The sequence below is a fragment of the Aythya fuligula genome, chromosome 9, assembly GCF_009819795.1.
Source record: "Aythya fuligula isolate bAytFul2 chromosome 9, bAytFul2.pri, whole genome shotgun sequence".
NCBI classification, from domain to species: Eukaryota; Metazoa; Chordata; class Aves; order Anseriformes; family Anatidae; genus Aythya; species Aythya fuligula.
Window position 1 is genome coordinate 20,889,577 of NC_045567.1, and position 144,179 is coordinate 21,033,755.

Below are 144,179 nucleotides of genomic sequence, written 5' to 3' on the forward strand. Positions count from 1 at the left end.
TCAAACACAACTACTTTATTTTCTTGTTTACATTTCAGGGGGAAAAAAAAAAAAAAAGAAAAAAAAAAAGATTTTTGGGTGATGCATATTTTAAGTAAACAAAATCTCCACTAAAAAATAACTGATTAACATTGCTCAACTAGACCTACTTTTTTTTTAAGGTATGTTCCTAGTAAGGAATCTTTGATGCAGTCAGCAAGACTTCTCTTCTGCCTAGAAGACCTACTGATATATAGCCAAACAGAGAGCAGAGAAAAAAATCCACTCTTGTATGTCACTGGACTCTCAATCTATTTTATGAGCCTTAAACACTAAAACTCTTTGCACGGTAGAAATTTCAGAAGACCTAGGAACTCCATTTTTTCTCCTTATGTGGCTTTTCTACACCTGAAGTTTTACTTTTCATGAATATTTTTAACCAGCACAAACTTTTTTCGGCTCTTTCTTTACATCTATCCTTTGTCAAGGAAGAAAGAAGCAATCCTGTGAATCAGATCCCATGTGCATAATCACACAACTACGTGAACTAATCACATCCATAAAAAGCATTCAGTTCAAACATTGCTGGATAGGGAATGCTTAGCCTTAAAAATTATGCTGTTTGGACTAGCAACGTTGAATACATCTCATGAGCGATCCATCTGCACCGGTACTTTTTTTTTTTTTTCCAACTTAAATCAAGGGACCTGAGCAACCTGACAGTGTCTATAATAAGCCTGCTGATTACTTTACCTTTTGTAACATTTGCGCTTTTTTTGTTTGTTTGTTTCATATTCCTGTCATACTAAGATGCAGATGGTTAAAATGTTTTCAAAAATTATCAGATCTTGACTGGCAACTAGGGTATTTAGAACAGTAACCTCAAACAAGTTTGTAATGGGCTTCCAATTAGTTAGCCAGCATCCATCCATTACCCATTATGAGCAATATAAGGCTGAAGGGCTGGACTTAGCCCAGGAGGACTTGTTGCCATCACAGATTTGCCACCCTTGTTTTTAGCCACTGTGTCATGGCCAGGCCTGCTGGCTTAGCATGCAGGTGGAGGGGTGGTGGCAGACTGCAGGGCAGCAGGGGATGAAGGGTGGTGGGCACAAGGGCATTCTGGGGACAGGGGCAACAACCTGGGGACAGAGGGAACACGGAGTATGTAGGAAACACCAGGCGGTGAGGATGGAGTGGGGACACGGAGATGCTGGGGACATCAGGGGGTAAGGATATGGGAGACACAAGGGGTTTGTGGGGACACAAAGTGATGAGGATGCAGGGATCCAGGCAGTGAGAACATGGGGAGGTGTGGGACACCGGGCGGTGAGGACTCCGGGGACACCGGGACGGAATGTCGTCTTTTGAACCCCGGCGCATTCCGCCTGGCACCTAGTTGTCACCGGTGGCTGAAGACCTGCCTGGTGAGTGAGAAAGCCACCTGCCTCTATGCCATGCACAGATGGGGTCTATGTGGGGTCTGAGTTAACATGACTGAAACTTTTCTCTCTGTGGCATAGCCAGGTATTAACAGTTTGTGAGGCAATGGAGAGGGTGCCTTGTTGTCAGAGGAAACACACATCTCCTCCTCTATCACCTTCACCCCTAACAGAGTTTACTAGGGAACAGCCTTTCTTTTTCTTTACCTCACCCAAACTTACAGTCCAGCCTCAGCACTTTACGGACACTACAATGGGTTTCTTCAAAGCATCTTCTCTCCTACCTACCCCAAATCCCTTGTTTCTTTCCATCACCTAAAATCAAACTCTTTACAACTCAGCCACCCCTATTCAGGGAGTTCATTCAGCATTATGGATCTTCTTAGGTACCTCTACCAACTACTCTCCAGTCTCTCCTCATCCAGAGCTTTTTTCATCTTCATAAGTCACTTAGGTTTAAAAAAGTCAGCCCTGAAGATCTAGGTGGAGAAGGGCCTTCTCTTTTTCATTTCACATTTGCTTCTATTTTTCAGCTTATTTTCACTACCATTTAATTCTGACTATAACATTTTCCTTGAGGAAAAAGGCTTAATTATTGTTTAGCTGGATCTCCCTGGATCCTATTTCCAAATAAGTGCAGCATCAACAAGCCTCTAAATAGACACCAGGAAAGTTTACACGAGGGAGACACTGTGAATGAACCAGCGCCAGAGAAAGCCTTACTCAGAGCATGCACACTTAGGCACCAGAGAGCCCAGCTACAAAGGCCCAGGAAACTCTGTTTCATCACTTCTGCTCCTCATCCAGCTACGTTCTTCATGCTCCTGCCATCTCCCCTTCCTATCTCTTTTCTTATTTCTCTGTTCTCTCCTCAGATCTTTGATGTGTCTCCCCTCTTACTGAATCCCTAGGCATTTCTATTTTCTTTCTTTCCCCTTTTTGTTGCTTTAGCCCTGCTGCATTTTTTCCCCATGATTGTTTTGCTCTGCTGTGCACTTTCAAGGCAGCAGATTAGTAAGGGGGAATAGGATGCAATGAATCATACATCTACATTTCACCTCAACTGCATAGCTAAAGTAGGAAATGCAGATGCCATATACAAGTTGCACGTGGGGAAGCAAATGTGCAGAGGAAACATTAGGGCTGAAGCTACTGAAAAAAAAAAAAAAAAAAAAAAAAAAAAAAAAGCTTGGCTGGAGAGTAAATTTATTCACTTATCTGCAAAATGACATTTTGTGGCAATATGGCACATTTGTTCTGTTTTGAGATTTTTTTATATTATTTGCTTGATTAATTGTGCTGGTTTGTTTGGTGTTTCTTACTTGTCTCCCTCTGGTCTTGGGATTCTTTGGTGCATAAGAGGAGAAGTTGCCTGGTGTCTGTGAGGTTTACATCATTGTCTGTTCTGAAACGCCTGTTGAATCCTTGCAATGTCCCAGGTTGGCAACATGACTCCGACATCTCTTTTTCCATCAGCTCGGTCTTGTGGTCTGCAAATGTAAGAATTGTAGGGATTATTTGTTTGAGTTAGAAGTTGCAGAGACTTCATATTTTACTGCATTAAAAGCATTTGCAGAATTTCCTTGGAGAGCAATGTCAACAAGTTGCTCTGATTTAAGTGAGTTCAGCAATTTAGTCTCTTGACAAGTGAATAAGAACCTTACTCAAAACCCTTCTCTGAACCTGTTTTAGAGCTTTTTTCATTTACATCAGTGGAGTTCAGGTGCTGATAAGTATGAAGACACCTTCTCCAGTGGGCCAAGGTGGGAAGAAACTTCTGCTTACACTTGACAGTCTGAGATGCAAGTGGTAAATGCAAGGTTGCAGGGATAGAGATTTCCCTTTGAGACACCTTCCAGCAGGTTAAGTTTCTTCTGTTATAAAAATATTGGGCTGAAAGCATTCACAAGAGCTGAGCTGGAACTCCTATGCCAGGCTGTGCTGTAGAGCATTTAGGATTTATTTACCCTGAGTGCATCAAGAAGAGCCCTGGAATACCCCAGTTCACACTCATGTGCTCAGCAAGCTCGATTGCTTGGAGGCAGCCAGTGGTCCACCTCCCAAGCTCTTCGCCAATATAGCTGCTCCTCAGTAGCCCCTGAGGCAAGAAAAGCTGGGCTGAGCTGGCCCAGCACCAGTTTTAGATGGGACTGAAACAGGGTAACTGCAGGAACCGTAACAGTGAGGAGCTGATTACTAAATCTGCTCTGGCTCTGAGTAGGATTTCTGTCTCTGTGTCTCATTTCTGTACCACCATTTTACTGCAAAGCATACTTCTTTTCTCTGTTTTGTCTCTTCAAAAATGTATTTATCGTACGATGAATATGTAATAGGATAATACGGCCCTGATCTCAGATGGCACCATTTAATTTTATTTTAATGATAGTAATAAATGTACTAAGCACAAACAATGTGCTCAATGTAGAAGTAGATTTAATACATTTAACTGGATTTTGAAATTGCTTGTCTGTGAACAGACACCCCTCCTTGTTCAGATCAGAAGTGGCATCTCAGAGGGTACTTTGGACGATGACAGAGTACCTGTCATCCTCATACCAGGCTAAAGAAGAGAAGTAACATTAGGTATCCACTCCAGTCCTGCGAAAGGAATTTTTTTTAGATACTTGGATTTTATTTCATTATGTTTCTATTTCTTCATTTAATTTAATATTATGTTCCAAATCTATTTATCCAAATGCATCTGTTTTATACTTGAGGAAATACAATCTGAAAAGAAAATGTAACTTTTTTCCAGTAAAGTTTGAAGAATGGAAGGCAACTAATTTTAAAATATTGCCACTTAATGTCATCTTCGTTGCTGATAAAACACATGGTAAAGCGTTTTCAGTAATCACCTCAAGAAAGAAAACAGAGCTTTCCTGAGCTAATGAATTGAGATATTTATTTATTTATAGGATATTCATCATCATAATTCCTTTGTGTTTTGCAGATATTAGTAAGTCAATCCATGCACCACTGAAAAGTAAAGTCTTATTAGCTCTGTGAGGCCCAGGAACCACATGGTCTGCCTGTACTTACCACAGAGATGCATGTGAAGTATAATTAGAATGGGGAAAAATCGTTGTTATTATTACAGTATCCAAACAATAAAACCTCCCTATCTCATTCAATATTGCTAACCTTAAACGTTAAACATCCTCAGGCAGGCAACCAGCAACATCTAAACAGATTAGAATGATTTTATTATTTTTTTTAACAAATACATTCTTTGATTTCTTTTCTTTTGGTTCCTGAGCCTTTACATGATACTTGAGTTATATTTCCAAGCCTTTTTCTGCAGCCATGTGGGCTAGAGACATTATTTTAAAATAAAAATTGAGATTGTCATCTAATTGCATACCTTCTAGAAGGCGAGTTGTAAGCAGCATGCTAAATAAGATGAAGTCTGTTGTATTTCAGGGTGGGCACACCGCTCATTCTGTAGTTGCATTGTTTACAGGAATTATAATACTGTAATACATTACATTAAGAATCAATAAATGAAGTATTTTATTAGATACATTCCCTTTATAATGCCTATTTCTTAAATTTTTTTCTTTTTTTTTTTTTTTCCTCCTGTGCACATTGGTAGCATTACCAGGATATCTATACCAAGGCTTACAAAACTATTTAGGAAATATAGATGAAATATTGTGGCAATATTATTCAAATGCAACTAGAGACAAACCTTTTTGGGCAGAGATTTCTGTACGGATGTAAGGCTGAGTCCTTCAAAGTGCTTGCATTGGTTTCTCTTTGCTCTGACAAACTCACTGGAGCTTTTAGCAACTGACTGAAATGGCAAGTCAGGCCAACAATCAGGAGGATCCAAGTATCACTGCTGTTTTGAAAGAATACACAGAAAATTCAATATGAACTGTATTGCTGCATTCAGCATTTCCTTATTACATCGTAAGCCCTGGCCCTGTAACTGCTTGTTTGTATGTCTAATGTTATGTGGCTCTGTGAGCCTACTTGCTTCCATAAAATTAAGATGCTGCATGTGTGTGTTTGCAGGACCGTGACCATGAGGAATACTTGCTCAATGCAATAACTACCGGTTGAAAAACAAAATAAAAATCAACTCTAATTGTGCCCATTTAAATTCAAACATTGAAAAATAGTTTAAGTATGGTATTTCAGAATGTAAATTTTATAAAAAGTCTGAAGATTTTAGGATTCTGTTAGCTCTTTAGTCCCTCTGTAACGAGGCTATTACACAGCATCACTCCGATTGATGTTGAAAATAATGCAGCTGCAAGAGCAGCTGCAGCAAGATTTCACAGAAGCCAGGATGCAAAGCAGGCCCTGCTTAAAGTCCCTGGCTTTAGTTTTATTTTTTCTTCCTATTTATTTATTAGCTTAATTCCAGCATCCTCTAAAATGACACCTTACTGAGAATAACTGAGGGTTAAAGCTTTAATGGCTTTACTTAGCCTCACAAATGAAAAACCTGGAGTTTGCTGTCTTCTGCAATCCTGAGTCACTCCGACAGCAGCAAATGCTGCTTTTGCAAAATGAACAATTCGGGGTTGTTCAACATTAAGACACTAACAGTCAGGAAAACAGAGCATCAAAAAGAAGGAAAGATACATTGCAGTTAGGGATATGGGTATACAGGAGCATCTTTGTGCTTTTTGTATTTAAATGGATATTTATGCCTCTGGGCAGGAGGTGACAAACTGCTGGGCTGCCACCTCAAAACTCTTGGCTGCCATGTGGCTTGCAGGCAGGTACAGAGGATGGTGCAGGTCCAGCACCCATCCCTCTGTTTTCTTTTCACAACATATCGAGGGTATGAACAGCAATTAATTGCAGCAGCAAAGTGCTGGTCCCTGGGCAAACCCAGATTTTAGTGATCTCAAAGGAATTTGTCACCATCCTCACCCTATTTCCTAACCCTCCACCTGGGAAGGACAACTGACACCTTGGTTCTTCTTGGTTCTGTGAAATTAGGGAAAAAAGAATGTTATATGATTTTGAAACAAAGTTTCACACATAATGTAAAAGCAAGATGAATAAGTCGCATCATTTGGTCTTCCATAGCCACCTTGTAAGACCTTCAGAAGGACCATTCCCAGAACCATTTACAGTAACAGACAATACAAAGAAGCCAAGCTTCATTCACCTTCCAAATCTGAGTGCACAGAAACCCATTAATTCAACAGATTGGGTTTCTGGCCAAAAGTAGCCTGTAGTCAGGACACACAGCAATTGTAAACCTATGCTTTGCTTTAAATCTAAATGTTGGAGCAAACAGAATGCCTTGGAAGATCCCTGCTAATGGCAAAGATCACACTGTGGTGTTCACATCCCAGGTGTAGCCCTGCCAAACACTACAAACTTTTCCTGGCAAAATCAGCTGAATAAAAGGAACAGATACAGTCGTCTTTCAACTGACGTACCATGGTCAGCCACCTTACTACAAGTTAGAATTCAGGTTGCAATATCGTGCATCCATTGAAGCCTTGCGGAATTTTCTCAGGAAGGTCATAAAATAAAACAGTAGAGTAGCGAAACTTAAAGGTTACAAAAGCATGGGCTGCAGAATCAGCATTACTCTGTGATAGTGCTGGCTTCAGTCCAGGTGTGGTTTATAGGAAATAAAGGCGAGAACCAACCACATATTTTATAAAATGAACAAAAACAGGTCAGAATCAATTGTTGGATCAGGATTTTTTTGCTGTTTCCCAGTGGCCAACAGCTGCCACTGGATTTCCCTTGGCTGTCACAGCTCTTATAAAGCCGTGTTGCTGCACATAAGCATGTCAGAGGTTTGCTCACGCATCTCCAATGGGAAATTTGCACCTATAGTACTTATGCTGTGTACATTTCTGCTCATTGAGGGAAGGAAAATAATTTTCCTACCATTCTTGAGGCACTTCAAGGTTAAAATTCATATTGACAAAAATAATGCCGCAGAGGTAATAAACATTCACAGAGATTAAAAAGTTGAACAAAAGGCATTCTTTTTTCCCATTGGAAAATGAAGACACCAAACTAAAAGAAGAATTTAAAACCAGAAGCCATACTAAGAACCTAAAAGGTGTCAAAGCAAAAGAACTGCCTTGAATGTTAATCTGAGCTATTTCAGCCAGTCCTTTTCCACAACCTTTTCTTTCCTGCTAACTTTTATGTTACAGCTCTATTGGCCATACAAAGTTGGTGAATTGAAGCTCTGCCTGTCAGGAGCTCTCATCTCTGCGTGCTTTAGCTCTCAGTTGTTACTGGGTTTGCTTCAGCTGCCACTGTTAAACCATTACATGTCAAATTACAAAGCAATTAGGGGTGGCATGCATGGCTGTAATGCGAGGGTTAAAAAAGTTCCAGAAACCCTAACTCTAAATTTTCTAGGTTTGTAATGATGACTTTGGAAAGTATTAAAATACATTTTTAATGAATATAATCCTCAAATTACTGGCATGTGCTTCTCCTGGTGTCATGTAAGTTTTTTTAATCTTTCTGTCTTTCTCTTCTTCCTTCCTCCCAGGCTTCTTTTGCCTAGGAATACTTAAAATTCATTATTCCACACTGTGAGAAATGGAATAAGCATAACTTGACTATTTGCTAAAGCAGCTAGTGAAATCAGGAGGTGGATAGATAAACTCTGAGCACTTTATCATAAATTCTGACCCTTTAATTTTGCCTAGGTCTGCGTGTGTATCTCAGAAGAAACCCCTTGGAGGTATACCATCAGCATAAGGCAACTGCAGCACTGCTCTGCAGAGGATGGGTCACTGATAGCTGCCACCGTTGGGCCCTTAATCCAGAGCCAGGGAGGAACTGGTGCTGAGCTATGGCTAACTCTTTTAATATCTCTGCTTAATATCTCTGCCTCCCAGTGGGACCCATAGTATTTAATTACATATCTAATGGGAAATTCAGCCTCACCCTGTGAGCTCCTGTGCTCCCTCGGCTTCTCGTACATCGGAGAAGCACTGCACCTCACAGGACTGGTCCTGCCATGAAAATTAATTAGTTTATGCCTGAACAGGGCTTTCAACATACAGATCATTCTGTATGACAGAGTAGCATTGTATAACAGATGGAGATATTCAATTGAATTTTGGAGCCATAAGAAAATTGTTGTCTGTTATTTTTAATCAAGCTGACTCCAAGGCAGATTAGTCCCCGACGATGTCGCTTTGGCTATTTCAACAGTTCTTATTGCCACCAAAAAAAGTTTTTCGCTCTTTCTTATCCTGTGCACCCTGGAGTTTTCACTGCTATACAACCCCATCAATAAAGCCAGCATTAGGTCTCAGGTTAGCCCTTACCTTCAGTGAACAGTAATTGTTAAGACAGCATGTTGCAGGTAAATAGAAAGCCTTGTTGGTCTGGAAAGAAACCTCTCCACTTCACTTGGGGCTTTTTCTTTGATTGGTTGCTTGGTTGGATGTTTTTGGGTTGTTTGGTTTTTTTTTATAAACTACCTGTTTAACCATCACTCACTCACTGCAGGGATATCTGAGTCTAGAAAGAGCTCTGAAAGTTTCAGAGAATTAAGCACCAGTAGTTCTGCATCTCTTTTCATGACATCAGAAAAATCTCAGGTTATAGATGTGCATATGATTTCTTATGCATGAATGCTTCAGTGCCCTCCCACCAGTTATCAGACTCTTTATTAGCCTCCATAACCCAAGCAGAAGAATTCCAATACTGCCTTTAAGGGTCACTTGAGTAGAAGCTTCAAGACAAATTGTATTGCTGGGGTCACAAAAGGTAGCTAACTTGGCAAAAGACAACTTAGTTTTGTTAGCTGAGATATAAAGTTATAGTGTTTGCCTGGTCTTCTCTGCAGGGATGAATTTCTGCTCTTGGGCACCAGTTTGTGCTCCAAAGAACCACCAGCTTCCATGTTTTCAGACTCGCTAAAATCTTTGGGACAGATCAGTGTTAATTTATGCCAGCAGAAGATCTGGACTAGGTCTTTAAAATTTCCCCAATTCTCATTTAAGCTGCAGTCTCCCTGATCCCCTGCTGCAAAGCATCCTCATTACAAAAAGAGCAGGAAGGACTTGCCAGTACTTGCTGTCTGCTGCACAGTTCCATCACCCTGGGCTGTACTCTACTCTTTTTACTCTTTTTCTTCCATTTATTGCTCTTACATTGGAAATCAGATACAACAGTCATAAAGAACAATAGCACCAAAGAAATAAAAGCCACAACAATAAAAGATGAGAAAAAGAAATTCCAGTTAACGACATCTACCTAGGGAGATTCTCCCTGCAGGGAATGGGAGCAATGCAGGAGGACATTCAGAAGGAAGACAGCCCCTCAGTCCACAAAAATTCACTTTGCATCTTAATGGGATGGCCTGTTTCATCTGATTGTTTCTCAGACCCCGATTCAATGACTTCCTTATCATTTTTGTTCTTTCTCCCTTTTCTTCTTCCCATTCTCATTCCTTCCTCTTCTCCTTATTGCTCCTTTTGGTTGACTGTTGATTTGGGTAGCTTTTTGTGTTACTATTAGGAAAATAAATACTAGCTTTTTGTTTAAGTGGCAAATAAAATGAATGACTTACAAAACTCTAGCACTTGGTGCCAAGTCTCAGTATACCCCAGCTTTATTCTAATTACACAGGTAGCATACCCAAAGGCAAGGATCACTACCAAAGCTATCTTTGTCAAAATGGGATGGTCCTACTTAGGAACTTGGATGCTGCAGCTAATGTTTTCCCAAATAAAACATTACAGGAGGTAGCAGTGGGGTTTTGTTGGTGGTGAACAGAAAATAGCAAAAGTGGTAGTTCTCACCTAAAACAGTTATTTTCAGTTAACACAAGTTAAGGAGCAGAACTGCAGGGACTGTGAGGGGACATCTGTCCTAGGTGGTGATCAGTGACTAGAGTTTGGTCTGATCATGGTAACATGGTATAGCTAGAGCAAGGAAAGGATCTGTATCTCCTGCCACATCGCGCTTGCTAAGCATTTGATCTAAGTGCTGTGCAAGGTGTCAGGCCCCTTCCTCGCTGTGGATCTGACAGTTGATATGTTTTGTGCACCACACAATACGTAATGGAAGTGGTTATAGGTCTGCTAATGTCTCCTTTAGGTTTGGGCTTTCCTTGGGTCTGGTCCCATAGGAATGTGATTATTTTGTGAAGTGAAAAGAGCGCTCTCTGCACTGTGAGCTCTCATTGAATTCCTGCCTCGTCCTGGAAGCAGGGCTGCCCAGAGCAGCTCTGAGATGCAGACCTCTTAATAGCATGTTGGCAGATCTAATCAAGCCCACAGCACAGTCTGCAGCAACCCTCCTAAACCAAACTTTGCCCCTCTGCACTCGTTCTTTAGAAGTACTCAGCTCCCACCATTTCAAAGCAATCTTTTCAGAAAATCAATAGTTCTTCATCTCCTTCAGAATGAGAGCAAGTAGGACACTTGGACATTTGCTTTGTAATCTCTTCAAAAATTGCTTTCTTGTCTTCCCAACAGAATTAGGAAATATTGCAGTACAAAAAAAAAAAAAAAAAAAAAAAAAAAAAAAAAAAAAAAAATCGAGCTTTTTCAGCACAATGTCTCAGTTCTAGGACCAATCTTTGCATTCCTTTTCATTTAAGGATTACCCTAAGCTCGCTAGTCTGTTTATACCTTAGGCTCACACATACACCCTTGTTCCTCACACAGAGGAATTGTTTGTTCTCACAACTCCACTTTTCAGGAGCCTGCTGCAGAAACCTTTACCATTTTAAAATTTCCGTTTTCTCTCCGTCTTCACTCTCGGCATCCCTTTAGCTATGAAAATGAACCACTCTGCTCCTGCAGTGCTGAGCTGCCGAATCCAATCGAGGAAGGCTGGCCAGGCTTCACATCCCTGTCAGACACAGTGTTGACCTTTTTTTCCTAATTGACAATGCGGGGCTTTGTGCTAATAGGATGACATCATTACGCCAAGCTGAAATGCTCTCCCTGCTGTCTCTTTTGTTTCTCAGTATTTTTCTCCCACACTTTTAGAGGAAGTATTTCACTAGGAGGGAGTGTAAGGAAGACAGTTACACAGTGCCTAAAAAACATGCAGAAAACATCCTCAATTTGTCTCTCTTCATTTTCCCTTAGTCACACTACTTACCCACCACATATCCCGAGTCCCCACCATGCACTGTATCTTCCTTTTCCTTCCTCCAGGTTGTCAGTTGATCACTGATGTTTCTCGTCTGTATTCGCTTTGCCTCACTGCCCTGAGATATGCTGCTGGGGAGATTTGGGTTCCTTCTTGATTTTAAATTATAATTGTAGTTGTTAGCTTGCTGTCCTTTGACAGCTCTCATTTTATTCGTACAATATGTTAACAAAATCCTTGAGCATCCCTATAGCAGTAAATAGTTAATTGAGGTCTCTAACTTTGTGTGGAACTGTTGGCAGTTAACTTCTGCTGTGGTACTCAAAATTACAACATTTTAAAATAATGTTTTAAAGAACACATGGAGGGGAAAAAGTCCCAAAGCAACAGAAAATATTAAGATCTTTTTTTAACTCTCATGAGATTGGCTAACCCATTTCAGCGAGTCCTACAACCTATTAAAATACTGCCTTAAAACTTTAAAAAATGTGCCTTGGTGCTGGTTATAGATTGACAGCAATGAGGCAAACCATACAGTACTGGCTAAGCCAAGGAACCAGATAAATACACATGCTATGATGGAGAAGACAGCAAGGGCAGGAATTTCCCAGCCTTGCCTATCCAGTCCCATCTCTCCTGTGGCTGACGTGTTAGGTGCCACTAACTCGTGGTATGTGCTTCTAGCCTGCTTCAGTGCCTCGTGAAATGGATTTGCTCAGATTCCAGGTACCTCTGTGGATCTGTTTACCCCAAGCTGTTCTAGTCTGCACGGGAATGCCCCAGGAGCACTGATTCGGAGAGCTGCAGCAAGAGCAGGGTAGGGCAGTGTTGGCCAGCCAGGAGAAGCAGCCTCTGAAACCACTCGTGCTGGCTCTCCAGGAGCATGGCTGTATAGATCCTTGTTTAAAGAAAGGCAAGCAGGAAAGAGACTACAGACAAGACATACAGTGAAGAAGGGAAAGGATTCATGAGGGAGAGGAAGGAGATTCCATTGCTACTCAAGATTATCCAGAGCTGGCAGGAATAGGGATTTACTGTTGATGAAAACGTCATTAACATACATCGTCAAAACTTCTCTTGATTATTTTAATCTAGTTTTCCCATATCTTTGTGCAAATTATCCTTAAAGAGATATTAAGTATTTTAACCAGAATTTGTCCCTTACATTCTGTTTCTGTCATTTCTACCTTCAACGTTAGTTAACTTGCATAAGCTATTCCTGGCAATAGAAGGAAATGGACTTTATATGGTAAGCCTAAGCCTTTGCATAAGAGCGCCTAGTGAGCTGGCTGTCTGATAGCTGTGAGCAGTAATTATTAACACAGTTTAATATTTCTCTTCTGTCTATAGGCTAATGAGATTAGTGCTCTGTTGTACTCAGTACCACGTAAACAATTAATAAGTGAGTTTCAGCCTCAAAGACCAATTAGAGTAATATGGTTAAATCCCTGCAAACTACTCTGAATAAAACACTGTTTCCCTTGCCAAATTTCAGCCCAGAGTCCAATTTATTATTATTATTTTTATAAACAGGTTAAATATAGTGAGTGAAAATAGTGTTTAGAGTGGAAGTGCTGACAAAACCTTTACTGCGGCAATGTGGACAATGCAGCTGTAATAATGGCAAGTGTGCCCTTATCACAGCAAGAAAAATGTAAGGAGTTCTGATTTTGCACTGAATGAGCCATTACTTATGTCTATCACAAAGAAATAAGAGTACTGAACAAAAAAAGATACATTAAGGCTTTTTTTTTTTTTCTCCAAAAGAAAACTAAAAATAAAAAAGATCAGATGTGACTCAGGCTTTCAAACAATAAAAATAGCAAGATGAAAGAACTAGGTTGCTTCATTGCCTAAAGAAATGGCTAGAATCTTAAAAAGTCTGAAACCTGATTGTGAGAGACTCACTTTATGGGCTGCTAAGAAGGTGCTGACCTTCGTCATCAATAGATTGTCTGAGCCTTTGTGGTATTCAGCAGTAAAGGAAGTGCTTAAAAAGTCATCCTGCTGAAAGATGGACTGAAAAAATCTCCGGTTCAGATCTCAGCATAGCTGTTGTCAGTGCACATGCTCATTCAGAAAGTCTGTCTGTAAATCTAATACAGATAAATCTTGCTTCATTTCTAAGTGATAAAACTGGAGCATCCTCACCTTAGAGATGGATCAGGATATCTGGAATTCAATTTAAGTGAAATTATTATAGAGGAGGGCAACTAACGACCTATCTGTTGTGGGGCTTTGGATGTGTTTTGTTATAGTACTATATTTTTCTGTCTGTACTAAAGGACATTGAAGAAGTGGGATAACACTTGTAGAAGTACCAGTGGTATAATTTTCTTATGCTTGTTCCATAGTTTTGGATGCATTTTTGCCTCTTCCAACATTTGCACTGAAATGAACCGTAGCAGATGACTGCCCTGTGATTTCAAGTGGTCTTCTGGGAGAAAAAGACTATTACGGATAAAAGAGTTCAGTTCCTATAACTTTCTGGAAAAGTCTCATCACTGTCTTAGTAGTCCACTAATACGGCAGTTGTCATTACAAGTATCTTTTGTAACACGAACTAGCCCAGGTGGGGAACCAGGCTAGGACAACTACACTACAGCTGGTACTCAAATGAGCTCACTGATAGACACACAGGATGTCTTTGCACAAAGTGCGTGCTGCAGACAGTCGTGCCCTGGCTGAAAAATATTGTGACGGTATCCTCTAGAAACTGTACATCATCGAACGGTCACAGCAGAGAGCACAAAATGCTGATGATCACTAATGACTTCTGGGACAGCCGGTGAGGTACAGGCAGCCCATCCTGGCCAAGGCAGCCTGTACCTGGCTGCAACTGAAGTAAAAACAAAACGAATGACAGCAGAGATTTCTGCCAGTTCTGATATAGGCTAGGAGGAGATTATTTCTGTCTCCAGATCTGATGCCTAATCTGTCAAATGCCTTTGTAAGGCATTTAAGGGGCACGTTCAACAACAGAGTATGATGGGTCCACTTTGGCTGCTGTCAAACGGCCAGCGTAAGGAACATAGTTCAGAGTAAAATACATGATCATCAAGTTCCCTTGCTGCATCCTAGCTTCTGTACCATCCCCTTAAACTTCCAAACCATGTAAGTGTATGGTCCAGTATGCCAACACTGGGAAATGTGCGAGCTGGACCACCACTTGCTCCTCAGAGATCCCTCTGTGCTAAAATCCCTCCTGGAGCTTTCTGCTTCCTCTGTACCCTCTGCCTTAAAAAGCAACCATGATTCTCAGAAACAGTGCCTTATGTTGTCAACTGAAGGATTTCACCAAAATCAGGAAACAGACCTTTTTCTGAAGACCAGCCTCACAGAACTCATATCCAAAAGAGCTATTCATGACAATGCAATTGTCCAGCTTCAAGGCAGCCTATTCCCTCTGAGAGAACAAATTCCTTTCTCCTACCACTGCACTTAAATCAATGCTGAATGTAACCCAGGGGTTCAGCCTTGCTATATGCAGATTCAGGAAGACCGTTATATGCAGTCTTCAGTGTTTAGAAAGGTTTTACTTCACAGCTATAAGGGCAAAAGCTTTTTTTTTTTTTTTGTTGAAATCAAAGTTTAAATTCTGAAGGAAAAAGGGATCATCAAAGAACTGGCAAAGAATTTAACAACTAGGTGCCAGCTGAAGTGCCAGCGTGATTTATCAGCAGGTTCTTCTCTAATCTGATCTGAGATAATAGGAGAAGGTGTTGAAAGCAGAATAAAACTAGATACAGAACAAAAAGCATAAGGAATAGGGTTCACAAGATCATGCATGTGAGGAAGTTTACGTTATCTAGTAGGCAGGCCGCTCTCCCCAAGAAGGTTTCCTCAGCCATATGGGGAAAACAACAGACAAAACCAGAAGATTTTCAAAGATAAATGATCTTACATTTTTCCTTTTACATATATTTTTTCATGTAAGCCTCTCCATTTGAAGCTATATGGTTTCCTCACTGCCAGACCCAACAAAATACGTAGCTGTAGAAGCTGGCAGGGCCATGGACAGAGGTCTCCTGGCAAAAATTAAGCCTCAAGTATGCAGAAAGCTGGACTTGCTTGTGACTGAAGAGGGAGATCATTCCTGACAGCTCACAAGTTTAAGTAGTTTCCTTCTGACTACAGCACTAAACTGTCTATCTGCATAGTGATTCATTAGAAGCATTTTACAGTAAACGCTTCCAAAATAAAAAACAGACGTTTTAACAAAAGTCTCAGGAAAATACTTAACTGACAAAGATAATGATTTTCTAAAAGCTTTTCTCTAGAAGTGTTTTCTTTTTATTGAGGCAATGATTAAAGTGAGCCTGCCTGAGTTACAGCGTGCCTCCATTGCACAACCCAGTCATGTTAATCAGCTCAAACACCTAAAAAAACAATAGGAGCAGTATAAATCCACTTGATACAGCAAAGTTCATTTCAGGTGTTTGTCCACTGGAGAAATGTCCATTAAGTGATTACCTGAACATATTTCACTGATTGAGCTCTGCTTTCTTTATTCCATGGCAAATTATTTTGATCTTCTTAAGGCAGTCTCATAGCAATCAGCTTGGTCCAGACAAATTCACATTCACACTGATATCAGCCCCCCAATCAGATATAGGGCTTTGACTTTGTAAGCTTTCTGGTGAGTAGAAGAGGCCATTAATTGGCCTTGAGGGCTCCATGGTGCAAGGTGCATGCTCAGAGGAAAATTCCTGCAAACTTGTATCTGATGTCAGCCCTGAAATCTCATTTTCCAGTGAGCATCCCACCCAAGAGGCTGTGAGAGACCTGCACTGCCCCATAGGCACTGGGATAGCCATACACGGCAGGAGGTACATTGCAGGCCCATGTGTGACAGTTGTGCTGGCACGACGTGGCACCAAGATTAACAGGCTCATCCCTCAGCTGGTCCTGGGGCTGGCTGGAGTATCTCTGCTCCACTGCACAGTGGAGATAAATCATAATTCCCTAAATTACTTGGTGCTGAAGCCAGCACTGGAAAATGAGGCTTCCAATCTTTAGGCTGTGCTATGGTTTGTTTTAAAAAGGGATTGAGTGTCTAACAAACAGGTAAAATTGCTGCCAGATGCAAGTACATTAGCCTTTTCCAGCTGCTTTACTGCTGCCATTCAAAATAGTTTGCTATAAATATGATTCCTTTGAGCTCTATTCTGACAAGTGCAGAGCACTATCTGAGAAAGGCCGCTGGTTTTCCATCCCCACTGAACTCAGTAGGAGTTGTGATTGCTCAGCATATCACTGAAAAAAGTCCTCTGAAATTACCTTAAATCACACAATTATCCCCTCACCTCTCGCTCTGTCTCTGGCAGTCATGGAAAGAGGAATAAGTTTCTCCACAGGCAGTTCTGCTGCGGTCAAGTTCTCAGCCTGGTGGTTGTGAACAAATGTCAAAAGCAGTGCATTCCCCGCTTTGGGGGCCAGTGATGTTCCCGGCAGCAGTCCGGCTTAGCTAGGGCAGCAGAACCGGGGTAAAAACATGAGAAAGAGTTGAAACCTTATTTATACCAGAATTCCATATCCACTTCTCATCTAGCTTAAAATGCCTTCATCTCTTTCCTTTTCCCCCTTCTGTATGTTTCTGCCCAATGCCCATTGCCCTAAACAGTAGAGAGTCATTGTGCCACAGCGTACAGAATATACTCTGGCAGCTTTTATGAGTCCAATAGTGCACATTGTATGGCCTTCACTAAAACTTAGCAAGTTGCTCAGTGTTTAAAATCTGTTTATGGCTGAAGAGAAATGCATTTATTATGTATCTTTCCCTTGTACAATCTGTACCCGTAGTTAAGTGCATTAAACCGGTGCTAAACGTATGGAGGTCTGTTAAACAATAACACGAGGTTAAAGGCTGAGTGCTTATGCTTAACAAACCATTCTGAAAGACGCTCATGATTAAAGCTATTTACAATTACACTTTTCATTACTAATGGAAAAACTAAGAAGAAAAATACCCGTGCCTCCCACCTTGTCACTATGAAGTCAGCAGAGGCAGAAGAAAATCAAAATTTCCTTTGAATTTGAGCACAATTAAGAGTTTACAGTGCAGATCAAATCACCTTTCCTTTTGCACAGGAAATGCTTGAAAAGAGCCTTGTGGATTTGATTCTGCATCTTGTACCAGTCTGAAGCCACTGCCAGCTCCCCGAATTGAGAGTTGAGCTGCTATCTACTGCGGGAGGCTTCCTAGCAGCAACATGCCAGTGTCCTTTGCAGAAAATTCATAAAGAATGGCTTTGAAACCCAAATCCGGATCTGAATTTGGTTCAAATGCAGCTGAAGCTAGGATCCCACTTTGAGCGTGTGTCCCTTTGGAATGTAACCGAAGTGCCTGATTTGTAAACACTCCTCTCTGGCCCCAGCGACTGTGCTCAGCAGCTCTTGAAAATCAGGCCACAGTGATTTTTTGCACCCCATAACAACATATAACACAAGTCAATCAGTCACAGGTTTTTGTTCTTTTCTTCTTCTTTTTTCCCTTAAGAGTAAAAGCTGGATTTTCTCTTCTTGCTGTACATGTAACAAATTGATGCACCAGCATGACCCCACATAAACAAACAACCATTATCAAGAGTATTTAAAATGCCTTAAACCCTTATGCGATATAAGAAGGTAATTGCAGTGAGCCTGCTATGCTATGTGCTACATCCTGAAGAGCTTCCACTCACAATGGTGCCTACAATGTGCTGAGAGGAGAAAGCATTTGCACAGGGTTTTTTGGCTTTGTGGTGTTTGAGTATTTTTAACTTTTCTGCATTTTCTCCTAGGACTCTTTCTTTGCTGAAGTTATGGAACCAGGAAGCAACTTTGACTTTCAAAAATATTTCTTAAGCGCAAGTGGCTGGAATGAAACCTCTCAGCAAAACCATGCTAACAAGGAGCCAAACGTAGCGGCAAACAAATTGAATGATATTCCAGAAGCACCACAAGAGGTCAAAAAGCACCTTCGAGATGTAGCAGTAGAAAGTATGGAGAGAATAAAAACGGCAGAGATAAAGAAGGAAAACCAAAGTAATGATGCAGACAGAGCAAGCCGTAAACGGAAATCAGAAACCAATGAAAAACTCACTGAGAAGAAAGCGGCGGCGATGTTAGAGCCTGGCAATCGGCTAATCCCGGCTCCTCTGTCTCACATTCCTCTAAAAACCCTGCTGGACATCGAAATGAAATTGGTCTATATTGATGAGGAGGAGATTTCCTTCGAGTTCACTGAGGTGGCGATGCCTGCAGGCCGCCGATCAGCGCGCCGTGGCTGTGCCATGAGTGCGCCGAGTGTGCCGCAGGTCGACAAGCAGCTGCAGGTGGCCCTGTGGGATGCCAGCGATCGCTACAGGCAGAAGAACTACGCGGTGGCAGCAGCTCAGTTCACCACGGCGCTGGAGGTATGAGGTGCTAGGGAGATCACAGTGTTAATGAGAGGCTGTAATCGTGCTGATTGGGTGTCACTGTATCAAAAGGAACAAGGCACACAAGCCTGGAATGCACCTGGTTTAATACAAATCTTGAGATGCGATTTCATGTGAAATCTGACAATTAAGACCTATAAATAAATCATAGCAGGTGAGGAACTGAACCTGCTATGATTTTGGCCTGAACCAAAAAAAAAACCCTCGGGTGATTTTTGTTTTAATCTAGGCCTTCAACTCTAGTTATACTTTATGAAAGAAATATAAAACATATAGGGAGGAAAAAAAAAAAAAAAAGAAGAAGAAAAAAAAAAGCTCTTCTTTTTAATCCCATCTCTATTAGGGTCAAACCATGTCTCCTTAATCAGGAGAGTTCCCACCATATGAGTTCCCACAGTATCCCAGCTATCCATGCACTACTGGATGAAATGAAATGTTTAACCCTTTGTTTAAAGAAAAGGTCTGGTTTTGCTCCTTTTTCCCTACAGCAATTCCATCATCTACTTCCATCATCCATTTCCCTCTTTTTCCCTAAAGCCAGTAGATGGCCACTAGATTTGTACAGAAATTCTTCTATTTCTACATGAGAAAGGACCAGTCCAGCAGTGAGCAACCCCTCTGGACTCAGCCAGCTTTTTCTTTCTGCATCTGAGAACTAAAATCTGTTTTGTTTTGTTTTTTTTTTTTTCATGGAAAGAAGGATCTCTTGGCTGCCGCAGACACTACAGAAATAATATGACCTTGGCCATGGTCTTTGAAACTAGATCAAAGATTTTCATGACTTTCTATCTTTAAGTGCTCTAACTTGAGCTGTCCTAAATTGATCTGTCCTTCAATAAGTGATGTTTCTATGTTTGCAAAAGCAGAGCTCTTTCCAATTTCAGGCTGAGCCTCCAGAAAGGAGGCATCTGAAAACCTTTGACACTTTCAAAAATCTTAGCCAGCCTTAAATTTTATCAGTATAACGCGAGAAGAAAAGAATAAAAGAGGGAGTTCCCAGGACTATGGCAAGGTTGCAATTAATTCTGTGAGGGGAGGGAGGGAAAGGAGGTGCAGGAACCCCTAACAGGTGGGTCACAGTTGCATCCACCAGCCTCCTGTTTCCTGGAAGCCAGAGTGAGCAGCATTTACAGTAAAACTGATTGTCCAAAGTTGTATCATTATTCCCAGATTTCTCTAGTGCTGCTAATCTCAGTTAATTATATTGGAAATCCCTTGCATTATGACCATGTAATTCATAATGTGCCAGGAGAAGTCATGGTTCATAATAATCGCATAATGGGCAAGGACTTAGATGTAATCAGATTTTAGTTACCCTGTCGTGTTTCCATAATGCTGCTATAAAACTGACATAATCACAAAAAAGCACCAGTTATTTAAACTTTATCAGATTGACATCCAGTATCTTTCTCTCTCTCCCTCTCTTTTTTTAAACAATGTAAGATTACAAAAATTGGATTACAATTGCTGGGAACAGACTATGATAAACTGTTTGCTTGTGTGCAGAATGAAATTTAACAGTGGCATCAGACTCTCAATTTTTAGTAAAGCGAAACCCGTTAAATAGTAGCACTCTGCAGCCAAAGGCTGCTTTCAAAGAGGTAGCATCAGAGCATTTTGAAAACCGTATCTCCAAGAGCATAGCTGTCTAATAAACCTTGAAAGATGCTCTGTATTTTCACAATTAACCCAGTCACTAACATTTACTGCGTGGATGAGGGCTTGACTTTTTCCATGATACATGATGCAAAAAATCACTCTTTATTAGCTGTAAGGATTTTAGAGGCCAGTGTCTCTTTATTTAAAAAAAGTAAAAAATAAAGAGAGAGAGACACTTTAAACACTTCACAGAAACACAATTGGTGATTAGAATAGAGGACTTACAAGCTGCCCTTTTAGGGTTCTCCCTAATATTATATCTCCACCATGACCCCAATCACTTCAGCTATGCACCTGACATCCTGAAAAAGGGTCCAACTGTACTTGTTTCAGAGCCATACCGCCAAATTTAATCCAAGAGTATTTGTAAAACATTCAAGGTTTACTGTTGACAAGCAAATATTCCTTTCTTTTTTTTTTCTATAATACTGAAGACATTTTATTTTAAAACAATAAGTATTATAGCAGTGAGTGAGAAAAATTAGAAAGTGACATCCTTTTTAGTTTAGGGTTTTTTGTTTTTTCCCTTCATTCAGAAGTGATCTTTGATGGGGACAAAAGCACTTTTCAGTTGAGAGGAAAGGAGTACTTGTCTGCTCCTAAAGGGAAACGGAAAGGCCAGCTAATAGACATCCTGGTGAAAGAATAAACCGAGATTAAATAATTCCTTCCTGGGACTGTGGACAGAGTGACTGGGAAATCACAGAATTGTAAGGCGGAGGCTTCTCAAACAGTCTCATAATCCAACCCACCCCAGAAGAACAACAAGCTCAGAACATCTCTGAAAGACATTTCTGTTCTCTGTTTCTAAAAAATATCCAGTGAGAGGGACTTCACATCTATTTCAGCAAGATGATAGAAGGTTTTTTTCCAAATCTCCCATACTGCTAAATAGCCGATAACTTTTTGTATCCTTATTTGTCATGAAAAGCAATTAACCACCCTATTCTCTCTGTACTTGCAACCTCTTAGCAAATCTATTTTCAGTTTCCTCTAAATTAAATAGATTCAGTCCTCTTATTATTTTCTCCCAGGTCATGTTTTCTAAACCTGTATATCATTTTTGTTGCTTTTCTCTGCATCGGCTCCAATTCATCTGTTTGTTCAGATATAGACAAATTGGAGATGATGCAGAGAAAACCAGGAAACTTAAACTGCTGAGATTGAAACTGTGCTTGTTTTACCCACGGCTTCTTGATGAAATACACAAAAATTCCTCTGCATTTCATGTGGGTGAAGAGAACTGCGATATGTAACAAGCTCAAAGGTCAGGAAATTCAAAGTTATAGTTTCTAGTGCAAAATGTTTACAGGTATTTTTCACTTTTAAGGAACTCAAGGTTTTAGTCTGACATTACAACATTTTGAGTTAGAGACCCTGATCCAGAAAAGCATGCGTATGGCCTTACATTTCAATAGTATCACTAAAGCATGCTACCTTACCTACTGCAAATATTGTATGTTTCTTATCTCTTTTTCAAGCTAAAATGTCTTTTCTAGTTCTACCTATATATTCATGTGGCATTATCATTCCTTAGACCATGTTGTTTTTCAGATATGCAAATAAAAGGCAGTTCTGAATGTCTAGCACTAGAATTGTTGGATTTCAGAAGGGAAAATTGAAATGCTTGTTTAATTTAGAGACTTTTATATGTTGGACAGCATGCTGCTGATTACCACAGACGTCAGGAAGGCAGTGTTATCAAGAGAAGAATTGGTGTCTTCTTACTATTTCTGCACTATTTAGCTACCATTAAATTAATCAGAAGGGACTTAGTGTTAGTCAGCTGCATTATAGTTGGCCTGGGAGAGTTAAAAATAATGCTCCCTTGGAGAACTCTCACCATTAGAGCTTAAGAATTAAATACTTTCTTTTGCTAGTGAGGAAAAGAGCTGAAGAAATTGGGGCAATAGTCTTTGGTCTGCCACCTCTGAGCTCAGTAATGCAGTATATTATGCAGACTACATTGAGAAACACTGTAAATTTCCCTAAATTTTTGGCATCCATCTGTTGGAACATAGGAAAATAAGACTTGAACATCTGGACTGGGATATGAAGGGTATGAGAAATGACTCTCTAGCTTAAAACCTCAATGGAAAGCATATACATATATCTATAAAATCTCTAGCCAATTATTAACAGCTTAGCTAGGAAATAACATTAAACCTATATAGGGATTGAAAGATCTTGTCTCATGCTAATCTCCTAATATCAGGGAGTATAAAAGACTTCAGAAATATCATCCTGTTTAAAACCTGCACAAATTTAATTCCAGACCCTGTTGTTCTGCAAATAACCCTCCCCGGTGATTAAAAAATAAATGAGACAGGTTCGTGACTGCTGGGCCCAGAAAGCAGTCCACAGTGCCTCAGCACACAGCGTTCGGTGCGGTGTCTCAGAGACACAAAGCACATCCCACGTGTGAGGTGAAGGCCTCAAACAGCGTGTGGTTAATTCACAAGAGTGCTGTTGTGGAGCCTTCCACAAGCTGGAACGCCTCCATCTCCCACAGATGGCTACTGTGGGCACCGTTCCTATGGCAGTGAGCTAAACGTTAGTGCCATCTTTTTTTCGCGTACCTTGAGTTTTCAGATTAACCTTTCCTGTGGCTCATTGCCTCGTGATTCACGGCTTGCCGTGTCAAGACCACACTCCCTCTTCCAGGCAACAATATCTGCAAAAAGCAAATATTTTGAAAGAGGCCATGGCATCCGTACCTTGTCAGCATAATTACATACCAGTAAAGAGTTAGACAGCATGGTTCAGCTGAGTCTTCTATCAATGTCTCAATATGAGAAGCAAAAGATAAGTATTTCCTCTATAAATACCTACATGAGAAGAGGTTCACCTCAAGTAGTGAATAGAAAAGCTCAGGTGGCTTTCTTAGAGGCCCTGCTGCAGTCCAGGGAGCACCACATCGAGATATTTGGATATCTCCCCACTGAGACCATTGCATCAGTGCTAGGTGCTCCAGAACGACCATGGTACAGCCACATTTCTGCGCTCCCCACCCCAGTCTCCTGTTTCAGGTGGATCTTATCCAGGAAACCATCACTGTACAATCCCTTGCTTTAAGAAGCATGGGGACTAAAATTACTGGTCATCCACTGGGATGAAAAAAAAAAGGGGGGGGAAATATGTGACTTGTGATATTTTTCATTACCCCCTTTCACCAAGACAAGCTGTACAAGGACTAGACATATTTTAACACCATGAAACACGAGTCCTCAAGGGATAACATGTGAAAGGCTAAATATTTATTTTTAGCACCAAATTTCTGGAGCTAAAAATCAGACTCATAAATTATCTATCTTTATCATCAGCATGAGTCCTCCAGAAACTTCTTCCTGAGAATACACCAGGTCTTGAGAACAACAAAGATGACAGTCACTGATCCCCCAAAGCCTGAGCATGAGATGCTGACTTTTCTATACATAAATATTCTTTTAACCTCTAATAACAAAGTAGGTTCCTAAATACAGCCTACTCATTTAACTTACTTAAAAAAATATAAAAAAATAAAAAATAAAAACACCTGATAATCAGCAGTTTTTCTCTCCCTGTAGTGCCATCACGATATTTTTAGGCTGCAAAGCCAAGAAATTGATTTTTTTTCCTACTGATACTTATTGTCTTTTATGGCTGCAGAAGATTTTAGACCAGGAATGTGAAGCTTACAGATGGCTCAAATCTGGCTTGTGGGATAGAGTGGGAATCTGTTATAATGATCCATTTGGACACGCTCCCATCTTTTGATCACTGAATTTGAATCCATTAATCTTCTAGACATTTCCAGCATGCCCATCACCATGAAATAAAGCTGAGGAACAGCACAGCTATTTGTCTATAAGGATTCATGCCCCCATTCTTCTTGCCTGAACTGCTGTTACTTATCTGGTTTATAAAGTGTAGTTTGTTTTTCTGGGGGGAGGGGGTTGTTTTGTTTTGTTTTTTCCCCCAAAGGAATACAACGTGCTGACCATAAAACAAGTTTCCTCACTCACGTGTGTCTAGGAGAACAAAATTCGTACTTCAGAAAGGACAAACCATATTTTCCAATCATTCTGGTGCCAAAGCAGATCAGTCAATTTCTAATTAACTTTAATTGGCTTCCTCACATGCTATTAAATTATTTACCTGGAGGTGACGGGTGCTCAAAAGTGCTAAATATTTTCTTCGTACTTTGTAAACATTGAGCAATATAACCGTTGATTAAAAATAATAATCACCCACCACTTGTCACTTACAATCAAAAGCCTCATTGACCTAAACACGTGCAAATCTCATGTATTACAATCACTGCAAAACAGAGACAAGGCCCATGTAACACATCTCTCAGTAAGTAAAGAAGAAGAAAACAATAAATAAATAAGAGAAAGAGAGAGGAAAAAAAGACTTGGGACAGCCTTGGAGGAGGCACCAGCCCTTCTCCAGAGATGTGGGCTCAGTGTTTTGCTCAGCCACCACTAACATACTTCCCACAGCTCCCCACGTGTATCACAGGCATTGAGATACCCAGTAATATGTCAACACAACAGTGTGATCCTACTTCACGCCTCTCAATGCAAGGCAGTGCCTTAGACCCTGGCTGGAAAAGGAGTTCCTGTTATATTCAGGGCCCTGAGAAATTGGAGGCATTTATCCTCCCAGCTGCCATCTGCTCCTGGAAGGTATCTTACAGGAACAGGGAGGGCAGAGTGATTCGTGTTTAATTTGTAGCTCTGGGTGCTTCCCGGCTGGAGCCGACAGGGCGAAAAACACAATGACAATTGGCTTAATTTATAGGGAGAAAATTAGGCAGGTGAAGAGATGGTCCAAACACCGAAGGCAGCTAATGCAGGCAAGCAGTAGTCACAGAAGGTGTGCTATTAAAGTGTTTTCTATCCGAAGTGTCTTTTAATCAGACTGCTGCATGCCTACCTAGGCTCTGCAGAGGAGAGACAAAGATGCAGGCTGAAGTGGGCACCGAATTGGAAAGTGTTCACGGACTGATTTGAGAGTAACTTTATCCATGAGGACAGTTTAGAGAAAATGTGTTATTAAAGTACTTTATTTCCATTTAGAGATTCACACAGGCATACACAGACAGTAGGTGGTGACAGCTGCTACCAGAACCATTTGTTATCTTACTCCTGTTCAGCTTTTGACAGTGTAAAATGAATATAAATGCTGAAAAGCTTTACAGAGGTGAACCAAACAATAAAAAGTAGGGGGGAATGAATTCTGTTTAGGTTACTTTAGGGAAGAGCTTTATTTCTGTTTATTCCTGAGGCATGGATATGTGCCGTGTTTCTTACACTGACAATAACGCTTAGGAGATTCGTGCTGGAGTTTACCAAATCCACACAGTCCTGAGGAGGGCGCAGAGGGGAGAGCTTGCAGCTAACTTTAATGTCATATCCAGAAATGGCATGGAATTAAGGCTTCAGCAAATGATTGTTTTTCCCTAATAATCCTGTCCATCACGGCAGAGTGAGCCTTTCACATAGTTTGCCTTTATAAAAGTGGTGAGATATCTCTGTGTTTGGACGTAGTGATAGCAAATCTCTTGGCATCAAAGGGATTAAATTAGTTGGCCTGAAATTATATTGCTTTTTCCAAGCAATCATGACAGCTCTCAAAATCTTGCTACAATACAGTCACATCACACCAGCTGACAGTTGCCACCAAAAAAAAAATAATTTTGGCCAGCTCCCGTGAATGCTATCAAAAAAGACTGATGCTCCTGCTTCCAAGTCCAACAGACATCTTGAACTACATGCCTATCAAGAGGAGCTACTGGTATCAGTTTTGACTTTTGTCTGATTGTTCGGTTTTCACATGGAATATTTACACCCTCTTTGTTTGGTTTGATTTTTGGGTGGACTTGCATTGGAGAACTGACAAATTTTGCATTACAAAGGCGATCCATAAAGGAGACTTCAGTATATAGCACAGAATATAAAGTTCCTTGGAAACTATTGTGGTGTATTGATTCCACAATATATCTTTCATTAGAGAGCTTTGGGGTTTTGTTTTCCTTTTTCTTCTGTACTCCTCACCCTGGCAATACCGATAAGGGGGGCACTCCATAACAGAGACCATTAGCAGGAGGCACAGATTCATAGCGTGGCACACAGATCAAGATGAAGTCAAATGGGCAACATTTGCCAAAAACCTTTGTTCCTGATTTAAATGCTATCGAAGCAAATTATTTACTATATGAGAAAGACCCCTGAGTTTGTGCTGAAGGGAGGTAAAGCCTTTATCTGAAGCTGGGCCAATAAACAGGAACAACTTCGGCTTAGGAGTGCTGCAGGGAACATCGTTATCTTCTGTGGGAGGGAAAGATTCACGTCAAGTTTATTTTTATAAAGCAGCATCCACCTAAGAGTGAGCACAAACTAAAATGCTATATACTCTGAATTTTGTGCACACTTGAAGACTCAATTTTGCAATTAGGTTTGGGTTTCTTTAATGTTCTGCCCCACATGGTCACCAAATCCCTTTCACGCACCTGCGATTACTGTGGAGACACCTGAAATATAGGCTGGTTATAGCTGAAGAAGGAATTTAAGCCTAGACATAGAGGGGGCTCTAGATAAACCCAGCGGAAATGTGGGGAGAGCAGGCTGAGTCCCACCGCGAGGCCTGTGAAGTTCATCTGGTGCTGCTCACCAGACTCACTCTTTTCTGGCAGACAGTGTTTTCTGAATAGAAATAAGGATCATTTCTCGAATCTTGGCATATCCGAGGTATATCTGGCTCTCTGCCAGTACTGTGTAACCAATAATATCCCCTAGATAGCAAATATGCCCTGCGCACGCATTACTGTTACAAAATCTAGTGCTAACTCTGCATAAAGCAGCTAATATGCCAGAAATATCATATGTGCATATTATTTGAAAAATCCATTGCAGAGCACATTGCAGAAGCTTAGTAAATTTAGTTCTTCTTACCTGACATCTATAGTCAGATTTAGTAGTGAATTATATTTTTTCAATATGTTTTTAGAGAGTTATTTACACAAATCTCATTAACAATAAAGACAGAGGTTTTATATACAATTCCTGCTCTGCTGACTGAAATTACATACCAAGATGTCAGTATGACTTTGAATAGAAGCCAGAAAGTTATGCTGCATGAAATCATATCTTTGAGAGCAAACCCTCTCTCTTTTTATTCCCCATGCTTAATTTTTTTAGTTTTCCCCCACGGAGACAAAACTATCATTATCTGGTTCTTTGTTAAGCTGGTTTTCTGCAGGATTTTTGATAGTGCTTAATAGTTGTAGGGACTGGAACACACAGCAGAATACAAAAAGTGGTTTGTTTTCAGCCTGATGTGGGGCTTGCAATCAGATTTCAAAAGTTATTTTCAGAAGTAGCCTTCCTTAGCAGACATTTTCTGGGATGCAGTTAATGTTCAACTTGCCAGGTGCCTGATGTGCAATGCAGTGACGTTACCAGGCTGAGTACTTGGATTGCTCTGGAGTGAAGGCATCTGGTTAGGACTGTTGGCTAGTCAGAAGAAAAGACTCTAATTAAATATTTCTTGCCTTTTCAGGTTTGTCCCTCTGATTAGCCACTCTAAAATCACTCCAGGGAAATCCACAAAGTTATCTCTAAAACAGAGAGACATGATTAAACAGTCCTCTGCTGAAAAAAAAAAATAAATAAAAAATCAAGGCAATCAGCTCCAGCAAGGCCAGCAGGTTACTGCTACTGCTATAGTCAAACTTGCCCTTAACCCTTTCATTCTGGCAGAAGAAAGCACAATTGATCTCAAAATTGCTGAAGACTGTCATTGAAACACACCATTTGACCAAATTTACTTATTTTTCCAGGCAGCTCCTGAGTTAAATTTGCTATCAGATATGTATCTATACACACACAGATAGATATATATTGGGCACCTAATTCTTTTGAGCAAACTGTACAGTTATTTATCAAGACTCTAATTCTTTAAGACAACCTGTATTCCTGATTTGAATATACACCAAGCCTATAGCAGCAATTAGCAGGCTGCTGCCTTTGCCAGTTTTGTACAGCTGAACCTTTCCCTTGCTTTCAGTGACACAGCTCTGGCAGCAAGGCATCACCAGAGCTCTAGCTTTATTTTTCCAAATAACACCCACACTAAGATGTAACACCTACTTTCCAGACCAGCATTTCCACTGGTCTTTCACCAAAGCCCTGGTGGATTTGAGGAAAATCTTTTCGTCTCTTTCTCGTTAGCTAATGCCTGGGAGGTCTTTACTCATAAAATTTCTTTGCTTGCTACTGCCAGAATTAAAGCCTTAATTCCACAGCAAGATCTATGTTAAGTTCGCCGTGCCACAGACTTGTTTGGTGACCTTTGACAAAGTACTTTATCACAAGCATTTATATGACCATGCTTTCAGCAATACACTTATAGGCTCAAACACACTGAAAGAGAAACCTCCTTTATCAGTAAAAGTATAACATAATCAATGTCAGTTCCCCATTAACAAAAAAAAAAAAAAAAAAGGAAAAAATTGCAGGTAGCACTTCAATTCCTAATACCTCATTTACACAGAAGGTAATTCTTGAGTGGGATAACTGGGCAGACTTCTGAAGTTTATATGTTCCACGTACACAAAACCTCCACTTGTAACAAGGGCTCCTATGAAAACAGATATATCCTTTGGCAGAATTTTTAAAATTCAATATTATTTCTGGAAAAACATTCCTGTCTACTGACAGCGGTACTCTCAGGTAAATTAAGTCTGCAAGTGAAAAATACTGTTACATTTGCTAGCTATGGTCAAGGCTGTAAAATGGTACTGTTGCAGGTTTTTAACCCCAGATTGGCTTTAAAACTTCACGTTTAAGTTGTTTCCTTCAATTTCATAGCATCTATAACCTTTTAGACATTGGCAAGATTTCTGCAGACCCGAAAGTACACCAAAGTCTTAGTTAAAACGTACCCCCAGATTTCCCAGCATGGAATTAAAATCAAATTCAGTGACATAGCTCTGGGAAAAGAAACCCTCAATGGTAAAAAATTTAACTGCCTCTCCAAGCCTGCATCTATATTTGAATGTCCTTGTGACAAGACCTTCAGGTATTCAGAGGAGTGAGATGGAGCTGCTTTTTCCTTTTACTTAAAGCAAGAACTCCAAAAACACTAACAGCCCTTTTGATCTTCAAAGGTAGTGTTACTGGACTGCAGACTGCAGCAGGACAAAGAAAACTCAGTGCTGCTGGGTGAGACATGAAAATTGCAAACAAATCTCCTCCCTGCTCATTATGTCTGTGCATGGCACAGCCTTTCTTCCCTTGCTCTCAGTCCAACAGGTTTTCCCAAAATTACAACAATCTGTAGCTGCAGAGCTTCCTTTGGATCCCTAGGAAATTGTCCTTTTTCTCTTCCCCTTTGAAACTCAGATGCGAGTCTTTCTAGAACTCTTCTCCTCATCCCCATCTGTGCTGCCAGACCCCAGCTCCCTGTCTCTGTCCTTCAAGATAACAGATCACATGCAGACCAGTGTGATAACCCGCCTAAATCCTTCCCTGGAAGCTTCCCCAGATGAAGCTTCCCCAATGCTTCCAGGCACTGCCTTTGCCTCACCTCCCAGAGCCCTTCCTCTCATTCAGTGTTCAGCAGCAGACAGGACAACGCAAAGAAAAGATCTCTCCTGCTGCACAGTCAAGTCCTTTTACCAACAGGTCAGCAAAATACAGTAAATTCTGAAGAAACAAATACCAAAGTTATCATTTTCAAAGTTATAAATAAAAAAGTTTCAAAGTTATAATTTTCAGAATTTGATGTGCTTGTAGGGCTGCACTGAGGTGCTTTGCCCAACAAAAACCCTTCACAGCAGTGTCTATATCACTACCAAAACCAGTCCCTTATACCACCACTGCCATTTAATTTATTGCACATTTCACTTATAGAAGACACTAGGGCTATCTTGTACATTCACGAGCTTTCTGCTAAGTACAAAAGGAGACATTTCTGTGCAATTAGGATGAATCTTGCTTTTGGTGCAAGCTGTTGTTTTTTGCATGGAATTAGAGTGAAGGAGCCCACCTCAAGCCCATAGATCAACAGCAGAAATGCTGCACAAAAAAATTCCTGTGAGAGAATTTCTGATCTAAAACATAGACTGCTAAGATGGTCATAAACAGAAGCAAAACCCCTTGAAATATCTCTCTGATTTTGCGAGATTAAACACTGAGTTATTTGTTTGTTTGAACTGTTACTCTGAGATCACTCAGAGGAGACCCGGCAGAACCCAGCCTTCACTGTATTTAAGGATATTTGCTAAATCCTTATTTATTTAGATATGGTTTACAGAGACTTGTGTCTTGCCTTTTGTCGAAGATAACTGAGGGGTTACACGAGTCGAGACATAACTCCTCATATCAGCAGGAAGAATCAAGGAAAGTCTGCATTGTGGCACTTTATACTGAAGGGATCCTTAAATGATTCTTTTCTTCTCACAATCCTTCAAGAACTTGAAAGTCAAGGGAGTAGCCTCAAAGCTCTAATTCCCATAAATTTAACAGAGGTCACAGCATGGCCAATTCAGCTGAAAAGTGTTATTACAAAAAAACTTGATGATACTTTTATGTTCACTGATGTGAACATAATTCTCTGTGTCTTTTAGGTACATATAGCATGTCTTACCCATAGAGACACTTCAGCAGATATATATGGCACCATGAGCAAAGTTAAAAGTGATGAATTCTCTGATTTATAACTTCTACTGATAACAAGATGATAGAAAATCTTAAACGTATGGGTGTTATTATATACACTGTGTAACTTCACAGCAGAGAGGAGATGTGGGAAGAAAAAAAAAGGATATTTATCATACCTGAACTAGGGGGACACTTTGCTGAATGACCCTTGACTGGAAAGAATTGAGCTGATCTCTAACCAATGCACAAAATCCTAAAGATGGGGTTAGCTTCGTAGGTGCTAAGACTGGATGTGGGTCTGTAATCCTTCCTGCTTTGAAGGATTCTGTACAGGAAGAAAGATGCATACGTAGATGAGCTTTTTTCTTGACGGATTTAATCTTCTAAAGAGATCTCAACTGCTGAATTGACCTTGCACCTCATAAAGATCAGCCACTGGATGTTAACTAAGAAACTACAAGAAACTAATTAGTGTAACTAAACTTCTTAGTGATGAGGAGCTAGACAAGCAGGCTATATCCTCCTCCTTCCATTTTAAAGCTTTGGTGACTGGCAGAAACGGACTCAAATGCAAGTCCCTTGGTTATACACCATTTTTAACACAGAAGCTGCATTCATCCCCAGCAGCCTGCAATGCTGTCAGGGTCCGCAGCACCGGTCTGCATGTGATCTGAGAGATTAAGCACACAACCTAGCTAAATATGAATTTGTTAATCTTCATTAGAAATCTGCTTTTAAAAGTTGATTTGCAGTGAAGTCACTTAGGCAGATGAAATCATTGCACACTAAACAATCCTGTTAGAGATGTTTATCCAAGCAAAGGACGTTCAATTGCATTTTCATTAGTAGCATTGTATGGTTATTGTCCTTAAAGACAAAGCTCTTAGACTTAATCTATTTGTTTACAGTTGTATCTAATTGCTTACAGTTGAATTTTCTTAAGAACTAAAAGCTAATTTTTAGTACTTTCGGGCATTACAAAATCAGATTGCCTGAAGATTAAAAAAGCACAAGGATTTGAGGATGAAAGGTAGTTCTGCCAAGTTTGTTTGCTCTGCCAATGCTGAATAGTCTCCAAAACTTTAACGAGTTGTGAGTTACCTAATTCTAATAATGCTCATTATGAAATACAGCGAATTTCTGATTAAATACTTTTCTGTGATGAACAACAGGTGATTCATCTATCAAGAAAAGTATCATCTTTTTTCTAAAAAAAAAAAAAAAAGAAACTTTCTCTCTGCTAAATTCTATATGGCTTGAGAAGATGGGAAAGATGTTTGATCTCATCCTCTCTACCTTCTATAACAGCTTTCTGGAAGGAGAAGCCATCCATTTAATGAGGGGTGGAGATTCTTTGGGTCTTCTTTGACTTGCATCACTCTCTGCCTTAGTCCTACAGCTAGGAAAGTAAAGTTCACCACTGGCTGTGCAGAAATAAGAAAATAGCTGTCTGAGACTCCTTCAAACATAGTCTCAAGATGGCCACAGATTTTGGGAGCCTGGAGAGAAGCCCTAGATTTTGAAAATGGGGTAAAATATAATCTCTTTCTTAACAGTGCTTTTTAGTTTTTAGCTTATTACCTGCTCTTTTGACTATCCCTTCAGGGAAGATGCCATTGCATTTTATTTTATGTTCACACATATTTGTACTGATTTCTGTAGTGCTAACTGTAGTTAAGGTCAGGGTATATTTTACTTAGAAGTCAGTTTTCTCCATTTATCAGTTACAAAGTGCATTTCTATCTAACAAAAAACATATTATAACTTTAGTAAACAATGCTTTTGTTTCTTGTAAAGCTTTGCAGTAAAGGTGTTGCTACAGGCAAACCCTTTGATTCATCTCCGGAAGATATTTCCAGTATTGCCAGCTTTATTGAGACAAAACTTGTAACCTGCTACTTAAAACTGGGGAAGCCAGATCTTGCTCTGAATCATTCACACAGGTAAGAATGAAGATCGATTAGATAGGCTGCTAAGAGTGGAAACAAAAAAATAAAATAAAAAAATATAATAAAAAAATACTATGAATACATCTTGTGCAAGAATAATCAGTCTAATAATCAGAATAGAGGAACCAATAAACCACTACTTACACGTCACTGATGCTTAGGACAGAGTAATTCTCAGAATTTGAGGCATTAAGCTGCAATAGCCATGTATACATTTACTGCTTTGATGATGCAGTAGGTGAGGATATGCAGATGAGTCGCATAGATAGTTCAGGGCACCCTCAAGATTGAAGCTAGGCAAATATAAACATACCCAGCATTATATGGCTGTAATATTATGAGGTTTTAATCTTTTTAAAGCCAGATTAGGTCAGGGATGACTTAAAATTATTTTCATTAGATAATTCCTTCATGAGCTCAGTTGTGATCCACATCAAAGGCTGCACCACACCAACACATAAAGAAGCCAGAAACAAAGCTTGCACATGGTGGAGCTGAAAGTCCCATTAATTTCAAATGAGTTAGGATTTTGCTGGGTTTGTGCTGCCTTTAATTAGCATTCAGGCATAACGGTAGTTTCTGTTAAGCGCATGCATGTCCTGCCAGCAGCATTTCATTACTGAGGTCTCTGTTCATTTCTTCCCTTGTACAAGATGTATTAGGATGGACACTGCAATTAGCACAGGGTGAGTTTTCTCACACAATCATCTCAAATGAATGTAAGTACAAAAGAGTAGTTACACCAAAAGAGGAACCACATGCTTATGCCTAATTTGCAGGAGACAGTGGCAAAGAACAATGCACTGGAATAGCAATGTGACGCCATCACGGCAGCAGGTTCATTTATCTACAAGCAAACAAAGCCATGAGAACCTGAGAATCCTGACATAATGACAAGGTCTTCATCTCTCTTCTACACTCATTTCTACCCCTTTCCCAAGCAGTTTTTGTCTACGAAGCCTACCTGAGGCCTATACACAACTTGTGGTGCGTCTTCAGACTAGCTCCAAGGACCATGCTGGGTTGATGTCCTGAATGCCCATGAGTAGTTGGGCACAGAAGGTGCCCTCCAGGGCACATCTATCAGGCACACAGCCCATATTCCTTTCAGGTGGAGTAGTCTGTTAGGGGACCCAAAGCACAGGAAGTGGGGAAGACAGAGATTCCTGTTAAAAACACATGCTCCTTATACACACTAAAAAACAACCACATTTTTTTCATGGCTTCTCAAAGACCATGCTGGGGAGAAAAAAAAAAAAAAAAAAAAAAAAAAAAAGAGAGAGAAAGAGAGACAAGGTTGACTGGACTGCAACATCTGGATAAATGGTAATGATCTCTTTCTTTTCCTAACTGTGATTTCCAAGAATATTAGAATGAGAAGAGGTAGTGATAGCAGTGCTATGGAAACTAAAACCTATCTTGACATGCTTTGGTCCTAAAACAGAAACCTTGACCTACAGAAACCCAGAAACCATGATCTACAGTGAAAATAAATGCAGTCAGATGGGGATCACTGGAAATCCAAGGAGGGAAAAAAATTTCATTCTTCTTTTCTCACACATAATTATAACAATCTGTACTTAACATTTCGTTACATAGCACAAAGAAAAGTGGCAATCAGTAATGCCTGTCTTCAATATAATTCATTTAATAACTTGCAGAATGGGAATAAATCTAATGACCATGTCTGTTACACTGTAAAATGCAGGAACTAATACACAGAGTATGCCAGTAAAAACTATTCTGAGATGTCATTTACATGAAGACAAAACCTGAAATATAATCAACAGCTATATTTTTCAAAAAAGAATAAATAAATTACTCTCAGCTCTCCTACTAAAAATAGCTTACTGCCATCAGTTAAATAGTGCATATAGGATTTTTATTCCCATTGAGTTTTTATGTCATCACTACATTTTAATGGTTTGCTGGTAATCCTTTGGTATTAATCATGAATCCAAATTAAAATATTCATTTCTGCATTTATTTGCATTTACTGAACTATTCTTTCTTTAATTTCATGTAAATTTCACAGCTCCTGCATTCATTTCTGAAGCTTTATTAACCAAAAATCAGCTTTAATATTCTCATACATAGTTGTATCAAATATATATAAGTGGTTTTTGCTTGGAAGGAATCTTATGAAATACCACAAGTAACTAGAGGAAAATTCCAGCAGCACAGTTATAAAAATGTTCAAGAACAAGCATCTGCATGGGGATAGCTTTCCCATTCTTAAAAAAAGGAAAGGCAGTACATTTTCTGTCATCAGCTAGATGACAAGAATCATTCTATAGAGATCCTGTATGAGGAGCAAAGTCTGGGTTCACCTGAAAACTGGCAATTATGTCCTCAGGTTTCTTAATATCAAAATGTGAGACCGCCTTTAGCATCGCTGGCCCACTTGACAATACTGCTTGGGTTCTAAATATTTGTCAGGCAGATATAAAATATTTATTCTTTGCAACCAAACTATTAAAAGCACTTATCTGTCACAGCTCTGAAGAAACGTGCTATGGGTTGACCTCACTAAACAACATCTGTGGTAACATACTTGACCACCACTTTTCATCATAAGGATAGCCATCAAAACAATTCCTAACTTGCAGTCTGAAGCTATAAAATGAATCACACAATATTTACATGCCCTGTGGTCCTTTTGGCCCAGGCATTATGGCATACCAGGGTTTAATGATCTTAATAACCCCATATGGCTTGCTGAGAAATTAGATTTTCCCTTTGGTTGCAGAAGGCAATTTTCAATTATAGCAGATGGTGAAACAGTGAAGGTCTGAGAAGTCAAGAACTGACTAAGAAACCTCAGATTAGTACTTAGGCTTTATATTGCTCAGCCTAATGCCAGTGGTTGAATTTTTGCCCCAAATGAGAGTAATCTTGAAGCAGAGCATAACGTTTCAGCAGAGCAGTCCCTCATTTATGTCTGCTCTTCAGAGGGCCAGGCCCAACAGAGGAATCCATAAAGCTGCAGTTGCATGTGGAAAAACAACCTGCGGTGCATCACGTACACAGCTCTGCAACTGTTAAGATTCAATTTTGTTCAAAATTGGAGAGAGCAATGCTGAACTCCAAGACAATTGAAGACGGAGGATCCTTCAAAACATGATATACATGACTTTTTCGATGAGACTCTATATCCCCTTATGGTTTCTTTGCTTATTTTGCTTTTTTTTTTTTTTTTTTTTTTTTTTTACCTCCAAGCAATCTAAAATTAATCTACATTGACACATGTGACTCGCTGTTTGCACATGGGGAAAAAAGCAGAGAACCTTTCTATTGGAAACACGATTTTCCCTGCTATATTTCTGCTTCCTCAGCTGTTATGGTCCTCATGGCACGCAAGATTTGAAGAATGATAGACACATAGCTTGATCCAGTTCTGTCACCATAGACTGGTGTTCACAGAGATCCTGTATATGGTTTAAAGACTAGAAGATGTTGATGTTAACATCATCCTCCCAGCAGCAAGTGATAAAAAGCATTTTGATTCATCTCTGCCCACATTTGATCGCTCCTTTCCCGGTTGCTGATGCCATTTCCTCTGGAAATAAGCTGCTCAGCCAGGGAACAGGGCTGCCTTCCACAACTCATCCCAATGATCCTGCCATCACACCATCAGAAGTCCACAGCTGGTGGTGGGAGGTGCACTGGGAAATGCCCCCATGAAGGACATTTGCAACCAGCCTCCACCCGGGACAGCCCCAGGGTTCATTCCTTGCCTTTCTCTCCACAAACTCCACCTGGAAGACGTGTAAGAGCTAAGGGGAGGAAGAGGAATTAGGCACTGCAATGTATTTCACTAACACTGCCCCTAAGTAATACCTGAAAATTGAGTTCATTATCATGAAGGATGCTGCATGGAGCTCTTCAAAATTCTTTGGGGGTTAGCAAGATTTTCCTGTGTCCTTTTAGGCTGCTTCACAGTTCTGACCCACTGCCAGTATTCTCCCTCCCTTCCAGAAGGGCAATGCATAGGGAACGTAATAAATCTGTGAAGCTTTTCCTGCTCTGCCTTTTTATGTGTTCGATAGAAGGCAGAGCTCTCTAATGCCTCTTGCACAATTCATAGGGAGACACATGAAGTAGAAAATAGCACCTCTGTTAAGTAGTGCACGATTGCTTTAGTGATGACTTAACAGAGGGAATCTCTTAGGGAGGCACAGTGGGGAAAAAAAGAAAAAACCCTCGTGCAGCACAAGCCTTATGGATTTGATTCTAAATCCTCTACGTTTTTCCCAATGACTTTTCAAACAGTCTTAGAAGGTTTAAACTAATTATTAACCATCAGGCTTTATGCAACATCTGTCAGAAAAAAAAAAAAATGAACCTCAAAACTTGGTCCTTGAATTATAGACAGGATAAATCAGGACTCTTTAATCCAGATTACTGAATTTTTAGTCTGCAAACTCTGAATTAATCAGCTATTTCTTAATTCCCTATCTTCCTTGTTTCACAGCTTTAAACAGGACTGTATTAAAGTATGTAGAACAATGCAATCCTGGTGAAATATTAAGTAATAAAAAATAAATAATGCAACGATGCCACGATACAATGTAGTCAGTGGGCATTAAAAAAGAGAAAGAAGAAGAATTTAAGAAAAGGACAGATTTTTAGGTAAAAGTATAAAAAGAAGAAACATAATGGCTGATGCTGCTAATCTGTGGGAAGCCTGTAATGTAATGTATACTTTGCTCTAAACTACTCTCCTAATCACTTTACCTCCTCAGAAAAGAGAAGAGAAAGAGAAGAATTAGCAGCATCTAATTACTTCAGCAATTGTGTTAGGCATATTGCAATATACATAATAGATGAGATATTATTAATACAAAGCTATTCCATTGAGATTCTCTGGATAATATAAACCAGAAGTACGCTTAAAAAATAATTCCTTCCCATACCACATTTCAAATATTTCCATGTACTTCAACTTCATGTTTTTTTTTTTTTTTAATTAATTTCTCTGAATTCTCTGATTTCAACTCTCAATCCTATGTTATTTCTAGGTCAGTTATATCAGCAGCATAGTTCCTATTTCATGTGCTGAGTCTTTTTTCATTGAGGTCAAAGGCTGTATTCCCCTTGACTTCGATAATGTTACATTGCAAGAACATTTATCTACACAATGTGTGGTGGGATCCTACTTATTCTTGCCCTGCAAGAAATATGGTTCCTCTTGGAAGGAAGAGTCTAGCAACACCAAACTGTTTTATAAATTCTGAGATGCACGGCAGCAATCAGAAGGTGGTCAAGAAAAGAAAATGGCATTTGTATAGCTAGGAACATGTTGTACAAACACGACAGGGAACGCAGACTATCTCTGCTTGCATTTAGATGCTTTAGGAGCTTTGAAACATGTTTTTCCTAAATATCTTTTTGTTCTGGACAGGGAACATTCTCCTTTTTACTACCTTCACAGACGAGGAATCGAGACCTGCATAGCACATTTATCTTATGCTTGCAATTCAAAGCAAATAGCTGCTGCAAAACCTTTTAGCATGGCAGTTATATTTCACTTTAGTGGCAGTGAAAAGGTGTTGTGTGTGTGTGAAAGCTTTATTGGGATCCCTCATTTCCTCCCTTTCTATCTGTTCAAGTATGAAAACTTCATGAGGTGATTTCTTCTGCGCACTGAAGGTCCTTGCCTGTTTTCTGATTTTGCACATCACTCCTTTGAATGGGGTGGACAGGGCAGGGCAAGGAGGGAAGGGTGCTCCTTCCCTTGGGAACCAGAGCGCTCACACTGGGGAAAGAGGTTCCTGGGCACAAGGCAGGGTGGGCACAGTCACAGCCAGGCACTGGTGGTGCTGGAAAGAAAACATTGCTCTGGACCCATGGGTCTTAACCTGTCCAGACACTGAGAACAAGCTTTGGAGAAAGACACTACCTTCCTCACATGTCCTTGTGAGAGCCTTCTTCACATGGCTCTCCTCACTGCAGCCACACTTCTTCTCCCTTTGCTCATTACTGCATGATAGCACTGAAACCACCAGAAGAAAACTGAGTGAGAATACAAAGTTGGCTGCAAGGAAATGCACTGCCATAGGCTCCCCAAATAAAACCTCTCAAATCCCAACGTAGCTGCACACACACAAAGTGCAGGGAAATAGGGTGAGGTCAATTCCTGGCTACTGTAAGTTCAGGAATTTGTCTGTAGTAGAGCTGAACTCTTAAACCAGCTGGTGATCCAGCCCTTGGGATCACAGAACAGAGCACAGCAGACGCAAACAGCTGTAAGAGTAGTACTACACTGCAGATAATATGCTACCTGCCATGTAGATGAAACAAGGGAGAAGAAGAAAGTTGAGCTTCAATCTAATTGTACAGCAGCCAGGATTTGTCAGGTTCATCTGTAAGCATATTGGGGCTGGATCACCAGCTCTACTGATTGACAGTATTCACTGAAGATAAAAGCTTTGTATTAGTCTACAGCAAGTGAATACATGGTTCTGCTGAGCACTGGTTGACACGTTACTTGTGCTGACATCATATTTAATGCTGTGGTGAATGCCTCAGCACCTCCATTTCTACAGTCACTGTACCAGAGACATGTGGACATGCAACACGGTGCACTGCTGTGCCGACTGCTCTCATGTGTCTCTGCACAGACACGTATATTGCTTTAGCACTGAATTTTTATTTCTGGCAAATCACTTAATTCCTCTCTAATACTCAATTACAATTGACTATTAAAATGTATTTGTACAGAAGACCACATCGTATTGAAAGATGACATGGACAACTAAGAAAAGGAAAAAGCCTCTGTCACTCTAATTTAACAAATAATATCTCGCACCTCTACTAACAAGCTAGCTTTTACTTCCAGTACTAGCAAGAAAAATGAGTTATCTGCTTCAGTAGTGAAGTGTATTTTTTCACCTGCTTCATCTATAGAATCATCTTGCTGACTTTTTCTTGGCCTATAAAGGCCAAGTACAAATGATGCAGTGGATTGTAGTAGAGGCACTTTTTCATGTCAGTCAGATTAGAGTTAAATCCCCGTTGCATTTAGGAAGGACTTCAACAGACAATGTATACCTTAGAGAAAAGGCAATGTGATTTCCAGCAGCCAGTTTTTATGTAGTGATCCGAGTTTCTTGCCGTACCTGTTTCCTTAATACTGGGCAGCAAGATTGAAAGAAACACCTGGAGAGAGAAAGCCACAGACTAATATGTGCATCTTTGATTCACATACTCCAATTGTTATGATGGGGAGAGAGTTGATGCCTTCCTCTCCCCCCACTCCTTGCAGTTAGAAGAAAGATAATAGGACAAACACTATTATTTTTAAGAGAAGATGTCAAGATGAAAAAATGAAAATGTCAAAAAAGAGGCTGATATACAGCATTACTTAAGGACTGTTTTGTTGAGAAAAACTGACCAAATGATTTACGAAAGGCTTTTAACAGGGCAGTCTTTGGATTACAGTGAAGATGAAAAATAAATGAAAATCTATTTCAAGTTTACTTTAACCTAGTCATTTGACAGATGGGGGGCAAACCTGGCAAGAACACAAGTTTTAATCTTCAGATGTAGTGACTTTATTTGCAGTTTTGTGGATTAGGAATTCTATTTGTGCAGAATAAGAGCTGTCCATACGTTTCCTGTTGAAGTGACTATTTCTACCTGAAGATCTCTGAGAGGCACACGAGTTGGAAGACCAAAGGACCGATCCTTCTGCTCACGGCACAAACCACCACACACGGAGATTGTCCTGTGAGCGGCAGCCGGTGTGTCCGCTGCCTTCCTACCTACCTCATTCTTCTGTCAAGCCTCCCTCTTGAAGCACATCCCTCCTAATTAATTACTGGATTAACCAGCCTAGTATTGAGACTGCCCATGGCTGGAGGTGGATCTTGGAGCACGGACTTGTTCTCAGTATGCACAGCCTGGCACATTGCTGCCTAGCCAGATGGGTCCCCCATCTGCTTCGATTTGAAGGAGAACTTCCTGGAATTAGGGTTTTCCTCTTAACCTTTGTTTGTATAATTCCTTTGCTTCTTATTTTCACTGTTTTTTTCCTTTACACCAAAAGCATCTGAAATATGTCAGAGTCAGATTTAAATGCCAAAGGGAAAACTGCACAATTTTTGTGCACGCGTGGCATTAATTGGCACAGTTCTGCATTAAGGCTGCTAAACTGGAGCTGTATTGGTACAGCAAGGAACTCCTTTTGGGTAGAGAAGTCATCAGAAATCATTTCTAATGTATAGGCTCCAGAGAACCTAGTAGACTGCCATATAGTCAAAGGCAGCTTTCTGATGTTTGCTCAAGCTATTAGAGCATGCTATATTTTTCAGGATAGAATTTATAGGTCAAGAGAAGCAGTTCATCTTTCTCAGACTAGTAAGAAATCAAGATGGAAAGCAGAGATCTGATACCTAATTCTTTGAAAATCTGCTACAGTTCTATATTTATTATAAGCCTATCACAGTACATCCTGCTCAAAGACTTACAGGAAAATGTGTTGCTAACTACGAGGGAATTATTGATTTTTTAATTTTTGCCCTCATAGTGCTATTGCTTGGCTGTGGTAGAACCGCTAACTTGAAGAAAAAAAGAAAAAAAAAAATCAATATTACTATTATCAACTGTTGACTACAGTTTACAGCAGCAATAATCTCCTTTAAAATAGCTTGCAGAAGTACCAGTTGTCATCTAAGTAAGGCATTACTGCCTCGGTCAAATCATTAAATGCTAGTAGTATTTGATCTTTTGACAATTTCTTTTTGGTTAAGTTTTGGTGACCATTAGTATTTTCTGAACTTCACACCTGAACCATATTTGGCTGAAAACCCTCCTGTTTGCTGCTGCCATTATTGTTCTGTTACTGACAGGAGTGACTCATTTACCCCATTAACATAAGTGGGTTAACATCCAGTGTTGTTCTCTATGCTAGATTTTAGTGCACTAAAGGTAACGTGCCTCCCATCACCAAGATCTGCACTTCCTTCAGTTGTGCACAAACCACAGGTAGCACTTGAAGGCACTGGAATCCAAAACAACTAAGCTTCAGACAGCTTTAAGCACTGTTCATGGAGACGTTTTTGTTTAAGGGAACATACAAGTCATCTTTGTAATTGATGCTTTGCCTTCTATCTCTTTGTTGATGTGGTAAGCTGTTATTAAATACTTTATAAAACACGTAAATAATGACAAATATTTAATGTTGCATCCCAGAACATGCTTTATGTACCTTTTTCTCCAAACTCTGGGAAAAGCGCTGACCAGAGAAGTAGCCACATGTTGGAGATCTCATGAGTGGAACTAATTAGATGTAGATGGAGCTGTCATGCTTGCCCTTCTCCTACTTAAACCAAAAGGATACCCTGCCTGCCAATCTAACCACTTGGCTTATGCTATTTTTACCCCTACAGCCTTTTCTGATATTGACTTAAAGCCTATAATTTGTTACACCTGGAATTGCATCTGCTAAAGTTAAGGGTATAAGAAGCGTGCTGAGGGTCCACCCACACAGAGCCTATCATTGATACTGAAAATATTTAAAAATCTAAGTTACCATTAAAATTAATTGTAAATGCATAGTGGTTCCAAGAAGACAGGCCACATAAATTCCACTCGTGTTTCTGAAGGTAGGGGGTTAACAAGAAGTTTTAGTGTGGCACTTTTACTTATGTTATGCTATATTGCCTTTAGCTTGAGCATATTACAACACAAACTTTTTAAAAAAAAGTGTTTCCATAACAATACACAAAACCCTAATGAAACTGCATTTATAAATATAACCTCAATAAAAATTTTAATAATGCTTGTTGTCACAGTAGTCAAGAGAGAAAATGATAGTTCATATTACATTCGAGGCATACAGAGTGACTGTTGAGATGTGTAGCAGTATATACTGGATTCATCTTAGTCATAGTTTATTAGTGGCTTGTTAATGATTTAAGAATTTGAGATCTAAACTTGCCCATCTCTCTTATCTTTTAAAGGAGCATTTTTCTGAACCCAGCCTATTTCCGGAATCACCTGCGTCAAGCTGCCGTGTTTAGGTGTTTAGAGAGATACCCTGAAGCTGCAAGGTACTCTGGCACTTGTGGATTTATAATGGTTTCTCCACATCTCTTTCATTCCAGCTCTCAGTAGTAAGGTTATCATCGTATACCCAGGCTTTTAAAAGTCAGTGGGAGCTTTGTGTATATGATCTCACATTCAGCAGAGCTCCAATCCTCCCAGTCAGAGTAACATGAATAATCCCAATTATGTCCCTGGTTGCAGTTAGACTAACACATATAGGAGTACTTACTCTCAGGTGTAGTGGTGAGCCCTGGTTGGGTCCCTGGGCTGCACTGGGGCATGAGCTACATGCACACAAGCATCTTTTACTTCCTGCTTTCCCTGTACCTTGGGCAGAAGCTCAAGTGTGTTCTGAGCAGATTTAAAAAAAAAAAAAAAAAAAAAAAAAAATCAAGATCTCAATGTACACTGTGATATGCTGCAAAATTTAGCCTGGGTGCAGCTGATGAGACTGCTGGTGTGAACAGAAACTGCTGGCAGGAGAAAATTCTGCAAGAGGAAGCTCTGCTTGCATGCGTGCATTACACTGCCAAAAACTGAAAGTTCCAACACGCAACAGAAGTTTTTAAACCACTGAACATGCTTAAGTGAAAGAAATGCACAGGGAAATGCAATGGCAGCTTGCTATGTATCATCATTACTACTAACATTAGATACTTACAGAGGACTGTTCAGCTGAAGACCACAAGGTATAGCACAAAAATATTTTGCAAATCATTAGCTAACTAATGGCAGAATAGTCATCGCAAATTAGGCAAGAGACTAAAAGGGTTACATTGCTTATCTTTTAAGATATATGCTAGTGGTAGAACTCTGAAGCTATTAAAATAGCAGGAAAACAGTTTGAATGAGAAGTGAAAAGACACTTTATCAAAGCAGAGTTGCAGAAAGGATTTGGGAAGATGAACACCAATTTTCTGTGCTGGACTCCAGCCAAAAAAAAGGCAAACAAAAAACCAGGGACAAACAGTTTCCTTCTGCGGGACAGCATCAAGAGCGTGTCGAAGTGAAATGCACTGGATTTCACATGCCAGGAAGAGAAGAAAACAGTTCTCCAAGACAATTATATTTTTGCTAATTTCTTTGTAAATACTAACTCAGATTAACCTGGAATATTTCACTTACTGTAAATTTTTTTTTTTTTTAGAAAAAAAAAAAAAAAAAAGGAAAGAAAAAAGCCTCACTTCTGAAACAAAAATCTTTCAAACTAAGGAATAGAAACATTTTGTTCAAAAACACTCTAGCATTATATTTCCCAGGTCTCCTTTTATATAGCACTGATGAGGGTCTCTTCTTCCTAAAAAATCTTGTTGTGGTGTTGATTCAGAGAGAAATTGTTACCTACAGTCATCAGCAGCTGAGGTCCACTGATCAGACAGACATTTTAGGGTGGTGTTAGTCCAGTATGTTGTTTTGTGACAGATAGGGAGGGAATCCTGTTCAGGATGCTGTCAAACCCAAAAGTTCACTAGTATCCTAACAGGTGAAATACAAGAAGATTTTGTTTTGTTTGTATGTTGGTTGGTGTTTGTTTTCCCCTTGAAGTCAGGTTGATGATTTAAAAAAAAAAAAAAGTTAAAAAAAAAAATACATTTTCAGAAACTGGTATTTCAGAAGAAGAAATACCTTAATATGCCTATATTTAAGAAGACAGTATGAACCATGGCGTTCATAAATATGATTTCAAAAATGAAAATTGTGGATGGTGTTACTGCAGATAAGCAATCAGTAAGTTTACTACATCAGCAGGCAAGAGGGATCTGTGTCAGCCTTTTTTTCCCCATATTGAGATGCTTTCAGGAAACTAGATGATTTTAAATGAGATTATGTATTCTGTAAAGGAGAGGAACATTCTGACAGACTGAATCCAGAGCGGTTCCAAAAAGCAGCGACTATAGCAGCATTCAGAGTTTAGCCTAGTTTAACATAGTGTTATAGCAACTGTGCGGAGCTGCTTTTGCAGGTTGTGTTAAACTAAGCTTAGCACCACTTATGGCATCTCATTGGAGTCACTGGTCTTAGTCAAACCCCATTAGAGATGCAGCATGCACTCCACCCATTACTGACTGCAGCAAGCAGACATTTGGTTGCATTTTCTGGAAATATGAACTTGGTTTTTATCATCATAACCTGTCATTTATTTCTGCTTGCTATTTGAGTATTCCTTGCTTTTCTATCCCCAGCATGTGTTTAAATCACTGTATACCCTGTTAAATACACCCAGAACACCGTATGGGTATGTGAACAGGAGGGGTTGGTTGTAAACAGTACAGCTTGGCACAAACAGCACAGATAATGACATTTAACTCAGCCTACCTATCAAGCTGAGATCCCCTGAGATTTCATCTCTGAGGATATACCAGACCAAATTATTTGGTTCAGAGAAAGTCAAAAGCTAGAGTAAGGTCAACTGTAAAGCCCAAGTTTCTCTGTGTGTAACTTTCACTAGTGCTTGTCAGCCCACAGAAAGCACACGAAGGAGTTTGAATGCAAGGACATCTGAGTTAGTATAAGGCAACTGATATGCCCACATCTGCATCACTCCTGAATTTTGTTGACTGCATAGTGATCCTTCAGAGTAGTACTGTAATAGGGTGCTACCACGTAGAGTGCAGCCTAAGGCCATTTGGCATCGTAAAGCCGTCTTAGAAGCACCATGTGGGGTCAGAGCATCTGCAAATGATGAATTCTGAAGTGGTGCAGCCACTTTCACTGAGGTGTCAGCTAGTAAATATATTTATCCTCTATTGTTCAGAGACTGCTCTTGACAAGCACAGTAAAGATTTAAACCTCAGAAGGGAGCAAACCTATTTCAGCTGAAAGACCATCTTGGCCTTTGAACAAATGGGCATAAATTCATTATACATAAATTTAGTCTGGAAGTTACCTAGAAGTTTTAGACATTACAAGGCATTTAGGCTCAGGATCATCCTCGATAGCAGATACTGAAAGTACCCTGGCAAGGGAGACAGAGTCACAGCTGATCAGAAGATCACTTAATAACCAGAATGGAAAGTTCAGAAAAGGATTCTGGGCTCACTTCTCTAACAAAGAGGAGAAAAGGCTCTTGGAGAAGGCTGAGGGGGCCCCACCTTCCTGGGGATGTGGAGTCAGCTTCCTTAGGGAAAGATGATACAAGGGATGTGTATGTGCAAGGGGACATGCAAGCCACAGAACAGCCTGGGAAGTCCATACTAGTCCCAAGGACAGAGGAGCCAAACCACAGGATGTTTGCAAGGGTAGCAGTGCTAGAAAGGGGACAAACACTCAAGGGTGACCCTCAAAGCTCCTGGAGAAGGAGACATCAGAGCCTGCACATTCTCCGAGTCCCCAAGCCTGGCGGGCTGTGACCCCACAGCTGCCTGTCACACATCTGCAGTGAGAGGTCTGACCAGATGAGCAACAAGGCATGAAAGCAATTTTTCTTTCTCACTCAGATAGTGCAGCCTATTGCTGACACTGAAACAGTGGTAAGGTGAAGATTCGTAACTTACAGAAAAAGCTGGCTGCCTATTTGCTTTGAATCAGAAGTTTAAACTACAGAAGGGATTTTGCCCCTTTTTATCATTAAGCCGTATAGCTCTCATCTTTCTGCTAATCAAATCGCTGTGCTGATTTAACAGTGTCACTGTGTTCTGTGAAAAGCTTAAGATAGCTCTTTTATCACCAGCTAGAACACTAGTGACTTGAAATTAGTTGTATACATGTAGGGGAAAACAGACTGTCTGTCCCTCTGCCAGAACAAACAACTCATCTTCATCTGACTGCACAGAGTAGGGGTAAGCAATCCTTAAGGAGAAAAGAGCTTTAGGATCTGAATAGCTGCAGCATGGCTGACTCAGCTTTTTGACATTCCTATTCAAGAAAGCCTAGGTAATCCCACCAGCTGTAAAGCGAACCAGGTCTGCAAGGAGCAGACCTCAGCCCTCTGTGTGAATCCAGGGGCCGTTTCAGTCAGAACTGAGAAGGCAGCGGGTAAAGCTGCACAGTTCGGGTTAGTTGGTATATTCAGCTTCTCTTCACAAAAGCTGCACAGTTCGGGTTAGTTGATATATTCAGCTTCTCTTCACAGAGCCAGCAGTGGCACACAGGCCCACCCCATGCTGGGGATGCAAGCTGAGGGAGCAGGCCCACCTTTCAACCCTGCCTGGGCCCGCTCTTGGAAGAAGAGGGGAAAGTTTATATTCCTTCCCCATCCTAATTGTTTCTACTTTTCCTCAATGGAAATAAACAAAAGCGAAATTCTGTAAAAAGAAAAAAACATTGGTTGTCATAGAAACACCAGCACAGAGGGGACTCTTGCTGCCAGGGCGGGTGGGCTCAGCACAGGCCCCGGCAATGGCAGGTGCCCCACATGTGGCTGTGTAGGGTCAGGCAGCAGTGAACCCCCCCACGGCCACCCTCAGCAGCTCTGTTGAGGAGAAGGGAACCTCCACCGCTGGCCAGGGCATTGCACAGGCAGGGAATTGGGTCCAGTTGTCCCCACACTGAGCCACCCGAGCTGTCCCGTGGGATTCGTGGCTGGCCATGTCTCCAGGGTGACATTGCAAATGGCACACCTCATAAATTGTGTCTAGGAAAGCGGCTTTGACAAGCGCTGGGATCAGTCAAAGCCCAAAGGAAAGCCCACACTGCCTATTATTTAATTTGACACCAACATATGAGGTTAGCCTCTGTCTAGAATTACTGGCCGTTATTTCTGCACTGCGCACATTATTCTTTATCACTTGAGACTGTCCAGGTGTCAAACAACAGTGTGCTCAGGCAGGCAGGCATATCAGGGACAGGAGGAAGCCTCCACACCAGTTTTTCCATGATCACTGCCACCTGTTAGAAGTAAATACAAACACTGACAACAGCACAAGGCACATCCCCAAGCCAGGGAGCATGAGGTGCAAAGAGATACATGAGAGCAGAGCACCAGCTAGAGCACGGAACAAGCATAATCTTTGTCCCTCAAAGTTTCATTGCACTTCTGCCATCAAGCAATTCATCCCGGTTTCCCCATCCCTTCCCAAAATGTCTCTACCATGAACCTACCACAGCATCAGGGCCTCCACAGCTCCAGTGATCTGTGCAGCATGCCCATGCTCACTGCTGCTTGTTTCATGCCCAGTCACAGACAGCATGACATCTTGCTGGGCTTAGCACCCTGTTGTCTTGAGCATGCCCCACCATTTTAAAAGACCTCTCATTTCCCCACGTTTTGCACAGTTTTGCAGATGTGAGCTGAGGAGAAGCATCCTTTGTGTCTTTACATGGCAGCTGCCCTTAAATAGGAAACATCCATTATCACGGTACAGGAATCTCAAGACAATACAGAAAGTTGTTACCTGCATGCAGCCACCAGACAGATAATGATACTTGTAATAAATATATTACAAATGCAGGTGCCATTTTCCTTGCAGGAAATATTTCTACTTTTAGCAGTGGGCAAGTGACCCAGAGACTTCAGCAAAGATAGCTAGCATACCCCATTGCCAACCTGGAAGGGTTTGGCAGGACAGAAGAGTTTTATAGCAACTCCCCAACACATTTAAGGTTCACTGGTAAAATGTTTAAAAGGGAATTTTAGTTAATTATCTGAAGGCATTAGCAATGTTAAGGCATTCCGCACAGATAGCAGAGGGATTGCCACAACACTTTTTGCTCCATTTGGGGGCAAGATCATGGATAGCCCAATCCTCACACCACTAGTTTCCTTCCTGCTCAATATTCTATAGTTCTGTTTATCTCTCATCTAATGGTTTTCATGTATCCCCATAAACCTTAAAGTAACAACCTTACATTTATTTAAGATATAGAGAGATGTTTCAAAAATAACTGCTATTATTATCCACTATCCAAATGGGATAATTGCAGTACAATAACTACTTTATTCTTATTCCAGCTATAAACATCATTTTCCCTTTCTAATCCCAGAAAAAGATAAGAAAAAGTAATCCAGAATAGTTGTTTATTTTCTCCCATATTCTAATGCTAAGCCTGAGATACAAAATAGATCTCAAATACCCAGGTGTCTCCATCAGAGATGATCTTAGCAGGAATATTAAAGTTCCTGTTAAATCAGAAAGGAGTGGTGGGGGAGAACAGATACACTTACCACTTCCAAACAGTAGCTCTGCACACTACCAAAGCCACATGGTACTGGCTGAGGCCTTCTATTAGTACCACTTACTGCAGACCAGGTGAGATCACTTGGAGTAGGGAGCAAAGGTAATTATCTGCCACTTATCAGCCTCCTGATCTGAGCAGCAATTGGGGCTGAACAGCATAGAAGTGTGAAAGTCACTGTAACGTGCATAGGCTGTGATTATTCCTAAGGCCCTTCCATCTGCAGAGAGCTTCTCTCCCCCTCAGGGTTCCCTTCCTTTCTGAGAAGCTCAGGGGAAGCTCAAGGAGCTCAAGGAGCTGACCTTGAGCCTCGCCCTTATGTTTTTCCAGTGATTACAGTGGTAAACGAGCACACATCTGTTTAGCAACGATGCTAATTTCTTGTCTTCTCTGGAAACGTGACACTTTGGTGCATTCCAGAACAGCATCCGCACCATCCATTTTCTTGTCACAGGCTTACATGGCCACTGCGAAGGATTTGGCTGCACACTCGCTGTTAGTGTCAGCAGCTGTCAGGCAGCAAAAGCCACCTTTGACGCTTTTATTATAAGGCCTATACATTTCTGCAGATGGGCTGAGGAAGACAGTTTGAGATCTGTGGTGTGCTGCTCACTTGCACATATGGAAATATATCTTATTGTTCTGCACCACCAAGTGGCCAGATTGAGCAGATTTAGCAAGGCACCTTTTGATCCACGTTTACTACATTAACACAGATGGGCTTGGTAGCTCTAAGCATTTGGGTTCTGTAAACAAGAGGTCAATATTTCTGAATATCACTTGAAGTGGTTGTGTAGAAAGAGAATGCATGTATCTTTGCTGTTAGATTTCAATCAGTATATTTCAAAACTGTAAAAATAAAAGATGGCATTTCATCCAGAAAAAATGCATTGTATGACATACATGGGAGCTGTTTTCCCTTTCTTTCGCACCTTGTGTTTCTGGTGCTCTGGAAAGTTCAAAGTTGAACGTTTGAGAGGTACAAATCAGAGTGAGGTCTGTTGCAGGCCAATTTCACCAGTCCAAAATCTGCACACAACGGATCAGCAGACCCCAACTGACTGGGGCCACAGTCTCTTACTGCCCAGCTCTTCACAAGTGCCCACATCCCTAGGATCTGTGATGCCAAAAATTGCAGAAGATGACAAAAATGCTAATTTGGTTGTGCCTATACTATCCTAATCCATATCTATTTTATACACCAGCCATATTTGGTAACATTACAACTCACATTTAATACACAATACTGATATAGTAACAGGGCAGGAGCAGTCCCTCATTCGGTTCCTGTGAATCTGTTAATGCATTGGAAGAGCTTTCTGCTCTTCCCAAATCCCTGTTAGGGAGGGGAAATAATTCTACACATCCTCTACTGTACACACCATACAGAGCCTTTTAGGTATGGAGTAGCAGTAACCTGTCTGAAGCAACCCAGCTTCATTCTCAAGACATATATTATCCTCATAAACCTTTAAAAAGAATGCACTCCCTCAGTATGTTACAGACTTTTGTCTGCTTCATTTGACCTATAATTTTACTTCTAAAATTGACTCTAATTCACAGTGGATGGCCAGTTTAGTCATCAAAGATTCCCTTGTTGACCTATATTCAGTATTTTATCAGTCTGTACTTTGGACTACTGTACTCAATGTGCAAGCTGAAATTTCAAACTTTTTTTTTTTTTTTTTAATAGACACAGCAAGTATTTAGCATAGGTGAAAGTGTAATACCAAACAAGAAGAGACTGATACATACACACGAACAGAAAGGGCAAGAATAATCTGAATTGCAGAGTTACCTGGCACAGTGACTATTTCAACTGAATTCTTTAACTGTTCCCTGGAAAATTTCATCAGACATAAGAAGGGAACCTTCAGAATCAGTTTGAATTTCATCCCTCGTTTTTTGGTATTTTTGTCTCAGTTTTGGAAAAGCAAATTTCTCTCTTCTTCCTTAGCACACTGAAGGAAATGGAAGCATTGCATCTTATAGTGTAAAAAAATATGACAAATGAGTCTATTTTTAAATAAAGAAGAATCTTCCACGTGAAGAAGGAAACCTCCAGATAGTCATATAATTGAAGGAAGAATTTTCAGCTTTGCTGAAATGCTGAAATGTCATTACACATACAGACATTAAAAATAAATAAATAAATAAATAAAAATAAAAAAGTATGATCAAGATGTCTTTAGATATACGCATGCAATGGGCTTTCATTCTGAATAAGGACGAAGAAAAATATGTTAATGAGCTCCATCACTGGCTGAGGACCCTAAACAATAATGTCATAAATAGTATAGTATTTCTTTAATGAATATTTTACTGAAATATTGTTTTCAGAGTGTGGGCTCGCACGTCCCTTACTGAAAGTCATTGTGACCTGGATTTCAGTGGGCCAAATGGATAGGTACTCGCTGGGACCTGGGGACCAAGTTCTGTGCTTTATGCCTTTGCATACTTCACTGGAACCAGGCTTTTCACCTGCCTAGATACCTCAATCAGTCCTTTGGTTTCTCTCTCAGTGCTTAGGTCCCTAAATATTTCCCAATGCCAGCCTTATAACCATATTCAGCCAGCATTATTTCACCTGTGTCAGGGAATTCATAATTCCCTATCTCATGTGTCACTTTGACTCTGTGAATCAAGCCTCAGAGGCCATTAAAGAAAACCCTCTGGCTTAGGCATATTTGGGGTTGGACGTAGGCCATCCACATACAGCCTTAATGCTTATGTTTCTTTTGAAAGTGGAATTTTTTAAGTCCCTCGTAAGCCCCGAGGTCGCAGTAGCAAGCATTGGTCCTGACCTGTGTGTGCTCCCTTATGACCAAGGAACTGAGAAGCGAAATTGGGATGGAAGTGCTCGAAAGGCTCAGAGCGTTTTTATGTATGTGTCTTGCTGTTCATGGTGTAATGCATGGTGGTACAAGAGAAATCCAGCAGGGATAAAAGCAGATGTTTAAAAACTAAACACGAATGCCTGAAATGTAAGTGTAATTCTGATTATTTAAATAAGAGCAAATTAAGAAGGAAGAATAAAGAGGAAAGGCATTTGTCTGAAGTGCAGCAGTACCTAGAGACCTCTGCCATGATCACAGTGACATTGTGCTGAGCACGCTACGAAGAATTAGTAAGAGAGAGCTTGTGACAGGAGGTCTCGCACACCAAATAGGCAAATCAGTCAAATATGATTGTCTTCATTTTACAGATGATACTGGGAAACAGAAAGATGGAGTGACTTGTCTAGGAATTGATTCCAGATTTTTCCAGAGCTCTGCTGACACCTCCACTGAAAGTGGTACCAAGCTGGGGAAAGAAAGCACTATTACCACAGAGGAGTGGGAGCTCACAAACTGAGCCTTGTGGTGTCTTGTCAGCAGGACGTCACCAGACCACGGCCTGCAGTAGGGGTGAAAAATTACACTGCGAGTGTCTGCATCCAGCTGGTTGCATTCAACCCATGGCAGCACTACTGCCGTGTGAGATGGTGATACTCAGGGTTAAGGATATACCAGTTTTAATCTCTCAAATGACAGCAGTTTTGAGGGCAATAAATCTATAGGATACCAATTTGTAAATGACAGTTTGCAAAAGTCATTTGACTCCAAAAAATACCAGGCTCTAGTAGTAGAGAATTGCTCCAAATTTAGATTGAAAGTCACGTCTTTCTTACAAGGCAGCCACAGGAGGCCACCACCACTCTCATACACTGCTAGAGACTACAGTGCCAGCGAACGCCACTGTCACAGGAGCTGGAACTTTTGAAGACCACCTCTAGTAGACCACGGGTACAATAATACAAAGTAACTTGGCAAATTCCTTCAAAGTATTCCTCCCTTTTTGTGCTATATGTTTATTTCCCTGTTGGGTCTCAGGAGACAGTGGACAGCTCTTCTCAAAACCTGACAGTGGGTTGGGCATACAGTGCTGGGTACTTTGCTCACCTTCTCTATTTCATCCGTAGGATACTTGTATGTCATTCCTGGGATTAGGAATTCTCCTCTGTTTGGAGGCAGTAAGAGTTTTGCCAGCAATTTCCAGCGCAATGAGGATTTCATCCTTTGTTCACTCTGTGCCGGCTGGGCTAACAATGTTCAATTAGAAACTGCTCTTTGTTCTACTGCAATCAGGAGGATTTTTGCCAGTGATTTGAATGAGCATTGGATAAGGCTTATGGCTAAATCCAGTCCTTATGCAGAAATCCATGGATCCTACTGAATTGCTTTTCTCCCAGTGAAATTAGTGGTAGCTGTACACTAACATCTAAGGAAGATTTAGTTCCTGTTTGTAACAATATGTTACCCCCTGATACTGGGCCTGCTTTGAAATGTTTATTGTTAAATCCGTGTATTTTTGGTTATATCTCATTAAGAACATAATACAGACTTGGAAAGTACATTCTGAAAGGGTATTACAACAGGATTGGGATTACTGTTTGTGAGATACTTTTAACTAGGGGGAAATTTCAAATTCAATTTACAGTAATGTCAAAGCACAATTAATATATAGGCAATGATAAGGGGAACATGCAGAAGTACACATTGATAGCACTACATCAACAAATAAACTTTCAGTGCTAGTAATTAGGTACACAAGATTATTATATGTTTAATTGACTAAAGTGACAATTTGGAATTACATCTAGTCACATTTAATTGGATTTGGAATCTCTAGAGGAATGGGAACGGAGAGCAGTGTAGAGAGGCAGCCATAAAAGCAAACTGATTTTCTGAAGTCTGTTAAGACTCTGCATTAATATCCATTGCACAATAGTTTTTAATATCCCTCAGTCTAGAAAAAGTAATGCAATGATTGCAACAGACAGTGGGAGTACTAAAGCATACTCAGTTAGGTAGCAAGATAGCTGATTACTTTGGGTTTGGGGTTTTTCTTAAGATAAAGTTTAATCAGAGGTGAACTAAGTCTGAATTTGCCGGAGACACTGATATCCTCAGACTGCCAAGCTATGAGGTATTACACAGGTTGATGCTATTGTACAAAAAAAAATGTACTTGCATATAAGACATTTCACCCACAAATACTTTAAGGAAAAAAAAATTAAAAGCCAGACTACAATATTGTTGAGCAGTCATTAAATAGTTGCTCAGACTAAAATATTGAAAAAAGATTTTAAAAGTGCAGGGTTGTTCGCTTGCAGATAGTTTAACTATCTGAAAATGCTTACTAATGATTGTTTTAAAGTTGGACAAAGTCTGAGAGTTATCTGTAATCTTTTGATACATACTTCATGTTACACTCTTTTAATGTTATCTCCTTTAAATATTGCTATATACATCCTTCTCTCCTTATACATTCATTTATTCTGCTTTTGTCATCAGGAGTGCCATGATTGCTGACTATATGTACTGGCTGACAGGAGGCACTGAACAGCATATAAGCAAGCTCATCAAACTGTATTGGCAGGTAAAAATTGATAGCCCAATGAGGAGGGAGGTGCCCATCTCACTATTAAGACCAAAATGAAGGATTACTGCTTAAAAGACTGCCGACAAAGGTAGCTCTTGGGCATATCAATCAACAGGACACTATATAGTACTACCGTATTTATAATGAAGTAGATTTTCTTGGACTAATTTTAAGGGCAAAATTCAAGGTTGTTAACCCTTGGCTCATACTTCAATTTTATGGACTGCTATAAAATTTAATTCTGGATACTGTATGGTCCCCAAAGCTATTTTTTTGTGAAGTCTTCTTACCTTAGTGACACTTTCCTTTTACAATTTGCATGATACTAATCCTCTGACACCTTTCCAAACTCTTCAACCGGAAGGGGAGGAAAAAATGACTGTAACAAATGGTCTCAGAGAAACCTAAAGTGCTCTGTGAAGGATAGCTAGGTACAACCCCAGTTCTACAAAGATTACTTATGTGGGGAGTAGACCATTGACTTCAATGAGACTTGTCTCTTGAGTGATACTTACTTGATATAGCAGTTCAGCCACATCAGCACAAATTTAAGTTTAAGGGTACCCCCCTCGGCTCTGAGGAGCGCTCTCACACACCTGGAGGTAAACGTACGCTAAATCCTCTGCTGTCTGTGCTGCAGGAGCTTGTCAGTGCCGATGGTGCCCAGCCCTTGAGGCCTGCAGCAGTGGAAGACCAGTCAGCCTCACAGGGAGGACCTGGCCCAGCCTCATGGCACTGTAGGCCCAGCCTCATGGCAGTGCAGGCAGGCACCCACAAAAACACACACAGTCTCAGACCAAGGCAATTTGTGGGCTGTCCATAACTGGCTGGGGAGTTCCCTGTCCTCACAGCCCCACATGCCTCGCCTCAGAGCCGTTTCAGCCTTGTACAACCTTCCTCCACCTCACCGTGGCTCTGCCCTCAAAGGTGGCTCTCGAGGCACAGTTTCACTGGCTGCTTTCTGTGACTGGGAGGAGGTCATGTGCAAGTTACTTTGGTGACAAGGCAAAAATGGTTAATACCCCTTGGGATAAAATTTCGGAGTCTGATTCTGATCCCATATATTTGGTGTTTATTCTGTGAGAACATCTATGACAACAAAAGGGCTAGTCCTTGTTGTACTTTATGTGAAGTGGTGCAAAATACATCTGGCATAAGCCAGGGTAATAAAGATCAGAATCCGATCTTTTACCTTCAATCACATGGTAAATTCTTCCTTTTTAAAACTATTATTAGTTGCATTCTTATTGGTAAAATGGAATAAATCTCAGTCTTGGGAGCTGCTGAATTTCAGTACTGCTGTGAGTGCAAAGTGCATCTCATTCAGAGAATTACCCACTGGGCTAGTGTTTGCAGTGCCTGTGAACTTTCTTATATGCTTTCCAGCAGAGAATTTCTTCTGTACAGAACAGTTTGAATTTTTCCCCACTGGGTCAGACTCGTTTAAAATCTTGAGTTCACAAACAGGTTTTATGAAAGGGTCATTTCTTCGAATGGAATATCTTTTTTTTGTCTCTTAACACTGGTATCCATTGACTCCTCTTCTTGATGTCATGGACATGAAGCTTCAAAGAACAAGCCTTTAAAGAAGAAGCTGTCATAGCTGTCCTCTCCCCCAGGGGTTCAGTCTGTCCTGCTAGGTAACAGGGCCAAAAAAATGGCATGAAGGGCAAGACTCATCACAGTGCCTCCTCATAGAGTGTAAACCAGAAGCTGTGGTTGGGCTAAGATAGGAATGAACCAGACCAAAAGTGGGGCAACTGAATTGCTTCCAGCCATTAACAACATCTTACAGACAGCAAGGGCCAAAGGATTTTGGCAGTGATAGGGCTCTGGTTCATCTCTGCTTTAGTCCCCAGCTCACTGTTCATTTCTGATCCTGATGGAGACTTCATGCATGGGTTTCCCTGGACCACCACGGTACCGAGAGGCACCACCACACTGCCTGTGCCCATGTTACCACTTCTCCACTTTTTGCCTGAACCTGAGCTGCTGTCATCTTTGGCTACAGAAGCTTTGAAATGTCAGTTGTGATCTAACCTTTTGTTTGATCTCCCACCATGCTTGATTTTCACAGGGAAACAGAGATTGCTCCACAATTTTGTGCCTTTTGTGCGTATGCTTTAGCGTGGGCTATGCTAAGGATTCAGCAATATCTATATGCTGACACACACGCAGTATAGGCAGCTGGGTGCCCAGTACCGCTCCCACTCAAGTTAATAGCTAGCACTTAAGAAACACTGTTCGTGAAGATATATCCCCAGCACCACCAGCAACCTTCTCCTTCCTGAGCTGATGAATTCTCTGCATTCAGTATCAGGGGTGACTTCAATGACATTAGTGCACACAGCAACAATTATGCAGTATGATGTAGCACGTGACACTGCACTGGGACTTTCCACCACAGAGAGACCAAGCAGAGGTAACATAATCTTTTTTATTAATATTCTCTCTATTTCATGTTGTAAAGCTGAAAATAACTTGTCACGACTATACATGCTCATGTGCCTTTGTAACCAAAGCAACAGCTATTGATGCACGCTTTTCTTGCTAACTACTCCTCTGCCCCAGAGCTCACTCACATTAGCTCACAACTGTGAGCAAAATTTTCTGAGGAGGAAGGAAATAGATAGTGAACAGGACCATTTGCTTTTTACTTTTCCAAAGAAAGATTTTTAGAAGAGATTTGTCATTCTGTGCTTTGATCAGTTGGTCATATATATAATCTTCTGGTGTGTCATTGACTACTTTTGTTTCTTCATTATTTTTTTCATTGCTGGAAAAGGCTTTTCCTCCTCACAGCCTGCCTTCTACTTCTTTCATAGCTTCAAAACATCATACAGACCACTCAAATCCTTCAACTGACTTCTTTTTTGGAAAAACTTCAGGCCCTTAATTCACATCTGTGAAGTTCTTTATTATTTATCCTACTTCTAAATCACTGTTTTTCTCTCTTGATCTATTTCTCATGCTCAGAGCAGTCTTTATCTTGTATCTCCTTTGGTTTACTTCTCCTGATTTTGGTTTTATACTTTCCTTTGAACTCCTTCTATCCCTGACATCAGCTGCCAAGAGCCCTATTTCTTCAACAATCTTCTTAAAGAATCCTCAAATCTCTCCCCTCCTCATTATTAACTCTTACACATTTCTTCTTCAGCAGTGATCTGTTCCCTGTGACTGTGTACCTCCTCTTAGACGCACCACAAGGCTTGTACTGTCAGATTTTTAAGGCCAGATGGGCTCGTGTTGATGAATTATCTGACTTTCTGCATAAAAACACCACAAAATTTTACCCAACCTTCATGCATCAGTGCCAAGAGAGGCAAAGCTGAGACTGTTTTTGAGAACATTATCAAATCCTCATTTAAATAGCTTAATAACAGAAGATTTACCACATCCCTTCTAAAAGGTGATATATTACATGGATGGCCCCCATTTCTCCCTGTTTCTCCTCCCAAAACTGGGATCTTGTTCAGTCCACACTTCCAGCAATTTACATTACACATTCATCTCTGAAAGCTTAAAGATCCTCTAGCACTTGTTATCTGTTCCCTGTATATGTACCTATGGATCATGATCAAGGCAACTTTAAATATTCTTTTTGATTAGCTTTTTGATTAGCTTTCTTTGATTATCCCCTTTAAAGTAAATCATCTATTTCTGGAGTTTCTGTACAGTGATATGTAATACCTAATGCCCTGTGTTGTTTTTGAATATTAATACTTGCCTTCCATTCTGCTCTGAGATAAAGGTATAATGCTGATGAGAGCTGAAAAACTAATTTGCAATGTATAATATTATTCAGTAAGCTAGACCTTTCCTCTGTTGAGTATCTTTTAAAATATTTCATTCCGTGGATGGAAAATATACATTCCAAGTTAACATATAATCAGGTGGATGGACTTTTGTTCACAACCCACTGTGGAATATGCACTGGATGATTTGTGTATTGTCTCTTAGATTAAAAATACTGAATTAGAATAAATATTAGAATAAATAGAATTCATCGCATGAAATAATAATGTGAAAGTTATTAAATGTATTATGGTAGATATTTGCAGTGGTAGCAGCAAGACAAAGTTTAAACCTACTTATTATTATTGTCAGGCAAGCTTCCTATTTATTGTTGGCAGTGATATTTCTCAGCTGGAACAGCAAATCAAACAATAGACTGGAGATATTTCATTCCGTAGAAAGAGTCCATCTCCAAACTGTCCAGTTTTATTCACACCTTTGTTAACTATTTCCACTGGCTAAAAACTGTGTGATATACCCCGGATGTTTCATTCCACAAGTAAAGATACATCACTGCATACTACAATGTCACCAAATGCCTAACATTGTCAGACAAACTTTGCAAACATATTGGAAGTCACAGACTGATTTCACTAGTATCTGATGCAGACATCTTAGGAAAATGTGAATATATTGCACAGCTTATGTACATCTCAGACCAAACACACTAGCACACTACAAATGTAATTGCTTTTGTTATTCCGTTGTGAAAACCGTGTGGCCCATTTTACACTGAAGGCTCATATCTTGCATTCGCTACGCCCTTACACCCAAAGTTATTCCCATCCACCCAGAGTCTTACACTAACTGCTGTTGCACCAGCAGTGCATATGTTGCAGAAACTACAGAACCTCCAGACAGTATTTTAAGCTTCCAGGCTCGTGTCTGTACACCTTCATAACCATTTGTACTAAAAGCTTTAATTCCCTGACGTAGCCTATGTGTATTCACTGCAGCACAAATGGAGACCTTTAATTTGCATTGCAGTGAACTGGGCTTTTAGCTTTAAAGATATCCAGGCCAACCCTAGCGTTTTGGCCAAGATTGCAGCCATCGTTGAGCTGCTCTTAGTACATTGACAAGACTGGACCTGTGCCTGCTGCACAGGGTGCCAACAAACTTGTGTTCCTGAGAATATTTCTGTCAGTTAAACTCAATGTCACAGAGGAAGCTTCCGTGCAATGGCTGACATGGAGGTATGGGTATTCAGACATTTGTTTTGCTCTCATCGGGTGCTTCCAGTTCAAAAACCTGGGCTGCTGCAAGCACAGAGCAATTCACAGATCACACAAGAAAGCAAATGATAAAGAAGGCACCCAGCCCTGCAGGGTGGCTGAACACCTACACTGCAGCGATGAACGCTGTCAACTTCTTTAGAGCTCAGCTTTATCTCACACCTTGCAGGGTGACAATCCCAGGCAAGAACATTAAAAGAAGAAAGCTCTCAGCAGCCAGAACGTCCTCCGCAGCCTCAGCCGGTGATGAGGCCCGTGAGCCATCCTGCATGCTCATGCTTGACCCATGTCTGCGATGCAGCATCAGGTTTCCAGACTGGCAAAGGCACGGATGTTTTGCAGTCCTGCTACTGGGATGACTGATAGGAGCTGACAGGCAGCCTCTCTGGGCAGCCTGGCCATCATATCACTGAGAATATGCCTTTTTCATTCATTCTTGAGGCTATCTCAGCAGATCACGCTGTGCCACATTTCACTGCAGAAAAGTCCCTTCTTTAAATCAAATCTGGGGCAAAATCCCACTGAGTTCAATGACTATGATGTATACAGGCAGAATTAAGCGTCTAATATCTGTAAATCCTTATTGTCTCAGAGGTTTGTGCAGGTTTTTGCTGCTTTATGAATTAATTTTAATTTTCTCTTTATAAAAAACAACTGATCCCCCCTCTTCTGTATCAGTGGCCGTTTTGAAGGACAACGCTTGTCTTGAATCACTGAGCTTGACATTTTCTGGCGGAAAATCAGGATGTAATGATTTTCTTCGTATAGCACATCAGAAGAAGAAAAAGAATAAAAAAAAATAAAAATATTTTGGCCCATAAACAGAAAAATCAGTTCATTCTTAAGATGCTGCACTGGTATCCAGATGATCCAAGTGCATCTACTGACCACTTTCATGGATTCCCTGTGTTCTCTTTGTCTCATAGCTTAATCAACCTGCTAAAACTAAAATTGTTAGTATTTTTCAGGGAAGAAAGGGCTTCATCCTATGTATGCCATTGCAGGGATTAAAGCCTTTCTGGCTTTCAAACATGCTGTTTGTAAGACATAACTCCCAAGCTGTAAAAAGCAGCTTCATTCTACTCTTAGGTACACAAGTTAAAATATGGAGTAATTGAAAACTAGATTGATAAGGCAAATAACAGAAGAGAGAGTTTCTATCATGTTGATACAGATTTGAGAGCTTTCTATTGCTTTTGTTATTGCTGATATTTCCATTCCAGGAACAATTGTGCCTGTATAAAACCAAGGAATTTAACATTTTTCTTGTATTCTTTCTTCTTTAATAATATCTACCTCCATATATTTCCTACCTACTTCTATTTTTCTAGTGCCAGATCATTGAAGGTAGAATAACTGTTGCTTGAATCATACTTATATTTACAAGCTGAGAGAATTTACTAGTTTAAATGTCACAATTATTAAAACAGATAGATTAATTGTCTCTAATTTCAGGAAAGGTGGATTTATTTAATACCAGCTGAATGTAATAGGAAGTACATACCTTGCTCGTAGTTGGTAGCTGTTGAAATCCCAATATGAAGCAAAATATCAACCAATTAGAGCTTTAACTATTAACAGAGGGCCAGAAATTGTGCCTCAGAGATATTCAGCAAGAACAACCTAGCCAACAAAGCTCTGTGCCATTTAAAAAACCCACGGGGCAGCTCAAAAGTAGTGTGCATATCTGACAAACACAATTCTCTATTCATTCTAGTTTTTCCTGGGTTGCAAAGCAGACCTTAAGATTTACAAAAGAAACCTGAGAAATCAGCATAGAAAACCAACCATTTTGAGCTGTTCTCAGGCCCTTATTGTTCCTTCAGGTTCCACAGGTCCTTAAGAAGTTACACTTTCATTATCCTCTTCCCTTTCTTTTTACCCCATCTCCTTTCTTTGGGGAAATGAAGCTACATACAGGAGTTTGTGCTGTTCCCAGGATCATTATTGGTTATGTGGCTTTCCATTTGTGCACCTGCTCTTGAAGAACTACAGAGGACATCACACAAAAAGAGATAAAGTCACTTTTCAGAAACATCTCTATATACAGCCAACTTGTCTTCTACTAAATTAGCAGCCATTCAGCCACATAAAGTAGTTTGCCATTGCGATGACTCAAGCATGATTTTTCGCTGCCCCTTTGAACAGTGCTGTCCATTTTACAGGCTAACCACATCAGTCACCATCTCTGGCTGTCTGATTCATCTCTTCAAATTTAAGTCAAGTTCCCAAAAGATGTTGAGCTCAGTGCTAGGAAGGACTGACATCTCCTTCTGCTAGTTTTTGTATTTTGGTTTCCTTTTTCTTTCCGTTCCATTCCTCTTTTTTTCCCTTTTCTTTTGCTAAAAGCCCTGGAAAGCCCCTACAGCAAATACCCCCACTTCTCCCAGGAGTGTTTTCTTGCCAGGACCACTCCCTAGCTCTCAAGCACATGCGTGAATCACTGGATCAATGCAGCAACCAGGTGTTAGCCCATGCCTCCAATTGCATTCGCATAAAGCTCTCGGTGATGCTCAACCTTCAGGTCTGCCTGTCTCAGTTAAAGTCTCCCTGAGTCCAGGCTACAAAAGCTGTTCAAAACCCCTTCACACAGAAAGCTGCTGGCTAAACTGTGACCCATTCGTGATAGAGCAGGAGCCACAAGAAGCTGGTGAACGGCTTCTCCTGGCACTGGACAAGCAGTTCTGCTGCTCCGAGCACAGGGGCAGTGAGCCACCTAATTGGAATCAGGGTATCTCTCACCATGAAAACTCTCTTATCCTGAAGAAAGGGACAGTATTAACAAAGCTGTATAAAAGCTGTGGTTTTGTCCAATAGCTTCATGTAGAGGATAACAGGCACCTCCACAGGGGCTGTTCTTTGATTTTCACATCCACTACCCCGCTGCCCCATTGCAGACTTGTGTCTGCCTGTGCCATCATGCTAAGGAAGCGTGTCTGCACAGCAGCTAGCTGGCTGGTCGAATGCTGCCTGTGCTGGACATCGCTCGTGCTGACTATCAAAGGGCTCACTCTGCTGGCCTTGCTCTGCCTCCACCCGGAGCACCCCAGCTGGAGCAGCGGCACATCGCCCAGGCCAGCTGCCAGCTCTGCAGGGAGGCTCAGAGCTGGAGCTCCCGGTGCGGACAGGCGAGATAGCCACGGGTGGCAACAAACCATCATTCGGGCAGTAACAGGGGCTCGCCTTGTCAGCGTCTGGATCAGCCTGGTAAAGTAAATATCAGCTCTGTTTCTCTGGGCTCCCCACCATAGCAAAGAAAAACTGAAATCCTTCACATTTACCCCTATGCTGAGATGAAAATTTAAGAGCTCCAGCTGGTGGTAAGCGATATAAGAGCTGAGGACTCCTGCAGCACTTCGCGTGTGTTAGGTTCTGAGATCGGACAGGCTCATGGTCAGAGATCTTCCTCAAACTGGAGTTGTATTTCCACATTCATGCTCAGTCCCTGATTTCCCACCTGCCCACATCACGGACAAGGAGTTTCAACAGCAGCCTCCAGCTTTTTCCATACTTTATGTGTTCTGGGATATTTCCTTAATGAGCAATGATCTCTTTAGAAGGATATAAAGCATGGATTTCTTCTCTCTCAAAACATAAAGAGATACTTACTGGAAAATCAAACAGATCATGAAGCCTAAGGTAACCCATCTGCAATATGTCTGCCTCTGCCTTTCAGACCTTGGCAGCATACACAGGGCTATGGCTGTGGCACTCTGCAAATCCACTTTCAGAATGTACTGCATGCAAAATAGCTCACAGAGACTTAAATACGTTAATAACTTAAGAACCTAAATAAGCTGATATTTGATGTGACCTACATTAATGGGGAGGCATTACATGGCAGATAAGCAGAAAGTTCTCATCTATTGTATAATACATAATTTATTCATACCATAAACATATCGAGAAAAAGGATATGCTCTGGCATTCCCTCTACTTATTTTTCCCACAGAAAAAAAAAAAAATACTAATGTAAGAAGATCATGCTGGTGAGAAGATATTCATATCACAACAGCAACAGACTTAGTGGCAGGGCTGCCAGATACTGCTTTATGGTTGGAAAGATATAGAGAAAAGCACATAGGTTGCACCACAGTGCACCCATAATTCTAACTACCAGCCTAAGAGTGGAAGCAGTTCGTAGAAGAGGCTAATGGCTTTACCCTGACTGATATCATTGCATTAATAAAAATCATCAATAAAAGCATCAATTCCTGCTGTAATGTAAATGAGACAGTAGCAGAGTATGCACTGCAGCTGCAAGATAAGGCACTAGAAAGATATCTAAATTTTTGGTTAATTCTAGATGTCAAGATAATTGGATTTTCCAAATTAAACCTTTCTGTATTTAAAGAGGATTAAGGTTAGGGACTGTAGCAGAGACAGCTACTGTCACTGTTACAAAGAATTTGCTGCTACAGTGCCATTTCTCTTTTTCTATGCTTTGTCTGCTCTAAGCAGGCAAAATGGCAAAAGCTTCATAAAAGTGTTGAAGTAGTTACATCATTTGCAATCACAAGGATTGGCATGGGAAAGCATTGTTTCTTATGCATCTACCTATTTGTGTTATGAGCTCTTAAGAGAATTTTAGTGGGTATTGAAGGGACAATATAAGATTGTTTAGGCTAAAGCTTAGCTTTTATTAAAAGGTCTGTGAAATTTAACATTACTAAATACGGTAGAGTATAAGGATATTGCAGAACCAAGTGCTCAGAGAAGAGGGCTATGTGATGTTGGGTCAAATATACGCTTAAACTCTTGCTCAAAGCAATATTTTTTTTTCTTTAGGAATGTCTTCTGACTCTTTAATCTCATGATAGCAATATTCATCCCTCAAACCTTGTGAATGCTTCTGTTTCATGAAAGAATTAACTGGTATTTTAATAGAAGTGCTGACAATATAAATACTCCTTGAGACACTTTGTCTCCAGATGGTTTCTCAGCAGAAGTTCTCTGATTCCCCACACTTCCAAAACAGGGATATAAACCTCCTGACATAACAGAGAGTGAGTCAGTCCCACAAGTACAAAAAGAAATCTTCCCTATCATCAGATTATTCTGCAGTGTCTTCTGAAGAGACTTCTTGCATCTTCACTGAAGCAATAGATGCTGTCCACTGCTGAGGTAAACCAGCACATTTGGTGGACTCATGCCAAACATAGTCCTTCCATTGCTGAATGTTGTGAGAAGAGCTCCTTCTGGTTTAATGTCTTCTCAAGGCCTTTATTTTTTCTGACCCTGCTGGAGTTAAGTCTGGAGTGTAACACCATGTGATGAGATATCACAGCAGATTCCACTTGCAAGATATGCCAAAAAAAATTATCTTTCTTTATCATCTTCATCAGTTTACCTGCTGTCACCATTCTTAAAAAAGAGCCTGGCACTTCACCACCACATGGCCAGAACAGCAAAGTTCTCCCTGATGTATCTGAGGGGACATCACAGAGATGGCCCTTTCCTTCACGTGGAAAGACACCAAAACACATGCAAATGGGAAAAAACAGTTGTCCTATCCTCTTTCCAAGGACTCTGTTCAAAGCCCATTGGAGCCCTTGCAAGTATCTCCAAAGTTTGGCTGCACCTTGAGTAACTTCACCGTGTGCAGTATGACAATGTTCTACAGGCAGTACCGTTTCCTGGACACATTGCCAGATACTCATCCACAGGTACGGACTTCAGTGCATAAAGGCTTAAGGAGCAAAGTCCGTAGGGATTTCATCATATAAAGTTTTCTGCTCCAAAGTTTTTATGGGCTAAAGTTTTATATCCTTAAAGTCTTTAGCCCATAAAAATCCAAGAGGATAATAAAACAAATAGCATCTATGTCCAGGGTCTTATGTCCAGGGTATTATGCTCTTGGGTAATAATAATACCTTCAGTAGCAGTATTGACCAGAAACTGCAGATCTATTTTTTTTTTCCCTTTGGCTGACATTTTGCCATTACTGCCCTCTGAGCTAGTCAGTATTTGCATGCGGTACAGAGCAGCCATGGGTACACGGTAATGCAAAGACATTATAGGTGTGACTTTGAACTGGTCTTGAGGGTGACAGAGGCAAAAGTGAAGTTTGCAGACAAATACCAGTAAAAATATTCCCCAAATCCTGCAGAGTACAGACCTTGTCTGGCCCAACCACTCAAAGTTTCATCTCACTGCCTCACTCCATATATTTTATGTCTGAAATGTATGGATGCACCCAAAATCGCATTCACACACTCATATTCATCCAGATTAGCAAATGGCTGCCAAACTAGCCAGAATACCCAACAAAACAAAGGAACAAGAGAGGACTTGTCAATAAAACACCAAACTAATCCCATTCTGATAATTTCTGCAATCTGGGAGATCCATACACTTTGTTAAAGATATATATAGAGATATATATTATCACAGAATCATCGAATCATTTAGGTTGGTAAAGACTTTTAAGACCATCACTAAAGCATGGTCCTTAGTGCCATGTACACACATCTCCTCTCATCTTTTTCTGATCACCTCTGTTAAACTTTTGTTATTATTGTCTCTATTAACCCCATTCATGCTTTTGCCGAGACAAAATAACTAAGTCTTACAGCTTTTCCAGTTTCCAGAAAGGACTGTCCATGTCAGGAAGACTAAATCTTTGTTAGCAACAGACACAGCCAAAGCAGAGCTCAATGTGGTCTTACAGAAACCCCAACCCAGGAGGAATCACAGCTGAACCTCACTTGCACTGATCGATAGAAAGCACCAAGTTTCCAGGCTGGTGGCTCCTCCAGGGAGCTCCAACACCAGTTCATTGGGGTCCACTGAGTGTGAAATCCATGTCCCTGCATAAAGCCAGCACAATGCATCATTTGAGTCATTTTTAAGGGATGACAAGGTTCATAAGCTTCGTGTTGCCCTCCGCACAGGAGTGAATTTTACTCTTAATGCAAATGGTGTTTGAATGCAATATTTTAAGACTAATATTCCGTATAGACACAGTGTTTGATTCATGCCAACCCAAGGGGTAATATGAATGCTTAGTATTGTTTAACCAGCTCCCAAGGACTGAATAAAACCCTCAGATGAAAGATGTGACCTTCAGAGAGCATAGAATCACTTTTTCTTTTCATCTAAAAGATAATTTATCTAATACTTTTCTCCTCATTGAAGACATAGGCTTGCTGCTCTGAAAACTGTTTACAAATGTTCTTTCTCCATTAAATTGATTTTCTGAGTATAGATAGGCAGTGTTTTCTGGAACTAATTTAAATTCTCTTCTAATTAATATTCAAGACCAAAATATGTTATCTTTGCATGACTGTGCAATTATTAAAGGCAAAATATCATCTGTGAAAGTAATTATTTTCCTTTCGTTTTTGTTTTTTTTTTTTTTCTTTAACTAGCCATTAACCAACATGAAACATATCATTTCTTTCACTTTAGGCTATGATTGAAGAAGCCATCACTAGAGAAGAATCTTTTTCGGTCATGTACACACCATTTGTGACAAAAGTCAAGGTTGACAAAACTGACAAGATAAAGGACACATTTGCTAAAAAGCACCCTGACTATGTGGAGCACATATATACAGGTAAGAGCAGATTTCATATGCTGTTAAGCACTGCATACTGTTTGCCTGTGTGTGGCTGACTTAAAAGGAGCTTGAGAGAGTCTGGAGCTTGAGTCTTTAAATGTCTGCACTTCTGTGGGGGAAAATTAACTTCTGAGATTTGCTGTATGATTGTACATGATTTAGGTAATCAAATCAGTACTTAGGCAAAGCACAGACTTTACACTGTAAATCCCCACGAAGACTATTTTTATCCACGAAGCCTCGTGTTCCAGTTGTTGAATTTCATTATTGCAAGAGCTCTTTTGTTCAGAGGCACTTTTGCAGTGTCTTGTGGCAACAGTGAGGCCCAGGTTCGTTCCCATCTCTCTGGCTTCCCATCAGTAACTGGCCCCGAAGCAGGCCCTTTGTTTTCCAAAAATATCCACCTTTCTGTGAGCACTAGTGGAGGGATTGTCACCTTTGGGAGTGTTTCAGCTGCAGGGATGGGAATAGGTTTCCTTTGGGCTGTTGAAGACAAATAGTATCCAGCGTTAACATGGGCTTCGAGGGGCCTTTTGTCTCCCGGAGGACTGAAGTCAAGTAGCATCTCCTGGAGTAAACAGACATTTAAATTCTGGTGACCACAGCTTTATTTCAAGAGGAATGGGCATGACATTTCACCAGAGAAGAGGCAGGGGGATAAAAGGCATTTCCTACACTGTTAACCTGGTGACTTGGAACACAGTTTACTCTGATAAAACTTGGCTCAGTTGGTGGTTGAGAAACATACGAGGAAATGTACATTTCCCAGGTCAAATTCTGGGTGGTCTCTGTCTTCATCACACCAACGAGACCTGTAGCTCACTCCTCGTGGCCGCTTCCCGTGGGGCGGTTCGAAGAGCTGCCATATGCCAGCTCCCCACGAGAATTACAGCAGGGTCGGAGCCAACAGCAGCACCTGCTGAGCCCACCACTCTGCGGGAGAATACGGCTTCCAGAACAGCACACATTGCACCTCTGGGGAGAAACAGAACATCTGTCTGAATTCAAGTGGGAACTAGGGAAACCAAGTTTTTAACACAAAGCTGCAAATATTTAACACGAGTAAACTTGGCTTGTTCATTTCATTTTCCTTTAGAAAACCAGTATAAAACTAGATCATGTTTTGCAAGTTGCAGAGCACCCATGCATTGGTTTTCTGGCAGTAATTTGGGGATTTTTTGAAGAGGAAAAATGGGACTTATTTATCGTGGAAGTTGTAAAGTCCCTGTCTACCGTTTACTTGCTGATGTGACTTTGTGGAGAGTTTCCAGGGACAAAAGTATTGGCTTTAAAGGGAGCATAAAATAAAACTCCCTGAATCTGATTTGAAAAAAAGATAAATTCAGATTTCACATAACTCCCTCAATTTATAGCAAGGGTGAGACTTTCAAAAGCACATAAGCAGCAAAAGCGTGCAAGTGTTGCACTGAAATTCAGTTGTGTTCATAAATTACAGGATGTTTCTGAAAGTGTCACCAGGCATTTTCTCACTCCTAACCAAGAAAGAAAAGGTGGAAAGAATGAAAGGATGAAAGGGCTTGGTCCTATAGCACTTCAATCAATTATAAAACAGATTGAATAGAGCCAGGTCTGCACTCAAGGGTGTTCGTTTACAAAAATCGGTAGGTTAAAAGAATTGCTTCAATCCTATGCAAGTTTCTCTGAGTGCAGGCACTGGAATCACTAGTTTCTAGGAATTAAATGGGATAGCCAAGATCATAATTGCGTATATTGTGTTTCTGCTTCTAAGCAATACAAAAGAAAAAAAAAAAAAAAGAAAGAAAGAAAGAAAAAAAAAAAATGGGTGTCAGGGTTCTGAGACTGCAGTGTGTGGGAGGTGCTGACTGAGAGCCCCAGAGGCTGCCACACAGTTTTCATGATGGTCCTCATGCGGGCAGGAGTCTCCTGACCTCCCTCTTCTGGGTCCTGGAAACCCTCTCAGAGAGAACTTTTCTTGGCCTCAACACTGAGGTAACTTACAAGGGTATTACCTGAAGTCAACTGAAGTAGTAGTGGTTTCTCAGCTTATCTATCCAGACCTATCCCAAAACCACGTCACCCACCAAAAAACAACAACAACAACAACAAAACAAAATAAACAACTCACAAGGAACAAGTTGTACCCATTGTAGGTGTTGTACTACCAAGCATTCAATCTGCAGGTCCATATCTCACATAGGTGAAATTACAAGTATGAGCTAATCCCCATTTTAACAGTGGGTTTGAAATACCAGGCACATCACGAACATGTTATTTTAAATAACCTTCCCATTCCGTAGCAATCACTCATCCAACTTTAGTCCACATTCTGCTATAATGCAAGGACTGAATTGATTTCAAAGTTTTCCTTATTGCCAAGGAAGAGAAGCAGACACACATTTAAATACAAGCGCACAATGCAGTTTGTTTCAAAATTGAGAATCCATCAGAAGCCGAGCATGCTGCAAGGGAAATATCAGGTCCACTCGCTTTGATTTATGTACAAGTAAGTCCAGGGAGCTCTGAAGGGGGTTCTCCATTTGTCACTGTGACCGCGCAGCCTGGCATCTTAAAAGCAGAGCTCACTGAAAACAGAGCACTCCTTTGTGAAAAGTGACACTGACATTCAATCTAGGTTTATTTTTTGCAGGGGAAGGAGAGGAAGGAAAGGGCTGGTCTAGTTCCCCAAGCAAAGCTGGTTTATGCAATTTCTCTGAGCATCTGTCTTCACTCAGGTCAGGGCAGCCAGATACGCTGGCTTTTCAGCAGGGGCATCAGAAACTTTGGACGAGCCACAGCACAAATATAGCCTGGGACTATGGTGGTGGTGATGGTAAAAGCCCACAGCTGTAGAAAATCAAACGTCATAAACTCGGGGAACTTCAGCTTGTTTCACAGTTTAAAAAAAAAAAAGGATCTTACATTCATGAAGAGTTGAATTATTAATGCATTGGATGATCAGCACTGAAAAGAGTAATAACAGAAAGAACCTGTCTTATCCAATGTATCAGCAAAATTTAAGCTGCTGATGGAACAGGTTGCAAAGTCCAGAATTTCAAAACCCACTGACAGCTGGATAGGTTTTTTTGGTCACCTTTGTTTTGGCAATCTTTTTGGATTACATTTCATTCCTTCTTAGACTTCCTGTATCTTCCTCCAAAAAAAAAGGTAGCATCTATTGCAACTGAAAAGAAATATAACAGCAGAAATTATTTTCATTTTCATATTCCAGATCCTTATGGACTTCATATTTTGCCACAGACAACTGAGTGGTCTTCTCCTCCTCCCCAGCAGTACTTACTGACTCTGGGCTTCAGAAACAAACACATTGGAAAAATATTGGAAAAGCTGTCAAGTAGAAAACTGCCAATCTTTTCAGGTACGCCAACTTGCTTAATAGATGTGATAGCTCAGGGGTGACCTCCTCAATCCTTGCTGAATGAGGGGGACCAGAGATCTCTCAGGACCCATTTATCTGTGCCTAAATCTCTGACTCCATCAGAATCCTCTAGTTTACCCACCATCCTGATAGATCCTCTATGCAAAATGTACATGAAAAAACAGTGCACAGTTTGTGATTTCATTTCTTAGACCGGAAAGCACCTTTCAGTCCTATCACTGAAGAAGAATCAAGAAGACATTGGGAGACCATTGGGAAAAAGATCGTGCCAGTCATGGATTTTATAAGAAGCACCAAATTAACAGTGGGTATAAACTTCACTTAATGTTTTCTCATGTGTGTGGCAGCAGAAGTCAGTGTGCATGTGAAAGATGTTTGCTTTTTGGTGGGTAGGTCATTTTGCTCATACTCCAGAAATGCTCAGCTAATTGTGCTAGGAATAGAGATCAGTTGGGTTTTAGGTACTTTTTAAAAGAAGCCGTAATTGTTTAAGTGTACCCAGTTTAAAATCACTTTGCATACAATTTTCTCAAACCCTTATGGCCTATTATATCCCTACTTCACATAACCACCAAAACTACTCTGTATATTTAATACCCATAATACTCTACACTTATCACAAGGCTCTCCATCAAGAGTTAATAATTGCTACTTGAAGTATTTCTAGTGATTTAGATCCTGATCCCTATGTAGTAAAGTATGTGAAATAACCTTCAAATCTGTTGCAAACATATTGAAGGTATATTAGTTAATTCTAGTCCATACTTTCTGCAATAATGTACACAGCTTTTTAGCACCATGGCTTTTGATTAGCACAAAAGGTCAAAAATCAAATTTGCATGTAGACTAGACTGTTTTAATTCAATTCTTAAATTATTCTCCTGAAAATAAGTGGAAGAAGCCTCTCCTCCCCAGATTGTAAATGCTAATGTTAATGCTTTTTCCCTAGCAATAACAGTTTTTTTAGTTTTCTGTATGTTGAAGGAATCGGAGCCATTTCCTCATCAGGGGTGTCTTAGCAAATCACAGGATTTATATTCTTAGGCTTTGATACCAGATAGGAGGTTGACAAAAACTGCTACTTAGCAACTCCTAGCAAGGAAGAAACATTAGCTAGATATTTGGGGGATCTATGTCTCCTTTATTCTCGGAGAGCAGCTGCTGAAACAGTAAGTGCTTGAACTCACAGGCTTAGTGGGAGGTAAAGGTGCTTAGTGCTTTGCCAAAATGGGCACTCATAAAGCATCTTCTTCAGTCTGAGGCAGGTGGAGCAGGCTGAGGGCACACATCCACTAGGAATCACACAGGTGCTTCTTTCTTATTCTTTCCTGAAGCCATGCGATGCTTCCCTTGGATGACCAAAAACCCGGGTTATTGATGTGCAGGCTGGTAGGAAAAGCATCTTTGGGAAAGTGAAATATCTGCTATAGCCATGTGCATTGCACTTCAACATCTAGAAAGCTAGAAGAATGCAAAAATAGTGGAATGGATACTGGGTACAGAATAAAACCCTGGTCTTTATCAAAGCTCCTGTAAAACTCCAGGGTTTGTTTGTCTATTTGTGTGGTTTATGACCCCACAGTTCTTTCTTTTGGTATAATGTAGAGCTTTCAGATATGAGGTGCCAGTCTCTAAAGAATATCAGGAAGAGAAAAAATCTGAAAAGTGATATGTTTTAGATTCCCTAAAACTATCCTATTCTATAAATGAATTTGGAGGAACAGGACCACATGGTTTGAACAGAGACACATGGTATCTGGCATCCAGGGTATAGGGAAAAGAAAAACTTTCGTAAGAGATGAGAGCAGAGAGGTATGCTGGGATTGCTCAAGCCAGTCCCCACTAGCTGTATAAATTTACACTGCTCCTACACAGTAATATTTTCTACCAGCTCTGGACGCCACCTCAGACATCTAAATATTCTTGCTGAAAACAGAAGAAGGTTCCCAAAAATACAGGGTGAAATCCCAGCACCACAAGCCAGCAGAAAGCTTGCCTTCTTTTCAAGGAGGTCAGCATAGCAGCCAGGTGGTTCGGGCAAGGTCTGCCCAAGGCAGAACAGGGTAATAGGTCTGAACCGTGCTCCAACAGATTTATAACCAGTCACCAGGGCACCAGCATGGGAGCTTGGAGAGAGAAGAGAAAAACCCCAAGACAGAAAAGATCATCACTGAGTTAGAACAAACAGCTGCCAATTCCACATCCATTATTGGTAGGACCATATTCACTATTCCTTTAGTTTTCGTAGCACTGAAATAGTCTGGGCAAGACAGAACCTCTGACCCAAAGAGTAAAACGACAAAGCGAATTATACCTGATAATGCAGATAGGCACAAAGCCAGAACTGCTCTGCTACTGGTGATTAAAATCTCTTTATGGACCTGGCAGAGATTTAGCCACTTTTGCTTCCTTGAGAGTATTCCAAAATTTTCTTCAAGCTAGAAATATGATTCCACCAGCTATCCGTCACACAAAATAAATTTAAAACTTCTGCAAGACAAACCTCAGATACAGGGATTAGTATTACAATTTACTTTAAGACAATAAGGGAATGTGTTTATTTTTAATATTCCTTTCTACCCTCTTCTTCATTTGCAAATGTGCAATCCAAAATGCTTGTCCTAATCAGATATTTTTTTTCACAGAAGCATCTCAGAGCTGAAGCAGAGTTTATTAAGCAATGGCAACACACTTAATATAAGTCAGTTCTGCCACCTCAGTTTTGCAGCTACACAGCTTACAGTTAATTATATGATTTGTACACGCGCCACTGTTGGTAGGACATGAAGCTAATGATTAAAAAAAGCAGAGCATTTTTCACTTGCCCTCTCATCTTCATAAAGAACAGCCAGTCCCATTTAACTCAAAAGGACATTTATGTATTGCAAAACAAGGGCAGTGAGAGAGGACACAGCAGTCTGGCCCCTGTGTACTGTCTGCTGCGGGTGGTAAAACCCCACAAGCCTCAAGTGTCCAGAAACACAGGCCATGGCAGAAAGGTTATTTTATTTGCCTTAAAAAAAAGGTATCAGTCAGACTTTCAGCTACTGTTATTGCAACCAAGATTACCAGTGATGACAAGTAGTTATTCTATCAAGTGATTTCACTGGGGTAATTTCTGCTGCTTTGTGCGCACCGAGTTTGCCTTTCTCCTCCTGTAGTCCCGTGTCGGTGGCACATGATGCTACTTTACAGGAGAAACAGTGGCCAGAGGGGCTTATTAGACTGCTCATCTCATAAAGGTGAGCAAAACCTACCATATGATTCACAGCATGATGCGTACACTTACAGATCTCACTGTTTTGATGTCTATTTTTTAATAGAAGGAAAGTGTTTACTACATTCAGATTTCAGCATACATATTTTCTGGAGCATACCAAGGGCATTAAAGAAACATGATGATGGATTTTCCTGCTTGTTATTGCAATACACTACCAAGCTGTTTTCAAGGCAGAACCTCATTCAGATTTTGAGCTGAAAAGTAGCACTAAAGATGCCACAATCGTCAAGAACTACTGAGACACCCCAGACCTTTGCAAAGTGGTGCAGTTAAAGATGATAGTTAGGCATGCCACATGTGTTGGATATGACAGATGTTGCTTTAAATCTAGGCTGACCAGCCACTTCGCTTTGCTTTTTCTTTACCATTCCTGGTACTCAGGAATTCGACTTTATAAATAGAAGTGGCATAAGCGATGACTCCTTTTTTTAAGAACAGATTAAAGCAAAAAGGTGGAGCTACCATCCCAAAATTCTCAGTACATGAAGGGACACGTTATTAAATGAGCCAACTCTTTCTCACTGAAGTCTCCATTTAAGTTTGCTCTTTACTTAACCTTCACTGCACCTTCCTGAGCTGGTTTCAGCTTCATCTGATTGCTTGGCCACTTTATTATGTTTTTACTTCAGCTTAGTAGCCCCTTGAATTCTGCTATACTTCATGTAATTCTCATCATGTGGTTCAGTTCCCTGTGGAATTTTTTCTCCTGATAGCAGTTATTTACTGTCTCTTTCTACATTTTTCATTGTCACTGAAAGACCACCACTGACAATGTTCAACTTTCTCTAATACCCCTTTTTTAAAACAACACAAAAACAAAAATTGATGTTCGTTATTTATTTATTTACTTCCAACCTAATATAAACTTAAATAGTATCACTATGTCCACAGAGTGCCTGTTGGCACAGGTGCCCAGTTTGTTTCCTATAGCTATGTGATGTACTCTCATATTTTTCTGGGGAGTCAAGTAAGGAAAAAATGTTTTCTTTTTGCTTTTACTTTCTTAATCATTGGAGAAGCCCCCAACAGACACATCAATGGTGAGAGAGGATCTCTACCTGCTTTCGCAGCTGATGACTCAATATGCTTATTTCTCGATGCTTACACAAAATGTTTTGGGTGGATTTCAAGAATAGCAGGGAAAAACCTTTTGCTGTATCTAAAATGTTGTTTGTCTATTTTACGTTGATAAGAGCCCTCTTTCTCTATCTCATTAACTGATTGCTTCTCCTTATTTTAATGTGCACAGCTGTCTCTGGAGACACAGCTATCTGGCTTTCACACACTGATGATTAGTCGGAGACAGGGCTCCATTTTCTTCCTTGCTCTATTGCTATACTAACTAGACTGTGTCAGACTTACAATTTCACATATCAGAGATCACAGAAATCCTTTTCCTTCCTAATGTATCCAACGACTGCTAGGTCAGACCCACAGAAAAGGACTTTTCAAGTGATAAAAATAGTTTGTATGCAAGTTGGTCTTGGTTTCCCCTCTTACAGACGGGTCAACAGAAGTTCATAAGAAGGTAGGACCGCAACGGCTCTCCTAGCTCCTCAAGTCAAATCACCTCCTATTATACATCCTTGTGTCACATAATATCCTGATCATAAATTGAGTAAAATCCACCTTAGAACTAGCTGGGCTTTCTTATATTTATATTCTTGCTGTAGCACACCGAAGACCTTCGACCTGAATTATAAGAAGCTTAATTGCCACCCCAGTATTACTTGTACCTATTTATACACAATAGTCCTTCTGTTATCATCATCTTTTATCCCCCCTTCCCTTTTCAGTTGTTTATTCTCTTTAGAATTTAGCCCTCCATTATGTTTATTGAGAAAAATAATAAGCTCTTGGCATTTTCATTAATAGACTAATCAAACCACACTTCTCTCAAAAGAGGTATCTTCTACCGTGCTGGCATCTCTGCTCCGTGATACTTGGGTTTAAATTAACCTCTCCAAACACAGCTGACTGGAGCTATCTGCAATACTGAAAGAACTGCTGACCAGAGCTCCTCTTCCCTGTGCAGCGTCTGGTGCTAATGGAAATTCATTGGCTCAGTTCTTCCTTTCTCAGTTGCTTTCATATCTGGACCTCATAGATTATAGCTGAATTCCTGACAGCAGTCTTCAAAGTATGGTCTTTTATTTTATATTACTTTACAATTATGCTATATATTATATTAAAAGGGATAAAAATGCTTCCATAAATAAAGGAAGAAGAGTATTGCTATTAAATACTTGAATTTTATATAAGAATGATGTTCTTAGTCATTTTGGTAATGATTTTTATAACCACTTGATGCTTTCCCGGTGCAAATTTCTGCAAAACCAAAATCAAGATCAGATCAAAAATTTGAGATTCTTTGTCAATTTGTGGAAAAATAAATTTAATTCAAAACTTTCCATTTGCCCTGCTCACTGTACAATGGGACCTAGAATCAGCTACCTGGGAACCAAAGCGTATGTAAATGGCAGCATCAACACACCACCATATGGTACTGCCAGAACAAAGGTCTGCTAAAAATACTAGAAGTGTTTTTGAAAATCTATGCCAATACTTGCAATTTCAGGCACTTAAATACATTCACAACCCTGATTAGATGAATGGAAATTTCACTCAGAATGGCTGAGCATTCAGATAAGCAATGGCTACATTTTGTCAAGAATCTAGGCCAAATTGCTTTTGAAAATCTCAGTAGGGTGCTCATTTGCATTTTTGGCATGAGAACACTTTTGAAAATATGGTAGTAGGGCTGCCATCCATCAAACGCTTCAGCAGGTGCTGAGATTTTATGCAAGCACTTGGCTGAGCTTCTCTATGCACATACTTAAAATTTACCATGTGCCTGGAGGATCAGAGACCACCTCTGCAGGTTTTAGCTCCTCAAGGTTGTATATTTGAAAACTATGGATTTCCCTAGTCTGCAAACAAACCATAGGCTTAGCCATTGCATGGTTTCCTCAACCTCTTTACTGAAACTTTAAAAGCAATCCATAAAAGTCAGATAATATTTAACTGAGGGGATTATTGAAAAGCCATTTCCAAATGAGAAAATTGCATTCATGTTTGTTATCTGCTCTCTCCCTTTCACATATATTATGACTACATATTTATTTTTCTAGTATGACTAGAGAGATTGTGGAAAGTATTTTTCTCCTCTATAAAGATTGTCAAAAGCATTATCTTAAAGGTGCTGGATGCCATATTGCTTATGGTATTACCAGCGTAAATATATATGAAGATAAGCCTCAAGGCATAAGACTCAAAGGATAAGTGTGTTTTCTGTGACTCTCCTCTAACCCACTTGCTTTTCCTGAGAGAACAGGACAATTTCTGTGCGTGTTCACGTGTGATAGAGAAGTTGCATTACGCCAGCATCCTCGGCCGGATGCAGCAAGTCACGGAAAAGTCCCAGGTGATTAATCAAGCGATGGCTGAGCTAGCATCCATTCCCTATCTGCAGGACATCAGTCAGCAGGATGCTGAACTGGTGAGCATTCATTTCTAATCCTTGTTTTGGCTTTTGCAGGCAGGAAGGTAGGGAGGGAAGGGTTGGGACAGAGTGCTACGCTGCAATTTTCTCTGGAAGTAATTTTTTTGAATGTGTGGACCTGAAGTAGTTTTAAAATCCTGCTGCAGTGCCTTGTCTGAGATGCTAATCACCTGCAAGGATGACTTTTACAGAACCAGCATGACTCATCTGTAGGCATATTTTTAAAACCTCTTCTTTTCCCCCAAACCTGCCCAAATCAGTCTGGGAAAATGATTGCAATTATTCAGATTGTGCTACGTTAAGATACCTAACATCAGAAGCCACCTGCAGCAAAGCAGGCCAAATCTGGTTAAAGCATAAGACGGGAGAAAGGAGGAAAAAAGACTTTTGTTCCCAGCTCCATCTACAACTTGCTCCCTGGCTCTGAACGAAGCAGGCTCTCCCCTTGTAAAGTGAGGACAGTGATGCAAGCAGGGCTGTGGCAAGACCGGGGTCATTACTAGCATGATAATGCATCAATAACCTGCGACTAGAAAGTGCTGCAAGTGCATGGTTATCCTTCCACAAGGCTGCTCGGTTTCCTGACATGGAGGGATAGAGCTCATGCGCAGGAACATTTTACACATTTCAGCCTGGCCAAAAAAAAAAAAAAAAAAAAAAAACCTTCCCACAGTGCCCACATGTAAACACAGCCAGGTTTTGATGATCTGACTTTGGTCCTCTAAAGGCTCTCAGTTTTCCCAAAGCCAGCCCCCAGACACATGTCTGTGGCCCTGCAGAGCTCCGGGGATGGCGAGCAGCGGCCTGCAGCTGCTGCAAGGGCCTGCTAGCCCGTGAGGTCTGGGCTCCAGAGAAAGGGAAGCCACATGGCAAAGAGACTGTGTTACAAGGAGATATTCTCCTTTTGATGCAAGTTTGCCAGTATTAAACTTCAGCGGGCCCACATTTCAAGGCTGACTAAAGGGTCTGGAGTTATTGGTACATATTTCAGTTATAGGTTTTCTCCAGGGTGCAATATTTTCAGTACATCACAAGCTAGATGCAGGCTATTACACTGCTGCCTGTATCTTGTCATGTAGTAATCACAAGCCTGACCTCCCTGGAAACCTTTCTGAGGAAGGCTGCAGGCCAGCCCAGGCAAAGGTCCTCGGCCTGTTGGGGCAGGACTGGGCAGAGTGAGGGTGCCTCCTGGAGGATTTCAGTGAGAGGCTCGAAATCTTTCAGCAAAAAGCATGCTTTGTTTACTGAGCCCAAGGTAAAAATGTCTTTTAAAAGAAAAAGGCAGAAAATCTCTACCAGCTATTCTGTCCGGAGCATTAAAATGCATTAATTCAGCATTCATTTTTTTTCCCTTTATCTTGTCATCCTCTTGTAAACTATATCTTTGGTCTGTGTATGCAAATGGAGGCTCAGACACCGTGTAGCTGGAATATTTTAGGGAACTTCAGGCATCACACTGTTAAGAAACACATCTGCAAGCACAAATGTGCAGATTGGCTTCACCGGGGAGTAATTAATGGCCCTTGCCCTTCCTGGTGCCATGAGGGACTGCACCGAGCTCAGGACATCGCTGCCCACTGCTGGGCCTGCTCATCTGAGCCATCCCACAGTGAGCAAAAGATCAAAGATCCCCTGTTGCTCCTGGGCACTGTTCTCCTCCCTCCACTGGGCTGTGGGCAGGAGGAAGCACTGGTGGGACTGGGCTATACTGGTGGGCCCTGGCAGCCTGCAACTGCCTGTGGCCACAGGCAGCACCCGCACCCCTTCACCTGTTTCTCGCTCCTCAGCTGTCTTTCTAGGAGGTATCTAAATAGTTTTAAAGGTATTTTTTTCATGAAGAAGACTCGTCTGGCCAAATTCTAATCTCACTTGTGCTAATAAAAATTTAAAGTAATTCCTCTGAGGTCATTCTAACTTTACATTGGAAAGGTGAGATAAGGCTTTATGACCTAGGAAGGCAGTTAAATTGTGTTGTTGGAGAATGCTAAAGATGCCAAATGTTTATTATCGCATACTGTATGAGTTGCATAAAGTTTAAAACATGTTGAATTTATAACAGTGCAATTTGCACTGATACAGCAAGGATCCCAAAGGCATTTCAGTTATAAACTCTTCTCTGTAAATGTCTTCCTGTAACTAAATAAATAAAGTCCTAATCTATAGCACAGAGAATTTCAGCTGAGGCCTTTTTAGATTAGTATTTATTCATAGACCCTGGGAGAATAAAGATCTCAGTTAGCTTGAACAGTTCAGTTGTTGAAACAAAACATGTCCAAGCTTTATGATTTCACTGTCACCATATTTGTACACGATTAATCAAGATGAATGCTTGTCAAAAAAAAAAAAAAAATCTATTTCAGTTTTAAATCAAATAAGGACAAGATATTAAAATAAAAATTTCCTTGAAGGAGGGGATTTTCCAAAAAAAGATCAGCTTTGGGAGAATTACTTTGGTTTGCCAACTGTCCACTCCTATCGCATTCACCTTTTTTTTTTTTTTTTTTTTTTTTTTTTTTTTTTTTTTTTTTGCCATCAGAGCCAGTAAAAAACTTTGGGTGATGAAAACTAAACCCAAAGCAGGCACAAGGCCCTTTTCACAATAAGCCAGATTTCCTGGCTTAACTCCTTGTCCAAAGCAGTGAAGTCTCCAGCCTAGATGGGTTTGAGCGTGGCAGACCCACATCCCAGTCCCTACCCCGGTGACCCCTTTTCAACCAATTCAGGAGGAATTGCTCCAAGAACAGCCACCGAGAAATCCCTTCCTTCCCTGTCCTGTTCCCCTCCGCCTGCTCTGATGCAGACTTTGTGCTTTACCCTTTCTGCCCTTAATACCCTTAATCTCTGGGCTGTGTCTATTCTGGATTCATAGAAGGAGATTATCTGTCATAAAAGTATTCTGATGGAAAATTTCTGACAGCTTCTTGACTCTTTTCACATTAGGGTCAGAGGCAGAAATTTGCAGTTTTGTTTTTCATGAATACTGATGCATGACTTCCAAAAAAAAAGTTTCATAAAATGTTTTGGCCAATAACGTTCAACTTAATGGTTGCACAAGCACAACATTAGCTGGAACTGACCCTAAGTAAGATTCAGAAGATACCTTTATCCCTTGTTGGGACAAAGACAGGGAATTTTAACATCAAAAACCTGAATGTGAAGGTAAAGTTGAGGAAATACAAGTCTGTTCCCTGAATCTCAAGACAGCATATTTATATCTTGCTCAGATAAGCCTAAACATTGACATTTTAAATTTTATCACCTCTTGTACTCATGGTAGACTGCTGCCAATCTAGATGCAGAAAGGAGACAATTTCTGTATGAATGCTTACACTTTATTATTATTATCCAGTCTATCTAGTCTGGTAATGTGCAACAAATTTGGGAAGAGGCACCAAAAGCTATTTCTTGCGTTGGTTGCTCCATTTAAACAACAAAACATTTTGGAATAAAACTTACAGAGCAGTGCACTACCCCAGGTATTACATACAGGTTTCTCCCAGTTTCTTCCTAAATGCTGGTGCTGGCTGCCCATGGGAGGATAACACTGAATCCAAACCATGTTGTTAACAACCCTGTGTTACTGAATACGGAGTGACCAAAACATTTTTCGAGTGCATAGAGAAGGTACAGGGTGAGACAATACCACAACAAACCTGAATTTTAGCCTTCCCTCTAACACTAAGCACAGATTAGCAAGTATTTTCCTACAGCTTCCTTTTATAGTTTACACTAGAAATTGTCAGCCTTGCTTTTATGGTCTGTTATGCTGAATGATGGGGAGGAGGAAGGGTCTGCCAAAGAAAAAGGATAGTAAAAGAAGGGAAAATGAGCTAGATACTCCCAGCTACAGTAAAAGCATCTCAGCTTTAGTGTTGTCCTCTTGTGCAGTTTTACATGCTGCCCTAAATTATGATACATTAGCCTTGGGAGAAATACTAAAAAGCAGTCATGTACGACACAGAATATCCCAGACAGCTAAAGAATGAAATATGGAACCTCTGTTCTTTACAACCTGAGTCTTCCTTAACCAAGTATAAACATTTCCTGCACAGAAACGTATAGGCTTAAATACAAATTTTCCACTGGATTTTTTCCCATTGTTAAGTATTTTATATCCACAATAATACAGTGTAATGGCTGAAGCAAAGATGAGGTGGCGGTGCTCATTGTGTGAAAGATGAGTAATAAAATCATCAGCGTACAAATGATTTTTTAATTAGGTTTTAATCTGTGTATTTAGAGAAGTTATTTCTGTGTGAATTCCACACTGATAATTTTTATCTTGGTGCCGCAGCTGCAGTCGTTAATGGCAGATGCCATGGACACCCTTGAAGGAAGAAGGAGTGATAAAGAACGTGTGTGGAATAAAATTGAGAAGGTAAAAACCTGCAGAAGGGGCAGAAGAGCATATTGTTCCTTGGGGAGTATATGTCCACCTGAGCCAGAGCTGTTCAAAAGGTAGAAAAGAAAGTAGGTGCTGCTTGAAAGCTGTCTGCGGGCCTTGAACTCTCTTAGCACTCAGACACTAACCACAAATACATATTCATTTCTTGCTTTAGCCCCTATGGCTGATCTTTGTCCATGTTAATAGCCTCTTGTGGTTATCTAATGAAAAAGAAATCTGCATAGCTTATTTTTGGCTGATAATTTTGCTTCTCTTCCATCTTTGTCATATGGGTACTGTGCTAATTGTTGGGGTGAGTTGTTAGGGAATAAAACTCATCCCAACAAATGAGGTCCCTCAGTGGAGCTCAAATGAGGCTTTGGTGATGTGAGATGTAACAGACATGTAAATGCTTCTCTGGAGTCTCTGCTCAGCAACCGGTCAATGTAATTCTTGTAGGATTTGTGAAATGCAGGGAGCCTGTTGTTGGCTCTCTGTGCAGAGGAATTTGACCCGATGTAGTGAATAATAGGTCAGGCTGGGATGTAATGGGAGAATCTTACATTTGCACAGAGCCTTTCAAAACAAAGCAATTCACTCTGGGCATTCAACACTATTGACATTCCGCCCCTTCTGAGTGCAGGACGGCAATGCATCACTAGGAAAGGAGGATTTTGCTAACAGGTCACAGCATCACTCTGACACTGAATCTCTGTAGGGCCCCAGGCAGATGCACGCTCACTCTGTACCACGTCCAGACAACAGGGCACTGACAAGACTTGACAGAGCACTTTGGCACTGACAGGACTTGACATTGTTCCACTGTGGTACTTAGGGTTTACAGTCAAATCTCAGGGAAAATACCAGGAACCCAAGCTGCCTGCACTGCATCCATGTGAATAGGACAAGCAAATGGGACAGGGGTGTCTGAAACAAGTGACAGGAGCAGAGGGTACAGAGATGTTCAGAGCCAGGATTTATGAGTTATTAGGATTAAAGTTTCAGAAGGCATCACCTCTGAGAGTGAGCTGGACCAGGTGTAATGCCTCCTTGAGCTGTCACATAGGTGGCTCATAAAAAAGTTTTCTAAGTACAGAATAGTTGGATAAAGTAACCAGAACTTAAATGCCCAAAATTATAGAACAAGTTGCATCTCTTTTGACTGTTCATGAGGTAAAGCAAATATTAAATGTTCACATTGCTTTTCCATCACACCAGGATATTCTCTAAATCTCTCACACCTGCCTGCAGATTGTGTGAGAAGCTTTTGCAACACAAATACATGCAATATAAAATTACCTACATTTATCAGTTGCATACATACTTCCTGCTATAATAAACATTGATAAAAACATGAATGCAAAGAGTGAATAATATATTGACAAATAACTTACTCCCTCTGCTTCTTTGGCAGTTATCTTTCTCATTCTCAGACAACAGACTTAAGTATTAGATACAAAGTTTTCTAATTTTTTTTTTCCAAAAGTTGGGATTTTAATTCACAGTTAGGTGTTTGAAATAACCAGCCAGATTTTCACAACTCTGAACAACCATAGAGAAAGGATTGTGGCTGGAAGTTAGACTACATATACCAATATCAAAATATTTATTAAAGGTTCATTAAAAGTCTGTTGATGGTACTGAAAAGATTGCCATATATTTCAACAGACACCAGCTAATATTTCATTGTAAATTTAGTAAAACATCTTTTTTGTATGTGTGATATATTTGTACATATACACGTAAATCTTTTATATTTCTCTGGATACTTTAACTTTCAGTATAATCCTAACTGAAATCAAGCTAACATTTAAAAATGGACTGGCATCCCAAATTACGCCACACAAAGCTGTGCATAATTCTATATTTAGGAATAAAATTTACTCAATGCCTGAAAATCTGCTCTCTGCATTTTAAAATGTGGTGCTTCAAAATTTGTTTGCATTCTGAAAATAATTTTTGCATTTCATTTTTGACAGCTTGAATAACTGTATCTGATTTGGGGCATCTTGTTCCAAGCAGAACTCACTGTTTGTTTCATAATACAAAAATATTTTTCTATATTATTTCAGAACAAAGAACTGGAGAGCATCATCAAATAGTTCTTTTCTACTTTACTTTTTTCCAAAATTTAATTCCAGCATATTCAGCATGTTCCTAGAGGAATTTTCTTACTTAGTAGAAGAAGCAGGAAAGTACTCATGGAGTTTGGCTTCTTGTTGTTTTTTTGTTTGTTTGTTTATGTTTCACTTAAATCAGCTCTAATTTAGAAAGTTACACCAGGTTAAAGGACCCTAACAGATTACTACAGAGGATTAAATCTGGTGACAGAAAACCGATGTGGCATGGATTACTGCCTGTCACTTACTTGTGCGAGAACCATTTTGAAAAGTTCAGTGGTTCTCGATTCGCTCATCGCATGTCGCTGATTGTAGGAGCCTGCTAAGAACCTTCACATAGATCTAGTTACAGGGTAGTTATTTGTAATTTTGCTATTGAATTAATTTACATATATTGGAAAGTGAAAAAGAACATAAAGGAGTTTATACAGTCAGCTATAAATGCAAAACTCTGAGAAGCTGACAGCTACACTACCACCAGTGTAGTTTGGCTCTTGCTATAGAAACAGCTGTTGCACCTAATGAAAGCACTCAAAATTTTTCTCTAATGCAGCAGAATTATAGCTGTGCCTATTTTCCAAACGGTTAAAGGGTCTGTCAGAACTGCCATTACAAACCACTGTTTTCAGAGTTTTATATTCCAGAGTCAGCCATAAAAAATTCATTCAGGCTGAAATCTGACGTACCAGGGCACAAAGCCTGACAACCAAACACTTTTCCTTTTGTCACAGTGGAGGGTTTATCAAATTAGTTTGAAATTAATCTGAGCAATTTTGAATTTACAGCAGTGACAAAGTAGTAATGTATGTGTAGCTTCAAGTGTTTTGGGCATTGCACTGCTCACCCAATTCTCTGACAAATTTATGTTTTTAAGTGAACCAATTTTTCAAACGGGCTAATTATTTTCAGAAGCTTTAAATACAACAAAAAGAAAAATGACTCAGTGATTAGCTGGAGAAAAGGGAACATCACAGCTAAGGAGATGCCTTTCTCAGTAATAGCAGGCTGTGGACTCTGCAGCCACAAGGAGACCTGACCCAGGACAGCCTACATTACTGTGGGAGATTAGGAAACATCCCCCTACAGAGGCTTAACCACATTTTAGATATCCTTGTAGAATGGAAAGGAAACATGGGCTGGGCCAGCCTCTCCAAATCCCTTTCATGCCTGTTCTCTGGGATTTTACAGACACTTTGACATGCAGCTCCCTGGATAAAACTGAGCTGAGCTGGTATCACTGCACAGTGGTACATAGGGCCATTGCCCCTCCACCAGCCACCAGCAAATCCATGGGATGGAGCTGGTGGGGTGGCAGTTCACCGTGCCCTGCCTGGCCGTGTCCCCACTCCCCAGCTCACAGAGACTCACCAAGTAGTTTAGACCCTTCCATGTGTCCAGGTAGTTGGATATTCTCAAATACACATCATGACACTCACTTCAGTTAGTCTACAGCAATTTAACTTTGCCCATGGCGCATATTTGCCCTCTGCCTGCCAGGCTAGGGCTGGAAGCCGCGATGTTCCTGGGTATCAGCAATTTGGGGAAACCCAGACACCTGGGGGTAAGACCCATCAAGCACGTAAGAGAGGGAAGGAGTCCCAATCTTCTTCAGGAACAAATGTATTCGTAAAAATTCCCAAACTGAGCTTGCTGGTGCCCAGATTGCTGGGCTTACAGCAAGGCATCATACTAGGCTTAGATTATTTTTTTTAATTACTCTCTCTGTCCAAATGTATAGGTTGAATCTTGAAGGTACTGAAATATCACACCATCAGCATTTTATGAGAAGGGACTTCTCTGAAGCCAGCCTTGTGAATGCAAAGTCCTCATAAAGTAGCCAGTGGGAAACACTATGGGGAAAAGCATCATAGCCTATCTTATAAAGGGTCTTAAGTCTTCACCAGTGAACAGAGGCAGAAAAATATTTTTTCTTACTGGATTTTAAAGTGTGAATTCTCTTCTTAGTTCTATAACATTTGAATTTATTAATCTAATGAGGCTGCCAGGCCAGCAGTTTGAGCAATGACTTCCAATGCACAAGGCTCAGCAGCAGTGAACAGATCTCCAAGAGAGATGGAGGGGAACTACCCTGCTAATTCAGCTGGATCCCACAAGAGTACTGCAGCCACTGAGTTTTAAGGAAATGAGGCACTGTAATAGCCAGGTCTGGTCACTGTTTGCTAGCTGCTTTCCTGACAGAGTTACAGATTTAAGTAAAATCTGCCGTGAGTATGAATGTTGGGAGTAATGATCAAGCTTGGCCCTAAATAACTCAAGGAATCATGTCTCTGCATGGCCATTCTAGGATGTTATAGCCACTATGGTCAGGTGGAAGGGTTTATGGTATCTAAGATACCTAAAGGGGTAGGAAGCGGCCTCCTTTCCTCTACAGAGCCCTCAATTCTCTGTAGTTTTGTAACAGAAGAAAAGAAATAAGGGGGATTGTTTTCCTGTCTCATAACAATAAATTCATTAATATTGTTACAGTGAGAGGCATTTCATTAAATAAAGAGATACTTTACAGCCCATCAACCATAAACTTTTGACATCCGAAGAGAGGAGAGCCCAATAAGGTAGCAAGTGCCATATTGGCTCTGTGAAGATAATAATGCAGTTCTACTTCTCTCCTCCATTTAGCCCCTAGGCTTTCATAGTGGTTTCATAGGATTCTCTTAACATCATTTGAACAGCCAAAGGATAGACAGGAGTTGGCAAATAAACACTTCCCTACACTTCTACATGTGAGACACTTCATAAAACCTTTACATCTGAGTTTACCTCAAGGGCATCACATACTTTGCAATTTAGATAAGTTATTATGCCCATCATTTGCTGAGCTCAGTGGAACGCCTGTTTCATAAATCTGAAAACAGAGCAAACATGGATGAGTGAATAAAAGAACAGATGTAACTTACATAAGGATAAGTATATAACAAAAACTGCACTAATATATGTGAATATAAAATGAAGTAAAATTAGCCTAACGTATTATATAATCCTTTAGCCTGGCACACAGATTCTCAGTAGTTGACCTCTGCTTACTACAGCTCTGCCTTTTGCAGCAGCAGGGGAACGCTGTCTGATGACCTGTGCTCTTCCACTGACATTATCTCTTAATTGAAAACCAAGCCATGGAAAAGGGCCGTGGACTTGCCAGGCATTCAGTCAGCCAGAGGAGCAAGGAGGGAGATTCATATTTTGTTGATGGAAAGTGGACGTGTTGCTGAAGAGCACTGCGCTAGCTGCTGCAGTAGTTATTGGTTCTGTGTGACTTTGTAGGGTCCTGTGCAGTAACCCAAGCCCATGCCACAGCCACTGGGAACGCTGCTTGTTCTCAGAGCCAGCAGGCTTCCCAAATTGTCTCGGTGTGCTTCAGCTTGGCTAGTCCTGAAGCAGCCAAGGAATGGCTGGCCACTGCCAGAAGGAAACTGGCTCCTGCTTTGCTCTCTCCCCAGGGCCGTGACACAGCTGGGCATTTCACAAATGCACAGAACCATTGTGAAAAGGGAAGAGGTAAGGAGGGTCTGTTTTTTCCAGCCAAATCAGTTGGTCTAATATCATATGACACTTATACCCATAATTCATAGGTCATCACAGCAACAAAAAAAGTACTGGTAATGCAAGTGGGAAGGAGTGTTTTGTTACAAGAAAAGCTCTGGTCTATTCCGCCAAGCCATAGGGTGAGATAAGTCAATGGGATAATTTTAAATACCAGTAAATATGGCAATTGAGCAGTAAATGTCTCAGACATCAGAATAATGTAGCTGGTTGTCGTTGCCTGGCAGTTAAATCACACCGATTCTGGACATTAACGGTGCCTGCATAGGGATTTCGACAGATATTTCCCCGGCCCTTGCTAATCATGCTGTCACTTATACATGAGCAGTCAGCTTACCTGCTGCCCTCTGCTAGGAAAGGTCTCCAGCCCTATAAACACCTGCTGCCAGGTGTTGTTACTGCTGTGAAAGATAGCACGAGTCAACAGGACAGCTTGCAGTAAACACTGAGCTGGACAGTGATTCAGGAGAGCTTGTAAAATACCGAAGGACCATCTCCATTGTAAGGTGCTTAATAAATGTAATTCATTACCAGCATCAACAGTTTTCTTATTCAGTTTCCCATCAGCAAATACTCCTTCTTCCGTCTGCTTTTAGCTTTGGAGCTTTGCTAACGTGTTAAGACCCTGTTAATTTTTCAGTGTTTCACTAAACTCCGTCCTTCAGGGTGGACATGTGGACAGCCCTGTCAGACCGCGTTCTTTAAAGAAAGGCGGTGTGTACACAAGGCATGTGAAACTGCAGAAAAGGAGTGTGAGGGACAGCACATTTATCTTTGGCACTAGCATCTAAAGCTATGAACGTTTCCAAAAGCAGGTCCAAGGCAAGAGTTGTGCGGTCAGTGGGTTACATCGCCAGACAAACATAGGGAAATGACTCTGGCCTGCCCATGGCCATTCAGGAGATGATGTGCTATATGCAAACCCAGCTCCCTTCCAAAACCAACCACAGCAGCTCAAAAATGCTTCACTTAACACACAAGCAGTAAAATCACAATTGTGGCATGTTCTCAGCGTTTCCTCCACACCCCGTACAGCCATCCCTGCTCACCCTCCGGGCCCTTTCCGTACCGTTCCTTTGGTTCCTTCCTTCAGCCCAACGAGTGCTTCAGCAAGTGCAGGGGTACAAAGGAAAACACGGAGAGGTACTTCGTGTTTAAAGGCAGCTCATTTGCCTTCTATTACTATGAGCTCCCGAGTAATAGGAATAGGTTCTGTTATGCCCCCAAATCCTTTTTGCTGTTGCCTGTTATTTATGGTTCCCACATACATTTTCAAAAGCACCTCTTTCCTCTTTCACACTGACTCTCCCAGTCTGTATCAGGATTTAAGTAGTTTGGATGTTTAGGCAGTGTAGAGCCTGCATACACTTGGATCCATGTAACACAGACTTGTACGGTTTTATGTCTGCGTGCTGCATTTCTATCTACATTTTTTTTTAAAGAGTTGTTTTCCTACATGAGTTTATCCTTGGGAGTTTGTCCTGGCTCTTTCATTTGTGCTGTTCTAAACTCTTCTGGTGAAAACTCTTCTATTGCTGATATTTTTGTATTTGTATTCAGATTCTTGCCAGTATTTTAAAAAACACAAGCTAGTTTGTGATGAGAATATCTCCCCCAGTTTTGGACAAGCCATGAAGCTTCCACTGGACCATCAGCAAGCCATCGACCATGGGCATCTGTTCCTTGGAACAGCCCCCTTGCAGCAAAGGTTGACAAGTTTCGTGACATCTGTGGCCCATCAGGACTTGGACAAAAACACCCTGCATGATGGATAGTGTCTCTGTGGCCTCTCTTCATAGCTGGTGCATATCACGTAATTAGGAACCATATGTGGGATGTCTTATCCCAGGGAGTGCATAGGAAGAGCAAAGAATATACTGGCCTTGTGCGTTTTTCAGGGCAAAACCGCATGCATCTGGACCAAGCCAGAAGTGACTGATTGGACACTAGCAGAAAAGCGGTAGGGGCTTCAGAAAAAGAGGGGAAACCCCACGAAGTCCTGCTCTGCAGAGGAGGTTGGTCTTAACGACCTCCAGAGGTCCTTTACGCTGAAATCTTATGATGGTTGCAGCCCAGCTGCAGCAGCAGGTGCTGCTTGTACATCCTCCGTGCCGTGAGGGAATCAGGACAGCATCCGAGAGCAGGACTGCCAGCTCGCTCCCCTTTATCCATCACTGGACAACACCTACAGAAGGGCAAGATCAGAAATGCTTCTGTATGCTGCAAACAAGGCCTGTCTTGTTCCCTGCCTTTGTGTGGACCTATGTAAAGTCACTTTCAAAAACTGCCATAGGTCTGGATCAGATCCCAAGCCACAGGGAAACCACACACTGCCTCGCCTGAGAAGACCCTCCTTTGTTCATCCCTCAGGCTGACCCCATTGCATTGCCTCTCACCTCTTTCAGTTTGCTCTCTATCCCATCCACCTCCTTTTCCTCTGCTCCTTCCAGCTGATCAGAGGGGCCAGACCAGAGAGAGAAAAGCCCAGTGAAAGAAACAGGGACAGGAGCAGCCAGAAATGAGGGAAAAACAGAAGCGACTTGTACTGCTGGGAGAACCTAGGGGAGCAAATACCTGGGATATCTTGAAAATAAGATGTCTTAGCAGCAGAGGATTAAAATACATTGAAGCCCAAACTGTCTCCATAAGTACTCAGGCCACCAGGCACTCGAGAACTTACACTGAGAAAAAGCCCATGAAGCGATAATTCACGTAGAGCAAAATCCATGTACAGGAGGGCGAAGGGCTGACCTGGCATTGATCCCTGTGCAGGGTGAGTCCTCGTGTGCCTCGCTGGCAACACCAGCACTGTGAATCAAGTCCTGCAGGGCTCTTCCCGTGGTGGGATTTAGTGGTGCTTTAGAATACACAATGGCACTTCAGCCCGTGTAGTGGCTGCAGAGTTTGGCTACACAGCCCTGGGGGCTCAGCAACAGGGCTCAGCAACAGTCTGAGGTCAGCTGAGGAGTGAATCGCGAGACTTCTCCAAAAGCCGCTTCCCTACACTAGTCACGTTTGGGCTGGCTGTGACATATGTCCTTCTGCACACTCCCATCCACACAGATTCTTTTTTAAGCACTTATTGGAAAGAAAAAAGAAAAAAAAAAATGAAGCTATTGATTTTAAAAATTTGCATTTCCCAACGAGAGCCCTGAAGGTGGCTCACCACAGTCAAACAGCAGAAGAGCGGGCACGGGAAGGTTTTAAATCAAGGCAAAAAGGCAGAACATAATGCTTCCAATTTACTTTCTTAAAATGAAATGTGCAAGCTAAAAAGCCATGAATAAGCACTACTGAACATTGCAGCCACCAAAAAGACATTTTTAAGCTACCCCCCTTCCCCCCTTTATCTTGTCAAGAGACTGTATTTTCATTGTGTTTGTATGGTAATTTAAATCATGCCAGGGCTCGGCGCATACAGTGTAATTGTAAGTCAGTGAGGGTTTGAATGTCATCACTGCTGTGCAAATAACATCATCAGCTCATCAGCTGTGTCAGTAGCATTGCAATTATGTAAGCAACTATTATTTCCACCCCTGATATGCCATATTAGAACTTATTTTGGGGGCTGGAGTTGACAGGTATTCTATAAATATGAAAAGCACACAGCAGCAGCCAAGCTCTGGTGGGAACACCATCCCACCCCGGGCTCTCTGGTGGCATCACCAGCAGCTTGGCCACCGCTGGATGGTCCTAAAGGAGCTCCTGGGGCTTTTGATCGCTTCCTAGACCTCCTTCAGCCCTTCCCCTCCCCACTTGCCTGGGATTCATTTCCCTGCCTCTTCACACACTTTGTGCTTGCCCAAACACGAGCTCTACTCCCAGAAATCTAACAGATTCCTTATAATCACAGAAGTCACAGAGACATTTTAATTTGGTCTGTTGCAGAACAGCCTTGGGGGCTTGCTTGTTGTTTTTAATATGGCTGAGCCCCTGGACTGGAGCTTGGCACCAAGCGATTAGTCTTTCTCAGACTTCCTGCCTGCTTTTGGCAGATCAATGATTTCCTAAGCTTTTATTTCAGCTTCTTAAAAATGAGGCTAGCATAACGATTCCTTTCCCTAATCCCCTGCATGTTCATATTGCGAGCACGTCACACCAGAGCCAGCCCCAACCTCTGTGGGCATCTGTTGCTGCAGCCCTCCTGACAGCGGAGGAGCAAAGCCCACTGGGGTCACCAGCATGGGGTAAAACTGCTCCAATGCAAGCTCGTGGGGAGCAGGAGGCCGAGCTCCTGTACCCTCGGCACCCCAGAGGAGCAGAAATAATTGCCCACGAGCTCTGGTGCTTGCCTGGTGGCGTCTCCATCACACGCACGCCCCTCTCCAACATGCACGGCTCCAAGCTCGGGGCTGGGAGCACTCTCCTAACAGCTCAATATACAAATAAATAACAGCAAAATATACAAATAAATGCACTGGTGAGCCACGCTCAGATTAATTCACAGTCAGCTGCTCAGTGCTGTGACTAAAGAAGCAATGCTCCACTGAATGAGTGTCAGGATGATAGATTAGGACTTTTTTTTTTTTAAAAAAAAAAAAAAAGATTGCAGCTTAAGATGCAATTGGAAGATTGATTCTTTAGATCCTCACGTTATATAGGGTCTAGGTCCTGAGTATGACTCAGTGCAAAGGGAGATGGTTCCCATCCTCACCATGCAGAAACACTGCACATCACAAATATTGACATAAGTTATGAATAAAGGTAAGGCATGGGGGGAGATAGCCATGAAATTATGAATGCCTGTTGTTCACAGAATACCTGTACACAGTACTATTAATATCTGGTTTTGGTTATGAACATTTATTTTCAGTTCTGAAATCAGCCTTGCAAAGTATATCTATCTGAATGTACTCTTTATTAGAATAATTATGTTTTTATTTGGGGGGGACACAGGTCATCTGTTCTTTTACTACATTCTCTAGTGAATTATATTTCATGGGAAAACATATTTATTCAGAACTTCATTTTGATTTAATAGAAAAATGGTTCATGCCATAGCAATGCAGAATACTCATTTTTCTCCATGTGCTGATTTTTGGCATATAAATGCCAGAAGCTTCTGTTCTCTTTCCTTATCAAGAAAGACTTGCCCGAGATTAATTTCCTCATCATCCCTTCCTTTTAAAGTGGCTGTTTTTCAATGCCATTTAAAGACAGAGTTGTGATAAATTTCTGTTTTCAATGCACAGATTTCAATGAAAGAAGTCTCTTCCACAGCAGTAAAGTAATTGAATCCAAATTCACAGAACTGAATCTGCGCGTGCATAAGGCCAAACAGAAAGGGACAAAAAATTTAATAAATCATGTACCATTACTCCAGCCAATTGTACGAGAGGTGCCTTCACATGGTTTTCCTTCTAATGAGAATTAGTTCTGAAATAAACTAATTGCCAAAGTTTCTAATGTTTTTATGCAGGGACAGGGACATGATTCTAACACTTCTTTGTAATTGCAGATCGGAATAATTGAAGACTTCTTATACCAAGTAGAAGACAGTTACTTAAAGAACAAAAGGCTGAGAGCAGCTAGGAGGGAGAAAATGAAAATGAAGAGGCTTCAAAATACGCAGCAACATTAGAGCCTAGGAAATACAAAGCTGTCCCTCACCAGCCCTAAAGACATGGCCACACAGCCAACGAGAAAATTAACACTGTAGATATTTGATAGATAGGTCAGCAAAAGCCACCTTTCCACTTAATGAGCCTTCCCCTCGCTATGGGGTATCTTTAGCAAGACACTCCTGCACTTCATTAGCCTTAACTGGCTGGAATAAACGTCCACGCAAGGCTTATTTTAAATTGTCTTGTTTATTTAAACAGTAACACCCAGCGGTGCATTTTTCTCTCTACATCCATGAGGAAAAAGCCGGGGAGGGCTTCTAATGGTTTACACCCACGCTTACATACACTTAGCTGCAGAAAACTGCCTGGGGCTACAGCCCAGCTACCTGCCCACACCTCTGCAGCCCGTGACTTGATTTTACAGAGCAGTGCACATCAGGCCAAAGGGGCTTAAATTTCAAGAGGAAGCCCATATGGATTTTCTGACCTGAGGACATTCTGTAGCCACACCCTGTAAAACCCTCCTGGCTTGGTTGTCACACGAGAAGTGCCGAGGACAGGCATCCCCCCCCAGTCCTTAGCTAAAAGGAATTTGGCCTCACATTATCTTCCTCCCACATTAATGCTTTACACTACAGATATTGGTATAGCAAAAGGTGACAAGTGGGAGCCTGCACTTTATAGCTGAAACAAGGATAAGTGCAAGAAACATGACACAACAAAAAGAGAAAGCAAAAAACAGAGGCCAGTGTTGCTCCGGGTTAAGAACCTGGAGCCCTTTGCTCTGGTCTGTGCCCTACGGGTAAATTTTCCTCCATTAGATAATAATTTTTAATTTCACAGAATCACAGTTTTTATTTCGTTTTAAAAGACATACTTTTCAATAGAGATCACCTTACCAGATGATGTTTGCTAGGCGTCTTTAACTGATGTGTGCAGTCTGTCCCTTTTCCTTCACTGCATTTACTTTGTAAGAAAATAACCTCAACCTATAAAAATAGGATTCAGTTCCGTATAACTTCTCATTCAAAGGTAACTTTAAAACAAAAAGATAGAAAGAAAAAATCCAGTCAAGCATTAAGATTTAATTGAAAATCTAGGACCTCAAAGGTATTTAGCCACATAATTCCCGATATCTATTTATCACAGATAGGAGTCTAAATCCCACAGATTTTTAGCTGCTACAAACCATCTTCCTAGGCTCTCATAAAAGATTTTTTTTTTTAAACTAAGAGAGAACCAGCAAAAGCTTTGATAGTCGTTTGTTCATCGTTAACAGAGTATGTATAAAGAAATCTTTCTGTGAAAACCTGAGCTAGCTCAAGCTCAGACATGTGGGACATAGAAACGAAGAATTATTGCCCTTTGGAGACAGCATTATTTTGCAATGGAGTTGGTTTTGTCAAATGAAGTTTTATGACACATAGTGGCAATCATCCATCTTTGATGAGCAGACACATACTAAATCAGAAAGACTGCTCCCCATGGATCATCAAGTCACAGTCAACACACAGTTTGGTAAATCATGAGGCTCTTAAGCAAATACTCTTAATTTGATGTAAACTAGTTTACAATTCTGCAATATTTTATGCAAAATCACGTAGACTCTTTTTCATCGTTCCAGGTAAAAAAAAAGTGCAATGAAAAGAGGTGAACTTTGAGGGGGGAAAACAACACTGCTGGTGAGAAAACAGTCTGTGCAACATGAAAAAGTCGATCTTGGTGCACTGAGCACAGCGTACCAGGCTCATTGCAGGGCTTTGTGAGAACCCCAGACCCGAGACAAGATATGACAATTCACTTACAGGTATCTGACATTCAGGTAGGGCAGAAAAACTTACGCTACAGATCAATTCCTCACTGAGAGAGAGAAGCTGTTGCCCAAATCAATCTGTTAGGTGTCTGAAACATCTGGGCCAACATCTGGCTACAGCGCCCTTTAGCTCCAGAAAGCCATAGACTGAGGCAGTTGTCAGAAGAAGTCATCTGTGAAACACCACAAAGGAAATATGAAAGGAGCCTCTGCCACAGGGAAAGGGGTTGCTGTTTTCCAAAAATACCCATCTGTATTGCATAGATTCCCAGGCCCAGATCTGCAAGCAGGTGTTTTACTCAAGGCTTTCTGAGAGGCAGCTTCACCCCATGAATGTACTTCACTTTGGCTGGATGGCATGGGAAGGAGAGGGGTGTGCGGGTGGGTCTGATGCTTGCTGCATGCGGCATAGTCTCCAACGCATGTGATTCACTAGGCTCCCCTAAATAATATATAATAATAATAATATAATCTTGTCTTTTGAATAAATTGCAGACTGTATTATAATGATTCCCTGGCCTCATAGCTGGGGATTGCTATAAGGAGACGATGCACGCCATGGCTCCTCTCATCAGGAGCTAGCACCAGTTGGACTTCACTCCTCACCCTCCTTTTCAGTCTTGCACACAAGGACACAACTGAGACCATTACCCAAGAGTTCCACTTTCAGGTCACTTCTGTTTCAGAGACTAGTTTCCAAATGAATGGTGGGCATTTGTTTTCCTCCACCACATCATTTTTTTTTGGTCACAAAAATGATTTATCTGTTGACAGCCAGGTTCACTGGCCCCAAGCAACTTCTGTCAGTTGAAACCACTCAATGAAAAGCAAAGAGCACTATACCAATTTAAAGACAGGGAAAAAAGAAAGAAAAAAGAAAAAAAAAAAAGTAAAAATACCCTCTCCCCAAGACTGCCTCATAACTCTTTTGCTTGCTGTTGTGATCACTGCTTCCTTGTAAATGCCAGAATTTCTGTACCAAGGCCTGGAGCACAAGCAGAGTGAGCTCCTTCAGGTGTTAGGTACCTTTTTACTGCTTGGCTCCAACACTGATTACGACTCACAGAAGGTGCAGTGTTTGGTCTTAATAAACATTTCTCACTTCCACTGTTTATAAAGTCTCTTCTCTCAAAGGGGTATGGTAAAAATGCTTGAAAGATACGAGGTTGTGGTCTGAAGAGAATGGGTGTACAGCTAAAGAAATAAACTGAACGTCACCAGTGGAAGAAGACAAGGTGCACTCACGACATCCAGTGGTGAGGACAAAACTAGAAGATACCTGAATGGAACCCGCTACTAGGCCTTCAGTAGCAGTCTGTGGTGCTACTCTCACTCTGTAGGGGAGGACACTGCTCAGAAAATAACTCTGAGCACCTCAACCACGCTCCTGCCTCTGCACGTATCTCCCTCCACCCCCATTTCACACCAAAGCAAAGGACAGAAGAACACTTGCATCAGAATTCCCTTGAAATTTGACTCCACAGTTTGCAAACCTCTGAGAGCAAGGACCACCTTAGAGTCTAGTCCAAGTGTCCCCACTAGGAATTAGCATATTAATAACTTTAAACCAAATACAATTTAAATAGAAGTCTAATATTAAGTACTCTGTACATTAATCATTAGTTTAGCAATACAGAGGGGAGGGACATCAGGCACCACACACTACTTCCAAGACACAGCCTATGGCTAAAATTAGAAGGATTTGTGTGTATATATACACACACATATGTATACATACACACGCAGAGTATTATACTTACAACCCAACCAAGCAGTCATACAAATGTAACCAGTTCCTTATTCAGGGGCTAGATGTGATCACACATCTTTAATCTCAGCGGACAGAACAACAGCAGGCCGCGGTTTTACATTTCTCCATTTGAACTACGATCATTGTCACCAGAGCCAATTTCACATTGGGCTGTTTCTTGTTCTTGTTGCAATTCATCACGAGAAGACATGAGATCCGAGATACCCCGGCAAGGCATAGCCCATGAATAATACAGCGCATCGCTTTGACCTTTTCAGTTTGCTTTGTAGTGTGATTGGCCAACCACTCCTGTCCTCCCCTGTTAACCACCCCATTAACCTGGGAGGAAAAGGTAGAACGGACAGACAATTAGCCGGCAGAATACTAAAAAGGTTAACACTGGAGCGCGGAGCCCTGGCTTCCTTCAGCTTTAATGGGTATTAAAATTCTGAGATCTCTTTCCTCTTTTAAAATCTGCAATGAAAGAAAATAAGAAACCGCACAAGATGAACTTTGTTCTCATTTCAGATTATAATCATGTAGTTCCTTTCAGATGTCACACTTGGATGACTCTAGTTTATGCGTGAATAAACTGAGAAGAATGTTTATTTTTACCCCTCTCAATATGGAGAATATTCAATTAGAGCAGTGAACTTTCTCTTTGAAGCTGGTCATTCTGGAGTAAAAGAAAATTGGAGAAAGTAGAGGCAAAACAGCTCCATAAGGCAGTCTTCTTTAAAAAGGTCACACTTGCTACACTAACTACAGTGAGTCATTCCAGGCATTTCCTAGTCAAAGAGAGGAAACGCTGGAATTTTCCCATCCCAGGGGCTGCACAAGGCTTTATCCCTGTATTCACCGAGACTTCCAGGGCAGGCAGATCTCCCATTTCTCAGGCACAGGGAGAAAATGAGGCACAGCAGGTCTCGGTGAAGTTTCGGAAGTGCCTGGTGAAAGCAGCTGCCCCATTTCCCTAGGGTTTCCATACATCTCTGTAAAAATCTTCCTGTTGTTTTGAAAGATCACACTGTCACAAACCACAGTTACATGGGCAAGCATCAGAAAACAACCGCAGAAGTCTTGCAGTCAGAAGAGCTGATTTCAAGATTTCACACGGTCTTCTTTGCTGGTAAAGTTTTCCTAAAAGTTACTCTGCTGGATCAGCTGTGATGACCTGGGATCGTTTGTTTTTCCAGACCCATTTCCTGTCTTTGTTTAAATGCATTGCTTTTTGTTGCTATTAATAGCAGTTATGTTAAATACTTACTTTAGATAGGGGATGAGGGGCAAAGAGGAGGGGATCTTACTGCCACCCGTTAGAACTCTAGATTTTCCATTTATTACTGGTACTAACTTCAATAATACAAAGCTTATATTATTACTGTGAGATAATAATAAAAAAATCTATTTTGCTTAAGGTGAATGGTGATACTCAGACAGGAAGAATTAGTAACAAAGAAAAGATAAAGCTTTAAATTATAGAAACAACTTCTGTGGTTTCTCTCTGTAATACCTTTTAAGTCCAGAGGGACCATTATGATCACCTATATGCCAAGATTTTTTATACTGTGCTTTTTGATATATAGGGTCTTGAGCAACACACCATTTCTTTTTACCATTGCTCTTGAGCATTATTTTTGAAGGACATTTACAAACCATGTATAGAAATATTCCCACACTTCGGGACATGCTTACAAAGTAAGATATTAGAGGTACAGCGGTTCTTCTTAGAATAAAAAGATTTTTGCATTTTTGGAGTAATATCAGTGACTGAAATCAGCACAAAGAGAAGTTTGTCAGTCTGCAGGTTTTTTTATGTGTTTGAAAAGCTCTGTAGCATCCTTAATGAGCCCTTATTCTTGCTTTAAGATCTGGAGTAGAACTAAGTATTCCAGCGTTTAGTGAGAAAAGTTACAGCAGAGTTAAATAGTTATCTGGCTGTCCATAACTCTACCCACTGCTGTTCGGGACTGGGGGGAAAACATCCCGAGAATTACCAACCCCAACAGCTCATTTTTACAGTTTGCTATCACAAGTTAAAACATATCACTGATTAGGAGAGTAGTAATACTGTCAAGAACCAGATTAAATTCGGGGTTTGTTGAATAGAAAAGACAAATGAAGAGAAAGGAAAAGACAGACAATCCATTCCCACGTTCATTCTAGTGTCTGGGTGACCTAGTGAGCACCTATGGCAGCGAATGAATTGTCCCCTTCTGCAGATAAAGGGCTAAAAAGCTTATTGTTCTTTGTGCTCACTAAATGAGGGCTGAGGCGATCCATAAGAGAATGAGAGTGCCAGGAAACATGCTGAGTTGTTATACTGCCTTCAACAGTTTCTCTCCAAAGCCTCTTTTATAAGCAACACAGCGGTAACTTTATTTTTGAAATATATTTATCCACCACTATTGTTAAATGTGCCCTGAGAATCTTTGTTTTCCAGAGGGATGAGACCATCAGCTTCCACATATCAACAAACGAGGAGAGAGAAAGCTTTTTTTGTTAGGATGCGGTGCCACCTTTTATGGGGGTGAATGCTGGAGGTGCAAGGAACTGAATTCTGCTATTTAATTAGTAATCAGCAATGATCTGTCAGTCAGAGTTACTGTAATTCATGAACTGTTAAGTCAAAGCAGAAATGGCAAGTAATTAGACTGTATCCATTAGAGCTTCTCTAGCACTTGCTCATACAGCTAGGGTTTCAATCTGAGAAAGAACTGGATGTGTGAAACTCCTTAATATATTCAGCTTTTTAATTAGCAATCAGTGCTGATTTGCCAGCCATACCAACTCTAATGCATGAGCCATTGAAACACGGGGAAAAAGACACATTTCCAAAATCCGTTATGCTTATATTTACATTCCCTTCAGGCTGAAACACTGGAGGAACCACTGAAATATCATCTTTGCCGCTATAGAGCAGCAGAAAGCATGTAGGAGCTTACAATCCGAGATAGCCAATAAATTACTGACTGTTTGGGTAAAGACAGAAGTTGAATATTTATGAGTGCATCAGTGCTGAGAGGTAGTCAGTATCTCCAAACACTGACAAACAAACATTACCATTTAAACTGTACGTGAAACAAAATATTCAAGAGCTCAGGTAATACAATTTATACTCTAGTCGATCCCAAAGAATCCATAAATAGATTGATGGCATGCTTACTAGGCTGTTGTGCTTTCCTCGATCTCTGGAATGGGAAGGTGGTGCTGGAAGGGAGATGCAAGTCATCCTTGATCTGATCTTCACAGGTACAAGAAAAACATAAGCTGCCTTTGCTTGTGCAGCTGAACTGAGCCTGCTTCTGGGCTTTGATGGGCTCAAGGCTTAATTCTCCCCTAATAAGGGGGTGCTGTGAGCTGAGCAGCAAAGCTGGGCTCTCCAATTCTCATTAGGCCAAATCATTAGGCCAAAAGTCACCTCCTTCTTCCCTGGCCCTCCAAGAAATTGAGATGCCTGAGGGAGAGGGGCAAATGAGAGGTATAAAGGTTCTTCTCTTTCTACTGATATTTATATTAATATCAGAACTTTAGCTGCTTAATTTCCCAAATATACTATCCCTATATAGAGTAAAAATAGAGTAAAAACAAAAGAATGCTTCACATCTTTTCGTAATTATTTTTTTCTTTCAACAGAGGGTAGCTCCCACTACAGTCCCACTATAGTCTCCAAAATTAGAGTCATGATATGAAACAGCTGATAAAAGCACCAAGACAACTTAAACTAATTACAATTTGCAGGTAGAGCAGTAATTGCACTTCTGACTGCCTAAATTGGGCATACAAATGCATGGTTGCATTTGTATAGAGACTCTCATAGAATAGTCTGTGCCAGCTGAAAATTCAGCCCTAAATAGTGGTAATGTTCTTATCTAAAAATGACTTTTGTTTGCCTAACGTCTGACAGTGTTAAATCTATTTCACTAGACGTTTAATTAGTTTGTTTTCATGGTGTTCTCATTTCCATTTCAGCTTTCGTATACTGATGGGAGAGAGCAGGTTTCTGGCTCGGCGCTTCAAAACCAGTCCCAAGGCAAAGAACATGGCACCAGTTTGCCACCACCCTTCCAATGTCAGCTGCACGGAGCATTCAGCCAACATTTTAAGCTCTCAACAGCTTTTGTGTTTTTAAAGTACGTTCTAGCTAGCCCCTGTTTTGTCTCTGATGGCTGGCTTTCAGAGGTTGTAAACATCCATCTCACAGTGGAGTTTTCAGTTCCTATTTTTGAACCAGCAACTATTTTTCTGCAAAATACAGGTCAAGCCATCCCGTTGAATCTACAACGCATTCACAAACAGGTGCTCTCAAGCAGCTGTAATTTCTCTCCCTTTTCTCTTTGAACAAAAACCTGTAAAAGATTAATTATCTTAGTCCATAAATGCTTTAATAGCTTCCAGTGAGTTTATAAATTATAGGTGTAGATTTGTGAAAGGCTGGATTTGCACAAGCCTAGGCTAAGAAGTCCCCATGATTCAGATATCAACAGAAGAGTTTGGTTTCTGCCAGTGTTCCAGGCTTCCTGCAGGCTCATGGCCAATTGCTGCCTTCTTAGCATCCCAGTGGTTTCTTTTTGTTTCATTTTTAAGTGTTTTAAGCAAGCAAACACTGTTTCTTCCCTATATATCACCCTGCCTGAGTACAAGCTCTAGTCTACATGCTCCCTCCAAACTACCACCCAATACCAATACAGGCTTCTTAAATGTTAAATGTGGTTTACAAAGTATAAACAACTTCTGAGCCATATTCCATGTTCCAGCTTGTAACAAGGGTAGGTTGACAACACAATCCATGATTTTTTCAAAATGTCAAAAAGCATAAACTCCATGGCAATGCGCATATTTGTAGTGTCTTTTCTTCTGGAAGCACCACCACCCAGAACTTCGAGATACACATGCCAAGAGGGGAAGAGAGCAAGCCCACTGCTAGAAAGCTGTATTCGCTTTGTGAGTTTGGATGAATCGCTCTGAACAGCGAGACATCCCCCCTAACAACACCCACTCAACAGCTTTTTTTCTGACTCTGGAATGCTCCCGTAACACAGAAAGCTCACTTCCAACTCCACATCCTGTTCTGTTTCGAACCCAAAGGTTCTTGCTGCTCTGTGACAGCTGTGAAGCTAATAAGCACACGCTCCACTTTGCTATCCACTTTGTCATCAGAAGCACTGAACAGACCTCCGTGGAACCCCACTAACTATGACTACAGCAGATACTGATGAGGTTTGTTATCCGATGTGTAGAGGTATTCACTCACTAGTAGTTCCCCCTCTGATAGCAAACGTCTAATACTGTCAGCATGACCATCCCTTGCTACATTTGACCAGATAATTCCTTTTTTTTTTTCCCCTATTGTATTCAAAGGACTTGTTACACTGCTCTAGGTAATCAGATTGAGAATATGAGAGAAAAGTGATCAAATCAACAAGCATATGAATTATTACCTTGTTATTTTTAAACAAAAATCTGTTTTCACATCTGTCTCACTGAAAAACTGCTGGTCCTCTTAACAACCAATACCCAAAAAGCAATTAAGGGCTTTCAGCACAAACCTGAGATCCACAGTGGTGGCTACACTCACAAATTTGGGAGCAAATGTGCCTTCAATTAACTGCTATATCACCTTGGAGTGGCATCACCTTGGAGTGCAGTCAAAAAGCAGTAGATAGAGCTAATGAATACAAAAAGCAGGAGATAAAGCTAATGAATACTTTGTTTTAAATTACCTCATTTAATGGCAGTGAGACTACGCTGCCATTATTTTCTTAGTCCTAACAAAAGATTTTATAGATATATTTTTAAGTCATTTCAACCTGAAGCTGAGGCTTGACATAACATGTTAAGGTAAGGACGTGTCCAAAATGCAAGAGGGTAGAGTCACCCTGAAGGTGACTTGTTCTTCAACTTAAGAAGCCAGGAAGTCTGAGCAGGGTTAGAACTAGGATAATAGTGCTGCTGCTAGTTTGTGAAATATCTAGGTTCACACACCAACTATATAAAGTTTTACAGTGAAAAGTAAAAGCCGCATCTACAATTAAAGAGAAGATCAAAAACAGTTGTATGAGCCAGAGAACAAATTCTGCAAGAACTTGTTTATCTGGAATTCACTAGGCTGAAGATGCCCTTTCAAACAACAAGAAACCAAAACTGGTGGTTGATAGTTTCAGCATAGTATTTATTGGTTTCTTTCCTAGAGATATTTATTCCATTACAGAAGTGTCAGTGCATATTTTGTTTAGATGTTTGCTTTGAATGGATAAAGACAAAACACCCATGGATATACATCCAGTGAAAGAAAGTAGAATAGCAAACATACTAAGAAAATAAAAGGTTCAGTTTGGCAGATTCAGGCCTACCAAGCTGTATACCTTGTTAAAAATAGCTATATACTTTATTAGAGTACATTTGTAGGCTGCAACTCATTTTTTTTTTTAAGCAGAAATACAGACTTTCATAAAATCCTCTTCAGCAAAACCATAAGCAGTGTTATTTTAACCAGTTTATTTACATCACTTGGATTGGCAAAAAGATATAAAAAACTGTTTACAGTCTGACAGATTCAGAAACATCACTAATTACATATAGACATAAGACAGGACACTGGCGGTTGAGAAGATACCAGAAGTTTAAAACTCCTGCTGATATAGACAGTTAAACCGTTAAAGAAATGCAGAAATATACATATTTAGACGGTTCCTGAGATAGCATTGAATCATATTGACTCTTGAGAGGAGATGTAGTTATGAAGGACAACACAGATACATGGGAAAGCCAGATAAAAGCCTTAGGAGTACACTTGAAATTTAGCACACCGAAACCAGGACCTTAAATTACAATGTCACACCAATAATCTCAATGCATTAAACAGTGAGCTGTTAACCAGCTGTTAATTGTATTTAGAAGTTGTTTCTTTTTTGTTTATTTTTAAGCAGCCCTTAGTAATGTAAGAGAATGCAATTACTTTTCTTGAGCTTCCATCTCAAAGATGTCATTTTTTTCTTAATCACTTTTTGTGGACAAAGCCAGTCATACTCTTTAAGCTTACTGTTCAGACTAAACCACGTAACATAGCACTGTGTTACAGTGAGGCTGCAGAAGACCATAGAGAAACTGAACTTTATTTCTTCACAAACAGCTATGTTTATAAAAATATCTGGAATAAGCAGCTGTACAACAGGTTAACTGTCATACTTTAAAGGTCAGATACTTCATAACGCATCTCCATTTAAGAAATCAACATCTTGAACATTAGAGCCTTCAGCCGACTGATGAAGTCTGGTGAGCATGAGAGTCATCCAAACTAGCAGTAAGTTCTGTGATCAACATCCTCGTTTCAAAAGCTGGTAAACTAGTTTATTGCTTGCAGGGGCCAGTTTCCATAAAAGAAAATGATTCCATTTTGTCAGTGAAAAAATAACCTTGTGCAAGGGATTACTGGGTCTTAAATGAAGACCAAGTTACTTATTCCACTGATTAGATGATCTGCATCAATACAACTGAAAACACCTTTGTGATTAACTTAGTGTTAACTAACATTTTGCTAATCATTGCTAAGTGCTAATGACTAAGGTACCATTAATGTCAGCAACAGGTCATTTGAACAGCCAGCTGTTTGTCAGTCACCATGATACAGCATTGCATTTTAAGACTCCTTCATATCAAGTGGGTTGTCGATCGACTTAATGTATGACTTCTCTTTTCAAAGATTGAGGGAAGGCTGACCAAGGAAGGAGAAGGAATACCCTGTTGGGGAAGAAAAAACATTTAGTCATTTACTAATCAATGTCAATATTGCAGTAGTCATTTTTCAACCTTGATATATAGCATAAGGAACCTATCTGTAAAAAAGATGTTGAAGGCTGGTGGCTTTTGAAATTAATGGTTCAATATTTCTGGATTTTGAATAGCAAAGTTAAACCAAAGAAATAGAAGACAAAGATGATAACTAGAAGAAAGACTTTTATTGTTACCAGACCAGAGATTCAGAATGTGTTTTGTTTTGTTTTTTTTTTAAGAGTTAAACAATTGTGTACCTTGCATCACATTTTATGCAATAATACTCCTTCCAAATTTAAGAAGAGATGCATTATGAAAATATTAGAGAACAGGGCTCCCCTCATACCCTATAACTTTCTGTATTCTTCCTAGATTAGAGCCTCAAGTCAGATGCTGAACACATACCTTCTTGGCTATGGAGAACAATAGACTATATCACGATGACTTGTCAAAGCTTGCTTTAACTGCACCTGTTTATGCACAAGCTAGGCAGAAAGCTGACTTTTCTGGTGGTAGGAACACAGGCTGCTTCTGGGACTTAAAATTGTACTGACTCTCATGCATCAGTATACAGTACTGAAAGTTAACCTCTGTGTATCAGCTCAGATTTTATACTTCTACATTAGTCATTAAAATACTTTCAGAAGCAATCTTCCACTGCTCTTTATACCACAGACAAGCTTTTCAATGTGGTCATGGTAGTTAGGTAACTGGCTGTAGCTGCATGCTTCAAGAATCTTTCAAATAGCAACATTTTAAGCAGATTAAGCAGATAAGGACATGCCATTTCGCTATGAAATCTAACGTCTGTTTACAGCATGTCTATTTGCAGTCATAGGCAATATTTGAAAGTTAATCCTGTGTTCCTCCTTAAATAGCAGTCCCTATCCAACTTCAGTACTCAGTACATCTGTGAATGTAGTTAAGCTTTTTTCTACTGTGGATCACTGAAATTGTTAGAATAAAATCAACACCAGATATTAGAATAACTGTGCTCTTAAGAAGGTTACTTATTTGGCCTGCACAGCCAAATCACTTACTGCCAGTGACGACGTACTGGTCAGGCGGCTGCCTATATAATTCTCATTAGCCGAACTGGGACTTCTTCCTTCCGTTGCACTATGTGACATTAAAGCCCTTCGAAGAGCTCTCTTTGGTGTTTTTGAGAAGGAAAATGCTCTTGTAACCTGGGGAGTTTGAAAAACACTGTTATACAATGACAAAAAAAACAGGCTGTAATAACTACTACAATAAGCTACCATTCAAGTTTTGAATCTTTGTAGGACAGGCTCTGAGTCAAAAATGTATGGTAGCTCTTCCTTAATATGACCATATCAAAAGCAAATAAATCAGAACCGCTTGTAGACTTCTTTTAAGGTCCCCTCTACACCTCCTCTTCTTAGTTCTTTCTGTTTGGAAATGATTAAAGTTTTGAGAAGAAAATTAAGGGAGGAGTCAAAATAAGGTCTAGTCTACTAGGATTCCCCACATCTTGCATTTTGCAAAGTCAGGCCTCCCTCCTGTAAATTGCTCTCAGCTCTGTCTTTAGCAGCTTCCAAGTTATGGTAGCCTCTATAGTTTTTCTAGAGAAACTGTATTATCTTGAACACAAAGACAGCTTAAAGGCTGCTGAGAAGAATTGGAGAACAGATTCCTCCTTGCTTCATCTTCTAATCACCCCCCTTCTCACATTCTGCAAGGCTCACTAGAACCAGGCCCAGACAACATGAGAGCAGACATGCAGCCTTCCTCCTGCCTCCTAGATGGGTCCTCTTAGCAAAACAGGGCATACTTCGGTTAGTCAAGAGCTGCTACACCATACACAAAAGGAAAACATATAGAGGCAGAGATCAGTCTTCAAGACTTCTTACATTCTCAGTGTATTCTACCAATAGCACATGCACACTCAATACCCACCCTGCTTGTAAAGTTACTCAAATTTGGATAAATACATGCAGCTTTAAGGTGTCATTCAATATACTAAAAGTTATAGCTGAAGTCTGTTTTTATATTTAACAAATTAAAAATACTAAAGTAAGTTGCATAATTCTATAACAGAAATACAAAAATTACATAAGATTTATGACCACAATACTTAAAGTACTCCAAAACTAGGCAGTTCAAAACCCAAATTCCTACTTCCTGTCTTTAAGGAACTTATACTTCATTTTATTTCTTAAAAAACTTAAAGCTTTAATTCAGATTAAGTTTATCTTGTGACTGCCATAAGTACTACAAAGCACCTGAAAACAGGAATACTAGTGCAATTCCCTAAAATTCTACAAAGGTAGTGCTTTACAGTAAAACTCATCTTACCTTCTTTGATGTTTTCTTTATTGCTCTAGATGCTCTGCTTAAAGTACTGTCCATATCTTTAGTATTTACTTCAACTGAATCCGGATCAGCAGTATAAATAAGATTTTCCTACAGACAAAAAGTAGTCTTAACAACAGTTGACACATCAGCACTTAAAATAGCATTTTTAGTTCATGAGGTCAGATTAAGGGGTTTTTAATTGCCATATTTCTCTGTACACATATTGCCTCATTCTTCTTAACATACAGTTAAACAGTTACTTGCACTGATGGTGTTCCATGAGATTGACTACTAGTGCAGTCAGCTTACAGAACCACCTCATCTGTTAGTTTCATGTTTGGTTTGATTTGGTTTCAAGTTCAGGGCTGACCAAAGCGAAGGCAGTGGTTTGGAAGCATGCCTGGCAAGTCTCACTAACTACATAACCTTCTGGTTCACTGGCACATAAGACTCTAAGTGAAATCTTGACAGCTCCAGCTGTAAAACATTAAGACTAAGCCTTTCAGCTTAAGCCCCAATAGATGTTTCAGAATAGCCTTTGCTTTTTTCCTTCCACATCTCACTCAAATTTTAGCATTTGCAAATCAATCTGATTGCAAAGTCAGAGTGCAAAGCAATCTCTGAGTAGCTACTTACAGGAAAAGTGGAGGGGGGGTTGTATAACATGGGAGTGCAAGGTTGCTGGGGTTTTTTGCCTTTGTTTCTTTATTTGGGGAAGAGACAGTTCACCCAAAAACATTTCAAAAACTCCTAAGGACACCAAATAGCAAGTTGTATGGCTAGTCCTAGTGCCTAACAAAGAAGTAGGTAAAGCTTTTACTGCCACCATGTGGCAAGGCTATGTTATCTCATTCTCACACACAGTTCTTAAAAACCAGGGAAGAACAGAAGCATGCTAAACTTAACATTCAATTTTACATTCAAATTAGCAAGAAAGAGGTATTAGATGCTACAAAGCAATAATTACAGAAGTTACAGTAAACGGAATTGAGCATAGTAGGTTGCAATTTGTCAGCATGATTCTGAATGTCCTGTGCAAGGATTAAATGCTTGTTACACAGATTAAATTTCTATCGAAAGACATCTTTCCATCCCTTTGCATTATGTTTATCAGAATCAAGATGGTGAAAACACATGACTGATACAGATTAAAGTAAATTAGAACTTCTGAATTGGTACTTTTTCCACTCAATACTTGGAAGAAAAAAATCAAAGTCAAGTTTCATATTCCTGTGTCCCTCCATGAAGTTCAAAGTAAAGCTAAGATACAGTGAAAGCAAGCTGAAGACAATGTGATTTAGAGCTTCTCCTACTGAAGATCTGCAGTGCAGAGTTTAAATTATAGATCATTAATCTATGATGGAGGAAGGGTGAGAGTCTTGATTTCAAGTACTTATTAGCTTCTGCAGAGACTAACTTCCAGGCTGCTTCCTCTTCCACATTTTAACTACTCACTTGCAGATATGCTAGCACAAATGTTTTCTGCTCTATTTCACCTAGAACATTAACAAGTTCTCTAGCTTCCTATACTTCAAGCCAAACAGAGCAAAATATTTCCAGTCAACAACATGGCTCCAGAGAACTTACTGCATCTGCTTTACAAATTGTGTTAGCCACCTGCCGACACAACATCTTCAACCAATCTTCTTTAGGAGGTTCTTCAGTTGTCATCTGGAAACTGAGTAGCTTGTTGTTGAGTTCTGTAGGTGGACGCACAACCAGGGCAAAAGCTTTGTGGCAATCTACAAATTAAAGAAAAAACACAAGAAAAAAGTTTCATTTCATATGCCTCGCCGTCCCCGAGGATTATGGGGGTAACCTTCTAAATAGTTAACCCTCCATCTACCTGGAGCTAGATTTAGAGGAAGCATTTCTTAGTGCATGGACTTACTTGCACAATAGCTGTTGTATCACTTGCATAAGCACTATGAGTTCTGTCTGCATCCTTCATCAAGGAGGTTGCAGTTTATTCAAATAGTTTGTACGCTGTAGTCTGCAGACTACTCAACCTTTACTGGATACAGCAGTAAATATCAATCTCATTCTTTAACTTGAGAAATGTTGGACAGATCATTCTTTTAGTTGACATAGGGTAAATGTTTTCTTTGTTCTATTTTGTAAGGCAGGAAATAGCAACAAAAGATGTCAGCACTAAATATGACATTCAAGGTTCAGGTTACAGAAGTTTTATTGACAAACACCATTCACTTGATAGCGGAAAATTAATCTTTTGCTGAAACTTTATAGAAGATGCAGCTAAGGCATGATGAACAGTTAAGAAAAAAATATCACCACCAATTCAGAAAAGCAGCACTGGAAAAGCAGTCCTGTAAGTTAGAGTAGCTGACCTCTCCCCAAGATTTGTCTACTAAAGTTCTTTGGAAATACTAAACAATATGCTTAAAAATGACTTCCGCCACTCACGGCGCTAATTATGTTTAATAAAGTGCTATACCATAAATTCATAACTGATATACCATAAATTAAGATGACTTTTTAAAGAGAAGTATTTTTAAAGGGAAACCCAAAATTACTTTTTAAAAATGTAGGTAAGCTATACATTTGCTACCTACCTGCTTTGCCATTTCTATTTTTTATTGGGCTCCTACATTAGAGAACATTTAAAGAACATGAACAGATACAACATTCTGCTTTAAAGAACATAAGCAGAACAAGTGTGACGTGCATACTGTCACCCGAAGTGAGATACCAAATCTTTCTAGATAGAGAAACTAGTCTGACTAGACTTCTTTGGAAGAAGTCACTAGCAAGGTTGGAAGAGTTTTGTAGCATCAGTTCAACCGGTCTAGCAATGCATTACTTCAATGAAACCCTTAAGGCCTCGGTACAGAAAAGCAGACACTGAAATTGAGGTCATTTAAATCTTTCTCCTAAATTGCTAAGCATAGCTCCTCCTGAGAATCATTATCATCAGTTACAAAGATTTAGCTTCACAGCAACAGTTCTCATAGCTGGTCAGCCTAACACTTTAGACTAAAGTTTGGGGCTTTTGTTTGATTTGTTGTTGTTTGTGGTGTTTTGTTTATTTTTGTAATTTCAGAGCTGTCAAGTATACTTCTTTAATTCATACTGCCATTTGGCTGGCTTATGTTAATGCCATCTAATAGTCCTGTCCAACTCAGCAGCCTGCCTACAGCCTTGTACAAGATTCCAATACAAGGAATTCTGAAGCTCACAGACCTTTGAACAGCTCATACTAAAATCTCATACCTAACACACCATACAATAAATACGTCCTAGCATTCTATCCCATGATGGCAAACCTTCATCCTTCACACTTGGAACAAGATTTTTCATTAGCTATCATGGCATTTTAAAACATACAGACCTTCTGTCTCCCTGATGTCTAGGACTTTTTTGATCTGGGAGAGAGGCATCAGAACAACATGCTTGAGAGATGCAGGAGGCCTCGTGTGGCCATGGGGACTCTTGAAACCACCAATAACTTTGTGACGTTTCCTTGCAATCTGCAGTTAAAGAGAAGACAAGTTAAAGTTAGAAAGCCTACTACCATTGTTTTGTTTGCCTTCTATACTCTTCCCTTCTAGAATATAGGGATGCACAGAAAGCCTTGTTACAGAAAAATATTCTGAAGAGCATTTTGGAAAGCTGCATTACTCTATGACAAAAATCTTTAGTGAATCTTGAGTTAAGAGTTCCTTATCAAGGGTTCGAGTGGCACAGCAATACTTTTTACTTAGCAGCAGTACCCTAACCTCTGAAAAAAATGAGGGACAGGAATTTTGCATTACAAACCTCAGTTCCACCTGGCAGAACAAGCAAGGACACCTGAAAACCTACCTACCATAAGGCAGTCTAGACTTAAACAGAAAAGACATCTATACTAATTATTTAATCTGTGTTCTGTTCTGTCTCAGAACTATTACTTGCTGTTGCTCATGCATACAGGCATAGAGGTTTTACATGGGATGTTCATCAGTTTTATTTTACATTATAACATATGTATCTTAGGTGTTTATGTAGGGTATTGTCAGTAGCTTCTGTTTTACAGAAGTCAAGAGGCTTTAGTGGAACTGTTTTTGTTTTCCTTTCCTTCCTTAAATCAGCTTCACCACTCTTTCTAAACTTTACTCTCAGGAAGAGCTCATCACTAGTTACAAGCATCACTAGGAGACAAAAGCTTGTACTTAAGTCACTGCTTTTGGATTATTTTAGAGCTGGTCTTCTATGAAGACTAAGAAGAGCACCCACCTGATGTTCTTTGCTGCCACAGACAGTAACAGGGAGTTCCAAAGACTGTCACTTACAACCTCAGTTTCTCCACAAAAGTCTCCAAAACAGTTTACTATTCCTTCTGGACCTTCCTAACACACTGTTACTCTAGACACTTGATATGTAGATATTTTCTTTAGTAGCCAAAGCACATACATCCGTCTCAGAGGTCCACTATTTACTCACATTAAGTACAATTAAATTTCAACAACAGCCTGCTGAGCCAGGGACTCCAGTGCTTTTTCATCTGTTAGTACCATTCAAAGTGTTATGCAGATAAGCAATTTAATATGTTGAGAATTCTATGTTCTGCTTTAAACAGAAGAAAAGATATAGTTCACTGCTCAGAAGAGAACAGACATTGGCATACAATGCAGAAACGCTACTTTAATCATCTGAGATTCCTGCATATACTAACAAAAAAAAGTTTAGTGACTGACAAGACAATCATCAGTCACTTATGATGCCAATTTTTATAGTGTTAGAGATATTGGTCTTATTTCCATAAAACAGCATTAATTCCCTTGCCAAGGCAAAAATGCCTTCCACTGCTCCTCAGTATCAGCTTTTTGATCTGGCTGCAAGACTGTCCAAAACTGACCAGTTACTTGTGTTGCTTACACAATAGCTACTAGAAAGATAAAATCGTGATGTGTTGAGCATCCCTAATTCTGCTTCAAAGTTTGTTTTTTCTCGTTTAAATTTACATCTTGCATCAAGCATTTTATAACTCAATTCATGAGAAGTACACAGTAATCTTACCTCTAAGCAATCATTGAACAGGAAGAGTGTGACCTGTTCTCCCCGGTCACAGAGGTCATCACCAAGAGCAACAGTTTCCAAACGCTGAACTAAGCTTCGGTGAGATGACAGGAGATTGGCCTATGTGGTAGAAGCAAAAAGCTCATTAAGCATTTAATTCAAGGGCTGGATTACTACTTGCTTACAATTGAACACTGGAAATCTATTTAAAACAGCACCATAGCATTTTAACTACGCATACTTTTGCGGATGGAGCAATACAAGCGAGCAGTCATTTTTACAGGTCTGCAGCTTCAGAGAAGTTACTTACTGGACATCCGTCAACTTCATAGACAACATCAAAGAACTGCCTTTGTGCCTCCGTTTTTCTCTTGTCTTCATTAATATGTCTGAGGGAAGCACATATTTATCTTCAGTATCAAGCAACTATAAGTGATTGCACTGCATTTAAGTCTCACAAAAATAATGAAGCTGAACATTCAGAGTTTGCACAGCATTAGAAAAAAACAAAAAGCAAGTACATTCGCTCATTAAGCACCATATGCTACGTATAAGAAACTTCAGAACTAGAATATTCTTGTCATGTCATCACTAGCAGGCATACCATTACATAGTACAACATTTCCCTCCTCACCCAAGAGATTTTGAGCTAGACCCCAATCCAATGCAGTTTTCTCATAGCACATTTTACAGTTCTCACCCCCCTAGGTCAAGCATGCACTTCACCAGGAAGCAAATGCAAGAGGAGTAAGATTACAAACTGTTGTTAAAATAAGAAACTTTTGCTCAACTAATACAGGAGGCTTCATTGCTGGAAACATATGCTACATTTCAAAAGAGCTGAGCCTTATAATCTGAACAGCTTCAGCTTTAAGCTAATTAACTTGTGAAATGGTGCCAAGAATAGCTAATATGAGACCACAAGACGAACTAATCTTCCACCAATAACATGTCCTTTCAGTAGAGACACGCATATATGTAAGATTGAAAGATAAATGCATCTCTTCCACTCTGTAGGGGACAGAAATAAGAACTGGAACAGAACAGAGAAGTCTGATCATTCAGATTCATGCAGGGGCAGGGAGTCAGCAGCCCCTTGGATAGGAACACTGTTACAATGCCACAGATTCCTTCAAGGGCTCTGGTACAGAAAGACAGCAGAATGGAGACCAATCTGGAAAACCACACATTTTTGAAGCCTTTGATATTTTATTTCCCCTCCACCCATTCTTCAGGTGGGGAATCCTTTGGCAATCATGGCACTCACCACCCTCTGAAGAATACATAGGATTAGGTATGCTTACCTGGAGACTAAGTATACAGTAGCAACATATACTGTTACAGCATTTTTGAAGGAAGAAATAGAACTAAACATCTAACAGTGTCATAGAACAAGTAGCACTTACGTCATCACTTCCTTTAGTGATTCAATAGCTCTTTCTAGGATGATTTTATCTGGATTCTCTTCTGCTGTGTGCTTCTTCAGATCTACAATTAAAAATATTACAATTTTTAGACCCTTAGAGACCTAATGGTCCTGAGAATCTGTCTTCCTAACTCTTGGTTTCCCAGTTTGCTTGTAAGGTAAAACAATTTTGTATCTATTTCATCCTCAAGAACTACCACTACAGCCCACTAAAAGTCACCTTAGAGCCTTCAAATGTATTCACACACCGATGTTCAGCTTACACACACTGGTGTTTAAAGTGACAAAGCAGTTTCTGGTTGCAGCTTCTGAATACTAGTTTAACTGGATGTTATGCTTATGTTACTACTGTTATTAGCCAATTTAAGAGGGCTGCCTTGCTGACTGCCATTAAGGCATGACCAGCTCTCTGAAATGGGTGTGTTTCATGTGAGAAGCTGCTCCTAATCATGCCAAAAGCAGCCACTGTCTTGGTTTTACACCTTCATCAACAAATTAATAAGGAAAACCAACAACACTAGTTACCGTTTAGTAGTAGAGCAACACTAGGCAACCTCTGAACAGGACGGATAAGGAGTTCAGCCAGGCTTTGGCGGCCACATTCTGGTTTAGCCTGGTTTATCTGGTGGAAAAGGGGAAAAAGGAAGTAGGAAGTGATTCTCATTTTTCTAATTAAACAGGAGAAAAAGTTGTCTTCCCTAAAACTAGTATTGCAGTAGAAGCTTTCCAGAATCATTTATTGCAGATTCTCAATCATTAAGAGACATGTTAAGACATTCAGACAATCTACCTTGTGTTTACCACTTGATCTACATGCTCAGAATGATTAAACTTCCCATATCATCAACCTCTAAGTCCTTGTTTTGGATGCTAAGACTAAGATGTGGTGAGACAGAATATCTGGTTGTGTTCTTATGCCTTTTCTCCATCTTTTAAATATCAGTATGTAGATAGAACTCCTGGCACCTCCGAAAACAAGAACTGGAATCTGTTAGTTTGATTATTCCTCCTTTGAGAGATGCTTTTTGGATACAAAAGAGGAGGAATTATAGTTAACTACTAGGGCAGAGTAGCTTTAAGTATTTATCTGGAATTTCCAGAGTGTAAAGACTCCTCTTCAGACAACTCTTTCTTTGAAGACAGTCTCTCCCTTAGATCTCCACAGTTATGCTCTCATTCGCTAGTCACAAGAACATTGAGATATCTTACCTCCCTGGAACTTTAACAGCTGCCAAAAGGGAGTTAAAAACTATTTCAGAAATACAAGTCCTAAGCACAGGGAGGGGGACCAATAAAGAATGAGAAGGCATGTATTTGCGAGACTACGATCAGAATGCACTCTTTCAGCAATGGATGCATATAACCAAACTAGCTTGGAAGCTGTAACAAAAGAGGAACTTGTATCTCTTTTGTAAGAGTCTTATGAGGAGCTTAAGGGATTGAAGTTCAAATCCTTCCTATTTCTGTCTCACCAAGAGATGTTCAACATTCCTCCAAGCTTCCACAATCTCACATTCTTTCATCGAGTGCATTAAATAATATGCTTGGTGATAGCCTCCAAGTTCCACCCAAAGACTTATTTCTGTAGACACTCACCTTCAAGAAGGCATGAAACCTTGGCTTCTGTTTTTCGCATCTAGTAATAGTCTCCTTGCTCATTTCAAAGAAATTCACAAATGGAGGGTATGTTTTCACCAAGTCTTTTGACTGAAAAATAAAAAGTTATAGCTCTGCTTTACATCTTATGTAGCATTGTACATATGTCTGTATGCCCTGAGCCATAGGAAGCTGCTCAAAGGCAAATTTTAATAAAGAACATAAAGTGTTTCAAACTCAACTTGTTATATGAACATGAATAAACACTTTTGAATCTTGAACATCTGGCATGCAATGCTGCTGATGAAATAGACCAATCTCAGAAACAAGCACAAATGTGACAGTCTTAGAACCTGCTGAACAGCTCTCAAAGTAGAAGGCAGGTTCTCATCCAGCAAGATGCTTTTAGTGCAAGTTTTGGAAAATTTCAGACTGGTGTTTTCTCCAGTGCATGCAATCGCCTTTTAAAAAAATATTAAACCACAAGAAGCAATACCTCAGACAGAAAAATGTTTGAATGCCAAATACTATTTGCCTCAGCATGATCAAATCAGCAGAAGCACGGGATACGTAGCAGACTTATGTTAAAATGCACTGCAGTCCCAGACCTAGTCTTCCTGTTCTGCACATTATGTACTTGTGAAAACATGGAGTCCTTATTCACACATTTCAACTCTCTAAGAACACAGGAAGTTCCTGCAAAAAAGTTCCTGTTTTTCAAGTTCCTCACTATTGAAAGGAGGCAGAAGATCACTGAGAGTACAGTAAGTCCCTTTTAACATTTGATTAGAAAGTATGTCTATAGTGTTGTGAATTAAAAGTTTTCAGGCCACACTTACTGCAGTTCTACTCCCTCATGCATACACTCAGATTTATTAGTTGAGTTAGATGATGCATAAGTAATCCATGTCAAGACCAACTCAACTAAGAAGTCTAGATAGAAAATACAATGATACAAGTTAGCATTCTTCCTCACTTTAATGCTTTGCTTGTGTGCTTGCTAGCTCCTACAAATGAATTATTTATAAGGTAAAATAACAACTCAGTTCTAATGCACAAAAAAGAAAGACTTACATATTTAAGAAAGATATCACCAATACTTTTGTTTTCAGTCCAATTTATCATAAGATCTTCCAGGTCTTCCTACATTACATGCAAAGATTGGGAGAAAAAAATAAGTGTGAGCTGCATAAAGCTGTAGATGGGACCAGTGTTCTGTCAGTTAGCAAAGAAACTGAGACGGTAATAACAGGCAATCCTAAGAGCTGTACAACTCCACATTAACACTCTTAAGTCTATTAAGAAATGATAGCAAAATACCTCTGGCTTACCAAATACAGTTTTGAATCCATGCACTCAATCTACCAGCGTCAGCACTAGCCAACTCTGCAACAGATCTGCATCCACCACCCTACTGAGCATACCCCAAACGATTAAAGTGTACACAGTGGACAGTTAAACCAACTGTCACTAAGTGACAAATTAATACAGGACTCTAAGTCCATAACAGAAGATAGGATTCAAACAGAACATGCATAGGTGTTGCATAGGTGCACTCAGTGCACCAGGGGTCAAGAAAAGTGAGAGCAAGTTGTTAAGCCTCTATCGACTTGATAAGGATCAAGCTTATTTACTGTCAGCTAATTATGTGGATAGAAGGGCACAGCTGAAGTTGAGGATTCCCTTTAAGTTGAAAGGTTTCACCATTAGCATTCTTCGCATGTTTCTTCCACTTCTCTCATCTTTATTACACAAACAATGAAAGAAAATAGAGTCACACTAAACATAAGTGACTGTGCAACAGGTGAATCCTATCTGCCACCTGGACATGCATACTACTTTCCTCTCCTAATCACAGGAGGTCTACATCAGCATCTGTCAGTGATTAACTAGATGGGATCCCAACAACTAAAAGATATGCTGAACATTCATCTATTTTTAAAGCCTGTGAAACACAAACAGACCAACTATTATTTGGAGGAAATTTTATGACTATATTTGATGAAGACTTGCATTGTAGTCTGCTGTGAGACTCAGACCAAAATACAGCAAACAAAGCATCAATAAAAGTTTGATAACTTTAGCTATTCTTCCAAGAGTCCTTGCTTACCACATCAATAGAAATATGCATGTTGTAAGCACTTGTGAGAGCTAAACTATTATTTGGCACCTCTGGCCCTTTTGACCAATTTTGTATCAGTTACAGAAGACCCCTTACTTGAAGGGAGATTAACATGGGAAAAGAACAAGCCAGCTCACAAATGGCAGTATTAGTTACATGTACAACACTTACACTTCAGGTACTTATGAATAAGTGTAAATCTAGGACATACTTTAAATTTTAACTTAACTCCATAGGTTAAACAGTAAATTTAATTCACCAGGAAGAATCTGTATCCATCCAGCAGACATCATGTTACACATGCAGGAAGTATTTAAAGCCTGCATCATAGTTTCCCCTGTGGGGCAAAGTTACAGCTTACCTTGATTTTAGTGTGTACATCAAGAATATCTGGAATGCTGCCAAATATAGTCTTAATCTCTTCCTGTGCAAGTATTGGTCCTCCAAGTTGTCCTTCCTTTTCCAATGGAACTTGAAATAACTGATGAATTGGACAAGAAAAAGAAGTCTTCACCCTCCACAAGTTGTGATAGTGATGAAAGCAATGGTGTCTTGTTTCTAGATCATATTTTATTACAGTCACAATCTTTAGACATTTTGTTGCTACTTGGCAAGAGTGTGTTACGGAAGAGAGGTTTTAAGATATTAACACTCAGTTCAGTAACATTTCATCTACTTTTCTACTCACACACACCTTGGCTTGTTCTTTAGGTAGATAATAAGCCGCAAAGTGAAAAACTTCCAGGAAGAGCTTTACTTCTAAGAAGTTGTTTAATACACTGCTCTTCTTGGAATAATAAGTTTGTGGCGTTTTTTTTTTTCCTCCATCTCTCTATGCACAAATATCTTAAAAATCTAAGTCACGAAGATCCTATTTTCTCAAAGCTTTGGGTTTTCATACCAACTGCAAACCAACTGCAGATCCCAGATTAGAAGTTATAATTTCCAGCCTTTATGATTAACAATTTTATATGCCAGTAAAATGACATGAGAATGTATACATCATCTTTCACCAACCTTTCATGCCCCAAGTATTTAAAAAGCTGAAGATCACAGGTTGAAAACATTATCTAAATACTAGGTGTCATACTACAATTGAACTGTACTTGCTTTAATGCCAGCTTACCTGAATAATTGTTGTAAGAATATCAACGTAGTTACTTTCTGTCTGATATAATTCCTTTGCAACTTGCCATCTTGCAGACTGCTTCAGTGGAAGAGGAGTTGAGTTTTTTGAAGGCCTTGCGCAGGATTTTGGTGTTTCTAATTTTGGAGAAATTTCCAAAAGAAAATAGTTGTATTACAATTCAAAGCTCCTGAAAAATTCACCCTCCAAGATAAAAACCTTTGGAATTCAAGAGAAGGCTTTTTAAAAAAAAAAAAGCTTTTCATTAATTATCAGGGCTCCTTCTATGAAATGACTATTACCACCTTATTATAGAACAACAGTAACACATCATTTCTCAAAATTGCTTCTAAGCTATTAGGCCGCTAGTAAACCATTAAAGGGAAGGTCAGCAGCTTAACTCTTATGTTTAGTAGAAAAAGGGGTTAGGTGCTGAACATTATTTATATGTATATGAGGCACATTATTTTTCTAAGTTCTCTTTGCCATGTAAGCAAATCTTTCAGCTGCCTCATCTTACATTAGCTATGTAACCCAAAAAACATTTGAGATAAGTCTTGACATACGAAATTTACAGTATTTCATTATAGGTAGATGGCTGGTGCTGGAGTAACAAGGAAGAAAAGAGGGTTATTGTTCTTAAAGCTAAAGCTGAGGGGGACCTAGAACAGACCAATAATTTAAGTAGCACTTCCTGAAACTGTTTGCTGATGTTACATAAAAGAAGCTTCCATACCAGGTGTTACAAGAGTTACAGCACAATCTAAGAAAGCTAATTTTAGGATCAGCTGAAGCTTTCCTGTATTCCTTCCGAATTATCACTTACAGGCTGTGCCTCTGAGATTACTTTGACTTAAAAGTCACAGAATGGTTTGGGTTGGAAAGGACCTTAAAGTTCATCTAACTCCAATCCCCACCATTGGCTGGGACACATCCCACCAGACCAGGTTGCCAAAAGCCCCATCCACCCTGACCTTGAACACTTCCAGGGCAGGACAACCACAACTTCTCTGGGCAACCTGTTCCAGTATCTCACCATCCTCATATTGAAGAATTTCTCCTCAACACCTAATCTAAATCTACTCTTAGTTTAAGACCATTACCCATTGTATACAAGTATTATACATTACATATATATATAGTACTTGTACAGTCGAAGAATTGTATGCAAGCTTTTGCTTTAAAAGAGCAGTATAGCTCTAAATACCTCCCTCTGTATATGCTGCTGAATATGCTTACTGTGATGACAACAGGCAAAACAGCCTCTGTCTGAACTCTTCAATTCTGCATCCTACACACTTCAAAGGAAACCTGGAATTACTCAGGAAACCTGTAGCAAAACCTGTAAGGCTTCCCCATCACTGTCATTATCCCTCATATACAGAGAGCTCTTAAACATTGCAGTGTGACTGAGTGAAGATTTTCACTCTACCTCCATTGGTAGTGCTTGACTCTGGAGTGTTAGAGATATCCAACAAGGACCCAATAGAAAGGGAATGTTCAGCTGATGGGCGTTTGCGAGGAGGGAACGGTGACATGTCTGTTTCCCTAGTCAGTTGTGCAAGAGTCTCTTTCAAACGACGCCTTTTGCGGTTGCTGTTTGGAGTATTCAGAGAAAGCTGTGACACAGACTTTTTGAGGCCAGGACTCTCCGACTGTAATAAGAAAGTTCAGTTAAGCATTTTTACCTGCTGTTTCCAGATCAGCTCAGTGCAAAGGTAAGTCAGAAACGAACACACAAAATGTTTCCCAGAGAAACCAGACAAAGCCCTATTTTTATTTCTAAAAATAGGAAACCATACTATTTTTTTTGTTTGGACTAAAAATACTTTTAACCTTCAGGAAACAAGAAAAGACTTTTCCAAATTAATATTTTAGACATTAGATTTATAATGGATCCTCTTGAATTTAAACGGTACTTTAAAAAAATTGAATTTGAATTGAATTTGATCTCTGGCCCCACACATACTATTATACATGCTAATTTTACCCTGAAATACAAGCTGTTTCTTACGTGAAAGAGTTCAACATACCTTTTCAAATAAATACATGGACTCGCCAGCTCTGGCATCCATTTGAATACTTCCCCAGAACCACTGAAGGAAAAAGAAACATTAAAATTACATAACAAAAAGTACTCGAAATAATATATATAGCACTAACACAATTTGCATACTAAATGCAAACGTAGGGCTTAATTTTTTTAAAAAAAAAAGCAACTCACACATGGGGTAGTATAAACAAAACATTATTCCAAGGACTTTTAAGCACTAACCTCTTGCTTTACAACATAAAGCTTTTTTAAAGGTTCAAATGGAAGATCTTTTATTGTACTTTCTTCAACCACTAAGTGCGTACACCTTTCATCACCAACTGGTAAATAATGTCCTCCTAGGTAAAAAAAAAAAAAAAAAAAAAAAAAAAAATAGAAAGAGGTAAACCAGCAAGACAGAAGAATATTGTTAAAAATTAGTTCACTAGATAGTTTTATAACACTTAGCTTTTATGACAAAAGAGACAAGCAGAAAGGAACTTATATAACACCCCATATATAACCAGTGGACAGCTTTTAAGAAATACAGCATACAGTAGCAAAGTACACATTGAAAGAGTCAAGAAAACCTACAGTTCAGACAACATTAAAGCATGTCTAGCAATAAATACAATATTCTTCTGAAAAATTTGTCTTGTTTCATTGAAGAACAAGGCAGGAATACTCTCTACATCCACAAGCTAGAACCTGCACATACCACAATTTTATAAATAGCTATAGGTAGAAAGGCCAGGGAGTGAGAAAACAGGCAAAATTAGCCAGCTTTCATCTGTTTTGAGGATGACTTACTGTTACAAGCTTGCTCCATTCCCATTTCTCTAGCATGCATACTCTAGCAATAGAGGACTGGAGACAGTTACCTGTTACATCATGACTGTCTATGCATTTCTTAACATCATACTACACAAACAGTAAAATCAAACACCTCCAATCAAGAGTTTTACCAGCAATGCCTCCTATCAAAATTGCAAGCTTTCTATGACACCTTCAGGCATCCTGTAATTTTGTTTTAAACTGCCTAATTTCAATCAGCCTAGGAAGTTTCAACAAGCGTTCAACAGCTATGACATCCAACATTCAACACTTATGACATGCAAAAAATGAATTCCCAGCTTTCCAAATTGAAGATTCTTCAATAATGCTTTAGGATTCATGGTCCAGCAATTCAGTTTCAGTGAAATATTAGTACCAATATAATATTTATCAGCTATAATCCCCATTCTTTTCACAGGTCAGCATTAATAAACAATAACCTTGCATTTCTGTCATTTCTTCCATGTTAGCTTTCTCTTCATCAGAGAATCCAAGGAAACTTAACATGCAATCCTGGAAAGGAGGAACCTTGAACCGATTCTTAAAGTCATCATCAACTGCACAGAAATCACTGGAGAGAAGAGATTTTAAAAAAAGGTCAGTGGTACGTCACTATTTAAACATAAGTTCAAAACACTACAAATGAACAGGCTGTAAGTTCAGGATTGGAGGAAAGTAAGCACTTACATTTCATTCCTTTTCTCCCAAGCCTTATAAATCCACTCAGCTTTCATGATAGGAGTACCAAGGCTTACAGCAATCTACAAAATAAGAAGAGCATCAATTGTAACAAGCAAGTTTTCCACTTAAGTCTTTTGATGTCAAGAAAAAAATTAACATAGTTTTTATTTTTCAAGATACACATTGCCTAAAACCAAGCATTCCTTCAAGAATCATTTCTTACTGCAGAACCTAAGAGTTAAAATGTATCAACTCTTCAGTGTCTAGGAGGTAGGACCAACAGCTATTTTGACATTTACTCAGAATTGCACTAATTTGTTACATAAAAACAAATTCCAGTGGAATATGCAATCTTTTTCTGCTTCCTATAAATTGTACAAAGATTAAAGTCCCAGCCTGCTTTTACAAAGAGGAAGTGACTATTCTAAAGGTAGCTTCCACGATTACTTGAGAGATACTAAGTTTTTCAACTTTTTCCCCGGTGAGCTGGCAAAAAAGGTGATTTTGGGATTTAGGGAATTAAAATTATTTATATGTCTAAGAGACAAAAGTCAAAGCTCAACACCAGATGGAGATGAACTTGCAATGACAAGTCATTGCTGGTGGTACAGGAAAAAAGCCAGTAGCTTACAAGCTGAAAAATAATTCAAGGACTCAATTTAGAAGATGTAAATTCTCAAAGTTTCCATGAAGTACAAATTGAAGCTTACATACTCTGAATTTGTCCCCATGCGTTGAGTTAGCCACCAGATGCGTAACTTTTGAGCTGAAGTCTCTTCGAATAATTCCACCCATATGATGAACTAAGGTCACTAGCTTAACCTGCAAGATAAAGACAAAAGTTTAAAGTATATATTTTGAAATAGTGTGGAGCAAGAGAGGTACAAGAATAGTTCAAGTACAGTTTACAAAACAAGTGATAAGAGGTTGCATTAAACAGCTGATACAACAGAAGAATTATTAGCTTGCCCTCCCCCCCTTTTTTTTAAATAAACATTTTATGCACCTTGAGAAAGGCTGCCCAAGATACTGGTACTCTCATGACTAACGTCATACACAGTGCCTTCACCATTTCACATGGAATAAATTTGAGGTGCGTTATCCTCACTGATTTGGCAATTCAGCCTGAAGGGACAGTTGCCAGAACTTATATAGAAGACTGCAAGCTGTTTGAATCCTGTCCAGTTTGAATCCTGACAATCAAATATAACCCTAACACTGGGTAAAGGCTTCATATATTTTTATTTCGTCCTAACAAAGATGTAGTGCCATCTTATTGATTGTCCCAGACATCCAATAGGAAAATTGGGTGCCAATTGCATCACCAAAACAGAAAAGTGCTAGGGTGTAAGACCACTTAATACTCGCGTATGTCAAAACTAAAGTCCTGATAACATGATAGAAGCAAGTGCCCCAAATAAAACTGCAAAGCTTTACTTCATCACGCAACTTCCTGTATAAAAAAATAAAAGAACATCACTGGGCAAACGTGATCTTATTGAAAAGCCTAAATGTACAAATATTAAAGCACTATTGAATCGTAGTTTAATGCCACTCAAATAAAAAGTGGGCAAAGGAACAGTTTTCTTTTCTTTGGGCAACAGTTTTGTTTCTCTTGGGCAAAGAAACAGTTTTGTTACCATCCTCAAACATCACTGCCTTAGTACATGCAAGAAAACAAAAGAACAAACAGAGCAAGTCATTTCTGTTATACCAGGTCTACACTTGGTTAAGTCTTACGAGTGACAGAATAGAAGAATATTTTGAAAAATATGCTTAGCATCGCTTTACTCATCCAAGGGGGGGAAGTGAAAAAAAGGAGAGAGTCTTACTAATTCATCTTTCTTTCTGAATCCCGTAAAGCAGAGTACCAAGTTCAACATACTTGCACAGTACAGCGGACGACATGAGAAAGGTAAAGGCTGGAAAACAAAAAGGTAGTTGGCTTATTAGTCAAAATAATGTTAAGATACTTCTATTAAATATTGAATACAGTATTATTCCCAGTATTAAAATATATTAATCAGTCCAAGCCTGTGTTTTCAATTATGCCTCAGCTTCAGACCCACCCGTGTTCTGATAAAGTAACTAAGTCCCAAAGGCAATGCTCTGTGAGTATTCTTCCCAACCCACTCCCCTCTACATGAGGCCTTTTGGATATATAAAGTGTCTTTTAGTGCATCATTTGTACACTGCCTTTCCTAATGGCACAAACTCCCCCAACTACTGCAGTAGCTGTGATCTTACCTGTGGCTCTCTCATCACACGCAGTTACTGTTCTAACAGTACTAGAACTTGCTTTTCCTCAAACTTATCTCGCTGACAGTATTTGTGATTGACAAAGCAAAGGAGATTTTGTTTTGAACACACCAGGCAGAACTCACTGCATGAGAGAACTACTCAGCTGCACGTACCTCTCCTTTCCGTGCACAATGCAGTACCAGTGGCGGGCCAACGACACGACAATCTGCCTTGCAGAGACTGTTAAAGATGGAATCTTGAAAGTCTGTTACAACAAAGACTGTCTCAAATTCTGGGGAATCAGAATCTCCAAGCTCTTCTATTGTATCCGTCTTTATGTAGGGCACTTTAATTTCCTGGGGAGGAGGGGGAAGAGAAGCATTATTCAAACTCCAACTTTTTTTTTTGGACCATTAGGAGAACGATCAACATACATATTCCCCGAAGGATTTGTGAAAGCTGGATGAGATATTATTCTCTAGCATAAGAATAGCTATGAACTGCACCTAAAAATTTCTTGAAGTAATTCCTACTTCTGAAGAATAAGAATACAAATTATTACAAGTAGTTTACACTGACAACATAGAATCAGCAAATAATTACAGATGATAAAAAAAACTAAGCACATAAGAGAAATGAAATCTCTCCTTTCAGACTGTCAGAACACCTTAAGGTACTCCTAGATGCTATTAAAAAGTAACACCCAGCTTGCAACAGCAAGCCTCATGCTGCATATCATCTAAAGAACAGAAGTCAATTTAGTTCAACAACTGATATTTCTAAAGGCTTAAAAATTTGGTCTGTCCCAATTTCAGTCACTAGTTCCAAATTGTATTTTCTAGGTGTTTCACATGAAAAAGGGAACCCATTCTTGCACATAAGTTTAAATGCAGCTTTCAATTGAAAGAGGTCAGCTAACCAATTAAAGTCAGTTCATAGCAAACCTTATGCGTTGACTGAATAAGCATGCAGTTGATATCTCCACTAGTATTTCTATTCCCTTGTTAGAGAACACAGCTAATTAAGAGCTGCAGATATTACTTCCTTATATGAGAAATTGAAAGAAGCTCAAGAAAATTGAGAAAATGAAAAGATTTAAGTGACACCCTCAGCAGAATTAGCATATCTTGTGACCACTACCCCAGTTAATATCAAAAGTATCCGCATGTTTCAGTCCCAGTGAAGTGCAACATGCTGCATGCAATCACAGGTGCTTAATTGCATGACATACCATATGAATAATACTTTTTATTAGTTTTTCTTCTGATTTACCAGGGCTAGTTTCCTTTATCTTTATAACTGGCACTTCCATTATCTTAATGGTCTGTGGAAGAGGAGAACTTCAGTACAGAACCAAATCGGTTATCAGAAGTCCAACACCATAGCACCTCATTCCAGCTACCCTGTCCCCTTAGACACACATACCTCCAAGGCTTTCAGAAGCTCCTCATGTTTCCCTGCTTCTTGAACCAAAACCACTCTTGTTTCTATTTGAGGCATTTCTTCTGTTTATAGAGAAACAAAGACAATAACCGTATTTCAATAGAAAATTCCATGTTAGTTCTAAATTGAGCAATGTCTAGAACAGGCAGACTGTATCCTTCTCAAGATACCTCATTTACCAGGGTCAACCCTGAAAATAAGCGTTGCTTCAAGAAGCCTGCCCTTACATTAAGGCATATCTCACTGGACATGCAGCCTAAGTTTTCTAGTATATGGTAAAACAAGATGCTGCAATTCGCGGACACTTACCTGACAATCAAAACAAAATTATTAAATTAATACTTGCAACAGAATTGGATACCAAGACTTGCTGAAAAATATTCAGTTGGTATCTCTGATAGCTTCTGTGCCCTAATAATGGCTCAGTTGCACAAGGGAATGTCAGAAATTAAATTAGATATCCTGCTCTTCTCCAAGCATAAGTTTTCAAAATACAAGAAGGGTCAAGTTCTGCGTCCAACAGTCATTGGCTCCAAAACACTGCTACAGGATTTTGGCTACTGCCATTTTTTTTTATTATTTTTTTTTTTTTTTTGCTATTGCAGACAAACAAATATTTGTTGTTGCCTTTCTTTAATCTTAAGATTAGTTAAGAAATCAAATACATTTCAAGCTCAAGACTATTCATCTTTTTAAGGGTTACCTGTAATCCTACACAACAGAGCAACTGTAGTTTCCAAACACTTATCAGAACATCACTTAAAGTGATCTACTCCACAGAAGAGGCATCAAATGGGACTGACAGCTTTCTATATATTAGTCAGAAGACACATTAGATTTCACAGCTGTAACCTAAAATTTTGATATCAAGATGAGTTTCAAATGCAGACAGTTCCTTTGCTGGTGGAAAGATACCAAACCAACACCCATTTGGCTACACTAGTTTTCCAAACCTTCTTAAAATACACTTTTCACATCACCTTCAACATCCAAAACAGATCCAGGAAATTCATTCTCTTTGGAGGTTTCTATAATTCTTGAATCAAGAACAGAAGAATCAGCCAAGAGGCTCCTCCCGGTTTCGGACATCAGCGTACTGTTGTCAGCCATGATTATATCCCGTTTCTTTCTACAACAGCTAGAAGACAGATGCACTAGTTTAAGTTACAGTTGCAAAGGCTCATTAATAAGAGTCCTATGACTAAGGCTGTCAGAAATAACTTCAGACTCATTAAATCCCACTCACGCTGATGGAACAGTTCTGAAGGAGTATGTAGAGTCGCACAACTGCTGGAAGGACGGACAACTAGTCTATTACAGAAGTGTTTTTGAGCAGACTGCTTACCACAAGCACCATTCCTTTGCACAGAAAGCTGCAGAGAGGATACTTGAACTCTGAACAGCAGGGAAGCACTAAGTTTAGAGTTCATTAAAAAAAAAAAAAGTCATCACAAAATACTGACAAACTAAAAGCACTCATGTGCTTCTGTAATGAACTATCATGAGCTAGAGTTATCACCAATATTAGCATTATTAACATAAAACATTAGCAGAAGAATATGGGTACACAAAGCATCTTAATAAAATTTGAGCTTTCGGGTGAACAGGCTAGAAGGCTGCATTTTCAGGCTAAAATTATGTTGGTTACATGGAAATGAGCACCCAGGGCGTGGAACTGGCAGTACTTACAAATGAAAATCAGGTTTCTCAAAATGAATCAAAGTCTCTACCAAGCTAAAAAGCATATAGATACCTATCCATACAATCTTGTCTATTGCTTCACGTCAACTATAATACAGAAGTATCCACCAGTAAATTAAGAGGCTTTCTCCTTCTCACAGATAGAATATATCTGTGCCCTCCCTGCTTATCAAGGAAGTTTGTTGCATACTGGAAGGGCAGAATCCTTCATCCTTTCATATTTGGCACAGGTAGCTAAACTACCTGAACCTTGTACCAGCAAATATGTTCTAAGCCACCTGCCCAAGACGCAGCACATTTTCTTCTGCACACAAAGCGTGCATTACCTGTGATTCATCAGCCACGTTAAATATTTACACGATATCAAAAACTACCTAGAATAACCACTATATATGAACTACTGTAGTCTATAAAGCCCCTGTATCACTTTAACAGAAGCTCTTCTCATGACCACAGATGCCCATTTAAAACAGCAGCTACCAGAACAACACATTAAAGCAGTGTCTGAAATGTTGTGAGGCAGTACCACTCAAGGAGAACAGCACATACTGTTTTGCAAGTTGTGCAGCGTCCATCCAATTACAGAGAAAAATAAAGCCAGAAAACAAAAAATTAAGTATGTTTTGGCATGACAGGAAAAAAGGAAAAAATATATATATATTTTTTTCAGTTATTTGCAAAGTTAGATCCAAAAAAAAAAAAAAAAGCGTCTAGTAAGATACAAAATTACTTTGAAATACTACAGATTAAAAAATAGAAAAAAAAAAAGGAAAAAATCGCTGATGTGATGCCTGTCATATTGCTGATACCATCCCCAATAACATGTCTATGAGCATGCGCTTTCAGAGAACCCCAGTTTATTAAGAAAAAGCCTGTAGCTTGGGCTAGGCATCAACCTTCTTCATGGCCTTCCCAGTTTATTTATGGAATTTCGCTTCAGATTTATTTTTAAAGCCTGCCACAGCACTCGCAGGTTAACCAATGCCATCATTACCCTCCCCAGCGGTTAACCGTAACCCCAGCCCTAGGATTATTGACGCTGACCCCCTGACAGCGCCCACGGGCAGAGCCTCCCCTCACACGGCAGGGGCCGGGGCCCGCCCCCCACCGCCGCCAGCTTCCCGCGGGCCCAGCGGCCCCCCCCGGGACCCCTCAGCAGCTCTGAGGCACCCCCAGCCCCCAGAACGCCTCCCCCAGACCCGGGGGCGGCTCCGCAGCGCTCCCGAGCCCCCGTGCCCGTCCCCTGAGGCCGCGGCCCCCCCTCAGGCCGTGCCTGAGGCCCCCCGCCCGCCCCTCACCGCCCCTCACCGCCAGGCCAGGCCAGCAGCGGCCGCCGCCGCGGATTCAAAAAGCGAGCCGCCGCACTAAGCGCGCCGCCCATTGGCTGCCCGTCCCCGCGGCCGCCTGTAAGCCGCCTCCTCATTCGGCTTCGCTGCCAGGTGTCCCGCCCTCCCCCTATCCTGGTGGAAAGAGGGGGTTCGGCGCGCGCCCTCTCGGATTGGCTGCTCCGCCTGCCGCTCTCCGCCAGGCGGCCTCCTATTGGTGGTGAGAGAGGAACGGGCCTCGCGGCTGTACCCGAGAGCAGGTTGCTGAGTGGGTGGGGTCAGCGTGCGCTGATTGGCTGCTGCCGCCGTTCGAACGCTTCCAACGGCCGGGGCCGCCCTGAGGCGAGCAGAGGAGGGCGGGAGGCGCCTCAGGGTGGGGTTTGTCGTCGCTCCGCCGTTCTCCCTGCACTGCCTTGTCCCATTGCCCGCCTCGCCACCTCTGAGTGACCTTGGAGGGGTTATAAATAACTGTCCATCATTAAAATGTTGTTAATAAATAATTGTCCATCAGTAAAATATTAATAATTCAGTCGCGTCTGCCTTTCTGAGGGTGTCGGCGTGCAAACATGCTGCTGAGTTTCGTTATAAACAATTTCTGGCAAATAAGGGGGATGAGAGCCGAGGGGAGAGCCAGCCAGCTGACTCGGTGGCACCAGCCAAAAATGATGACACCAAGTGCTTTTCCCTCATTTTTTCTCTATTTTTCTCTCCTACTAAAGCTTTCTGATCTGGAAAGGGATTCATTTGTATGTGCCCAGCATCTCCGAAACCTGAGTTAACAGTGACTCAGACTCAATGTAAAAAGAATGAGAAATATAAAAACTAATTTTGCACGTTTTCCTATTATATGCTAAATTCTTATATGCCAAATTGAGTTCTTAGATCTTATTCAATTTTTTATATTACAGATTTTTATTAGTTCAAATATTTTCATGAGTGATCCAGCAGCCGTTAGTGTCAGTAAGAGTCTATCGACTTTTTATGATTTGGAAGAAAGTAGAAGAGGAAAACGCAAATAAAGACGGTAGCAGGTGTTGTTTGTGTGAAGAAAGATACACATAAATAAGGATTATTTTCTTAAGGAAAAGGTATCAATAGCAGCCCGGAAGTCAAGGCAGTCGTTTCAATTTTGACACCTCAGTCAGCCAAGTATTAGTCATACAGTAACTGCGCTTTATATTATGCAATGCCATCAGTGACACACAGACAGAGTAAAACCTAACCTGAGGTCCTTCTGTGACCTTGAAAGCTCATCACCATTCAACAGTTCCAGGATAACCCTCACCGGCTTTTTTCCATGCTCTTCTTTTGTTGCATCCTCGCAAAGGAATTCTCAGCCAGGTCTTCAGGTTCCCACACTCCCTGAGCCATGGGCCGGGTTTCCCGTAGATTTGGAACAAGTTCTGCCGTAGTGGACTCATCATTTCTGTGGTAAAGGTTCTGGAGAATATGTGGGTGATTGTACATTCATTGCCACTTGACCTCTAGAAACTCAAAGGAGCTATATAAAATGTACCTGCAAACATAGGAAAAGCATATTTATCAGGGTTTAGGATTAATGGGTGGTAGATGCGTCACTTCTTTGTCAAACTTTTAAATACAACAAAAACGAAGTATAAACATTCATAGATAAATAGTGGTATACCATGCATAGAGTGGCTGACCCGTTTTCTTGAATAGGTTTATAAAACTAGAATTAAAATCTCATATAGCAACTGGGGTATTCTGATTAAACATCTTAAGCTATTCTTCCTTGTTCCTGGGACTGAGAAAACATGGACAAATTTTAGGTAGCAATTACTTAAGAAAAGTTGTTAACTGCTTTTATAAAGAACATGTAGATGAAGAACATTAGATGTAGAGCTTAGGGATATGGTTTATTAGATGTAGAGCTTAGGGATATGGTTTAGTGGGGACTGTTAGCGTTAAGTCAGAGATTGGACTCGATGATCTTGAGGTCTCTTCCAACCTAGAACTTCTGTGATTCTGTGATTTTTTTTCTCACCAAAATTTAGATCAGACCTGATGACAGAAAATAATTACTATTCTTTATATATCTCCCATTTAAAAATCGAAGTGTTTTTCTTATAAAAGTCTCCGAAATACAAACACCTTTTATTTTTGTTGCGTACAATGTAGCATGCAGTTGAAACTTGCTGTTTCTTCCAGTTATCTAAGCACCAATAACCCTGAGTATAACACTAAGTAAATAGTTAGTTTCGTCTTGCAGTAACACCCACAGGGAGAAAATTCCAGGAGACTCAATCATTCAGTGAGTCCTATCACATAATCATCGTGGGATCTAATACCATGTAGAAAAAGCAATGAAGCTACACGGGAAAATCTGATGTAACCCCAAGAGGCCCGAAGGGAATGTTGATGCCCTGTGTTGTCTCTGCCAGTTGTATGTGTAGCAACAGCCTCCAAGTTTCTTGGCTTCGGGGTGTGAGTTTACGTAGTTTACTGCCTCTGTCCCATAGATAAGTTGCAAGCATTCGTTTTGGGGTTTAACTTTATCTAATTTGTTGTTTTTGTTTTTAAAGAACTAAAGTGTTTTTTCAACCAACTGCAATGAATTCCTGGAAGGAATGGATTCCTTGAGAGCTTTATTCCATTTAGCAAGAGCAGTAGCTTTCAGAACGTGGGACAGGAGGGAGATTGCGCACAAGATGTATATGGGTGTTGGGAATTGGCACAAAGGGCATGGACATGAGTCCGCGGAACAGTTGTTCGATCTGAGCTTGTTTTAAGCAACCAGGAGTAGGCCTCAGCAAATCACATGGCTTGCTGTAGCTGAGCAAACCAAGCTACCAGGGCAACTATGAGAAGTTCCCATGACAGTGTTCCCACATCGCCCAATTGAGGAATTCAGAAAAATATTGTTACCAGCAGCTGGCTTCAAGTCTATGTGACTGCTAATCACAAGGGGGTTGTTTTCTTGCAGGTGGGGTTGTTTTCTTGTAGTTGTTTGTCTGAGTGCTTTTGACCAATAATCTTGTGTGAAACACTGTACGCCCCTGTTAAGTTCACTACAAAAGTTAGGCTATCCGGACAATAAAGTTGAACTATGCTTTATCACTCACATTGAATTGGCTGCATTTGTTCCTTCAGCCGCGAACCAACATGTGGGGGTCAGTGGGAGCATGAGAAACCAGAGAAAGAAATCCAGCCACCCTTTTTATCTCTTTTTCTAAGAGATAAGTAGGTGAGAGGAGTGGGACTAGGACAGGGTTTGCGAACAGTGGTATCTGTTGAAAAAGACAGGTACAAATTATTCCACTCAAGGTTCCTGGATGTGGAGTTTAGGGACAGATGCTTTGGAAAGCAAGGGAATGGGTGTATGCAAGGCAAGGGAGGCAGGGGAGGAGGACACAAGATAAAAGGGAAAGATGAGCACAAAATAATACAGACAAGAATAGCTCACAGCTGGAGACCTCAGGAACCTCACCTTACGCTGCTTTGTTGACAAAGCTTGCTTTCCTAACAGCCCTTTCACATCCACAGCCTGCTTAAAGCTGGCTCTGAAAATGATAGGAACTCGATTTGCTGTTAGAGTTAAAGGCTAAAGATGCTCGAGACTCTTATTTCCTCACAAAGTCCAGAAACTGTCTTCTCCTGCCTTTAGTATCTGGGAGGTTCAACTTTTGTTCCAGGATAGCTGGTTTAGAAGCTGGCATTTTACTTCTTAGGAACATATTTTCCTTTTATTACCTCTCCAAATGCCAAATTTTAAAGGCAGTTTGTCCTTTCCAGCACTCTAAATTTCTAAATTTCCAGGAATTTGAATTTCTATGTGGTTTTTAGCGTTACAAATTAATTTTAACAGCAGAATTACTGTCAAAATTAATGTTCGTTCTTTTCATCAGCTCCATAACGCGTGTGATTTTAGCTATTTAAATCAGTATTTTAATTTACTGGAGGTGGCTCTGTGAGGAGGTATTGAGGAACATATTTGATTTGTGCCTGGACCGGGTTCTGTGGTATTTGTTTCCTAAATGTTGCAAAAAGAGGGGTTTTATCTGAGGGGAAAGCACTCACGGGGGGGTGACAAAGCCCAGACTAGAAACCGCCCTCGCGTTGGGCACAAACATGAGGTAAATCCCAGCGGCGCTGTGCGCTAACCCAAACCTTCCTTAGGGAAACCAAATCCCAATCCCAAACACAACACGGAACAAAGTGCCGGCAGCGCGGCCCCCCTCAGCCCAACACCTCCAGGGGGGCGGCCCCGGGCCGCTGGAGCCGCTCGGAGCGGCCTCCCCCGGCGGGCGGGCCCCGGGCGGGGCGGCGGCGGCTGCGCGGGCGCGGAGCGAGGGCCGGCGGCAGGCAGCGGGGCCGGGGCTGAGGCACGGAGGAGGAGCGGCGGGGGGGCTCCGCGGCCATGCGGGCCGTGTGGGTGCTGCTGCCGGCTCTGGCCGCCCTGTCCGCTTACTACGTGTACCTGCCGCTGCCCGGCACCGTGTCGGACTCGTGGAAGCTGATGCTGCTGGACGCCACCTTCCGAGCCGTGCAGCAGACGGTGAGGCGGGGGGCAGGCGGCCGCCCCTGGGGATGGCCCCTCTGGTGCTGGTGGTGGTGGGGGGAGCCCCTCGGGCTGGCTCCCTGCCTGCTGGGGGGCTCCTGAGGGGCTCGTGGGGCTGTTTTCCAGCCCATGGGCAGCGAGGAATTAGTGGGTTTTACCTCCATGGCTCAGCTAATGCGTCAAGGAAAGAAGATGTGGGGGGTTCCCGGCAGATGTTGAGGGACGTGCATGACAGTTTGGGCATTTTGTGGTTGCTGCCTCGCTCCCTGGCAGTGTTTGCATGCTGACCTGACACAGATCAGCAATCTTAAATTTCCTGAGCTTGATTCCCCCTGCTAGGGTGGTCCTGATGCGAGTCGATCACGGTCAGGCCTGATGTAAGGCGCTGCGTGTGCTAAAGTATTTCAATTTTGTTATCCCCAGCGGCAGTTTAAGTTGTGCATAAAAGGTCCAAAAGCTTCTCCGTTGTGTGGATGGGAGTATCGTCAGCTTCAGCAAGGCGTTAAATGAATTCATGGGTGGAGGGCCCATAAATAGATGCCGAAAGGTGGGGATGTGCCTCCCATGTTCCTAATGCAATGACTGCGGAAGCGAAAGGACGGTGTCCAGACTTGTGCTCACCCTCTGCACAGCTTCTCTGGTCGCTGCTTTTGCGGGCGGGTAGGGCTCGATGGACCTCTCAGCTGAGCCACTGTGTTCCTGTCAGAACATACCGCAGAACCAAAGCATACTTCTGGGGTGAAAGGATAAAACTTCTCGCTTGTATACCTTTCCTTTAAGACATGATACTCATGCGCCGTGGAAACTACATAGGCATGTCCTGCAACAGCCTAAGGTTTCTGTTTAAAAACTGCGGTTTGCCCTTCATTTGCTCTGTGCTGGTATCTAAAAAACGTAACCATTAAACCAGCAGCTCAAGGGGATTCTTTGAAGGCGTAACCAGAGGGGCAGTGATGGCCACAGCGTGCTGCCCGCAGAGCACGTCGTAGCGTGTCTGCCAGGAACACCTGAACCACGTCCATAACCTCTAGCTGAAGGAGAGCTATCTTTAGGACATCATATGACGGACTATATATATGTATGTTGCTGTTGGCTTATGTACACGTTCTGCTTGTCTGTGGTATGTGGGGCATAGTGGGATGGATTCTGGCGTCCCTAGCTTGGTGGCTAGAGGGCATGGCATCCCCTCTGGGATATCCCAGAGGCTGTCGTCCCAAGGGGAGCTGCTAGAATCCAGCTGGGCCTGGTGGCAGGCAGTGCTGAGGTGTCCATGGCTGTCCCCACCTCTGGGAGGAGGAAGCAGTAACTTCTTAGACAATCATTTACATCTCCGGCCTTAGAAAGGTGAGCTCAGGTAGCAAGAAAAAATCACTGAACGAGTAACAGACCCTGCCATATGGAGTTCACAAGGAGGAACAAGTGGATTTTGCACAGAGGCATAAAGCCTTAGGGTGTTTCTTTCCAGAGAGAAGGAGAAGGTGCTTTCTAAGCACTTAGAAGTCTTTCCAACACTGAGAGATGGCACGAAGTTAGGAATAAGTGACTGCCATTAAGAATGAGATCTGTGAGCTGAGGCTAGGATTGTAAAAGTTAAGCCTGAGTACTTACTCTGTCAGACAGCTTTAGTGTGTGTATCTAAAATAAAGCGTGTCCTGCTGTAGAGCTGAGCTTCCCTTTTCTTTGTCTACCGGAGGTTGCAAGACCAAATGCTCTAACATTGCTGTAAATGTGATTGTTGAACTTTCACCTACTTCAGAATGTATTTTCAGCTTGCTATTTATTACTTTCCTTTGTAGGCTTGATAGCGGACAGAAGTACATTACTAAGTGGCTTTTATTTTAAAATAATCTCTGCAGTGTACTGTAATCCTTTCTTCCAAGAGCATGAAGCAAACTTCACGTGCTTCAAATACAATTGTTCCCTCATTCTGAAATAGATTTGTGCTGACTCTGACAATTGAGCACGACAGCTTCTTGTTAGGGATAACAATGTGTTTGTTTTCTCACTTTAATAATCACTGCCACTAAAACATACTAAGGCTGGCACTGCTTTTCAGTATATTAAACACAAAACCTAGTCATTATGTAGAGTTTTGTCCCAGTCAGCAAATAATTTTTTTTTACAGGCTTGGGACTGACTCAGTGCCCTGGATCAGAGCAAAACACTTCCAAGAATGTTTATGTATTATCACATGGCTAAAAACATGTCATGCTTACACGGCAGTTTCCATAAGCAGGTTTCAAAACGTACTTCAAAAGCAGCCTAGCACGCTGATCTTACTTCAGGGGAGATGGGAGGAGATGGAGTGCCTTATCTGAGGTTGCTGAAAATTCCAGTGGCATAGTACACATTCTGTACTGTGTAGTCATGCACCTGCACTAAGAAATGGTTCTGCAAAAGAAAAGAAAATAGAGTGCCACCTGAAAGCTTTACAAGGGATAAGCTGCCTAAAATGCAGTCAGAACAATATGTTCTGCACACAGTAAAATGGGGAAATAAGCCTGGTTTTGGTTTGTCTGTTTGTTTGTTTGTTTGTTTCTGCTAGTCTTTTGCTATCTGCAGATACTGTAGTTGGCATTTTGGATTCGAATGTTACAGCAGCGTGCTTTGCCAAGTGATGCCTGAACTGAGGATAGTGTTGTTCAGAAGCAGATACAACTTTTAAAGGTAGGAAGCTAAGTCTTAAAAAGCTCAGTTGCCCAGCATCAGCATCATTACTCGGTGAGTCACGAGTGAGATTTGGCGTAGTCCTCAGCACTGTTGTGTGTAAAAATACAAACAGCTACAGCAACTCCCAGTTCCTGACTGCAGCTGAGGCCAGGAAGGTCTGTGTAGCTCCTGGCCTCTCACCAGCTGCAGAGACAGTGAAGGAAGCAGCTTGGCTGCGGTGGCACGCTGCCTTTGTGTGCCATCTGCATGCAGCCTGTTGCAGTAATTTCAGCACTGAAGGTCAGATATGCACGAAGCTGGATGGTTCATGTGGTCTTTAGGACAGCATCAGCTAACGGAGTCACGAGGAGAGGACAGACGACCCTAATGTGCGGAGTGCTACTGGAGTTCAGTAGAAATTAGCAACACAAATAAGCATTATTTTTTTTTGTACTAAAGAGTACATAACTAATGCAAAGTACAAGGAAGGAGGGGTAAGCACAATTCCAGTGATCATTTGGGGAATCTTCCTGAAGTTACCAGGTGAGGATCCAACAGAAGAATCCTAATAATTTAGGGACCTAGGATCCAATAATTTAGGTAACGAAAGGTGAGGTAATGGTGCCTCTCTCGAGAACAGGTCTTTGCTCATTCCACCTGCTTTTTATCGCAACCCGAACTCCCTTCTGCACTTCTTGACAGTTTCTTCCAGCATCAAGTTAAATCTCTCAGCATCTGGACCCTTGCCAAAGAATTTACCCAGAGGAAGGTGTTAATCTTAAACAGCTTAGTCTTTAGGGCATCTGTGGGTTGTCCCTACCTCAACCCTGGCTATGGGGACATCCTGCTGAAAGAGCAGGCTGTGGCTGTAGAGGCTGCTTTGCCCGATTTGTTGGAGAGTTGGGATCATCACAGCGTGAGTATAAATCGCACCACTACCAAAGCAGCCGTGGATCAGAGAGGCAACAACCCCAAAATGAAACCCTGCAATGAGAACTGGGCAATAGGCTGCCAGTAGGCATGCTGCGATCTGCCCATCGTAGTTACTTGCTGAATTGGCTCGAGTAGCTGCAAAATCTCATTTGCCTTGCTCGTCCTCTCCCAGGGTCCTCCTGCCCACGCAGCTCTGTGCTGTTCATAGCAACCAAGCTCACTGGGTGTGTGTCACCCCACCTGTCAGTCCCATGAAGTTCTCAGGCCACATCTCCCTGATACCTGAGGTGTTTATTCAGGCTGATGCCTGAAGACGTGGTCATGATATGGGAAGAGTTGGGACATTGTTTAGTTTGGGTCAAAGCCACATGCCTGTGGCTGCCACGGAACTCCTCTTTTCTGTCGTCCCTTAACTGTGTAGTTTCCTCTTCTTTCTCTTCCTTTTCATTGTCTCTTATTACAGCACTGTCTGTTTTCCCTTTTTACCAGAGAAATCACTGTTCCTCTTCTCTCTTCTGTATGCACTTGACTGCATACGTGTAATTCCCTACATTCAAGTGCTAGATTTGATAACCTGCAAGAGTCCTGCATTCTGTCACGAGAGAGGTGGTAAAGTCACGAACACTAACAAACATCAAACCAGTTGTTGTTTACATGAGGTGACTGAATGCATTTCTTTATAACTGATTTAAGCTAATCCACCTGTGGGCTGTTGCCAAAAGGGTAAGTGTCCTTTTCCCCCGTTCCCTCTTTCCTTCCTTGGATTATCAGTAAGGTGACAATGACCTGGCTGAGGTTTGCTGTTTGTTTTTGCTGGTTTTGTAGTCAGCTGGCACTGCAAACTGATACTCCAAGGCTTCACATTTGTTAGTGCCAACACAGAAAGGTGCCAGGGAAGCACAGGCAACAGGACAGGCAGTTCTGCCCTTCGGGTGGCAACACAGTCCTGGGTGAAACTTTGCCAACCACCAAATACATCCTCTGTTGCCAGTGGCTCTATTGCAGAGTGATGAGACTTGTTTAAAAATGCATAAATATATTTTATATATATATATATATATATATATATATAAAATAAGGGCTTTGTTTGTAGGACCTTTGGATAAGACTAGCTCTCTGCCAGCAAAAAGTACATGTACAGTCCTGATGTGTTGTAAATAACAACCAAATGACTGATTAGATATACTTCCAAAGAATCTGCCTGATAAGTGCTTGGCAAAAAAAACCTGCCCGTGTCAACAAAAAAAAAATAAATTAGTGCTGTTCCTTTTGTGCCCTGGTGGATGAGGTATCTCTTCCAGACTTTGTTTTTTTTGGTTCTCGGAAAGAGTGTTCTATTGTAGGAAAAAAAGCATCTGATAAACCTGCAGAGGGCCACGGTGCTCTGCAGCTTAAAAACCAGGGCAAAACGCTTGTCAGTAAACAGCAGTGACTAGCCGTGGAAATAAAACACTTCCGATCCCAGGGAACACGTGGTAATCTTGTCTACAAAGAACAAGAACTCAAGTAGGAGAAAACTAAAATGGGATGCTTGTTGCAGCACAGTCAGAAAAATCTACAGATGTGCTGTTTTGCCTGGCACTGTTTCTGTTTCCCAGTGGTTACCTTCCCTGGGAAGCTCTACGGGGTGCACAGAGGATCAGATCTGTTGGGTAAAGCAGTGGCAGTTCAATACGTTGCACGTCAAATTATTAATAGGTGCATTACTCTTCACCAGTCAAGCCTGAATGGTGTTTTCCTGTGGGGATTTTTTTAAATAACAGTGGGAGAAAAGCATAATCAGAAACTCAAAGATAGAGACAGTCTCATGAATTCGGTGTTTCTGCCCACTTTGTTGTTTGTTTGTTTTCCCAGAGAAAAACCTTGCTGTTGGAAGAAACGATGATCCATCCATAAAGCAGCTAACATTTCAAAATTTGGAGTCTCACCAAACGATCTCAGCAGGGTAACCTTACCGCAAGCTAAGCAGGAAGAGAGCCATTTCTTTAAATTCTTGTTTTGGAAGTGGATTCCTCTCCCCACTCACATACCAGTGCGTTGTACTTGGCAGTCATAGAGTCTTTGGGGAAAAATTTCAAAGTCTGTCTCTTTCCACAGAAATCTGCAGTTGAAGTGGGGTTATGCAGGGTCTTTCTGACCCAGATGAAAGCTAGATTTATTTTTTTTATTTTTTTTTTTTACATTGAAACTAACTATTGCAGATTGAAAACATAAGAACAGGGACTGTAGACCTAAGGGAACAGATCCTCTCTGGCATGGACACTGCTGAAGGCAGGAAGCCTCTCAGTTGATAGGGAGTGCTTCAAAATTTGTTTTTCCTCTGGAGGATGTGTTACTGGCGGTGGTGTGCCTCCATTAGCTGTCCCTTCTCCTTGAGAAGAGACTTAGCACTGAAAGTGACTGTGGAAAATGGTAGTCCAGAAGTACAGTGATGAAAAAGCAGGAAAATGAAATGTCTCTCCTTGTAAATGCATCATATAAGCCAGGAAGAGACTGTAAAACTCTTACTTGCAATATCACGTCTGTCACAAGGAACCTAACTTGGCTTCCACTTGGTTTTTGTACAGGCTAAGCTAAAGGAACTACCCGTTCTCTGCAATGTGGACATGGTTAGGCTGGTACCTGTGTAACTGATCTCTCCTTGGTGTTGGACTTCTGTAATTCATACCAGCAGCTTTGCACTGTGCTGGTGATACTAGCAGAATTAATAGTAAAATGGCTGTGTGTAAACAAGTCTCTTGACTCCTAACAATACACTCTTTTTTTAAGCATCTGTTATCTGTACATAAAAGGTCACAGCTGACTGTTTTCCTTACAGCTGTGGTCCCACAGGTGTACATCAGGTATATGCATCCATTGTACTTCCCAATTCCATTGCCTTGACACAGAGGCTTAGCTGATTATCCAATTTCTGTTCTTCCTCTGTAGGGTAAAGAATAACTGCAAAAGGGGAAAGACCCCTGCTACTTACTATTTTTAGGGGCCAGTCTCTGCATCAGAGTCCCAACAGTCCTTTGGCTCGCCCTTTGCTGCCCCTCTTGCACCACCTAGGGGATGGGAACAAATACATACAGCAATGATGCACAAGTCATACATGGGGAGCAAGTTGTAGGCATTTAGGCTGGAGTGCCTTAGGTCCCAGTACTGTTTGCTGAGAGAAGCACGTTTACTAAGGGCAAAGTTGGTTTTCATTTAAAATAAAATAAAATAAAATAAATGAAATCCTGGATAGCCAAAAGAGAAAATCTGTCCTTCTATCAAAAGCAAACAGAAAGATGAAATCATTCCCTACCTAGTGTTTTACATACCCACACAAGAGAAGTAACACGTTAGTTTCCAAGGAAGAAATCACAAACCAGCCATGCGTCTTGGATATTTCAGATGCTTTCCGATTCATCAGGCAAATACAGGACAAGCCAGTAAATAAGCACTGTATTTGTATGAGATCATTTGTGTTTTCAGATGCCTTTGCAATCACTGAGAGCTTTCTTAATTTGGAAACTTTCTTTATTTGGAAATGGAAAGTCTTGCAGTGGAACAAGAGAAATACTTTATTTTGTGCCTTACTACCACAAAAACATTGACTGTGTGGTATTGCCCTCTGCTGGCACTGGTCTGAGGAGCTTCACAACTCCAACAGTGGAATCCGCTGGTCGGGTTTGTCTCTTTTGGGGGTGTCTTTCAAAGGCAAGGATCTTAGTTCTCGTTCACACTGGTCTTGATCTGCGTAGTGTTCCTGGTTTGATTTATTATGACAACAGAGAATCTGTTAGGGACAGGGTTTTGTTTTAATACAGCTTTAAAAGCATTATGGGTCTTTGATAATCATTCATTTTCTGATGAATATTCTAAGAACCTATATAATTTTTTATGGAGGAGCTGCCTTTTGAAGACAGTTGCATTAAACATCAGTGTATCGTAATGTGATATGCTCTGAAGTAACAGAAATCTCCTTTGTTTTTTTTTTTTCTAGTGTCACCTGATTCACTATTTCAGACTCAGCCATCACCTGATAGTTCTGAACTATTTGATTTGTACGTTCGACAAGCTGAAGTCTGTCTCTTCTGAGCACATTAACATAACGGATGCTGTTTTCGACGGTGTGGAAGTCAGAGTGTTTGAACCTCCTGGAAAACCAGATGAAACGCTCAAGCGCAGTGTTGTTTACATCCACGGGGGAGGCTGGGCCTTGGCAAGTGCAAGTATGTGTCTGCTAGTAACTGAATGGGATTTTCCTCTGGTTTCCTCCCAGAAGGAATAACCAAAAGCTGTTTTTTCCTGCCAGGGATGACAGTTTTGCAAAGACTTAACTCAGATATTAACTGTCTCTGGTAGATCAGATGTAAGGGAGGGAGAATTTAAATATATTTATATATACACACTATTGACACGCTGCAAAAGTATATATTTTATCTGGATATGGGTTGTCAAAGGACCAAAAGGTTAATTTTGTTACATCACGAGACAATAAATTTTGTAGTATACAAAACAAATTACACAGAGTGGGTTGAACAAAATTGTGTGCAAGACCATTGCTAATGGCTCCTGACAGCACATACCTGGGAATGCACGCTGCAAAGATTGCACCAAGTGCATTTGGACTATATATGCAAGTCACTTAGACCACGACTTATGTGAGATTTAGAGTCATAAATACATTTTAAAGTCTGGTTTTCACATGCCTTTGGAAATCCTAGTCTCTTTGTCCTGTAGCATCTAAACATTTTGCTCCTCTTCTTACAGAGGAAACGGCTTTGAGATGGGTTTTCTTAGGCCTACCTAAGGGATGTTTATTAGTCCTGTCTACATCATTTGTGCAGTAACAGTTTGCATAAGATTTATTGTGTCAAAAGTTTGTATTAAATTACTGTGCTTTGTTTGGATGACTGTAACTCAGGCATGTCAGATGCTATCCTTAAGTCCAGGTTGCCGAAGTTAATGGCACAAATGTCACAGCCAAATACTAAATTCTAAGACCGGGTACTTTAGAAAACACTTAGTGTCCTAGTATATTTTATAGTACCAGGAATCAACAACTGCATAATTGGAAAGGAATAAAATTAAAGAAAATCAGTCCACTGATAAATAGGATAGCTGTGATTAATCCTCCCTTAAATGAGTAGTTCATTGACATTAATAGGGCAGCTCATTTGAATCAAAGCAATAGATGGTATAATAACATGAAGAAAAAGCAGTGACTCATACAGTAATAACTGTTTCTGGATGCTAATGCCTGCAAGCCACGGGTACCTTGAATTTTGCCCAGTTGTGAGAATTTTGATAGGTGGATGAAATGACGTGCTCCAAGTCACCAAGAAACAGATGAGAAAGAAAGCATTAGGCTGCAGATCTTTTCGAAGAGTGAATTATGTTCCTTCTGCTAGAATGTGCATTTGGAACTTCATCTGTTGCAAGCTGATCTTATTTACTTTGCTTCTATTTGCATGATATCTTTATTTTCTGGGAAGATTTACGTATGGCTTTGGGAAGTACTGCCATAAATGGACTTTCATGTCCCTAATGCTGTCCTTTCATTCCAGGAACAAGCCTCTATAACAACCTCTGCAGAATCATGGCTGAATCTCTCAATGCTGTGGTTGTTTCTGTTGAGTGAGTAATCTAAAATAGATCAAATAACTTCAAAGTTTGTAGAAATACGTAATGTAGTTCTTCTAGCTTTGCCCTTTTCCCTTCTTACTGACTTCTGTATAAGGCTTTAACTTGGACAATAATTCTCTTTACCATGCTGATATTTTTATACTTTTAGAATGACAACAAATTAGAATGGCATCAAAAGTTCGTTTGAATTTCTGATTATTTTAGAAGCCATTTCAGAAGGCAGAAATGTGGGAAAAGACTAGCATCTTAATCAGTTGGACAGAAACTAAAGTGCAAGTTTTAGTGTATTTTGCAAATATATCTGTATGTAAGGAGTGCATCTAAAACCTGAGATCACTCAAATGACTTGCATTATAATTCAGTTTTTTTGACAAGCAGTTTACGCGTGTTATATACCTGAAGGAAGGCTGAACCGCATCTCCCTGACCCTACACAGAACTAAAGTGAATTATTCCATCCTTAATGGAAAGCATATAATATATTAAAAACAAAAACACCAAGTCGGTCTATAAAACACATTTTCTAAGTCCCACTGAGCAAGGGTCTGCAACATAAAAATTAGCAAATCATTTACCACTGCTCATTAACCAAAATACACAGAGAAGTCTGGCAGTTCCTGCTGTTCCCTCAATTGCCCACTGTTCTCATGTAAGCACCGTACTCCACTCAAGAGCAGGAGACTGCCAGGGTGCTAGACAGCAGAGAAGCAGGGTTGCCTTTTTTTTTTTTTTTACTAGCTGAACAATTCCAAGGTAAACAAACCTCTCAACTAGCTAACTACATTACCTAGATGACTCCAACTTGATTGGTACTCTGCCCATCCTTATTGTCAATTTCAGTATTTTCTTTTGCAAAACCAATCACTTAATTTAACTACTCAAGTTTCTGACTTGCAGTTGATTACGTACCAAGCTCTGTGATCTAATTACTATTTAATTATATGGAGTTGGTGCTACTGATTCAATGTTCATTCTAGTGTACGTTGAGGGGTTGCTTTTCACTTTGTTTATTAGTAGAAAAACTGTTTTTATAAAAAAAAAAAAGCATACAAATAATTACGGTATGGAAAAGTTTTTTGATACTCCTTTTCTGGTGGTTGTTTCTCAGTTATTGTTTGTCTCTTCTCTTTAGCCATTGTATCTTTCAATCAAGGCATTTATCCTCAATTACTGAAGTCTAATTTGATTTTTTTCATTGGTTTAGTTGCACGTCTCGCTTTCATGATCTATACACAATGTTACTCAGTTCTGGAAGGCGTTCCCAAAGGCCTTTCTCATATTCCTTTGTAGTTGATGCAATATATAGATTGCTTTCTGAAAGCAGGATAGATCTGAAGTTGGAAACAACTCATGTAAATTAAGCTTAAAATTTATTTTACATGTAGATTTTTTTTTAGCTTAGATTCCAAAGAAAATGTTTTGAACCAGAAAACAGGATTTTGTTTGGCAGAAGTTAAGGCAAAATAAAATGCTTTTGATGTTCTCAAGCCTTTTTCTTCACTTTCGGCTAAGACACCTATGTAAAGACTTAGGCTTGTCAAGCTGACAATAAAAACATTCTTTCAAAATATTATTGATCAATAAGAACATGTGAAATCTGTTAAGAATACAAAAAGCTACAAGTGGAAAAATGTTCTTTGCACCATGAGGCCTGGTAACAACTCTTTCCTTACAAATGATTGAGTAAATTATGAACTGACTTCTCCTGCACTGTTATTTAGAAACTGAGAAAATGTAGTAAATAGAATTCAGCTGCTGTCTGTTTGTAGGCAGACTGTTTTATCTGTGTGTGCTCCAGTCTGTGAAATGTATACATTCCTGCTTCTCTCCTTGATAAAGGAGATGAATTATTCAACCTGTTACATTACCACAAATTGGTGTTACTTCACTTCCTGGCTATTGTTCACTTCCTGGTACAGAGCTAAGAGGTACAGCAATGTTCATCCTCTCCTCCCAGCAAACAGAACTGCTGAGATGCTTGTCTCAGCTGGGCGTATGTGTTGGGCGTGTGTGACTTATTCTGTCATAGCAGTTAAGGTGGGGAGCTGCGATCAAAAACAGGCCAACAGTAATGACTCCCTCGCCAAGGGTTGTTCTAATATTCATTCATTTTTATAATGTGATGAAATGCTCTGTTG

General features: G+C 40.5%; 3 protein-coding genes across 4 annotated transcripts in view; 2 read left to right on the forward strand and 1 right to left on the reverse strand.

Moving 5' to 3' along the window:
* Positions 1-1,283: 1,283 nt before the first annotated feature.
* Positions 1,284-93,144, forward strand: SPATA16 (spermatogenesis associated 16). The gene is made up of 11 exons (XM_032193292.1): positions 1,284-1,406; positions 18,266-18,880; positions 33,010-33,155; positions 43,127-43,216; positions 54,662-54,746; positions 67,190-67,337; positions 70,552-70,698; positions 70,911-71,023; positions 77,334-77,498; positions 81,796-81,879; positions 93,022-93,144. Exons 1-11 carry the CDS (start codon positions 1,284-1,286, stop codon positions 93,142-93,144), a joined length of 1,839 nt encoding a protein of 612 aa, XP_032049183.1.
* Positions 93,145-102,864: 9,720 nt separating this feature from the next.
* ECT2 (epithelial cell transforming 2) lies at positions 102,865-128,346 on the reverse strand. Of its 2 annotated transcripts, XM_032193728.1 has the most exons (25): positions 128,306-128,346; positions 126,277-126,434; positions 125,279-125,358; positions 125,085-125,177; positions 124,027-124,209; positions 123,445-123,534; positions 122,327-122,434; positions 121,619-121,692; positions 121,372-121,502; positions 120,341-120,456; positions 120,099-120,161; positions 119,498-119,720; positions 118,066-118,202; positions 117,301-117,420; positions 115,892-115,960; positions 114,818-114,928; positions 113,747-113,843; positions 113,202-113,283; positions 112,106-112,184; positions 111,796-111,915; positions 110,129-110,267; positions 108,367-108,521; positions 106,780-106,887; positions 105,504-105,650; positions 102,865-104,430 (listed from the first exon to the last, which is right to left on the reverse strand). In XM_032193728.1, the coding sequence occupies exons 2-25, from the start codon at positions 126,404-126,406 to the stop codon at positions 104,341-104,343; spliced, it is 2,745 nt and encodes a 914-aa protein (XP_032049619.1). In that variant the 5' UTR covers positions 126,407-126,434; positions 128,306-128,346; the 3' UTR covers positions 102,865-104,340. The 2 variants fall into 2 exon arrangements, with proteins under 2 accessions (XP_032049619.1, XP_032049620.1); XM_032193729.1 differs by lacking the exon at positions 125,085-125,177.
* A 4,314-nt stretch (positions 128,347-132,660) lies between these two features.
* The window catches only part of NCEH1 (neutral cholesterol ester hydrolase 1), an 18,184-nt gene continuing 6,665 nt past the window's right edge, over positions 132,661-144,179 (forward strand). Inside the window, exons 1-3 of the mRNA XM_032192968.1 lie at positions 132,661-132,838; positions 140,397-140,625; positions 141,964-142,033. Of these exons, the coding sequence (XP_032048859.1) occupies positions 132,701-132,838; positions 140,397-140,625; positions 141,964-142,033 (437 nt within the window). The 5' untranslated portion in view covers positions 132,661-132,700. The remainder of the gene's footprint in view (positions 132,839-140,396; positions 140,626-141,963; positions 142,034-144,179) is intronic.

What these genes read in the sequence shown, in the direction of transcription:
- ECT2 (XM_032193728.1), bottom strand. Translation starts at nt 126,406, where the DNA reads ATGGCTGACAACAGTACGCTGATGTCCGAAACCGGGAGGAGCCTCTTG. An exon ending in ATTGTGCACGGAAAGGAGAG is followed by an intron (nt 123,535 to 124,026) that starts GTACGTGCAGCT and finishes TTTGTTTTCCAG; the next exon opens with CCTTTACCTTTCTCATGTCG. An exon ending in TGTTGCTCTACTACTAAACG is followed by an intron (nt 113,284 to 113,746) that starts GTAACTAGTGTT and finishes TTTTAATTGTAG; the next exon opens with ATCTGAAGAAGCACACAGCA.
- SPATA16 (XM_032193292.1), top strand. Translation starts at nt 1,284, where the DNA reads ATGGGGAGGTGTGGGACACCGGGCGGTGAGGACTCCGGGGACACCGGG. An exon ending in AGATACCCTGAAGCTGCAAG is followed by an intron (nt 43,217 to 54,661) that starts GTACTCTGGCAC and finishes TTTTGTCATCAG; the next exon opens with GAGTGCCATGATTGCTGACT. An exon ending in TGTGGAGCACATATATACAG is followed by an intron (nt 67,338 to 70,551) that starts GTAAGAGCAGAT and finishes TTCATATTCCAG; the next exon opens with ATCCTTATGGACTTCATATT.